This window comes from Alosa alosa, chromosome 6, assembly GCF_017589495.1.
Source record: "Alosa alosa isolate M-15738 ecotype Scorff River chromosome 6, AALO_Geno_1.1, whole genome shotgun sequence".
In the NCBI taxonomy this organism is placed as follows: Eukaryota; Metazoa; Chordata; class Actinopteri; order Clupeiformes; family Clupeidae; genus Alosa; species Alosa alosa.
The window spans coordinates 3,615,111-3,759,289 of record NC_063194.1 but is presented as its reverse complement, the minus strand read 5'-3'; the positions used below and the strand labels follow the sequence as shown (position 1 = coordinate 3,759,289).

Genomic DNA, 144,179 nt, shown 5'->3' with positions numbered 1-144,179 from the left:
GAGATAATGGAAAAGAGACAGAGAGATGGAGAGAGAGAGAGGGAGGTGAAGGGAGAGAGAGAAGAGAGAGGGAGAGAGAGGGGTGGGAGAGAAAGATGGAGAGAGAGGGAGGTGAAGGGAGAGATAGAGAGAGTAGAGAGAGGAAGAGATAGGGAAGGAGGAGGAAAATATGGAGAGACCGGGGGAAAGAGAAAGACTCACAGCATGCGGGAAAGAGAGAAAGGGCCCCTGTAAAAAAAGTGTCCCCTCTCCCCACAAGTTCATGATTAAGCTCTCCTCCACCCCCCTCCTCCCCCCTCCAGCCGGAGCTGCAGTCTGAATACAGACTGACAGTTATTTCCTGCCCCCGCTTCCGTGGCTGGCAAGCGCAGATGCTCATTTCCACGTGCTCTCTCCCATCTCCTCTCCTCCTCCCTCTCTCTCTATATCTCCTCTCTTCCTCTCTCTCTCTACATCTCATCACCTCCTCCCTTTCTCTCTGTCTCCCTCCTCTCTCTTTCCTCTCTCTGCTACATCTCATATTTTTCTCTCCCATCTCCCTCTCTCTCTTCCTCTCTCTCTCTCTACATCTCCTCCTCCCTCTCCCTCTCTCTCTACATCTCCCCTCCTCCCTCTCTCTCTTTCTCTCTCTCTCTCTACATCTCCTCTCCTCTCTCTCTATATATATCTCCTGTCCTCCTCCCTCTCTCTACATCTTCTCTTCTCTCTACATCTCCCCTCCTCCCTCTCTCTCTTTCTCTCTCTCTCTCTATCTCCTCTCTTCCTCTCTCTCTCTACATCTCATCACCTCCTCCCTTTCTCTGTCTCCTCTCTTCCTCTCTCTCTCTCTACATCTCATATTTTTCTCTCTCTCCCATCTCCTCTCTTCCTCTCTCTCTACATCTCCTCTCCTCCCTCTCCCTCTCTCTCTACATCTCCCCTCCTCCCTCTCTCTCTTTCTCTCTCTCTCTCTACATCTCCTCCTCTCTCTATATATATCTCCTGTCCTCCTCCCCTCTCTCTACATCTTCTCTTCTCTCTACATCTCCCCTCCTCCCTCTCTCTCTTTCTCTCTCTCTCTCTATATCTCCTCTCTTCCTCTCTCTCTCTACATCTCATCACCTCCTCCCTTTCTCTGTCTCCTCTCTCTCTCTCTCTCTACATCTCATATTTTTCTCTCTCTCCCATCTCTCTCTTCCTCTCTCACATCTCCTCTCCTCCTCTCCTCTCTCTACATCTCCCCTCCTCCTCTCTCTCTTTCTCTCTCTCTACATCTCCTCTTCTCTCTCTCTATATATATCTCCTCTCCTCCTCCCCTCTCTCTACATCTCCTCTCCTCTCTACATCTCCCCTCCTCCTCTCTCTTTCTCTCTCTCTCTCTATATCTCCTCTCTTCCTCTCTCTCTCTACATCTCATCACCTCCTCCCTTTCTCTGTCTCCTCTCTTCCTCTCTCTCTCTCTACATCTCATATTTTTCTCTCTCTCCCATCTCCTCTCTTCCTCTCTCTCTCTACATCTCCCCTCCTCCCTCTCTCTCTTTCTCTCTCTCTCTCTACATCTCCTCTCCTCTCTCTATATATATCTCCTGTCCTCCTCCCCTCTCTCTACATCTTCTCTTCTCTCTACATCTCCCCTCCTCCCTCTCTCTCTTTCTCTCTCTCTCTATATCTCCTCTCTTCCTCTCTCTCTCTACATCTCATCACCTCCTCCCCTCTCTTCTCTCTCTCTCTCTCTCCTCTCTCTCTCTCTACATCTCATATTTTTCTCTCTCTCCCATCTCCTCTCTTCCTCTCTCTCTACATCTCCTCTCCTCCCTCTCCCTCTCTCTCTACATCTCCCCTCCTCCCTCTCTCTCTTTCTCTCTCTCTCTCTACATCTCCTCTCCTCTCTCTATATATATCTCCTGTCCTCCTCCCCTCTCTCTACATCTTCTCTTCTCTCTACATCTCCCCTCCTCCCTCTCTCTCTTTCTCTCTCTCTCTCTATATCTCCTCTCTTCCTCTCTCTCTCTACATCTCTCCTCCTCCTCCTCTCTCTCTACATCTCCTCTCCTCCTCTCCTCTCTCTCTCTACATCTCATATTTTTCTCTCTCTCCCATCTCCTCTCTTCCTCTCTCTCTACATCTCCTCTCCTCCCTCTCCTCTCTCTCTACATCTCCCTCCTCCTCTCTCTCTTTCTCTCTCTACATCTCCTCCTCCTCTCTCTATATATCTCCTGTCCTCCTCCCCTCTCTCTACATCTTCTCTTCTCTCTCTCTACATCTCCTCCTCTCTCTCTTTCTCTCTCTCTCTATATCTCCTCTCTTCCTCTCTCTCTCTACATCTCATCACCTCCTCCCTTTCTCTGTCTCCTCTCTTCCTCTCTCTACATCTCCTCTCCTCTCTATATATATCTCCTCTCCTCCTCTCCTCCTCCTCCTCTCTCTCTACATCTCCTCTCCTCCTCTCTCTCTCTCTACATCTCCCCTCCTCCCTCTCTCTCTTTCTCTCTCTCTCTCTACATCTCCTCTCCTCTCTCTCTATATATATCTCCTCTCCTCCTCCCCTCTCTCTACATCTCCTCTCCTCTCCTCCTCCCCTCTCTCTACATCTCCTCTCCTCTCCTCCTCCCCTCTCTCTACATCTCCTCTCCTCTCCTCCTCCCCTCTCTCTACATCTTCTCTTCTCTCTACATCTCCTTTTCTCCCCAAATCTATGTACATATCTCTCTTGTTGCATCATTGCTTTTCTATATGTTTCTCTCTTCCTGTCTCTGGTTCTTTCTTATCCTCTCTGCTGCATCCTCTCCCTGTCTCTTCTTTAATCATTGGTTCTTCATTTCTCTATTTCTATACCTCTCTTTCTCTCATCCAGTTTCTAGTTCTCTATCACTTGTTCCATCTCTGTCTACCTGCCTGTCTTTATTCCTCTGGCTCTCTATATCTTCTCCTGTCGTTCCCCAGTGTTTTGCAGCTCTCCTCTCAAACTGTCTCTCTACACCTTTAACTCCTCTGCCTATACATCCTCCGTTCCATTTCTCTCCATCCCTCTCTATCTTTATTTTTGTCCCTCTCTCTCCTTCTCTTTTCCTCTCCCTCATCCAGCTCTCTCCTGTAAGCAGCTCATTTCGTCTGGGCATTTACCACCTGGCTGATTGCTATGCGTGGGGGTGCTGCTGGCTGTGGAGGGGCAATGAAGAGAGAGACAGAGAGAGAGAGAGAGAAACAGACAGACAAACAGACAGAGAGGAGGAAAAGGAGGAGGCAGGAGGAGGAGAGAGAGAGGGAGGGAACAAGGGAGAAGAGCTTGAGAGAGAGAGCGCGAGAGAGCTTGAGAAAGAGAGAGCAGATTTCCACACAAATGCTGTAAAAAAAACAAAAAACAAAAAAATTGTGTCTGAGGTTTTGATGCTGCGGCTTGAATTCCCCTCTCTTAAATGGACCAAGGGGTCCGTCTGGAGCGTCCATCTATAATCCTACTGCCCAACCCCTACTGTGCAGCCCTGCCACAGCCTTGCCACATCCAGCACCCACGATGCCCACAGCACTCAACGCTGCCCTCCAGCCACCAGCTCCAGCCACCAGCCCCCCACACAGGCAGAGCGCCAGGCAGGCAGGTTGGCACAGTCCCCTCCGCGTGCACACTTAATCCCTCACATCCGCTCTCAGATGAGTGACCAGGCCTAGGAGGGTGCCACCTGGGCACTGTGCCCTGTCCTGCGTGGGACCCTGGGTGAGACTAAGACACTGGCCCCGGCACAAGGGAACTCTTGGAAGAGTGCGGCAGAGCTGTCCAGTGGAAGCCCACTGAACAGTCTTGGTGGAAGAAGGCCTTGGCTAGGCGATTTTAAGCTGGTCGGGTGGGTGGTGTGGTTTTCCTCCACTGTCCCCTGCGACGCTGTGGTCAGATAGATGGCACTCTCAGGGATTATGGCAGATTATCCTGCAAACAGTGCCAGAGACTCCATTCACGAGGTCCGGGAACACAAACGCACAACTATTCATACACACATACACACAAGTACATGCACAAATACAGTACATAAAACACACACACACACACAGACAAACACACACAGGCACACACACATATTTATACACACATACACACACACACATATTATTCGCACATCCTACTCCCCCCTCCCCCACACACACACACACACACACACACAGGCCCCGGATCCCTAGTGTCTGCCTTTCAGGATGAGGCTTAGCAGGGACACTCAGCACACCACAGAAATCTGCACACAATCATCTGAGTCAGAAGCCCATGGGGAGCAGCGCGGCTTTATATGAGTGCCATAGCCTATTAGGCTCGCCCACTCCTCCATCATCCCCACTGCTGGGGAAAGTTACGCAGAGGGGGACCTGGAGCAAGACGCCATCCGTATGCCTACAACTGAACCATTAAGCCAGGCAGGAATGCAGTACGTGCCTCGGTGCCAGGAGCAGCTGGTCGTGTGGACGTGCTCGGGGAGGGCGTCCAGTCAGCACACATATGTCGGCTGGCCCTGGGAGAGGGCGGGCGGCGGGTCTCAGTGTAGCTCTTGGGGCCTTTCCTCCTTCTGGCTCTGCACTCTGCAGGCTTTTCCATTTTCCATCTGACTGCGTGACACACCTGCCTGGGCTTGGTAATGGCAGTCGTAGCTCGTAACAGAGGTTAGCATTGAGCTAAGTGCATTTAATTAGCTGTGCTTTTACACGGGGAGGACGCACGCACATGATGTGCACGGAGAGAGGGACAGATGTTGTGCCGCAACCATTTCAAAGCCACTCTCCCCCATCTCTCTCTTTTTTTTTCTCTCTGTCTCTCTCCCGCTCTCTCTCTCTCTCTCTTCTTCAGCCTCGGTGCGTCTTGCTGTGCTGGATCAAGGAAGCAGGATTGGGAGGAGAAAGGGACGTGGTTTGTCAGGCACTCTCAGTGCTTCTCTTGTCTCTAACACGACACTCCCCGCTGTATTGTAAATCATCTATCGATCCCTCTTCCAAACCACCCAATTGATGTCAGTGTAATTACCAAAGGCCTTGATGAACTAATGAACTACATCAGGTGTGTTAAACCGGAACACAAGCTCTGCTGATGAGTTTGGCCAAGGATGCAGTACAGGGAATGATGATAACATGCAGAACGTGGATTGAAGACTGAGTGTCCCTGGGCTACGCCATTCTGATTTGGTGGAGAAATCAGTTTTGTCAACTAAGTATCTGACAGCTTAGAAGAACATTCCGGAAATTCACATAGAACTCTTGGTTCAAGGGCTGGCCCTTAGCTTATCTGGGCCTCCTGGGCTGAGTTTGAGCAGAGAAATAGTATTTTTGGTCCCAGGTGATTAATCCCACGTATTTCACTGTGTTCCTCCGCGCGTTTGCACAGACCCACTAGGGACAGACTTCAGCTTGCATTACTCTTACATTTCCCCAGCCTTGTCTCCACACAAGAATTCTTCCCCGTGCGTTGCTATAAATACCATCTGTCATTTTTTATTTACTCGCACGCCGTTCGCCCTCAAATACCACGTCACGAATCGGCTTCAGACAGACGACATGTTTATGCCAGTCGATGAGTGAGTGGAACCTCGGAGGGGTTTTCTCTCTCCAGACATCTCTAATGGCTGCCCTGGCCCCTGACAGGAGCCATATGCTCAGTCCTCAATGCTGAACCTCATCCATCATCACACAGCCATTCACTCTTTCTCTCTCTCGCTCGCTAGCTCTCGCTCTGTTTCTCTTTCTCTCTCTTTTTGAGCCTTTCACTTAGTGCTACTAGCTGGGCTGGATCAGTGTGTCAGTGAGTATCGATTTACCACTGCAACCTGTATAATTATCTGTCAGCACACACAACACACACGCACACACACACATACACGCGCACACACACACACACACAGGCCATCGTAGAGAAGAGGGTACCTCTAGGGTGCCCTTAGGTACCTGCCAAATACACCCACACCTATCCCTCCCTCCTCCCACACACACACACACACACACACACACACCACCTCAACACTCCACCCATGGAAATTACCCTGCCACAACCAGGGAGACACTTCACACTGGGGCGTTTAAAGGGGCATTTCCTGTGAGTGCGCAGTGTTAACACGCTTTGGTGCATCGGGGTGTCAGGGGGAGCTCCCGCACAAGTGTTTGTTTTTAATGAGCAGCGGTGCCTTCCCTCGCAGACACGCACAACCCCTCTCGGAGCTACCGCTCCCTCAGACACCGAAAGGAGGAGGAGGAGGACGAGGAGGAAGATGTCACTCTTTTCTTCATTTGTTTATATCAGTAGTTTCAATTTGCCCTTGCTCTGTTTGTTTAGTGAAGCTTTAAGACCTTAACACATCTCTGTGTATGTGAAGAATGCACATTTTGGGAGTGTCTGTTTATCAGGGTATTTTACGCCCCTTATTTAACATAAGGGATGGACATGAGGGGATTTGGAGGGGCTTTTGGGGGTCTCTACCATCTTTTCTCCTTTGCCAATGTAGATGGCCAGGACTCCCTGGCAGAAGATATATTGTATCCTGGATAAATAAATAGATAAATAAAAATAAAATGTTTGATATAACAGGAGCTTTTTAGCTCTGGTTTTGCAGGAGAGGAGCTGTGGGAGCCGGAGAGATGGGAGAGAGAGAGAGATACAGACAAACAGAAAGACAAAATACGAGAAAGTGAAAGAGAGGGAGGGGACAGAGAGCGGAGGAGAGGTGCGGTGGCCCAGATGGATCGACTGATACGGGAGTCGCCTCTGTGGGCAGACAGATGGAGCGACACGCGTTGCCTCCATCAGAGATCGTCTTCGTCTCCTCCAGCGGTGCAGCAGCAGAAGTGCAGCAGTCGGAGCGCTTCCAAAAAGTAACGGCTGAATTGCCATGTGCTCTGTATTGACTGAGCAGTGATCTGAAAGTACATATCGGAGCTTGCTGAGAAATTCCATTTAGTAATGCAATAGGGCTGTATTGACCTGTTAATAAAAATCAATTGAACTTCATTTCCCACCCTGATGTCTAGGCACTCTAATAGGCATTTGAGAGCTAAGTATATACAAAGGAAAGCAGAAACACGCATCCTGGAGACATTTATAAGTGGTATGCATGAATGCTCCAAGTATAACCTTGGACTACACACACACACAGGCAAGTTTCGCCGGGATGCATGTGGAGCGTGGTGACGCAAATGTCTTCCCCCTTCATCGTTTTGGTGTGACGTCGGCGTTCCTGCAAACAGGCGAACAGAAGTCAGGGAGGCTGACGTGCTGCTCACGCTCGTCTCTCTCTCTCTCCATTTTGATCTCTCCGCTCCACACCGCTCTTCTCTCTCTCTCTCTCTCTCTCTCTCTCCATTTTGATCTCTCCGCTCCACACCTGCTCGGCATGTGCGCCTCTCTCTCTCCATTTTGATCTCTCCGCTCCACACCTGCTCGGCATGTGCTTGCAGAAGCCGGCGCGCACGTACATCAGCGGAGACTCTTTTAATGTTGTGCACCACGCTGCACATCATGGCCCAATCCACTGTGCGCAGCCCACACAAGAACCAGTATTTTTAGCCGCGCGCCCTGTCTCTTAGATGGAAAGCGTAACTCCCTCTCTGCAGACTGAGGCTGCCAAAGCTCTGTTATTTTAATCCAGACTGGGGAGAGAGAGAGAGAGAGAGAGAGAGGAAGAGAGAAAGAGATAGGGAACGAGAGTGAGTCATCAAGAGCTACCTTTGTGTCACTGTAGCCCTCTGCCATCTATCTATCTATCTGTCTATCTCTACCCTCCTACCTATCTATCTGTCTATCTGGATGAATAGACAGGTTGATACATATATGTGTCTCCTCTCATTTCTGTATTATATAATGCTATGTACATTATGTTTCTAGCATACGCAAAGTTTCAAATCTAATCTATCTCCTCTATTTTCCTTAGTACAGCTTCATTAGCCAGTTAACAAATGATATAAATTCATAAATGAATGCCGTCAGCAATCAATTAGCCACACCAAATGTGTGAGATGCGCAGATACGAATGGCAGAAACATTATGCACACATTACAGACGCTAAACTGTATCCATTCAGATGAAGACAGCAGGTAGGATACCAGGGAAGCACAGGCAGAATGCAATTGTGCTTCTCTTTCTGAGAGATGACAGACCTCAACAATGCAGCCCTAAATCCTTCCATCCAACACACCCTGTTCAGGCTATAAAAAAAAAAAAAACATTTTTTTTCAAGTTATGTTTTTGCAAGAGGTCTGGAAGCTAATAAGCAGGGTTTCTAAGCACAGGGTTGATACAAGATGGGCTCTGAGATTAAGAGTGGGCTCACAAATAACTGAAAAGGTATCACAAGGTGTTCACAGAGGACCAGCAGATTAATAAGGGAACAATAGCTGAAGAGTGGGGTGATTATCCTAGCAGATAATACAAGCAAAAGTAGCAATTAGCTGGGAAAAGGAATATAGATTATGTGTGTTTTATATTATATGTGTACCCGTGAGGGCTTTAAAACAGAGCTGATTGTGTCATTATCTGTTCTGTCCATCATAATCTTCATAAAGGATAAATGACATTAAACTCTACATGCCTCACTGCGTTGATGTCCATGTCGTGTTACAGACTGGCTACAAGCGCTTGAGGCCTCTGCTGTGGAGCTTGGGGACTTGTTAGTTTTTTTTCTCCGTTGCTGGACAGAAACCTGCTGCTCGGCCCGTTTTCTAAGGCAGCGCTTTTACACAGCCAGGAGTTTAGTAGTCTCATGAGCATGTGACATCATGGCGAGAGAGCAATGTTTGTGGACAACTGGACTGAATTTTAGTCAATGTAAGCTAAACGGACTCTCCTCCTTAAAGCCACCACAACTTTAGGCATCTTTATCAGTCTAAATAGACCTCAACAGTCCCGCCCACAGCTGATTCTGAAAGTAAGAATTCAATACAATTTCTCCCTTAAAAACCCTTAAAGGTGTAGGTTTTTGAGCGTTCTAAGTTCCGCAACAATTGAAGGTTCTAAAATTCTATGTTTAATTCAATGAACCCAAATATTCTTTAGAATGTTCATTTCTCAACATTCCCGTCACACTGTGACGGTACTCCTTTAAGGGTTAACAGTTGGAGTATAAGCCGTTAAATCGTAACCGTCCATATTAGACTTAAAACCAGCTATGGCATGACTAAGCGATTGTATGGTCATATAGAAGCCAAAAGTTAATGGGGCATGAACCTTGTTTTGAGGGAAAAAGTTTTTATTCACGATTGAACAGAAAAGTATTACACTACCCAAAATCCTAATGTGCAAAAGCGGCTGTTGGCTCGTTGCTCGCTGGAATCAAGATGGCTACCGAGGCTGTCACAACCAATGTGTGGCCGTTCGAAAAAGTTGAAAGTTGAATTTACTCAATGGAAACAGAAGGAACTTAGTCATCTTCTTGTTTGAGATTAAAATAGAAACATGTTAAGCTATCGTTAGGCTGCCAATGTTTGAATGTTGTAAGAAATACAATGTTTGAAAATATGTAGCAAACAGTTTTGTACCTGACTATTTTTATTTTATTTTCGTTTTTTCGAAACGATATGTTATGGCATGGTCAAAAACTCTTATACAATTTTTTCCAGATGTCGATTGGAGAAATGAATGAGAAGCTTTCTTCCAGAAACTAAGCTCTCTCGGAGGAGGGGTGGGACTACTGAGGGCTTTGCCACTGCCACTTTGAACTTCACCTTCATGAGGTCTTCTATTGGTGTTTTGAATGTTTTTCACCATTGAAACACATAAAGAATGCTAATCCATCCCATGCCACACATACCACAACCTCCATGGTTGTCTCCAGACACAGTACAGTATGTTGTGATATCTGTTTCTGTATGTTTTTTGTATTCAGAAGTGGTTGCTGTTCAGAGACTAGCCTTTCAAATGTACCACATGGATCAAGTGTCTGTCGATTTTGCTCTGATTTTTTCGAGCCCTTCAAGCTTTTTTTTCCCTGGGAGCCAACAGGCAGCTCTGAGCAATGCTAGAAATTGTCCAAGAATCATCTGCATCGGCCATGAGCTCTGCGTATTATTTCAGAGGTTTAGCTCCTGGGTTAGCACTACCATGGGGACTGCTCTGGTAATTCCGCAACAAAACACTGATATTATCTCATGCCGAGACTTGGTATTCATTTTCACTGGTGTGGCATCCGTCTCTGCAGTTTTCGGAAGCTGATATTCACATACACACACATACACACTAACACACACACACATTGTTGTGATTTTCCGCTCGTTACCCAGTGGATGGATCTATGATGAAGCCCGTTCGTGTGCAACATTAATGCTGACAGATGTCATATTTCAAAGAGGCACCATTGGCAGGAAGACAGTCAGGCACAACATTAGCAAGAGATGAACTATATCTGGAGAACCAGGAGTGGTATGATAGGGTAAGAAAGTGGCACGTGAAGGGCCGTGAGGTGTGTGTGTGTGTGTGTGGTGGGGGGGTGTTTAAAAGCAGGGCTTCTAGTAACGGGCTTGAACACCTCACAGGAGCCACTGCGGAGAGAGCCTATGAATCAGCAGTATGGCAAAACAGACTGAATGTCTCCCACTCTGTGTCCCTGGTCTCATGCAGATTTCGCAATAACGCTCACACATTACGAGGACATGCTCACACACACATACGCTCGCAACCGAGCACCGAGCCAATGCCAAACCCTGCCGAGGGTATCAGTTGGCAGCTTGTAATTTAGAGAAAGCAAAAAGCCCGGTCACGTGGTGCCACCCCTCACCCAGTGCCAAAGAACGGGTACCCCCCCCCCCACCCCCCGCGCCTCTTTCCTTCCTCCCCATGATCCCCAATGACAAATTCAAACGCACTGTTATCGTAAACGATAGGTACAGTCGGTAAACAAACTGTTCCGGTGACAAGTTCCAGTTTCTCAGTGAATGTACATGCACTCTCTCTATCCCTCACACACATACGCACACACACACACACACACACACACACACATACATACACACACACATCATCATCATCAGCCTATGACAGTAGTGCCTGAAGGGGTGCAAAACAGCATAACATGGATCCAGCAGTGGGGAGGAAATAAACAATTCTGCATTCATTTAGACTTATATAGACACACAGACATATCTGCACATGCACACGTGTCAAAATACACACATACACACACACAAACACAACCCTGCATACACATAGATACACACAAACACAGCCCCGCATACACATACTGTAGATACACACAAACACATCGAACACACACGTACACATGCACAAAGATGCACACAAAACACACATCAGTACACAAACAAGTCTAAAGATGCACACATGGCTTTGCATGCAACCACAAGGGCCAGGCTCTATCTCTCTCCATCTTTCTCTCTCTGTCTCTCTCCATCTCTCTCTCTTGCACTGCACCCTGGGAAGCGGAAGGAGGAAGGCGAGGAGAGGAAGCGCTCCCTGCACACACACTGGAAGCCGAGTGCCGCTCGGGTTTAATCTCATTACAGTCAGCGCCTCGGGCCTCTTCGCCACCTATTTATAGCACGCGGGCTGAGTGCAGGGCTGGCCCACACGTACGCTCCAGTGCCTGGCACCGCTGACGCAGCCGCGGACACCACCGCCGCAGCTGGCCCACTGTGAGTGACAGGACGCCGCGGCCAATGATGGCGGGCACAGGAGTGGTGGGCGGGCGAGGGGGGTTGGGGGGTTGGTTTGACCACGAACGTGAGGTTGTTGGTCCACTGGCCCGAGGGGTAGCCGCGCTGCGCCATGCCATGAATTCTGAACATGACGTATGCTGGGAGTGCCATGGCAAATACACTCACTCCCCTTGCCCTCTATTCCTCTCTCTATCTCTCTCTCTCTCTCAATCTCTCTTTTCTCTCTCTTTCGCTCTCTCTGTTTTGTGGGTTCCCCTCTTTACCTCCTTCTCTCACCTCGGCTGTCCTCGAGCCACCTGTCTGCCCTTACAAAGGGGCCGTGGCTGGAGCCCCAGCTTCCGAGTGGAGCAGACAGGGTCTAAACACAGACGACGACAAGTGCCCTCATCTGTCACCGGCGATAAGCATCTCAGCAGCAGAAGGAGAGGGGGCGGGGTGAGCAAGAGAGGGCGAGAGAGAGGGCGATAGAGAGAGAGAGAGAGAGAGGGTGATAGAGAGAAAGAGAGATAGAGAAGAGAGAGAGAGAAGAGGGAGTGGAAAAAGAGGGAGAGATGGAGAGAAGATGGGAGATAAGGGAGAGAAAGAATGAAAGCTGCCTGTCAACATCACATTTCATGCCAATAATGCCACTAGTTTACAAAGGGTTGTTTATTTTGTTTGTTGCGTGCAACCACGATGTAAGCAATGTCAAAATGCAAATGGAGACTGGCTGCATGTGCACGCAATACCAAAACGACTGCAATGGCTGTATAACTTGCGATCAGACCCACAAGTAATACAGACCGACGATAAGGATCAGACAAACTCAGTATTGCCGTTGATAAATGAACTACAGACTGCAGCAGACTGTGTGTATCTGTGCACATTATCTGTGGCCGCTCTCCTCCGCAGTACAGATGACTGCTGCCTTTTTGCAGATGACCGGCTTCAGCTGTCACTCAAAGTGCACCGGAGCGTTGCACACTGCTGGTGAAAGCAGCCAGAGATGGGCCGAGGTTAGTCACGATACTCCAGGAGAGAGGCAGAGAGAGAGAGAGAGAGAAGAGGGGGAATAGAGGGAGAGACAGAAATAGAGAGGAAAAAGGAGATAGAGAATCGAGAGAGGGAAAGAGTATGAGAGTAAAAAGGAGAGAATGACAGAGAGGGAGGGAAAGCAAAGCGACAGACTTTGGGGAGGGGGGAGGGTGGGGTGAGATCAGGGACCCCAATCCTATAGGGTTTTCATATCCTTAAAACAGCACGGCTGATGGCCGTGACATGCCCATGTTACTGGCATGAGCCGCTCACAAAGATCAAAGGAGACAGGCTTTGTTCTCACTTCGATCCGGTGGAGGTCAAGAGCTCAATAAATGGCTTAGTTTCCCAATGGGCCAGCCAGCAGTATCCATTACTGGTAACACACTCCATCCCTGCATGCCCTTTATCAGGTGGCCATACGTCAGGGGCTACAAAAGCACCTCATCCATAATGTAAACACTCTTAAGTGCCCTGGCTGACTGCTGGTCCTGGGGCTGTTTATTCTCCTGTTCGTGTGTCAGAAAATATAAATGGGGGTGCTATCAGTACAAGTGTCAGAAAAATGTCCTGTGGTTCATGAAGATGCAAGCGCAGGACCCAAAGGCGTCCCTCAGCAATTCCTGGTACCATCGCTGAGTCTATTTTTTTCGCTCAACAAATTGCTGTTTGTCTGCTGGTTACGTAATTCGAGTGAGTCAGAGGCAGCAGTTTCCAGTCCAGTTCATGTCCAACCAGACCATGGTCAATCCCGGGAGAGCCAAGACACTCTCTGTCTTTCTCTCTCTCTCTCTCTCTCTCTCTCACACACACACACACTCACACTTACATGAGCAACATACACCCATCAAAATTCCTTCCTTTTGCTCTCCCTTGATCTTATAAGCATGGACACACACACACACACCCACACAACACAGACGCACACGCACACGCACACGCACACAAACACACACACACACACGATGAAATGATGAAGATTAAGTCTGTGAGATGCAAGTGGGAAATCTAAATTATATTGACACTGCAATAAAAGTGAGGGCCTCACATGACGCTCTGTTTTTGCCAGCCATGGCTCTGAGAGAGGCAGAGAGGAACAATCAAATGGCGGTTAAAGTAAAATATGGGACATGAGAATGATGAAAGCAAATTAAAGACAGAGGAAATAAAATGAGTGTGTGTGTGTGAGTGTGTGTGTGTATGTGCGTGCGCATGCGTGTGTGTGTGCGCACGTGTGAGTGTGTCTGTGTGCGTGTGTGTGAGTGTGCGTGCGCATGCGTGTGTACCACGGCATGGCAGGGTGCATGTGTGTGTGTGTGTGTGTGTGTGTGTGTGAGCATGTGTGTACCACGGCATGGTAGGGTGCGTGTGTGTGTGTGTGCGTGTGTGTGAGCGTGTGTGTACCGCGGCATGGCAGGGTGCATGGCGCGGTGAGTGCTGAGCAGGCGCCGTATGCCGCCCGGTGCCACATTCTGCTGATATTATAGCCATCTGTCCTTCCCCTGTCAACAGGGCCGCCTCTCTCGCATAATTATCCAGTGGGCTGCAGGTCTGGGCCTCAGCCAGGGGTTTGGAGGAGAGCTGCTGGTGGGGGTGGGGGGGAGGGGTGGTGGGGATAGTGTTGGCGGTGTAATCCCAAGGGGAGGTTATATTTCATGCCGGACGGCTGGAAATGCTGCCTCATATACAACACTAGCATAGGCGGCCAGCATTTTTTGACAAGCAATGAGGTTTTCGTGGCGGCTATCTATCTCGATCAGCAAGAGGGAGCACCCCCGCCCCAGCCCCTCTATCTCTCTACTATCTAGCACTTCCAGCTCTGTTTATTCCTCTGCTTCTTCCCTCCTCTCTCTCTCTCTCTCCCTCTCTCTCCTTCTTCTCCTAAATGCCCTGTGCTGTCTCCCCTCTCAGTCTCTCTCCCAGGGAGTCGTCCCCAAGGTGTCGCCTCAGGTGCTGGCCGCGCCGTCAGCTCGGTGGCTCTGCGAGGAGCCGTGTTGACATCTGTCCCGCGTCCCTCTCGTGTCCGTCTCGCATTCACCACGCTCCGGCTCCTGGCTCTGCGGCGTGCAGGCAGCGGGCGGCGGCGGCTTCATGGAGAGTGGGGGCCCCCCTGGCCCAGTCAGGCTGCTACTCCCCACACAGATCTGATAGCAATAATTTTACGGTTAAAATTAATAATAATTTAATTTCTAGACTAGTTTCAGCCCTTCTTGGTTTAAAACAAAGACACCCTCCCCTCCCCCAAAGAAATGCTAATGTACTGGTTCTAAGGGTTGTCATGACATAATTACCTTGACATAATGTATCCATGTGTCATGAAATGTAAATATATTCATGTTTGGTATCATTGTAATAGTCTCAGTACAAGGATTGTAATGATTTGATTGTGAGAATGTTTGGAACATTCTATAAGTGATATTTCTGATATATAAGATATCTCTCCTCATGCTATTCAGATAGGTGTGAAGTGGGTGTGAGTAGGTGTGTCTGATACCAAGTGGAAAACCAATCACGTGGGATTGTTTTGCCGCCATTTTTTCCCCTTTGTTTAACCCATACAAAAGTAACTAAACTGCAATGTTTGACTAAGGGCCTGTCCACACGGAGACGCTTTTTAGGTTAAACGCAGAGGTTTTGCTTCGTCTTGGCCGAGCATCCAAACGAATCCTGTAAACGCACCGCCGAAACCGCGCTTTTCTGAAACCTGGTCCCAGAGTGGAGAAATCTGAAACCGTAGCCCGTTTGAGTTCGTTTTAGACAGCTAAAACCAAGACATCCTGCTAGCGTGATCGATGATGTCATCGCCACACCTCAGCTGCCCTGGACTTGCACTTATAGTATTGCCTAACAATACTAGTTTTCATACATGACATTACCTCACGATTACACTCCGTTAAGATAAATATCACAACTGATGCTTGCTTAGCGGCGATAGCTTATGACTTGGTGGACTGAACACTGTTTTTCCCTTTGTTTTTATGCATTCTAGCTACTGTCAGTGACGAGAGAACTTAAGTTATTAGGAAAGTCGCGGTGTAAGTTTAGGCTACATTAATTTGTGCGTAGTGCCAGTGTCATTCATTTATTTTACATGTCTTACAACACATATACATGCATTCACAGTCGAAAGTGAAATCAGATATAAGCATACAAAGGCGCTTTAGAACTCACGTTAAGCCGATGGTAGCACACTGAATGCGAATGCGATTTGATGCAGGCAAAAGTATTGACTGTTACTAACGAAGGTTTTTTATAGCAATATTATAAATGTGGCGACAGAATAGCCTAGAACTTGGGTAAGCCTTGCGTTTTAGTATCCTAATTGCGGTGATAGCCAAAACTAATGTGAATCACGGACTATCCTACAACCAAAGAAAGTAAAAGGTGATTAGTAGGCCTACCTCGTTAGCCAAATAAAGGACGGGACTGCACCCTTCACAAACCGTAAAATAAAGTTTATTAGTTTTACAGTTGGCTACAGTTGACAGTTCACCATCAGTCCACACAATTCTGGTTCACCATCAGTCCACACAATTCTGGTTTCCTTGCACTAGCCATTTCGCCGTAGCCTATTCTGTCTGTTTTTAAAGCGCAAGTTTTGCAAGTTTTGGTGAATTTCTGTGAAGACACAGTGCCACCTATAGGCCTGGGGTATGAAGTAATGTGTTGAGTCGTGTTGAGATGGATCCGTTTGGACGCAAATATTCTTGATACGGTTCCAGGGAAGACGGAGGAAAAAAAGATCGGTTTGGTACGTGTGGACTAGGCCTAAGACTAAGATTAGAAGGATGGAGAACTGAAGAGAGGGAGAGGTTGGCTACAGGCCTAGGCTACATAGACCATAGACCATTTTTTGTACCCTCTCTGCTTGTAACAGAATAAACCTGATTCCTGAGTTTTTCCTGAAGTTCTTTCCTGAAGTGTCCTTAGACTGGCTTTCCTGAAGCCAGTCTAAGATTAATATGAAGTAATTATTCACCACAATTACTTTCAGATCTCACCTCGGCGCTCGTCATCTCCAGGTGAGAATGGAATCATCGGGCTAGTGTTCGTATCGGAGGGGGTGCCTGGGCTAGTGCAGGGGTGACACACACACACACACCATGTCTTTTCTCTCTGTTGCCACAGCAGGAGCAGCAGAGCTATTCACGCCTCCGCAAGGCCTCCTTTGCGGGCCTGGGGTTTCAGACACTCACACACATACACACACTCTCACTCTCACACACACACACACACACACACACACCCACACACACACACACACACACACACACACAATACACACACACTTACACAATACACACACACACACACACAATGCACACACACAGCGCATACACACATATACACACATAACTGGCATCCTGCGAGTATCATAGACACATCTTCAATTGGCGATAGTTTGGAGAGACATCGATCGGCATCAGTTGATGGTCCTCCAGAGTCATTACAGTCATTTATGAGTCCCAGAAAAGAATGGCTCCAGCAATGGCTCATCAGCCATGTTTAATAGCCTGCTGATACTGGGAAACAGCCTCACTGATCACTGACAATGGCCCACCACAGTGAGGCCCTGGCACCTGGCACTCCCAGGGCCACATAGTGCCACCTCGCCCTGTCCGCACCGGCAGGATGGCCCAAATTAATTACCATCTGCCAATTTTTCACGCCAGCTTACGTTTTTTTTCCCTTCTTTTGCATTTCGCTAAACCGCATTGTCCGCAGGTTCCGCTCTCTGGAAAAGAAGTTCTTCCGCACGAAGCAGCCAACCTCCTCTCCTATCTCTCGGCTGAGTCAGCCACCTTTCCTGGCTGTGCCCGCGAATGCCACTTCACAATGCGGCAGGTCTGGAATGACCTTGTTTATTAAGCTTAGCCGTAACATGCGCGCGCTTGAGTGAGAATATCTCAACAAAAGGGGGCCAGGCTCTCGGTGGCGGTGACTTATTAGCTAGTGTACCTTCCTAAGCCACTGAGCGGTGGAGGGATGGGGACAGAGGGGGTGGGAAAGAGAGAGGCATTGTGGGAGGCAGCTGTATAATTTATAGAGGTGTGCCTTCAGGGGGTCAGGAGAAGTAATAAGCGACTGCACAATGTTTAACGGTGGGCAGTTCACCAAGATGGGAGGGGAAATTGAGAAGGGAGGGTGAGGGGTAGCGGGGGTATTGAGATTCATGAATGTGAGATAGCGTGAGAGAGGAAGAGAGAGAGAGAGAGAGATGGAGATGGGGGGAAGGATGATCTCAGAGGACAAGAGTGTGAGAGTGGGAAGAAATGATAGATCCAGCCATGTGATTAACACAGCGGTAAGTACGAGCAGAAATATCTGAGAGAATCCGAGAGGCTTCAGGGACCTGGGTGAAAAAACAGGCCCACACAATGGAGAGCGAGAGGTAGCAGGAGAGTCAGAGAGAGAGAGAGAGAGAGAGAGAGAGAGAGAGAGAGAGAGAGAGAGAGAGAGAGACAGAGGACAGTGGAGAGGAAAGAGGTACACAGTCAATAGGCAAGAGAGAGAAGAAAAACTGAAGATAACGCACCAGCAGGAAGATTGAGAATTGTCAAGATCGAAGTTAGTAATTACTGTGGACAAAGCATCAAATGGACTATGTTATTACTAGAGAGAGACCGGATAGGGAGAGAGAGTGAGAGCAAAAGAGAGAGAGAGAGAGAGAGAGAGAGAGAGAGAGAGAGAGGCTTGTCAGAGAGTGACTGTGTATCAAATCGAGACGCGGAGTGACACTGATGTCTGGAAATGGGCGAGAAGACAGAATCACAAGCAATGTGACTGAGTGCTAGATAAAGCCTGGGGTTTATTGCAAAATAGCTATAGATCTTTTTTTTCCACATTGGGGATGAGAGAGACTAAGGAATCAGTCAAACTGACACACGCAGCATGTGATCATAATAATACAGTATGTCCATGGACTGAATACGGAGAAGGCAAAGGATGTTCAAGAGAGACACAAGGAAACAGGTAGATGGGAGCGCATGAGAAAGCCAACGCTGAGCATGTGCAGTTACGTGTTGCTTCAGCCAGCCACCATTTCCCAAGGCCAAATCAGAAGTGAAAAAGCATCACAGTGCTCAACATTGTCAGACAAGGCATTTAACTAGCACTTACTACTGAAACCTCAGTGGAAACACATAATATAATGTAACATAAAAGATCTCACCAGTTTCTCTTGAGCCCCCTTACATTGGACTTAGGTTCTCAGCCGAGAAATAGCCCTGCTCTTGTCTCTGCCCAAGTCCAATTTAAGCGCAATTTATTATCTCAATTACCCTTTTGTCTTTTCAATCTATTCGTATTGCTCCTTATTTCTCTTATGGGGATTTAGGAAAAATAGGTTAGATCTAATTCTGAATTGTGCTTTTCTGTGGGAACAAAATCATACAAATAAACATACATATACAAACCTCTTTAAAACAAAGCAATACATACAAAAAGTGGTTTAAACCAATTAAACATGTTCTGTTATGAGGGCCTCTAAGATAACACATTTAATCTGGCTCCCACCCTGTAAACTGCAAGAGTGTCTATAAATGTGCGTATAGTTTGATTCACTGAACCTCCCTCATTACTCTGCTACTCCCTTTTACCCCACAGCATTTCAATGATATTTTTCAACATTATTCTGTCAGCGTAAAAGCATGAGGGTGCGAGAAGTCATCAAACACCATGGAAATGTAGACAGCCTTTTGTGGCGTTGCAGGACCTGAAAATGTCCAATACAATAACAGGCGTACATACCAGCATGGCACAAAGGTATCGTGAAATGAAGGCATCTGGGAAGAAACAACAGACTTTTTTTCCCTCTTTGTATTTCAGCATGCTCTGAATTCCCAAGTGTGGATTGTGAGTGGATTTGTGAAGTATGTACCCACCCTGCAGTATGCACACTACAGTAAGTGTGAACCACATGGTGCAGCTGTTAAGGTAATTAATGACAGGTTCTAATTACCAGCTTAACGAGCCTGGCAGCCAGCAAATCAGTGGCCAAAAGAGCTCCCCAGTCTTTATCCATGTGGAAAGGCAGAACGTAGAGAAGTAGGCGTGAGAGAGGGAGGGAAAAAAGTAGAAGTAGGATAAGACAGCTCCAGAGAGAGAGTGAGAGAGCGAAGAGGAGAAACCTTGATCTCTGTTTGAAGAGAAAGACACAACCTGATTTCTGCAAACACAAAAAGAAGAAACGGCAACTCACTCATTACTGTGGTGGCGTTAGACAAGCACTGGCAAATCAGCCCTGATGGAAAACAACAAATATGTTTACTGGTACATATTCAATCAACACACCACACATCAGGGAGCCAGACTTCCCTTTGCCTTTTTGGGCAAAATGTATCTACTTTACACATCCACAAAACAAGTAACCATAGCAACAGAACTGCAGGCTGAGCTGTTATTCTGTTCAGCGGTCATTCTTTCCTTAGTGGAAAGCTCCCAGAGTGCAATGGCCCATGGGACGTGATAACATTCAAACAAACTCACCGTATAATTTGCTGGGGGAGTGGGCTACCATCAACATGTCAGACAAGCACCAAAATAAGCATGAGGATAGCTCTTTTTTAAATGATATTTACCAACCAGATGCTGCTACAAAAGTTAGTCGTGCTAGTCTGAGCCTGTGCAGATATGTCAACAACAACACCAGTGCAGTCATAACATAGTCATACATCACAATGGCTTTGAATTTAAGGATCGGAGATAGTTTTTGGAAGATTAATATTCTAACCATACATTTTCAAATCTTTTTCTATACGTTTTTGAATGGCACAGTTGAACATTTCCACAAAGCTTGCTTGATGGCAAGCCACAACCTCAGAGGAAGTTTCTACATCCCCATCTGCAGCAACACTGGGGCGGTTTGAGAAACCAAGGCCAGTGGCCTGGGCGCAGCCAGAAAAAAAGAGAGAGAAAAATAGATTTCTTATCTTCTTCCGTGTGGGAGATGTTCCTATACCACCCAGCCTCTAGTAAACAGGGCATGTGCCATTAATGTTTTATTGAACACGTAGCGGCACATAAGACAGAGACTGTCTCAAGCCGCCTACTTGCACACTTACTTAGTTTAAGTATGTAGTGCAGATAACGCAAAAAATACACAATGACGCCCTAATAATGGTCAAAAAGTTCAGTGTGGAACAATGGACTTGCACTAAACGGGACAGCAGATGACACAGGAAAAGCAGCAACAGGCTCCACAGCAGTTACTGAAACAGCCAGAGCAGAGGAGAGAAAAGGAGAGAAGAGAAGACCAATGGAGAGGAAAGTAAAGGAGAAGAGAGCACAGAAGAGAAAAAGAAGAGAAGAGATGAGAGGAGATGAAAGGAGGGAGGAAGAGAGGAGAGGATAGGGGAAGAGAGGAGAGGAGAAGAGAGGGGAAGAGGAGGGGGGAAGAGAGGAGGGGGGAAGAGAGGAGAGGAGAATAGAGGAGAGAAGATGAGAGGAGAGGGGAAGAGAGGAAAGCAGTGCAGGAGCTGGGCTGTAGCTTCACTCTTCCTCTTTCTTTAGCTGTCAACGTGGAGCTGGCAGAACATCGCCCTAACAAATGAAACGGATAGAAATAACACTTGCGCAACTGTGTAAGACCACAGTCTGCCCCTCCTCTTCCTCTATTACAAATTCACATATATATACACACACACACACTCTTTCTCACACACATACACACTCTCTCTCTCCCCCCACACGAGCTACAGAAGCAAAGAGGAATGTAGAGTCGGATATAGTATTAGATTAATTTAACTTAAAGGTGTAGGTAGGCTATAGCATTCAGACTGGACTCCTACACACCGAATGCATCCTAAATAAATTATTTCAGTGGTATTGCTATTTATTCATTATAGTCTGTCTGTAAGATGTAATATTTCTTACTCTTTATGGAGATTAGGCCATTCTTTCATACTGACTTCTACTCTAAGCGATGTTACGCGGTTTCTAAGCTAAACCTTTTTTTGTCACATACTGCAAATATCACCTCACCATCCGCTAGCTGCCTGTGCCCTGAATACACTGTAACACGGTCTCTGTGGACAGCCCAGGCTCCAATAACGGCAACAAAAACAACCTGGTCCAGCCTGGACCATAAAAACAACAAACTGTTAAAGCCAATCACAGACGAGATGCACATTTAGGAGAGTTTCAGTTGCACAGGAGGGAGGGGGAGGGAGTAGCGAGCTAGCTCTCTGTTTTGTTTGAACGTCAACAGAAGTGACGTTACCCAACATCGCTTAGAGCACCTTTAAAAAAAATCTCTCTTTATTGTGATTAAAAAAATTCAACCATAATTATTCCTTCTGGAGTATTTTTAACAATGAACTTAGATTAATGTAGTAATTGAATAGTGATTGTGCGGCCTATGAGGGAACACCCAGTGATACCCTTGGTACACTTGGTAACCTATATCAACGAGGTCCGGATACACATTAGAACCCGATATGAGATTTTTGACCAATTGTGACTTTGATATTTGAGGATTTCAAAAACCGATAAACGATAAATCGGACAATAATTTGGGGGATTGTTTTTCATTCAGCACCCATGTTAATAGGTTACAGCAGCCATACTGCCTCCATCATATCCATGCCTCAGGCAAGGCTCAAACCACGCTGCAACCGTGAACCAGCTAGATAATTATAGAAGGACGCCAATTTTAACTTAAATAACTTAACTTATTCTCCCATGACTTGTTTTCATTTTGCTGCACTGCCGCAAATCTTTGGCCTATTCACTCAACCTGGCTCTAATACATATACGCCAGTATGCCGTGGTCCACCTTACCAGTGACCGTATTGTGGTCCGCTCACAGAATTTATTGTTTACCTACCTCTTTTTTACCACTACACCTGATTAAACGATGTACCACAGAGCGGTACAAAATATGACCGCCGCCCAGTCCAGCACATTTTTTCCACAAAAAGAAATCACGCTGAAAGGCCTATATGAACTGTCTCACTAAATTGCATTATCCACACTCAATTCTCACTGGTATCTGCTAGACAACAAGTACCAAAACATGATTAGTTCGTAGATTTCACAGGTAAAATTAATTTTATACAACCCCACCCCCATCTTGCCTGTTCATAATTCTGAGAAATTCTTGAATTGTGTGCATGTGTGCGTGTACACGTTTATGTTTATGTGTGTGGGTGTGTGTGTGTGTGTGTGTGTGTGCGTGCTTGTGTGTTTTCCTGGTATGTGTGTTTGTGCATGTGCATGCATGCGTACATATGTCTACTGTGTGAGTATGTGTCATGCGTATGATTACTGTGAATGTATGTGTGTGCGTGTGTATCTGTTTATGCACATGTGTGCACATGGAATGGGTTAACATGACCCCTGGAGGCAAACATACGGAAAAAAATGGTCATCCTAGGCCCTACAGTTCTCAAGATATTCACAGAAAACTGTCTGCCCTACCCTCCTTTCGGGGGGTCCAGTTCAGCGGGGGGGCTACAGATCAAAACGAAAAATGACGGTTCCATGCTATCTATGTGGGGGTACATGCCCACCAAGTTTTGTGTACCCCGGTCTTTCAGTGTCCCGGGAATCCTTGTTGGTGTACATCACTAAATGTACACATAAATTATTTTTCTTTTTCGCATGTCCAAATTTCCGTCAAGGATTCCCGGGACACTGAAAGACCGGGGTAGACGAAACTTGGTGGGCATGTAACCCCATATGGATAGCATGGAACCTTTTTTTTCGTTTTGATCTGTAGCCCCCCCCACTGGACTGCACCCCCCGAAAGGAAGGTAGGGCAGACACAGTTTTCTGTTAATATCTCGAGAACCGTAAGGTTTAGGAGGACCATTTATTTTTGTATGTTGATCTCAAGGGGCCATGTCAACCCATTCCTTAACCACTCATTTCATGTATAGCGCCACCTAGTTAAACACAAAAAAGTAAAAATGAGGTGTTGTAATCGCAGGTATCTGTGACATAACATTGTCAAAACTGCACGAAATTGGAAGTGTAGGATCATTATGACACACTCTGAATGCACGCCAAGTTTCGTGGAATTCCGTTCATGGGGGGCCACACAATAAATTAATTTATGTTACTATACACCAACTGGCCTGTAGGTGGCCGGAGACAGTTTTCTGTGAATATCTCGAGAACCGTAGGGCCTAGGAGGTCCACCTTTTTTTTGTATGTTGGTCTTAAGGGGACATGTCAACCCATCCCATTACCACTTATTTCATGTATAGCGCCACCTAGTGAAAAATTAAAAAGCAAAGAATTTGGTGTTTTCATCACAATATTTCTGGATGACTTGGTCAAAACTGCACGAAATTGAAAGTGTAGGATCATTATGACACCCTCCGAATGCATGCCAAGTTTTGTGAACTTTCGTTCATGGGGGGCCTTACAATAAAAATTATTTATGTGTACATTTAGTGACCGTACACCAACAAGGATTCCTGGGACACTGAAAGACCGGGGGTACCACGAAAACCGTGGGCATGTAACCCCACATGGATAGCATGGAACCATCGATTTTTTTTGTTTTGATCTGTAGCCCGGGCTGAACTGGACCCCGAAAGGAGGGTAGGGGCAGACACAGTTCTCTGTGAATATCTTGAGAACTGTAGGGCCTAGGATGACCTTTTTTTTCCGTATGTTTGCCTCCAGGGGTCATGTTAACCCATTTCATGTGCACACATGTGCACAAACAGATACACACACACACACATACATTCACAGTAATCATACGTATGACACATACTCACACAGTAGACATATGTACGCTTGCATGCACAGGCAAATACGCAAGCACACACACACACACACACACACACACCCACACACATAACATAAACATAACACAAACAATCAAGAATTTCTCAGAATTATGAACAGGCAAGATGGAGGTGGGGTTGTATAAAATGAATTTTAATGTGAAATCTATGAACTAATCATGTTTTGGTACTTGTTGTCTAGCAGATACCAGTGAGAATTGAGTGTGGATAATGCAATTTAGTGAGACAGTTAGAATCATATAGGCCTTTCAGCGTGATTTCTTTTTGTGGAAAAAATGTGCTGGACTGGGCGGCGGTCATATTTTGTACCGCTCTGCGGTACATCTAGTCTATCTTGTCTCAAAGTGCAATTGTTTTGATAATCTTATTTCGTTTTAGGCTAACTTATTTAAGTATTGATTATCCAAGAAATATTATCCTGAAGCATTTTGCTTTAAAAAAAATATTGCAAATGCATATTTTTCTCTTGATATATCTGACAAATGGAAAAACTGTAGGTCTAGTTTCTTTGCACTGCTAAGCTCCCGAGCAGAACAATTTGACAAACGTTCATTACATTTCCTTATAATAATTCTATTTCAAAGTTAATGCATGGATGACGCATGATCAAGTTCCAATGGTAGCCTTTATTATGGTTTTGCACATCACATTATCTCATTGTTGACACATCCCCCCCCCCACACACACACCCAAAACAAAAACGTACACCCCCCCTGTTTGGTCCCCACTATGTCAAACACTAAACATCCTTCGCCTCTGTACACACATATCTCTCCCCAAGCCTCCTCCTCACTCCTCTCCTTCCCTGCTTTCTGAGCAGGGTTGCAACAAACCTTATTATCATCTCGAGCCCACTCGAACTCACTACCCCGGAGCCACAGAAACACACTATGAGCAAGTACACGAGCACACATTTACCAAACACACACACACACACACACACACACACACACACATGAACACTTCACATATAAGACATATAGAAGAAAGATGTGAGAAATCTGAAAGTAAATGGTTGAATCAACACACATAGAGAGACCTACACCGCATGCGGACTGGGAACACTAATGATAGCATCTTTGCGGAGAGAACGAGGGAGGGAGAAAAAAGGGAGAGAGTGAGGGGAATCAGCGGAGAGGATTGACTAATTGCACATTATACCATTACACTGCCACTTCTTTCCACTCATCACAAACACACTTATATTTACAAGCACACACCACATGCACACACAAACATACACTCACACATACACACACATACGATTAGGAGACCCTCTTTCACACACACACACACACACATATATGAAAACACTGAAACACGCGTGCACTTGCTCACGCTCACACACACACACACACACACCACACACACACACACACTACATCTCCCCTTTGAGCCTAAATGTTCTCAGTGGGAGCACAGAAGCCAGAGTCTAATGCACGGACTGGCTGGGAGCGTGTCCGGAGGACTAGAATACAAATCAGACTCCTGAATCCCATCAGCCCCGAGCTGGCTGAGCTCCCAGGAGCCTGCCGCGCGGCCCGTCTGTGGCCCCGGTGCACACCAGGAAAAAGCCCTGACAGGACACAAGCCAAGCCCGGGCATCCAGCCTCCCCAGAGACCAATTGCACTCACAGGACTCGCTTGTTACAGTAATAATTATCCTGTTTGCCACAGCTATGCACACACACACACAGATTTCTATCTCTTTTCCAGGGCAGCAGCAGTGGTGGCAGCAACAGTGGCAGCGACAGCAGCTTTAGTGCCGCAGTATAAATGAGAGGAGACGTGCACTGCGATTTACCACTGTCTTTTCCATAAATCTGTTTTGAACATGACCTGGCTTTAAAAAAAGACAATACAGTCTACTGCTGTGTGTGGATAAAGCATAACTCTGTTTTCTCAGTGGCACATAAAGTGACATGCAGTGTTAGAAGGTCTTTCAAGTTTGACTATATGTGAGATGTCACTTGTTATTTCTTATTCAAAGCACAAAGGTGTGCTTACAGTGACATGGTCGATGGAAAAATTAGTACTTTACTTTTCATTATCAAAGGCTTAGAATGTGGTAAATATTTCCAGCGTCATAAAATAAGCCTTCGGTGAGATACACATGATCTCACTGGTTTCATAAAGCCGTAGGAAATGATCAGTTGTAGGACCTGAACCACGCACATCAAACATTATGCCAGAGACGCTCACGCACCAAAGCACCCACTAGACCTTTGAAACCCTTTTAAGCTTGCAGACTACATTATCTTGCTTTTATCAACGCTATTTGTTCAACGTTGACAGAAAAATGGCGTTGAACACTATATTTGTATTTATTGCTGCTTGAGAGTGGGTGGTAAGATAAGCTACTTGTCAGACTTTAAGCGCTTCGGAGTCATCCACGCTGCAATGTCCAAACACGGCGAGCAGTTACGCATAACGCATCATCACCAAGAAACCCACGCGTCCCGCCTCACTAAACAAAGCACTTCACAGCTGTTAACCCTTACCACCGAAATCATAGATTTTCCAAACAGTTTGGGCCTGCTTTCAGATTACCTTTGTTTAATTACAACACACCACGGTCAACGGGAAGTGTCACATAACTTTCTACTTTACCGTTTATTTCCCACGCAATTTCCGATGGAGGTGCTTGTAGTTCCGTGGAAAGACGAGGGCCAGGACATTCGAGACTTCTTAAGCCCCGGTCGATCGCTCGTGTCCATTGCATTGGAGCGCTCAATTTGCCGGTGGTGATGCCGGTCAGTGTCGGAGTATCCACGGTGTTTAATTTTGATGGGGGTCCGTGGCTGCCTCCAGAGATGTTGCGGGGGCTTGAGGGTTGCCTGTCCCTCGCGAGGTACTGGTAGTGACAGAGACAAGCTCTTCTTCGAGCAATGTGGTGGTTCCATCATAGTGCAAATCAAAAGATCCCTTTAACTAAAACAGTAAATGTATTGACTATAGTCAAAGGGTGCAATATGGCTGTGTGTTCGTTATTCTGAAAAAAAAAATTATCTGTCCATAACTGTCTTTGTCCTCGACTAAGTAACACATCTGAACATGGCAATCTTGTGCAGTCCAACATATGTATTTGTTGTAACGACGAAAAGAAATGACTTTTAAACTGATCACAGTGTACAAATGTCCGTCAACGGTCTGCGCTCTAGCTTGTGTTTCATTGTGCTCTGGTGACCATTAAAAGTTATATTATTGAAAAAATAAGAAAAGAATATCATCTGTGGACCTCGCGAATCACTGAAATATTATCATGCCATTTAATGAGACACTCTCACCAGCGCAGAACCTCCTGAAGTTTTTCGCCTCGTCGTCCATGGCGCATTGATTCACTTCTTTTCAGCACAGTTTATTGCTTTAATCAATCCCTTATTGCAGATTCCCAGATCGCTAGCGCTGGTCCTTGTGCGACGCGGAGTATTATTGCTGCTCCCAACGGCACATGTCTGTCAAACCTCGCTTATAATCACCCCGTTACCAACCGGAGCCATACAACTCTCCAATTTGGAGGTCGATCGTGCATATGGAACTACAGCGACAGAAACTCGCGTTCGGTGACCAGGGATTCACCTTGCGCCTCCATCAGTAGTCCACTTAAGTCTGGTATCAACATATGGAGAAATGTATCCAAGAGAACATCTTGCCCCTGGTTTCGTTGTTGATCCAGCTTCGTAAAACCGCACGACTCTTCCTCTTGCCCCTCTCTTTTGGGTTTCTTGGATTGAAGCTCCAATACATTCCTAACACGAAGCAGTTACTGAAAAATCGCTCCACTTATCATTCGAACAACCCGTCCTTCTTTTTCCAACTGATGTTAAATTGTGGCACTAGAAATAAACCCCCCTCTCTCTCTTTCTCTCTCTCTCTCTCTTTGATTCTCTCTCTTTCCTCTTCTAGCTCTCTTTTTCTCTCCCACGTATTAAGTGCAGGTTCACACACTCTCACTGGACCCCAACGAACTGAACCCTGTGGTATGCTTCTTATCCTTAAAGTAAGCACTGTCTCGGTAGCCTTTCAACGAACACCCGAACTGTTGGTCACGGCTTAAGGTTAATGCAAAAAATAAATAGAAAATCGAGCGTACTGTTATTAGCTAACCAAACACACTAATATATGCTTAAGTTAAACTTATACATCTCCTCTCACTAAGACTGGGTCCGAAATAGTCAGTGGTAAAAAGACAAATCTTAATGCAATTCAAAGAACCGCCTTTTGTTGTCCAAGGTCCCTTCTAGTTGCCGCAGTATTTTCTCCTGATGTGCGCTGTCACTTTGATTTTCCTTAGCGCTTTCATCATTAATTGGATATTACAGACTTTGGGTTGAAAACCTGTAAAGTATCAGAGATCAGAGAGTTATAGAAAAGACAGTTCAATTCTATATTGGTGAATTATATTATACTGGCGGGGAGATATTGGTAGTGGGCTCATTTAGGCTACCAGACAGTGGTGCAACGATGCAACTTATAGGATTGCATCTCTGTCCATAGCTATTAGACAGCTATGAAGTCACAGGTTTAACCAATTAATTTACCTTCAAATATTATTCCTGTATACTGCAGAGATGTTACCATGTATAAATGTTGGTAAGTCTGTCATGCAAGTTTGAGTGTATGACAAATTTGAGATAATGTGTAGCCTATTTCTTACCAAAGGCACATGTAGATTATGACAGACAGTAGGCTACATCTTCAAAAGGTCAGGTGGGGTCAAGGTGAAACAAGGCTGTTAAGTGTAGAGCTATGCTTCGTCAGTTTCAGAATATCTATCTACTGAAACTTTCTGCGACCTGGTCCTGGTGTGATCTATCTTAACGGGAGGGTATTATCAGTACTGGATGGTTACACTGACCTCAGTCGAGGCCAGGCATTAGTTAATAAATGATCTATGAAAAGGTGAGTACGCGGCCAAATATTTCCACATTTTTGCTGCGAGTCAGTTCTCGGACGAGGGGACTTTTCGACACATGTCTTTACGACATTGCACTGGTTTGTTCATTCTGACATTGATTAATCCCCCATTACTTTTCTATTCAAGCGGGCGCCTATCATCTGCTTCCAGCAAATCGTGACAATACAGTCCACGGCGATCCTTCTGTAAAAAAGGAAAAGAGGGGCTTGGCTTGGCTTCACCCAAAGCCTGCTCTAAAACAGCATCAATCCACGTTTGTGTCAAGCGGAGTTACCTTCACAGCACACAGGACCGGGCAGGCGATCTGAAAAGCCCGGTGATTCATGTATGTGAATGCATAAAACGAGATGTGTGGGGGCGCGCGCACGCGTATTTCAACTTGAGTGTGTGTGCGCAGTGTACATGTGTGTGTTTATGCATGTGCGTGTGAGTAAGTGAGTGGCTGTGGTTCTGTGTGTGTGTGTGTGTGAGAGAGAGAGAGAGAGAGAGAGAGAGACTTCAAAGTGGGTCGCAAATATGGAATGCCCTGTTCGTGAGTCTTCTGCTCTTAGTTAATTTAATTGGAGTCAGCGTTAATCCAACTCAAACAAACGTGTCCACATATGTACATCCATTTTCTGAACATTCTCTGAATTCTCACTCAAAAGAGAACTGTTCAGATACATGTAGTATATTAGACAATTCCCTGTTCATAGCATATCCCTTTACAGACACACACGCATACACACTGGCTGAGTGATCGTGAAAATCTTTACAGAAAAATTCTGTTGAATTCCCTGTTCATCAATACCCATAAATACCTGCAGGTCTAAACATGAAATGGTGTTCCATGCAAACCCATCATTTCAACAAATGTCCTTAGGGTTGCACCATTGTCTTTGTCTAAACTGGAGTGTGTTACCCTTAAATGCACCACACTGGATGCTTCCATCCTTTATTGGGCAGCGGTATAAAATATTTATCAGCCCATTTCAAATGAGGTAAAAAATGTAGCCTGACCCCTCTATCTGTCTTGAAAGTAAATGTATGTGTGTGTGTGTGTGTGTGAGAGAGAGAGAGAGAGAGAGAGAGAGAGAGAGAGCGCATTTTCATTTTCTGTACAGACGCCTGGTCTGTATGTCCACTTCACGTAACAGGGGAATGTGGCATGCATTGCGTGTATGAATACAGGCCAGTATTAATAGTTTCTGGGCAGACTATGCAGTGTCTCATTATTTCTTGACTTCAAAAGTGTCCCTAGAATTGCTGAAAGGGATGTTTCTTTCGTGCAGTGCTGCTACGGAAAGTGCGATTCTCCACGAGTCTCATTCGGCGTGTGTGTGTGTGTGTGTGTGTGCGCGCAACGCGCGTGAGAGCGGTGGTGAATGTGGTGTCATCACTAACTTTGACTTTGTGTAACTTGAGAAGAAGGATGTGGTTGACTATGAGAGGGTGCAGTGGAGTTTCACTGTTTTCTGATTGGATTGAGTGAACGCGTTGAGCACTGAATGTCATGCCGAAAGGCCGTTAGCCTAATATTGGGCCGCAGAAGGGGAGTTAAGTGCCATCTTCACCATGCACCGCATGGTCAGGAAACTTCCCCGCCGCAGCCTTTTCTCGGCAGCATCAGTTACAAATGCATTTACCAATGACAGCATCAGCATTTATCTTGTTAAGAGTCAACCATGGCCACTCTGCTGAAATGTCTGTCTTCGAGTGAGAGTTAATGTGATCTCCTTTGCGCCTCTAAACTTTCGTGTAGGTCTGTCAGGAGATACGTTACCGTAAAAGGATTATATCGTCGCAAAACGTTATCGTCTTATTGCTTTAAGGAAGTACTGTGCATCATCGGGGCTATTGTCTCCCTCTGCTCTGTATTTTGTGGGGGAAAATGGCAGGTTTCTGCAGAGTAGTCAACACCAACATTGCAGGAGGACTGTGTGGGTGGATATATGAAAGGCAGAAATCTAAATGTGTCTGACACACGGTCCACCGTGCAGCTACCGCTCCCTCAAAACACACGCAATGAGACAGGCGGCGGAGCTTCTAGGTCCGAGACCCCTCAGAGACATGAATAGAAATGGAAATCAGAGTGGCGAGAGCAAGCATGTCTGGATGTAGGCTAATGATAGGGTTCAGACGGGTAAATGCGCTTCAGAGGCCGAGGCTGTCTTTAACTGTTACCGAGTGCGTGCTTCACTCGGCGGGGGGAGCAGGTGGATGAGAGTATTTAAAATGTTCCCATGTATTTGATCCAGCGTTTAAAGCTCAAGCGCATTATTGATATTTTGTAGGCCTAGCTGCCTCTGTGAGAATTAGCCACTTTCTTATGAGTTCACTGATAAGACATACACGCCATATTGGATTGGCAGTATGTCTACAGATTCTCTCTGGCCCAAACCCCAGAATGATATTAGCCTATATGATGCAGTGTATAAATAGGCTAATATAAAATATCTCCAAATATGATGTTGGCCTACATGTGATTAGAATTTATGTTTCAATAGGGTAGCCTAGAGACAAGAAAGCTGGTTGAGAGTAGGCCTAAAACAGTTCACACATGCAACATCATTGCTTGCAGCAAAAGTGCATTCAGATTCTAAATCTGATCACTTGCAGTCTATGTATCAAGGGGCCAGGACTCAGAGGTTGAAAACCACTATCTGTTAAGCAAACAGTATTACTTTTTAACTGTCTGCGAGCCTAAATTAATAATGCAAACCTAATCCACAATGTAAATGTCCAACATAATATAAATCAGAAAAAGTGTTGGCATGAGTTTGTTAATATAATGGGACCACATTATCTTGCGTGGTGGATAGAATTTGGTCACATGCTATACATTTTTACAAATTTTTACATTAATAAATAAACATTTGGTGGACCCCCAGTTGAATATCACTGCACTAGATAGCTATTCTATTTGGGCTATGAGGACTCAGACTTGGGTTAAAGGTGCGAAATCCGTTATAGGACAGACCATGGCATATTGGCTGTGTGGTTTAGCACCACAAAGAGGACATGGCCCAACAAACTATTTCCCTTTCGAAGGGCTTGACATTTGTTATTGGATGTGAATGTGTAGTCAGCCATAGCTAAGCTGACCAGACGTTGCTTTTAAGATATGTTCATTAGCAGCATCGCCACATAAGATTCAACTTGGGATCAGTGCAATATTAGCTTTTGATTGGCCTGGTCTGCAGTCAGGCCAGAGCTGATATGGTGACCTCAGTCTGACATTGCCTGTAGGCTATGTCAACCACTACATTGTAAATCCAGACTTGTTGGCAAGTGTTGGGAGGATAGTTGTGCTGGAGTTGGTGGACAGGTTTATTCAAGGTTACATTCATGTTATGAAGATTATGTTGCATGTAGTGAGACTATCCAGGTCATCTTATATGGGGAGGACCTATCTTCTTTTACCCATGATCTCAAAGGCCTATTCTCTGGAACATTTTTATATGGATTTGCTGTTTCTTTGCTGAGTCTTTGGTAATAGAATCCCTTTCTTTACAAAAAAAAAAGTCCTTCGTGGTTCAGTTTGTCACTTCTTCCTAGCAAATAGTCCATCACTTGGCCTTGGCCATGCAGCTGCAGACTTAATGACGGTCAACCAATCATCTGCCACCTCTCAGCCTAATTGCGGAGGCGAAACACTCTGGAGTGCCCACTCTGAAGTGCCCTCGACCCTTGTCCTCCCTGCACCTGAGGGGCGGCCAAGGTGAAGGGCGAGGTGGATTTGTGAGGTCTGGAGTCACTTCCCCCACTGGCCCCTTCCAGCCAGGTGGTGCGGGAGGGTTCGTGTCCATGGCCTCAGCCCATGTTTATTCACACGGGCATGGCGAGAGCTCGCAGTCACGATCCCGACACCTCTACGTAACCTTTCACTGGGAGGGCTGCTGAAATTAAGAGGCATGAGGAAGAGTAGAATTGCTTGGCATTTACCCCCCCCCCTTTTTTTTCTGAAAGCGATATATCAGGAGCGTCTCCTTTGTTGTCTTCTTCTCCCCTTTTCTGCCACTCTCTCCCTTCTGTGGCCATTCTTATTTTCTTCCACCTTTCAGCCCGAATGCCATATTGACATTCCTCGGTTCCCTGTGGAGATATAAACCGCAGTGGGGTTGTATTTATTGGCAAATGAACTGGGCCCGTATTCTCATAGAATGTTAAGGTTAAAAGTAGCTGGGCAATTCCATGCAAAGGTCATCCTTATCATGGAAAAAAAAGTTGTGCATACACAAATAGAACTGTTGTTAAAATCTTCATTTAGGTCTATATTTTATGGTTTGTAACTGATCTGATTGAATTTGATGGAGAATTACACTCTTTTTACATCATAAATATGGTGTGCAACCATACAGAAACAACATTTTCACATGGTAATATTATACATATTTAAAAAGTGGATAAATGGACCCAAGGTTCAAACAAATTGTGTCATTTGACAAATTCCAGATTGACAAGGGAATGGTAGAGCAATCAATGTCTATGCTCAGCTTGCCTTTAAGAGCACAACTCCTTACATTTGTAAGGCTTTTGTTTTTAAGTCAGCAAGTTCCATGGCCATGTCACATCCATAACGTTTTATAGGAAAGTTTATGCTACACAGTGTTGATGCGACAATGTCCATAGTGTCTGTGCAAAGCTGATTTATATCAATGTAAAGTGTGATGACCAAATTGTGCCCCCTTCTTACTTTTAAAACCTTTAATAGTGCGTTATGGATGTGACGTTATTGATGTGAGATAATGTGAATTTACAAGACTGGAGACTTTATTATACCTCAAAGCCGATAAAACGTCATACTGGTGGCATGTCAGTTTCAACGCATTTCACCTTAGTGTTTACAATTGACATTTCAAAGATTATTAGGTTGATCAAAACTACAGGGAGGCCTTGCCTAACCATAAGCAAAACAAACATAATATTAAAATACCTCCAGTGATTAGCCTAGCCATAGCATATTTTCAAGTGGCCTAATAACGAAAATCTGAGCGATTATCTTCCTGTAACTGTACTGTTGTTGTACAGTAACTGGATTATCGTATCGTGTTAGCTGTTGAAGATGGCTGACTTTGCAGCTGGAGTTAACATAGCAACCTCCTTCTGTTGCAGATCTGTTCAGCCTGCCGTTCACATCTGCTTAACACAGTTTAATTTTAAATGTGACGCGATATGCCAGCATTTGTAGCCAATACCCACAGAGTAACATAAGTAACGGCAGCAATAAACTAGATGTACCGCATAGCGGTACACAATATGACCGCCTCTCAGAACTGCATATTCTCTTCGCAAAAATAAATCACGCTTGTCAATTTGTCTCCATTTCCTACTCCTGCAACTCATGTGCATGTAAATGAGTGTGTGTATATGTGAGTTTGCTTTTGTTTATAAGTGTGTTTATGTGTGTGTGCGTGTTTGCATGCGCACATGCGTATGCGTGCCTGTGTGTGTGTGTGTGTGTGTGTGCTTGCCTGTCTGTATGTGTTTATGTGTGTGTGTGCTTGCCTATCTGTATGTGTGCGACTGTGCGTGCGTGCGTGTGTGTTTGTGTGCATGTGTGCAGGAAGTTAGTTTTTCATGATTACTATTTCAATTGTTTCATATCAAAATTCACTACTTAATTATGTGTTTTATGTAGTTTGTCGAGGACTGGTTCAGACACGTCAACATCCATAACGTGAAACCGTCACATCCATAACGCCAGTTTTTTCTACATAATGTATTCTGAAAATGCGCGATAGTTTCAAAAACACACTTTTTGTGTTCATTCAAGTCTCCTTCATGCTACATATATCATAGTTTCGGCAGTTTCCTTCAAATTCACAGAGTTGGTAGAAAACCTGTAATCTCTCACAAAATAGTGACCATTTCATGTAACATCCATAAGATAAAATGCCTGGTATTCTTAGGATGAAATTGATTATATGACATTTGAGGATTTCTCAGTATTCAGAGGACAGAGGTTGCATTAAAAGTTATGCGAATTAATTCACTGATACTAATTTTGGCCCCACTCTAAGGCACTTTGTTTACCAATATGAGTCCAATTGTCACATCCATAACGCTGGAATTGCCCAGCTCCTAACTGGCAAATTTAGGAGAAACTCCTAAAAACTATATAGTTTACTAGACAAACTAAAAATATGACCGCCGCTCAGTCTTGTACATCCGTTCCACAAACATAAATTACACTAATCAATTTGTATCAATCTTCTACTCCACCCCCACTCTTTTGTGTTTGCTTGTTTGGCATGCCTGTAACACGCACAGCAAGTAGCCTACTGGCGCTGCAAAGGTAAATAGATTTGTGGCACTAGCCATAAGATTTGTAGCATTGTTGTTATAAAACCTTTAAAATCTCTAAACAATCACAAGTAGGGCATTTCATCACAGTTCATCCATTGCACCTGGACTGATTAAAGGTCATGTACACCTGTAGGCTACATTGTATTTGGGGAAAGCAGAAGGTATCAGTTTTACTTTTATTTATTTATTTATTTATTAACAAACAAAACAATCCCTGTCATTTCCATGCAGTTTTCAACAGCTATCAAGAAGAGAGGTCATGCCATGGATTTTTGTGAATGTTTCTTCTACATAATTTTAGTCATCTTTAGTTCATATGATATTCAACTTTATTGTCAATGCACAAATTAAATATCATTCCTTTTTTGCATATTTTGCTAATATAGAGTCTAAGGAACAAGATTTTTTTTTACTTTAAATGTTCACGATCCATCTTTAGTGTTTTTTTCTGTATGTTTTAAAATAAGTGATTATATCTGTTCCGAAAAGTGATTTTCACATTTTCTTCTAATTTTTTGACAATTAATTCCACTTTTTGCACACAAAACCCCCAGATAATGTAGAAAGGTAGTTGGTTCTACAACAATATCCATAGTTTTCAAACTTTGAGTGTCTGAAAAGTGTAAAAACACCTCCACCCTTGTTGCCTATGTCAAAAACGATTTCTTAATCTTTGCTTTTCTTGATGATTTCCTTGACCTGCAATGTCATTCTATTGTGCATTTGCTCTCTTTAAAAGCAACGGGTTATCCACAGCTAACAGGCCGGGCATGCGAGAGAAGCAATGAAGTCTTAGAATTAAGAATAAAGCCATGTTCTTCCAACAACAACAACCACAAACACCCATGCGGCAAAAATATCAAATGACTGGCTGTGTTCTCCCAGAGAGGAAGCTGCGTATATGATCACCACCCACGGGTGGGCGTGTAAGCCAGCGCTGCAGGTCAGCCTTTCTGCATACACACCTCTCCTGGTAGCATACCTATCTACTGCCAAGGCCTGAAGGGAACGGGGAGAATATTTACTTCTGCTACACTGGCAGAGAACTCATGTGAAACAGACTGTGGGAGGTGGAAGGGGTTTTGCCCACTAGAAAAAGACTAGAGTGCCAGGTGGTAATATGGGTACAGTGGCAGGACCGCACACTGCAATCTCCCAGAAGAACTACATTTATTGAGTTAAAAACATAATGCTACGTTTCGACCCACCAGGGTCTTCATCAGGCCTGATGATGACCCTGGTGGGTCGAAACGTTGCGTTATGTGTTATGATTGTAGTGTGCGGACAACTACTCTACTTTCCTTGATAAGCTTTTTTTGTCCTGCACCTGGCCTCAGTGAGGTGGGATGTGCATACAACCACTTTGAAGAGGACTACAGTGTTAGGACCACCATGCCTACGATATGACACTACGATAAGTGTCTCCTAGCACTAGCATAGACAGAAGTCAGGTACTCTTGATGTTGCACCACCCAATCAGTCGGTGGACTGTCCCTGTGGTCACATCCAGTATTTCCAAGTAGGTGGTCGACTGGTAACTGTGGCTTCTAACCGAACATCAGCTTGTATGGGGAGTGCTGTGTGGACTGGTACACGGTGGTATTATAGGCGAACAGGAACTGAGGGAGCAACTGGGGCCCTTTACGCTTCTTTTCAGGGCGTAAGGTCCTGAGCAAGTCATGAAGTGTCCTGTTGAAACGTTCACATTGACCATTCCCCTCTGGATGATAAGTGGTGGTTCTAGTCTTTGTTATGATGTAGGTGTCACACAGGTGCTTCAACAGCTCCCCCTCAAAGCTGCGCCCCTGATCAGAGTGGATTCTCCTTGGCACGCCATACACATAGAACCATCTCTCAGTTAGAAACTTAGCTACGGTGGAAGCTCTCCGATTAGGGGTGGAAAAGGCCTGGGTAAACTTTGAGAAAACATTTGTGACTACCAGAATATTCTCTTGTCCTGTGCTAGCCCAATCCAAGAGAGTAAAGTCAATGGAGATGATCTACAAAGGCTTATTGGCTAACATATTTCCCAAGAAGGTTCTTGCTTGGGTTGTCTTGCTTTAGCAACCACACAGTGCTCACACTCAGAACACCACTTTTGCACCTCATGCCACTTGTGGGGCCAGTAGCACCTCTGTCATATCAAATCTGTGGTCCTGTCCACCCCCAGATGGCCGTGGTTGTTGTGTAGGCTAGTGAGCACTCAGTAAAAGCTGCAGCACTGGATCCCTGGAAGGAGGAGCCTGGATCGCTCGGTACAAGGTCCCATCCACTTCCTGTATCTGGGACCACTGCTTTATCAACTGCGGACTTCCCTTGGTTCACTCCACTTGTCTTAACGGGTATGTGGTCGTCCCCGTCACCAAAACCAAAGGTATCTGGAAATACAGGGATCAGTCCCTTGCAGGACTTTCAGGTCTCTTTTGGTTCAACCAGGAATGGTGTCCACCATACATACATTCTGTTATCCAAGAGTCTTGGATAGGTGCACTCGAGGCTTGCATGTTAGCTATGGCAAGCGGCAGGGGGACGTCCAGGCCGTGTGACACAGACCGCAAATTGTTAGTGGGGCTTGTGGGAAGCCTAGAAAGGGCATCGGCATTGCAATTAGCTGTCCCAGGACAATATTTGATGTTGTAATAAAGAGGGCAAGCTGAGAAACCCAGCATGTTCCAGTGTGCCCAGTTTCGCTGACTGCAGGTATTGGAGGGGATTGTTGTCATTGTACACGGTGAACGTGTTGCCCTGGAGATACTTGCCATTTTGATTGTGATTGCCCACTTGACTGCAAGGAGTTTGAGTTTCATGGCACTATAATTTGACATGTTCCTCTCACTTGGCTGCAAGCCCCCGCTAGCAAAGGCTATTGGTCGCTGTAACCCATCCTTCTCCTGTGACAGAACTGCCCCCAATCCTGCATGGCATGCATCCGTCTCTAAGATAAAGGGACGACTGAAATCGGCTTAACTTAGGACTGGTGCTTGTTTCATAATAATATGAAGGAGTTACATTTTTTACCCTATTCACCCATTCTATGTTGCCTATGGAGGCCAGTTTTAGGCTGCAAATGCTAATTAAAAAATGAGTGATTATGGGCTAGGTTGATGTGGGCCCTTGAGACCAACATTTCTTAATCCTCAGTGCCACAGATCAGGTAGTTATTTAGGAAAAACTGCATTGGGGGGGGGAGTGCATGGGGATGCAATAACGCTACCAACAACCAAAACTACTCAACATTTACATTAAATGTAACATTTCATTGTGGATCAAATTAAAATGTTCTCTTTGCAAACGTAGGCATAGGCATATGACAGATTAATTTAATAATATTGCAAAGATACTGCATCAATCCGTATGTTTCATTAGGCTACTAGGCTTGGCCTATTTGTTTTGCCTTTTTATTCATTTAGGCTATTATTCAGTTATTCATCATCTTCCGTCCATCGCAGTGTAGCGCATGCATTCTCAGACCTGTCACATCGTAGGGGAGACGTTTGAGACCTCTGAAGCAAAGATTGTTAAGGCGGAGTCGCTCCTGATGAAATATCTTGCTCCGCCTTAACAATCTTTGTCTGAAGTTCGCCTACAAAAAGGAACCGAAGCTGCCATCTTAGCCCATACAAGAAGATCCGGGTATTAATTGAAGCTAACTAGCCTACCTATGGCGAATTGCATTGCAAGTTAGCTCTGGGGTAGCACAAATCAAAGCTTGCGTCTTGACTTAGGGCATACCAAAGATCATAGTATCCACTCGAAGGCAGGGGACAAAAGTGTGCAGGGCAAAACGTCTGCATTTCCGATTCCCTTGTCCCCGCAAGAGTTAACAGGGATTTTGGATTATCGCACCGGTTTATTTTACCATAGGGGGGAGAAAAATAAATAAATAAATAAATAAATAAATAAATAAATAAATAATCGCAAGATACCGGATCTCCTTACATGGACAAACATGGCAGCTTTTTTGTAGGCAAACTTCAATCAGCCAATCAAGGTGGTCACTTCAGTCAAGCTTGTGCATGAGTAATGACATCATCCATAGCAACGAAGACTCGCTCTTAGTTTAGAAGTTGTCATTTTTCCTTACTAAGAGTACCTGTAGGTCTGAAAGGCTTTGTGAATAAAACTCCTAGCTAAAATCTTCTAGTGCGATTTAGGAGTACTCCTAGTGGTAAGATCAAATGCTTTGTGAATAAGGGCCCTGATCTTTAAGCCTCAACCTTTGGTGTTGACTGTGTGAAGGCTGGCACTTTTTAAGGGCTGTTAGGTCAGACTGTCACCATGGCCATGCTGTTCATCACACCATGTCTTCACAATATAAACCCTCCATGGGGTGTTATCCCTTTGGAATTTTGTGAAAAGACTAAAATGGCAAACATCAAACATCATACAGCCTTTTGCCCCATGACAATCATGACCAATGTTTACAAGTAAGCATATTCTGAATGCAGGGTTTTTCACAATACCGAAGAGAGATGTTTCACTGTAGACCAAGAAGCCTAGGCCTAGTCCAAATTCAAGAGAACCTTCCACACAGGTGGGGGAGTCTAGCAGCAGAGCAGCCGTTTAACCAACAGAAATATCTCTGGGGTAACATCTACTTATACCAACAAAACAATGTCACGACAGATGCTGCAGTAGCCGCTTGCTTCCAACTTATTGTTTGCCAAATTAACCCTTAAAAAGGTGTGGGATTTTGAACATTCTAACATGAGATTCCGTTCTGCAACAATTAAGGTTGTAAAATTCTATGTTGAATTCAATGAACCCAGATATTCTTTAGAACAGGGGTCTCAAACTCAAATGAGCTGGGGGGCAATTCTGCCAACGTCATCTGATTGGAGGGCCGGCTATTTCTGAAAATGCAATGTTCTTTTTTTCAAATACCACACAAAACTGCAAACAGAAAGTGCAAGTGTTTTTATCTAGTTTTAGACACCTGTGCTAGAAACCTTAGCTTATAAATAAAATAAAAATTAATACAAATTATAAAATAAATGAAAAACATAAAAACAGGTATGTGTGCGTTTCACACCAAATAAAAATATTTCCTCTCATAACTTTTTTAAACCTGGCAAACTAGGCATCAGGGTTAAGAAAGCCAACACCATTGGATTTTATATCAAAATGTCAAAAGGCTTGAAAGTGGTCAGAGATAAAGTCCTACTGTAAAGGTAAAAATCTTTGAGTAAAACAAAAGTTTATGAAGGGGGTAAATTTACCCATCTAATTTGTCACTGGATGGCAAGCACCTCAAATTATGCACCTTTCAGTAAATACTGGATGAACATATTTAAGCAGGTTTACCTTCCTTTTTTCATATTACCCACATAACAAATTAACAGAAAAACACCTAAGATGTTGTGGTTTAGTAATAGATTACTACAATATAGGCCTACAATAAAGTATTCTGGTCAAACAGTTCCTATCGCGGGTAATCTGCAGTACCCAGAAGTTCGCATCATATTGCGGGTGACTGTAGTTCTTTAGAGCCCTATTTCTACTAGCCCTGCTGTCTGTACCACATCCATTACGGACACGATCACGATTACCACTGCAACCTCCAAGCTATGTTGGGCAGAAGGTCGAAACAAGCATGGTATGCTTAGTGGACACCGTTGTATACACGCACCTCCATTCACAGACGCACCGTGACTATCACCATCATAAACGATCGATCATAATCTCCAAAAGGATATTCTCCTTCAGAATTAGAATAGGTGAATAACATAATTTACCTAAGACTTCATCGCACGTGAACGTTTAACATTTGGTGTAGGCCTATTTCTGCTTCAATTTCTGCAACACTATGGCCTGCATCGCTTCCGCGTCATTACATATGCACATCTTTGTTTCTCGCGTGTAATCCAAGTATTTCCTAAAAACTTTGCGCAGCGATTTTGGGTTTGAATCAAGCTCTGGATGTCTTGCACATAGTGGAGCAGAGTAGGCCTACAAATGAGATTTGTCACCGTACCTGGATCTATCGTCTATTTTAATCAGTATTGTTGTTTGTCGCAATTAATAGCCTCAAGGGCCGGATTACATTATTATTTTGTCATACGTCGCGGGCTGGAATTGGGCAGGACGCGGGCCGGGTGTTTGAGACCCCTGCTTTAGAACATTAATTTTCCAACATTCCCACCACAGCAGTTTGACGGTACACATTTAAATGTGCCATGTGTAATGTCAGCCAAAAAAATCAATTCATACACATTACATAAAAGATGGGGGCAGTATACCTCCAGAAAGTGAGTTGGTCTACCCTAGAGTAACAACCGAGAAACGTGTATTGCAGTTTGGCTGGTGGTTATGTTGACCGCATACCGCCTCCCATGGCCGAAACTGGTATTATGACACCTGTCGGGCTGTGGCTAGTAATTTAGCATGCTAATTCAGGTTGATATCTCTGCATCACTATACCTTGTCATTTTTTGAATGTCATCATCGCCCTTATTTCTTCTCATTTTTTTGATGCGTGTAGCTCATTTTTTTGACATTTTCACCTCAATTCTTACACGGCACCTTTAAGAGTTGAGCTCAACACAAACCGAGATCATGGGACTGACGGGCAAAGCATGGGCCAGATTGAATTTACAACAGGAATAAGGCAACACTACAGAATTTAAATAAGCGCTTCAATAATTCCTGAGCAAACTCCAGTGGCGTAATATTATTCTGCATTTCTGACACTTAATTTAAATTCCACAGCAGCACAATAGGAGCCATCCTATTCACAAGCCGTACATTATTGAGGCAATGTTGCTGCTCCTCCTCCTCCTCCTCCATCTACTAAATGGCAGCTAACAAGCAACACAAATCAAATGTGTTTTTCACACGGCAAAGTTATGTTAAATATGCCCAAGGGCGAGGGCAGATCTCCCCCATCATGATTTAATTCTTAATAATACTGCATCAAGAGAGGCTTGTTTTGAAGTCCATGGTTAGTACTCAGTGGCAATATTAATTGTTGGCCTACCATCTGCTGATTAATACCCAGAGGCATTTGGGTGGTTGATTAATCAGACAGTGTGCCTGCTGCTATATTGAGGCATTTCTCTAAGAATGCAAACAACCTCAACACACCCCATTACACATTTCAGTAAGAGTGGAAAACAAATGCCTGCTAAAAGATGCTCCCAACGAGAGTTCACCCTGCTATTTGTCTAGACAATACTGTTAGAGCCAAAAAGTTGAAACTACTCAAAAGTTTGTCTGAATTTTAACAAGTCTAGCTTTGGCAGCCATAAAAAAAAAAAAAAATAGGAAGGCAGGGAAACTCTGGCATTGAACAGCTGATGGATGAGGGACGTAGGAGAACAATGGAAAAGGAGACGCAGCTGGGATGGTGTGGCGATCTGCAGTGCTCAGACAAGGATGTATGAGGGACAATAAATCAATTAAATCATGACAAGACCACCAAATGTGCCAACTTAAATAACATTTACTTGCTCAAAAATTCACAAAAAGAGCTGTACAGTTGACAAACATACCAGTTTTGAGGGGGGTTTCCAGCCAACTGAAATGCACCAGTTGGTCCATACAGAATACATAGAGGCATGCACGCACACACGCACAACCACACACACACCAGCATATCACAACAGAGACTGAAGAGCAACGCATTTGGTTGAAAAGAAAAGTTCAGCTCTTGATATATTTGTTCATCATGTGATCACAGAAAATATAGATTTAAACTTACATTTTTCTGCTTGGAAGGTTTAAAAATAAAAGACAAGGAAGCTTGAGGGAAAAAAATAAATAAAAATAACCACGCTTAAGTATATACACAGCAAAAGAACGGAAAAAAAAGATGGTTAAATGCAGGTTAAAGCTTTTGGTAGGTAGAGATGAGATCACAGAAGAAAAAAAAAAAAAAGGCTGGCAAGTTCAGGCACACTTGTGGAGTTGTTTTAAGATCTGTGGCCAGGCAGAGCACAAGGCAGAGGTAATGGGGTTATCACAATCAAAATGTCAACCAGATTAATAAGAACAGCTTTAAAACGGAGTCACATGGTCCTGCTACTCGGCACAGGCCAGACCTAGCGCCCCCAGTTCCTTGGACCCAACAGACCAGAAGGGGTTGTGCATGGTGGATCAAAGAGGGAGATGAAGATGAAATGGGACTTTCCCCTAGAGGTTCAGGGAGGGCTTTGTCAACGGAATGCTTCGGACACAACAGAAGGGTGAGCACAGGTCCGGCCTGCACCAGAGGGTCGTCCACTCGGGCAGGAAAAGCGTAAAATGACAGCAGCAGCAGTAAGAACATAGCATTAACAGAGACTGGCTAAAGCTGCTGCGGTTGCTGCTGGTCAAGTCCAGTACCAGTGAATGCCTCAAGAATGGCAGGCTCCCTCTGCTGGTCAGCAGGGGAGAAGCAGCCCTGAGGGAGGAAGGAGACAGGGAGAGGGAGAAAGAAAGAAAAAGAAAGAGAAAATGAGCAGAACTGGATGGTTAGAGGGAGGTGAGTAAGGGGGTGAGGTGAACAGAAGGTGCACTGCTGGGACACTTGGCCCTGCTAGTTCCCTCCCCTGTGAACAGAGGAAAAAAAAAAAGCCAAAAAATAAGTGATAAACGCCACACAGGTCCACCGATTAATTACACAGCTGTGTTTGGGTGGGCGAGACGGTGAGGCGCCAACACTCCAGAACAGCAAACTACAAGACTCAACAAAAAGAACTGGGGGGGGTTCTGCATACAGAACATGTGAGAACAGAAAAGTAAGAGGACTCGACTGGTGTGAAGGGATAGGATCTGTGTGTGTGTGTATGTGTGTGAACACCCACCATTCCGTGCAGAAAACCTGGATCAATAACAGGATGGAGGGATTACAGAGAAGAAAAAAAAAAAAAAAAAAAAAGATGAGAAAGTGAAAAATGAAGACAGACAGGCAAGATCTTATTTTTAGCAGACAGACATATTGAGACGAAGACAGAGACACACAATACGTTGGTAGGAAAGCAAGGAGACACTAAGATAGCTAGCATCAGCACTGCACCGACAGGCCAGTCCAGGTTACATTCTCTACGCCACCCCTGAGGGTCAAAGAAAAGAAGATATGAAAAAAGAAAAGCACCATCCTATTCAGCAATATATATATATATATATATAAATATATAAAACTACTGACAAGAAGTCGAAAAAGGAAAGAAACCCACCAACACACACCAAACTAACCAAATAAAATGAGGATTAAAAAGAATGGTAACAGCCAAGCAAAGGACTCCCCAGACTCGAAGGAACTGAACCGTCAACTCTGTGCTGCATAAAACCAGCTGTACTAAAAAAAAAAAAGCTTTTAAAAATTATAACAATTTAAGAAAACAAATTAAAAACTTAATTTACATACACACTAAAAAAAAAAAAAACAATATTTACAGAAATTTGGTAAACAAAATCTTAAGGATATAATAAAATTAAAATAAAAAATAAAAAAATAAAAAAAAAATAAAAAAGAGAGAGAACACAACAAAAACTAAATCCCAGTGACTGGCACGCAGTGGCCCACAAGAGCAACACGCTGCACCCTACGGGGCTCTCTGGAGGTCTGCTATAGACATGCACACAGCGGGATGAGGGGGATGGGGAGCAGCTGTAGAGGCCAGAGTGGAGGAGCGTCCAGGGGAGAGACTGCCCACCCACCCACAACTCCGGCACTCGAAGGAAGAGCTTAGAAGATGCGCTTACGCTTCAGGTAGGAGTCGGCGTAGTGGCCCCCCAGGCCCTGGGAGTGCTGGCCCACATAGCCACCCTCGGGACTGGGCTCGGGCGAGGGGATGAGGCGGGAGAAGAGGCGCTTCTGCCCTCCGACTGGAGTCTGGGGTGGGAAAGAGAAAAACCGGCTTAGATGATGGGAAGGAAAACACCACTAACTCAACACAGACCCATGGGAGAGAGTGAGCACAGATAACAAGTGGTTTATTGGGGAACATCAAAACAGATTAGTAAATATCAAAGACGGTTCTCTTAAATCAAGGTACAAGGTCATGGGAACTTATCTAGAACACAACCTGGAGCAGGTTAGGAGCTCGGCATAAGAGAACAAAAAGTAAAAAGCACCTTTTATATAGACGGTTCTAGGTCCTATTTATGATTAGTCAACATTGGCTAACAAATTCCAACACTACCCCATTATGCAAAAGCGCTCATAACAAACATGCAAAAACCTGGTTGATAACCACATTCGGATTGACTTGACGAGTTCGTAAGCAGTCACAAATGTGACTGCAATTGTTAAGGTTCAGCTAATGAAAAGAACCTCAGAAAGTTGATTTTACTATAGAGCAGTGGTTCCCAAACTTTTAACAGGCATGTACCCCCTGAGACATTATGATCTTCCGGAGTACCCCCAACACCACCAATTGTTAACACATTTTTTTTTAAATTGTTTTAATATTTTTATAAATTTTGTCAAGAATTGTGAATAGGATCATAAACATATAATACAAATCTCATCAATAGTCAACATATGATAGGCCTACAAATGTGCTGATATAATGATTTTAAATAGATCTGCACCTAATCTCACACACAATCATCTTTGCCTTGTAACTGGAGATTTAACACAGAGCTTTCCAAATATATTGCTAAGATAGGCCAGCTTCGTCAAGAAATGTTCATTAGTGAATGTGCTTGCAGATTCAAACATGCGCTCTTCCTCCAAGAAGAGGCGACTCGGAGCTAAAACACGCGACTGCACTTTACCTCGGGAAAGCCACCCTGCCTCGCTGTGAAACAGTACAGACTTTTGGTCAGCTCCCATCTCCTCTCAAAGTGCAGAGAATAGACACGCTTTTAAGGGCCGGGTCTTGATAATTCACCACTCACAACCTCGTTCAAAATCTCATTCAGGTCGGGTCTAACTAAGCTGCCTTGACACGAGCGCTTCCCTATGAACACAGTGCGTCCATTGCGCATCGGGTGCTACCAGGGTCTAGGCTACAGATAAATAAATAAATGGGAAAAAAAAACCCTCCTGTTTTTCACGTCAGTTCGCACCCCACCTGGCATGTCTCCGCGACCCACAGATTGAGAAACGCTGTTTTACCCTCCGTCTCCACTCGGAAATATTTTGTTAATGCGGAGAAAATACGTTTTTAATGTGCAGTGCAAATCCGGAAGTTAAGTTACCAACGTGGGATAGAGAAAACGTTTGAAAAGGCATGCGACTTAGATCTTTTTTTGCGTACCCCCTGAAATCAGTCCACGTACCCCAGTTTGACAACCGTGGCTATAGAATATAGACCTCTGGAGCCTGGCCCCAATCCAGCCCAAAACAAGACACCAACCGAGGGATGGTGCACAGCTACATTTGGATATATAGCCAAAAGGCAACCATCACATCAAAAAAAAAAAAGTGTTCATTTGCTACAGAGTCTATAAAATGTTAAACACACTTAAAAAAAAGGATCTAATTGCAGTCATTAACAGAAAGCAATCAGCAGGCCTGCCGATTAGCATATAAAAGAGGCAGCATTTAATCCAGCGCTGTGCATTCTGAGCACGTGTACTCATCCAGACTGACAGCACTGAACAGGGACAGCAGACAACACTGCTTACCTTCATTTCGCTCCCCGGAGCGGCAGAGTAGAGACTACTGTGGCTTACAGGGGGCATCCCTACAGCCTGGGGGCACAGATAAGAATCAGTTACAACACAGGCAGCACGCAACCTCCACTACGAAACACAGGCGAGACGCAGACAGAGTGACCGTTCAAACGCACGCATACTCCCCCTCACACGTCGTTGGTCCTCCCCCACCCTCATAGGCAGGGAGGGAGTGTGCATTTGAGACTGCGTGCGCGTATGCGAGAAATATGTCCATGTAATAAAAAGGCTACAGATTCATCTCCAAGCTCTGCTGCAGTGTCTTATTTTTTTTTTTTTTTTTTTAAATTCAGGCCCTTATGCACTGGCGCTCTTTAAAGACATCCTGAGCTAAATCAGGTGCATTTTTAACAAGGCCGTAAATAAGCTGTCACAGTTTTTAAGGGGCTTCAAAAAGGGAGCCGGCAGTCCTTCCCTCGGAGCAGTGAGCGGAGGAAATGCTAAGGGTGCAGATTTTGATGAATTTGGGAACATTTTTATGCAGATGCCACCGTCTCAGATCAAACAAACTGTGACGGCACCTTCTTCCTGCCATTTTAAACAAGCCAAAGCTATACAGCAGCAGAGGCAGCGGAAAATTGTCAGCACGTCTCCCTGTCTATTTGCACCTTCTCACACACAGCTTATTCCAGCCATGCTATAAATAGTGAAAGGCCAAAAGCTGCATTCTTGGATGAGTCGGCCTTTGGGAAGCCTGCGGGCTCCTCTGAGCCCATAGCCTCGCTCTTCAGCTCTGGCAGCACATGCAAATCAATGAGCAGCGTCAAATATCCATCACCCCAGCCAAGCTGCCACTCAATGCTGCGCATGCCCAGTTAGACTCAGTATGCCAAGAGTAATGTAAAAAGGCAAGGGTGAGGGAGTTCTGGGGTTTGATCTCCAGTAGTGTAGCGTTAAAGGGCGATATTAGTATAGTGCAGTGCTCTGTAGTGTAGCATGTGTTTGTATATGGTATGGTGGTGTATAGTCATGCATGGTGTGCAGTATGGTGGGTTGTAGTCAAGTAGGTGTTAGCATCCAGTGTTTCCCCTAGAATTTTTTCCAGCAGCGGTGCTGTTGATTGTAGGAAGCCCCCCCACCCCCCCAAAAAAAACGAACATTTTGAAAAAATGACTCCTTAAATTGATTGAGTTACAAATTATGACAACCATTAACACAAGCATTTACAAAGCAGGATTATTGCAGTACTTGAACAGGATTATTCATGTTTTTTTTTCACCTTTTTCATTTACATTATTTGTATTAGCCACTGTACAACTGTAGGCCACTATACAAACGATCACTATTTAGAATATACAGTGCTGTGCATAAGTTAAGACATTTATATATAATAACATTTATTTATTTACGATACATGATACGTTAAAATAATTGATGTCCTATTTTTTTTTTTTTTTTTTTAATTAAGGCATTAAGACAAAAGGCAAAATATGTTTTTTTATTCCCTCCCTTTAGTCAATTTCAGCATGGGTGTCTTAACTTTTGCACAGCACTGTATAAACTATATAGACTTCCCTTTCATGTCATAACACTGTATTGGTGCTGTGCAAGTCGAATTGAGTGCCTGTCACTTTAATGCCGTGACTGTCCGTGACGCTTGCTTGATTCTCACGGTTTTAAGCTAACTTAGTAGCGTTGTTGTGCATGGTGCATAAGAATATGTGGATGAAATTAATTCTGTTTCCCATGTCATTTGGTAAAATAAATGGTCAAAAACTCGAAGAAAATCTATCTTGGATTATAGCAGATAAGTGTCTTGTATCATATATAATTTTGGTGAGCTCTACAGGAATTACAAACTCTCAGATGTAAATGGTTGCATGTCCTATTACTCAATTATTTTATTCAATTATTACTTAATTATTTGGATATTTAACATAGTTACTTTCATTCAGAGGATTTTTAAATACATTTTCTACTCGTTTTAAAAGTAGGCCTAATGTGCAAGTAACTTGAAATGTAAAGTGGAATGACAGAAGTATAGGCCTTAGGCTTCCCATGTACTGTAGGCTAAACACCACCCCCTATTTTTCCAGTGTCCTTTGGTATGCAAAGTAACATCATAGTTAACAACACAACACTTAATTTTCGTTGACATGTCATTGAAATTGAACATTAGGCATACCAGATATTAGATTTGGTGATGGCCTTGGAGTCTGGCTGGCTCATATTCAGTGAGGTGAAGTTTCATGCAAGAATTGAGGCAGTCACCATTTAAAAGGAGAATTCCGGTGTGATATTGACCTAAAGTGTATTGAAACATGATACCGAGTGTGAACATATGTCTCATAGCCCATCTCGGCTTGTCCCCTGCACTCCAAAATCTGGCGCTAGTTAGCCGATGCTACCAACAGCTTTTTCAATAGTGGTGCTTTGGCATCGGGCTAGCCATTTTGGGAGTGCTGGGGACAAGTCGAGATGGGCTATGAGACATACGTTCACACTCGGTATCATGTTTCAATACACTTTAGGTCAATATCACACCGGAATTCTCCTTTAAGGGCAACTCCACTCAAAATGGTCATATCCATATGATGGAATGGAAACTTTCCCATTTCAGCCCGCTTGTGTTCGCGCTCGCAAGCTGTGGTCGCTGACGTTTCCTTTGACATTTTCCTTATCTAGCCTACAGCAAGCGCACACATCAACAATAACAAAGTGTTCTCGTTGACTGAAATGGAGGGAAATCGGTGATTTTGTTTGATATTGACTTGGCAACAAACCGCAAATGTAACAATATTGTGCAGGCTACGGTTACGGAGTCAAGTGAGGTGGAAAGTTATATAGGCTAAATTACTCAGACATACAATATTACATTTTGAAAATGAACTAAAATAAAATACATTTTAATTAAATACTCATTAATTATTTTCAAAAGCTGAGCCGCATCAGAGGGATCAAAGAGCCGCATGTGGCTCCGGAGCTGCGGGTTGCCGACCCCTGAGCTAGATTATTATTATTTGTTGACATGAAACCTGAACGAACGGCAGCTGTTCCTAAAGTTCACTTGCATTTTTTTTTTTAATTAGGCAACTTTTTTTTGCAGTGGCGCTTGAATTCCAGGAGCGGCACTGCTCCGCTGATGAATACATTGTAGGGGAAACACTGGCATCGTATGCGGTGTTATACTGTTAAACGCGGTGTTATACTGTTGCATCATGCTATATGGGGTGTGCGGGGGATAGTAGGCGTTATAAAGCACCGCAGAATGACATAGTGGAGTAAGTGTAAAGTGTGGTATAAATCCTACCTTATTGAGCTGGGTGGAGGGGGTGCTTCCTGGAGCCCCAAAGCTGAAAAAGGAGTTGCGGGGAGGGCTGGGGGGGTAGTGATAGGAGGGGAGACGCTCACTGAAGCTGGAGGGGCGAGAAGGCTACACACACACACACAGAGAAATGGAGATGGGCTCAGACACAGGAGGTTACGGTCACAGACAGAGCAATTAAATATAAATGCCATTCATATTTAAAGGAGACAGCGGCTACAGAGGGAGAAGGCGGCGGAGTGAATTACCTGAACGCCGAACCCTGGTAGCGAAGCGCCATCCAGAGTCTCTGGCTCATACAAGTGAGACAGAGGGTCCTGCAAAGGGAGGCAGAGAGAGAGAGAAAAGATGAAGTTGGCAGAGATGAATGGATACACTTGCAACTCCTGGAAACCAGCTCTAAAATGTGCTATATGGAGGCCTAGCCACTGGAGTCAAGTAAAAGAAATAAAATGAGGAAAATAAATAATTACACATTTTAAAATGTTGAAAGGGACAGAAAATAAATAATAATAATAAAAAATAAATAAATAAAAAAAAGTTGAAAAGCACAGAAAATAAGAATTATGGAAGTGCCACAAGCATGACCCTTTATCTTCCAACAGCATAACATTAAACATTTGGAAGCGGTGGAGGTCCAAACGTAGGGGCCTACACACTGAAACAAGAGGCCCAAAGAGCCAAACACTAATAATCTGTTCATGCCCGAGTGCAAACTGGGCCAAACAAAGCCGGTCATAATCATTATGAAGACACAATAAGCTTAGTGTACAGCAGGAACAATAAATCGATCAGTCAATTATTTGGGAAACAAAGAATGTCCGAAAATCGTGAAATGTCAAACAAATATTTGGTTCATTTAAAATTACTCAACAATGAAAATATAAGTCAGTTGCAGTCTACCTCAATATTGGGTGCCAGCGGGGCTTAAAATTACTTCTCCTTTCCTCCTGGCAATCATTCTCAAAAATACATAAACAAACACCAAACCTAGGAACTCTAATTTGCAACCTGCCAAGAAAACTCCTCATTCCCCTTTTCATCTGCACAGTGAAAGGTACAATAACGATGAAACAAACGCTGGCAATCTGGACAATCAAAGGCTTGTATCTGGCAGCCATTTTCACAAATTAGGACACAGAAAGAGCTGGAGACGCCCCATGGGGGACTGATTCAATCAACATGGGGTGCATTACAGTTGAGACGCAAATCAAAAATTATTGGAATACAAGCAGCTGCGGCACTCATCTTCACACTGCAACAATTTGCACACATATTTTCATCATTTTAAAAATTATAATAGTTCCACTTGCAGAATGACATTCTCCAGTTCAGATTCTATACAGGGATCTTCGTTAACCTGTATGAACATTTGCCCAATGCCTATCCAGCATTTAAATAAAATGTGCCTCAATTACTTTTCTTGTTGGCATGTCTGACATGATTTTTGTACCAACCAAGCACTAGCGATCCCATTATATAGGTCACAATTTGAATTTCAAGCACCACAAAGGAAATAACACATGCTACCTCCTGTACAGTCTACCATTAAAACAAGGACTAGAATCCTCAGAACACAGCCATACACAAATGTGTAGAAAACCGTACTGAAGCCAGTTCATCACTAGTCTTCCATCATGCATCGAGCATCACATTAGAGATTCAGGGTTCCCACTCCAAGTGATATGTAAAATTCCATGACTTTCCACTGACAAAAAAAACCATGACTTACTATATAATGAATAATACAATATACGGACCAATGATTTCAGAGCAACCGCGTAGTGTTCTAGAATCTTAGGCCATCCTTAAAAATATTTTCGTTTGCCGTAACCCGACCGACCCTGTCAATTTAGAACCGACCAAAATATTTCTTTATTTTCCCCCTTTTAGTCTGACCGACTTGCCGGTTGTAAACTTGCGTTAATACCGACCGATTGTTTTTTTTTCACTCTAAACCACCAATACAAATGCAATAAAATAATATTTTTAGTAGGCCAAAGTACTGTGAATATAAATTGCCTACATGCAAACGTGGCTCACTTCAATAAAACCCTGTGGAGTCATCTCTACACCATTGGTTTTACGCATGTCACACTATGGCCTACGCTTCGTTTCATTCACACAAACTGATAACGCTTTCACTTGGCATGAAGTTCTGGAAGAACTGTGGCCAGATCTTCTCATCCCTTCTCCCCCCAAGTCTAACGGTGACCGTGTTGGAGTTTTGAAATAGGTTGTGGTCTATTCAGCATCTCAAAATATGGGTCCGCAACATGGAGACTGCTGGTCCGGAGTCGTGGAGTGAAATCAGGCCCGGTGCTTCATCTGATAATTTGCTGCGCAGTTGATCAAGAAACCGCGGATCGACGAAAAAAGAAAACAAATGTTTCTGCTATCGATGTCAGTAAACATGGAGCCCTACAATTAAGTGGTGGCATGAGCATTCATTCAATGCGCGTCTGCGCGAGAGAAACTGAAACTAATCAGTAATGTTGGTATCAAAGCTCCGCTTCAACCTGTTGGAAGGCTATTTATTTATTTAACGAAACTTAATAGAATGACATTTTTTGGAACCTCCTTAGAAACAGAGCAGAGACTGTATAATACACTGTATAGCATCGAGTATTGTATAGTCAAATTTCAATATAACGTGGCCAAGAGCTATTGTAGCCTTATTTCTGGGTACATGTAGATGAGCCCTATGACCCCAAAGTCTGCCATGACCAGGCCTCAGGTCAAAGAAGTTTGAGAAAGGCTGGTCTATATAACCTGCATCAGAATGAGGTTTGCAATGGTGTGCCTGAAGGCACGGGTTGAAGACCCAGTCAGTTACGTCACGATATGCACATTTGTGTAAATTCATTCCTATGTAAATCACCATGACCAACATTTTACTTTTTTTTTTTACTTTGAATCTTGGGAAAAAAAAAAAAAAAAAAAAAAAAAAAAAAAAAAAAAAGAGATACTGACTTACCTACCGACCCATTTTTGTATTTTTTTTTGGCTGTTACTGCAAACAAAAATATTTTTAAGGATGGCCTTACTTTTTTACAGCAGGAGATGAATAAATGGGCATTGAATAAACAGGTGGGCTACTCAAGCCAGCAGTAAAGATCATTACCAGATATACACCAATTCACAACAAAACTCCCTGATATTCAATGACCTCCATGACGGGTGGAAACCCTGGAGATTCCTGGAGGCGAGTGTGTTATGTGCCGCCACTAGTGGGCGGTGCCCTCACCTGGTGCAGGGGCGGGTACTCTGGGGTGTAGGAGTCCTGGTAGCGCAGGTTGAAGCTGGAGTGGAGGGTGTGGCCCGTGCGCTGGCTGGACGCGCTGCCTAACGTGGGCCTCTTCCTGTAGGCGTGACTGTAGGGGTGGGGCCTGCTGCTGGAGGCTGGGGAGAGAGAGAGGGAGAGGGAGAGAGCGAGAGAGAAAATGCATTTTAGTCATCGCCTGAATCAGCAGACTACACAGACCATCCGTCCTCATTTTTGAGCAAATTGAGCAGGTGGCGCTGGGTGAAGTGATCAGCATGAGGCTCACGCAGATATAGAAGCCCAAGCCCAGCAGGACAGACTTACCAGCAGAGGGGAAAACGTTGGGGTTGTTCAGGAATGGATTGTGGGATACCCCCACCTCTTTGGGAGGCGCTCCTAACAGTGACTGGGGATTGGGAAAGCAGTCACAGACAGGTTAGCTTACAACCATTATACCTTTTTTTTTTTTTTTTTTAAAAGTACTTCATTGAAATCGATGCATGGTGCCTTTTGATACATCCTTAGCAAACATGCACTTAACTTCTCCGCGGCATCAGATCACACACTATGAGTTAATATGCATCTACTAGCCTCAACGTGGCTTAGGGAGTCATTTCAGGATTCAGCGCTGCAGTGCCGACACCGGTGAACGAGCGGAAATGTCACAAGCTCTTAACCTCGTCCGTGACTAGACTGACTAGACCGTTAAATGGCAACAGAAATGCCAGGAAAAGTATGACTGATGACACTTTCAGCCTCCGTACCTCTCGCAACTATATCTTCCGCGTTTAACAGCTGTAGCGCAAAAAGGACGAGAATAAATAAATGGCTGAAGATAAACGAATGACTGCTCAGGTTTGGGTCTCCAGGCTGCTTATCCCTTCTTAAGGCGAGACACTACAGGTGAATAGGGTAAAATTTTAAAGGGACACCAGGCAACGTTTTTGTGTTAATCAATCATCTTCGTAAGTCGGTATATGGTTAAATGACTCATTACGTGGCGAATGAAGGCTCTCTGGCCCGTTGCTACTGCCTGTAGGAAGAATATTCCACTTGCAAGTTCGGTGTATCCTACCCGCCGACCGAAGCAGGATCAGTTTACAGCACAGAGGCAGGCTAACGAATAATAATAATAATAATAATAACAGAGCCGGCGAAGAAGCAGCGAAAACCCTTGACTGGAAGACGCAAAGAGTTTCGTAGAGAAAAAGCATCATGCTTGCCTGGTGTCCCTTTAAAATAATAGACATCACCATGAAACTTGGTCAGTTGATTACTTACACAAGTATGAACAAAACAAGTTTTTAAAAATGTAATGTTTAATTATGCAAATTAGGCACTCATTAAATATGCACGGTTTTGCATATATTTTCAGTAGGTAGATCTGAACATGATAAAGCCAGGTACAATTTTTTTTTAAATTTTATTTACACAAGATGAAAACAAAATTAGAGGGATTTCAGGATATCTGCTTTCATTACCTAAGAAATCAAAATATACTGTCCATAGCCTTAATTTTTTTTCTTTTTTGGCATATTTCTTTGATTAAAATGTAACAAATCAGGCCAGGAATGAGGTTATTAACAAATCCCTCGGTAAATATCTTCAGAAAACTGCTAAGTGTATAACTGGTGCTACAGGTTCTACATAGGCCGAGATGTTTCTACTGGAAAATGAGAACTCAATTTGAGAAAACAGCCTTGGAGATTCTGTTCTCAGCCTACACTCGCCTTTGAACTTCCGCGATTGGTTGCGGATACAAATGAAGTGTCCATATTGGGATTGCACAACATCATGCAGGAAAAACAGGGCTTTCCAACGGTACTACACATGTTTCGTATCACGGTCGTGGTCGAGCATAAAACGTTAGAAGGCTAACTTCTGGTGAATTTAGGAGAAATGTGCAGGCGTGAGTAGAAAAAATGGAATGAAATAAACACCTAAATGTGTAAGTCAGACTTTGTTGTAGTAGTGTGAAAGAAGAGATGCTAAGGTAGCAAATTAGCCCAAAATCTCGAAATTGACCAGTGCATGAAAAAACAATGTTGTTTTCACCTGCCGTGTCTTGCCTTAAGCAGAAGAACCAACTTATGGCCTCCTTACACCAAACAACTTTGACAAGATTTGGCAAAGATTCTTGAAAGATTGGAGTCTTGAGTAAAGCTTGAATGGGGGGCATTAGTTAAAAGACTACAATCTTTCAAGGCTCTTTCCCAAATCTTGTCAAAGTTGTTTGGTGTAAGGTGGCCATAATAGGTGAAACCAGCAGAGTCCCTTCTGAGCACACAAAGTCAAAGTGCACCACTAGGTGGGTTACGTGGTCGTTTGAGTCATTCCGATTAAGGTGTTCCAAATGAACACGTGCCATCTGTTTAGAACCTTAGGCCTGAATAGCCATGGCTGCTTTGCTTTTGCTTGAGAAGCCACAGTGGGCGATCTGATTGACCATATACAGCGGGGAAAATAAGTATTGAACAAGTCAAGATTTTTTTCAGTAAGTATACTTCCAATGATGCTATTTGCATGAAATTCTCACCAGACATCAGTATTAACTCAGATAATCCACCTATATAAAAAATTCCAAACATTAAAGTCGGTAGGTAGAGTTATGTAATAAAGTGGAATGACACAGGAAAAAAGTATTGAACACGGCTGCTGAAATTTCTTAAATACTTTGGGGAAATCCTTTATTCGTAATGACGGCTTCAAGGCATTTCCTGTATGACGAAACTAATCAGTTACAGTATTCTGGTGTGATTTTGGCCCATTCTTTTAAACTGATAGTCCTTTAATATGGAATATTCCAGGGGTTCCTCTTGTGAATCCTGATCTTTAGTCAACTTCCAAAACTGTTCAATTGGATTAAAGTCAGGGCCTTGATTTCCTTTCTCTGAAACCAATTGAGAGTTTTCTTTGCTGAATGGTGAGCGTGCATAGAGGCCATGGCGGTGGAGTACATTACCTATGATTTTCTCTGTAACAATTGTACAAAGTCTTTCTGGAGCTTTCTCTGAGTGGTCCTTGGCTATTGGGCTACTCTTCTGACTATCCTTCTGACTTCCTAGTCAGAAATCTTGCAAGGAGATCCTGTGCATGGCCAGTTGATGATGCAGTAATGTTCCTTCCACTTGCAGATAATGGCTCCAATACCGCTTGCTGGATGCTTCTGAAGTTTTGATGTGCATCTGTAACCAGTTCCATTGATATGTTTTGCAACAATAAGGTTGCAAAGGTCTTGGGAGAGCTCTTTGCTTTTACCCATCATGAAATGTTTCTTGTGTGACACCTTGCCAACAAAAAACCTTCTCTAACTACTTATAGATTCCAGTTTGTTCTTGGCCATTCCTTGCCTTTATGTACTGCTTTTTCTTAGTGTGTTCAATACTTTTTCCCTGTGCCATTCCACTTTTTTAGTCATAACTCTACTTTTAGACATTAATGTTTAATGTGAATAGCCTCACTGGAAGTATACTTACTGAAAAAAATATTGACGTGTTCAAAACTTATTTTCCCCGCTGTACATGGCTGTTCAATCGGAATAAGAACGGAATACACCACATCCTACATTCCGATTAAATTTCTATTAGGATAAGCAGTTTTATTCCGATGAAGGGGTTTAGAATCGGAATAAAATGACAACCAGAGTGTCCACGTAAACCCACCTAGTGATCATCCTTTCCATATCATAAAGCCTTCTTCATTTCCTAATTTTGCTCATTGCACAGGTGTCTTACCCCGGGTATGGCAGGTGCCTCAGCTCCAAGCACGCCTCCCAGGAGCGGCATGGGCAGGCCCTGCAGAGCTGGGGAGGGGGTGGAGGGGAAGCTACAGGGGGGGGGGAGACTCCTGCTCACGGCCCAGCGGACGAGAGGGGGGCTTGATGGGGCCTGGGGCCTCCGCTGGTAGAGTCAGCCCTGGAACCATTCCGCCTGGATACAGAGAACACAAAGAACGCACACACACACAAAAAGGCCATGAGACAGTGTGAGTCATCAAGTAGCCAAAACGATCTGCTGAAGTCCTGTGGGGCCATTGGCAGGTGCTAAAGCTCATCCATACTCCAGCAAGGCGGAGCAGATGTGCGGTACGCAGGAGTTTGGAAGATAACCTTTCAGCCGCCCGGTAATGAAGGCCATAGAGACCTGGCGACGGTGCCCACAGACAGATCAATGCCTTTAATGAGTCAATGCCACAGGAGCACAGCACTGGCAACAGCACTGAACACTGCAGAGTGCTGACGAGCCGGCCCAGAATGCAACGCACACAGGGACTCACCTTGAGGTAGATCTCCCAGCATGGTGACGCCCTGCTGGAGGGCATGAGGGCCCAGAGGGTTCTCGCCCAGGAGTCCGGCCTGTCGGGGAAGGACGAGAGACGACTGCGTTAGTCATGCCACGCCAAGTCGTGTGGTGGTCACCGACACGGGCACACGCGTACACAGACATACACGTCAGTTGACTTACCTCTCCAGTTCAAGTCAACCCATTACATCACATCTTAACTTACCACATAGTTACCTTGTTACTGAATATTCAGAGCGGTGTGAAGATTAAGAAAAATGAACACGGCATTACAAAGAGCAAACAGGGAGAGGGAAATGAGGACGAAGATCAGTAGAAGAGTGTTTGGGAAAAGTTTGACAGGAGTCACATCAGAGCCAAGGGGGTTCAGCAAAGCAGCTCTAGAACTACAAAAGCCACACACACACACACACACACAAAATTGGTCACTCACACAGGGAAGAAGGCGGCTGTCTTTACTGTGCAGGACCTGTGCCCAGAGAAGAGGGTTTCCCAAAAAAGCTTGCTGACAGGGGAGAGGAGAGAGGGAGAGATGAGGGGGAGGAGCGACACCAGGCATGGAGAGCGGAGGTGTAAGGAGAGGGGAGGATGCTGTGAGGGGGACGGACAGCACGTGGTGGACACGAGGGAACGGTACCTGTTGGACTTGGGCCTGGTTCTGAAGCAGCAACTGCAGGAGGGCAGCGGAGAGGGCAGGGTTGCCCAGCAGGGGCATGGTGGGAGCAGCACCCAACAGACCTGCAGAGACACGAGGGTCAGTAACAACAACAATGTCTCACTGTACTTGTATAGCGCTTTATCAACGTTTTTTCCAATAAGGGGGGGGGTCACTAACTAGCCTTGTCCAACCAGACTCTTGTACATTTCATAATGTAGAGAGTCTGGCCACTTTCTATTGCCTTCCTTGCTTGAAGGCGAGTACTGTATTGAAGTTTAAAACTATTGGATCTGCCCAGAGCCACTCTGGATCTGCCATAACCAATCGCTAATGTTTGGTCGTGACGTATGCCTGGCTCAAACTAGTCATCGTCATCGTTCTCAGCCACTCCTCTGTTCGCTGACTGAACCTGCAGATTTTTGCAGGAGAAAACCTGTAAATATACCGCAGACGACGTACTGAAGATAAATGAAAATTGAGCGGAAGTACGTAGGAGGGCGGAGCCAGGCTACTCACTAACCACCACCACCTCCACCTGGGTGATGCATGACAGCCATTATGTGCCAGAACTCTCCACACACCAGCTTGAGGAGGAGTGTGGGGCAGGGTTTGGAGGAAGATGGATGGATGAATAAAACAAAAGAATGAGAGGCAGATGAAGAACAGAAAATGAGGGAATAAAATGGAGGAAGAGAGAATGGAGGGAGACATGCAGAAAAGGAGGAAAGAGGAGAATGTAAAGGAGGAAGAGAGAGGAGAAAAGAACAGAGGGAGATGGGGAAGAGAGTGAGAGAACAAGAATGACCTCAGCTGCTGATGTGTTCTGTTCTGTGTTATCCCTCTACCCTGCGGTTGGGTATTTTGTGTGTGTGTGTGTGTGAGTGTGTGTGTGTGCCAGAGAGGCGGAACCATCTCCTCTGACGGCTTCAGACAAGCATGCTAATTGAGCGTCCACCCCGGGTGGTGATGAGTAACGACCGTGCTGCAGCATGGTGTGGGGGAGTGTGTGTGTGTGAGGGCTGCCCTACCCTGCACATCAGTGTAGCGTTGTGTGAGAGTGTATGCACGCCTGCACGCCTCTCTGAAGTAGTGTCGTATGGTGTGTGTGCACACGTAGATCTCCCCACACAGTAGTGCTGTCAGTGTGTGTATGTGCGTTGCACTGCAAATTAATAAAGTGTAGAGAGTGTGTGTCGTCCTCACCCTGCTTGCGGCCCTGGGCCAGAGGCGTCAGAAGCATCTTGAGTGTGGCGGGGTTGCTGAGGCCAGTGAGGATCTGCATGGCTGTGGGCTCCGGCAGAAGCCCCTTCCCACGGTTCAGAGCCTGAGATCATAAACACACACAGCACAAGCTTTAGACAGCTTAGAAACACGCAGAGAGAGAGAGAGAGAGAGAAAGAAAGAAAGAAAGAAAGAAAGAAAGAAAGAAAGAAAGAAAGAAAGAAAGAAAGAAAGAAAGAAAGAAAGAAAGAAAGAAAGAAAGAAAGAAAGAAAGAAAGAAAGAAAGAAAGAAAGAAAGAAAGAAAGAGACAGCATGAGCGTTCCCTTCCTCAAGCTGGAAACACAACAAACAAGCTGCTGGACAGGCCTCACACTGCTTTTTTTAGACCACATAAAACTAACACAGAAAATTGGATGCTACACTGGGTTGTTGGTAAGAGCCAATACAAGGCAAGTGGGTGGAGGATATGGTCTTTAAAATGGAGAATGTTTGTCATGAACTGTGTAAACATGTTGTCTGGAGAAGATAAAACCTTGACACACATTTGTTTATGCTGTTAAAAAGGTCAAGGGTATAAACAAGCTTTAATATGGCCCACCAAAGTAAGGGAGGCGTTTTGTAGATGCAAAACTGACCACAGTAAGACTTATTTTTGCGGGGCGGGGGTATGGGGGTTAGTTGCTGGGGCAGTTAATATTAGGGGTGTGCGAGAGGATTGATGGGGTGTACCATGGTCTGGGCTGCAATGAGGGCAGCCAGCATGCTCCTGCCTGGCGGTCCTGGGGCGCAGAAGGAAACGCGAATGTGGGCGCCACCCAGTGCTCGGCCGTCCGCCACCCGCTGCACTTCCTCGGCCATCTCTGGTGTGGAGAACTCGAGCACGGCGAAGCGCCGGAAACTCCCGTCCTGCCCCTGGGCGAGCTGCAGTGAAGATAAAGGCAAAACTAATGAGTTAATTAACATAGGAGCGTGTTAATCAGATTACGCTGCTCATCCCTCCCTACACCTACCCACCAACCAACCAACCAACGCAGCGATGCATCACAAAGTCAGCAGTCATAGCCTACATTTCAAACCGGCAGAGTCAGCTTTTAAAGCCTCACTACAGCAACACAATGTCAGTTTGAGGACAGAGACTCAAAGAGCTGCACTTGAGCATTTCAGGGAACGCGGCGAACGGCAAACAAAGTGGCTTCCTCAGCGAAAACCACGAGTGTGGAGCTCACAGAGACTCACTGCCTACAGTCTCTTCTGTGTGCTGTTGGCTTTCAAAGGAGTCTCCACCACCGCTGGCTAGTTACTCAAGAGGAGCCCTGTGGAGGGGTGGACCAGGTCCCCCTTGACAGAGACAAATCCTACTCATTTAAGAGGCAATCGGCTGTGAGCGGATCGAACAAACCCCCATAAAACCAACTCCACTCTTCCACCCCACTGCCCATTGTGCACTCATGACCTTCCAACTGTGTGCCCGTGCGTGCGTGTCATGACAAAGACAGAGGGGCTACCACATAGAACAATGCCTGATACTGCCTCTACTGAAACGACACTTTCTGCAGCAGGTGTGTGTGTGTATGTGTGTGTTTAACATATGAAAAAACCCGAGTACGCTGCTCTCTCCCATTCCAGAAAGCCCTGCAGGGCCAGAGGCCAGCTGACGGACGGCACCTGGGAGAGTCAGGTGGTCATCGCCATAGAAACCAGCAGCGCACATCGCTATAGAAACACTGAGTGACCCGCCAGGGGGAAACGAGAGATAGAGGGAGAGAGAGAAGAGAGAGAAAATGCAAAAAGCAGGACAAAGGTGAGTGCTCGAGGAGAACCGAATCTCCATCTATGCACAAAATGGCTGGAACGAGTTCAGAGCAGCAATCAAAAATTTACAGCAAGAGAGGGCTCATTATACATTTTGCCACAAGTGACTTTTTTTACTTTAATCACAGAGGCAGAAAGACATCTGAGCCTAATTACAAAAGAGCAATCTGACTGAGGCGGTCAAAAACATTCCCTTCACTAGGCTGAGCATGATTAGCCTTGCATGCTATAATTATTCTTTTTTTTTTTTAAATCACCATTGTTTTAAGCCACAGGCGAATCAGTACTGCGCTGGCTTATATGGGTCTTTCATGTTCAAGCTTCTATGTTTTTAAACTTGATCTTAATAGCATGGCCCATCGTCATAATTTAATGTAAAACATTCCCAAAAAAACCAACATAAATACCAGTCTTCAAACAGTTCATGCTCAAAACTGAGACTATATAAAAAGAAGACAGTCGACAGATTAGTAAATCTATGTAAAAAAACAAAGCGCAAATTTTTCAAAGGGCGTTTCGCTTGGACACATCCAAATTGGCCAATCTCACGTTGATTAGGCATCAGAAGCTTTTAAATGTCAAGTCATCTGTGATTAAATGACATTAAATTGTATAAACTTACGGATGTTCAAGAGAGAATAACATAGTAACCTAGTGGGAATTCTGATTTTTTTTTATAAATAGGAGCAATCCACACAAATAATTTAGGAAAATACGTTTTGTGAAACGATCAAATTACTTTCAACTTTTTTGACTGCTCACGTTCATACATTTCTCAAGATGGGCTTAACAAGTGATCAAGGCTTAAGGCCAATTCACGCCAAAGACTTGCTAATTGCAATGAGACTAAATCATTGCAGAGAGGAGTTGCAGCAGTGTGAATTAAACTGTCAGTTGTTGCAAGCCGTTTCAAAAAATTTGACATGTCAAATCACTGTCGCGAGGTTCTAGAACACTTATATCTCAAAAGTATTTATGATGTGACGCCACTCAGTCAGTCCAGCAGAGGTGTCAGGTCAGAGTTCTGGTCAAAGGAAAGGCAGGAAGTGTTTACCTATTCTAGCTATTTGTATCTTATTAAAACATGTGCAATATAAATAAACGCTTACTTTACAGACTTTCACTTTACCCAATTCTTATCAGGAAATTCTTCAGATTTGAAGAATACCCATGCCTGCACATCTGTCAAAATGGGTATGCTAATAACGTCACAAAAACAAATGTTATTCCACAGACTGTTGGCCAGCTTCGTTGGTTAACTTTGCTGGCTAACAAGCCAGCTAGCAAGTTCAACTGGCTACAAGTTGAGCTATGATAGAAACATGGGTGCTGTTACGAGTTATTGCACCGGTGTGAACTTTTAAAATGTATGATCTTGCACCAAGTTGCTAGAGCATTTTACAACATTCAACAAGTCTTCAGTATAAATTGGCCTTTAAAAATGTTAACCAGAAACATTTGATCCATGTTGTGCAAGTATCGCATGTGCACCCAAAGGACATTAGCACCTAGGGCAGTTGGTTTCTCCTATGCAATTTGATCGAGGTAGTGTGCACACAAGACACTACACACTGTTGTTCCAAGTGACTTACAATATAGACACAACACCTCTCTGCTCTCCCTGTTGCTCCCCAAGTTACTAGCATTAGAATCAAGACAAATCAGACTGTCGCTAGTGATGCAGGACAAACATTCACAAATGCATCTAAAAAAAGGTCAATATCCTAGAAAAGAAAAGTGAAATGGTTCAAGCCTTTTTGAAATTTTTATCTTTATGATTACGGTTTACAGCTCATGGAAATCAAAAATCTCAATATTGTATAGTAATAAAGAATTCATAATACAGAAATGTTCACCTGAGAAGAGCTCTTATCAGCTAACCGAGTCAAAACACTGGCAATGGTTTTAAATCTCTCAGTCTGGGCAGGGCAATGGACTTTACTGTGATATTCTAATTTCCGGAGATGCACCAGTATGTGGGGGGCTGGGCAGCTCTGAGTGCTGTGGCCCAATCACCTCTACAACCTAACCCAAGATTTCACCAACTAGTGATTATTCAAAGGAACTCCCTCTGCTTGGATTAGTAGACCAAAGTAGACCCTCCCCCAATCTCCCACCCAATGGCCCTACGCACCTGGCAGAAGATGGGCGCGTGCGTATCAGCCAGTGCCGCCAGCAGGTCCTGAGCACTGACCAGGCTGGGGGGCAGCCGGTCGACGCAGAGGCAGCGAGAGTGCAGCATGGGGAAGGTGAGCGAGCCCACCTCGGTCCAGTGCACATAGAGCATTCGTGAGCCCAGCTGCTTGCCCAGCAGCTCTGACTTGGCACGCGCAGCTGAGTCCTTCTTCATGTACTCCACGAAGCCGTAGCCCTTGGAGTGGCCCGTGACTGCGCTGTGCACCAGGAAGCAGCGCTCCAGGTTGCCGAAGGGACGCACCAGCTCCTCAAACTGCTGCTGGCTGAAGGCGCGAGGCAGGTTGGCGATGCACAGCAGCGCGTCTGTGGGCTGCAGCTGCACCGAGATCTCGCGCTCACGCAGCACGTGCTGGTGGAACTCTCCAATGGCATGCTGGGCCTGCTCACCGTTCAGCAAGGTGACGAAAGCTGTGGAGGCAGGAACGGAGACAGAGACAAAGACACTTTGACTTTACAGCATCTTACTGGCACCAAAAGATGCTGACCTAAAAGAATCTTAACTGGCAGATTTTGGTTTACTGATATTTGATGCCAAAAGACATTAAAATGTATAACAACTATACAAATATACACGCAAGCGAGCGAGAGAACAAGAGAAAAGATGCTTGAAGATGTCAGTGGGACAAGACGGACAAGGCCACTGGCCACAGCCAACAGTTAATAATTCCTCATTTTCATGGTCTACGAGCTTTTAAATAATGCGCTAATGTCTGGCACTTAATGGATTGTTTCTGAACGACGTCCTTCACAGGGTTGGAACAACAATTTGTTGCGACTAACTCATGCATACTCAACCATGCCAAGCTGGATTTGCCCATCATTAATAAGAATCATAATTAATTGAATGTATGCAGTGAATGTGGAAATTCTCACACCTAACACTAAAATGCACTTTTAGCAGCAGGGTCAAATAAAGCAGTTAAAGTGATAGAAAGAGATTGGGTAGTTTTTTCTGTACAGATTACAGACTAATTCTTAAAGTGTCTACAGCAAGCGAGTCAGGTGCTAATATGGCCAATTTGAAAACAGAGCAAATTAATTGAATCAAACTTAAATCTGCTTTTAGATTTAGTGCGGAAAATCAGGCAACGCAAATAAGAGAGGGACAAAAAACAAACAAAAAACAAAAAAACATACCTGTGCCCTTATACTTATCGACAAAGCAGTACTTCAGGTCATAACTGCTCAGCAGGTCATGCACCTCCTGCAAAAAAACACCACAATATCATTCATCAACATCATGCAATCATTCCTTCTAAAGGGAAGGCACAAAGGAACTACATTCTTAGTGAATATTGGTGCACAACTAAATGGATTGGAATAGATATGCAATTCATGCAAGAAGGGGGATTTAATTCAGAGTAATTTCAGAGAGTTCACAAAAAGACATCTTAGCCAGAAAGGCTCCATCACTGTGCAACATATTTCCAGAACGTTCATTTGCGCCAGGTGAATGGCTATGGTTTTGTTCCTGCGCCTTCAACCCCTTTGTAATCCTCACAGCTCCGTCCCCATCTGGAACTCCCAATGTGCATCCATACAAACAATACCATGTGCACGCACCACAGTTCACCACAGGTCAGGCATATTCCTAAAATAAATAGTCTTTCAGTGCCTATCTTTAGAGGGGTACACAAAACGATATCCACTACAACGAAACTGGAGTGTTCAATATCGTTAGTTATTCATGTTAACTTATCTTTTCCTTCCAAACAACCCCTGCTAAAAATGGTAAATGGCGCCCCTCTTGTGGACACCTCACAGTAACGGGTGCAAACCTTCATCCAGAAAATTACAAGCATACTTTACCATCTTTTTTCGAGATGATAATCGTTTAACGAAGGTAACACTGTTTAACTTGAAAGGTTTTCAACTGGACGGCCATTCATTACTGGCAAGGTCGCCATTTGACAATCACAATTTGTTCAAGAGGTCACACGGGTCATTTAGATCAACCATGCCAGATTCAACCACAATGTTAGTCCATTCATTCAAACAGCCAATGTTGACAGTGTAAGATGTGCCTCAAAAAGTAACGTTTAGGTTTTTAATTTTAAAGTAGAAGATAATGCCCATGCACAAGCACTAGACTAGACAAATCTTGTTAATTATTAATTACACGCTTCTTTGGTTAGTTAAGTCATCCTGTCAAACTAACGGAAAGCGTGTTCAAAATCTGATTGCCAGCAAGGAACCTGCAAATTACAGGCCAAACCCAGCTACTTTCACGTTGGGGTAGTTTAGCAATAACGTTATACTAGTAGCAATTATTTACACGGCCCACCAGCATTTCACGACAGCTCAAATGCGAAGTAGAAAAACGTAGGTTAAACACTAATTGTAACAAAGTTTAGACATATGATTCCCTGGAGTTAACCACCTATCTTCGTTGGTTAACGTTACCTAATTCATTATTTCAGTAATTAATTACTAATCTGTTAAATTAGATGTAAAACTACAAATTCAAATCATGATGCCTCGATCAAGTTAGCCTACTTGATAAAGTTACAATTGCTACCCAGGCAATTAGCACGCTAACCATACAATGAATGGGTTTGCCAGGCTGATGGTTTGAGCATAAGTTATACATGGCGCACTAACGTTAGTGGCAAGTCCTAATTAATGTTACAGCTGGCTAAAAACTAACAAAGTAGGTTTGGGCACTTTCGAGTCACAGACTTAAGTTTTACATCACATCAAGTTGACATACATACTAACAGTTAACGTAACAAGTAACGTAACCTTACCTTTAAATTAACGTTAACAGTACATTCAACAAAAACGTCCTCGCTAGAACTAGACAGCACCACGCCACCCAGTCAAATTTACTAACGTTAAAGAACACCTGCTAACGTTAACCGCAGGTAGTATATTAGCTACAACGGTGGCAGATAAGGGCACCGAAAGCCCACGGGTCGACCAACAAATCTGCATAGCAAGCAAACTTGTAGCAGTGACTTAACGTTTACAGCTAAATAGCTATAGCTAACGTGGTCATACTTGGTGGCTGGGTAGCCAGCCAGAATGTTCGACAACTAACGTTACGTTAGCGAATGGCTAACGTTAGCCTAGCTAGCCGAGTTATCACTGATGTTATTTGATAAACCGAGAGAGAAGATAGACAATTACCTGATTGGTTATATCGGAAGGAAGATTTTTAATGATGATCTTCCGACGATTGTAAAACTCTTTTCGAGTCCTCTCGAGTCTGCTTTCAATCTCTTCAGGATTCAAAACAGGCAACTCATCGTCAACTCTCCTTTGGCATTCACTACCCCTAGGTGCCGTTTCCGCAGTAGTCTCAGCATCTGGATCCCTTCTCTCTCCCAAAACCCATTCCTCCTGTTCTACAACAGTACCGTAGTTTTCATACAACGTTAGTGGACGGGAACCACAATTTTGCCCGGCATAGGGTTTTTCATCTCTGGCAGCTGCGCTAACGGACACCGCGGCCGCCATCGCTTGTGCTGGGAAGTTTTTGCTCGAACAAGCACTAGCAGTTCAGAGCAGTTTAAACAATACACACATGGACGCAACTCGGTCGCTCATTGGACGAGAGGATGATGCCTTTTTTCATCGTTAGGGGCGGGCACTTCCAGTCACATGTTACATTTAAACCAAAGATCCTTGGTTACTAGCAAGATAGAGCAACGTAATTCGTTACTATGGGAGCTAAACGGGACAGTTCCGGTCTGCATAAGTGGGAGTGTCACCCTACGTCACTAAATAAACTTTCTCTCTTAATAAGCAATAACAACAGATAAACATAATTGTGTTCACAGTATTATTGTCCATAATCATGTATGATACCAATGAATCATTCTTAAGGAAATGATATGAATAATTTAATTAGTCATGTGAACCGAGCTAGCTAGCTAGCTAACGCTAGCTTAAAATGCTATACAAGTGGATGGTAGTAGCTATGGCAATACAGCTATGCGCTAACAAGTGACTAGTAGTTGAAGGACTTCGCTTAAACTTAATATACTGTTGCAAATTCGCTTGAGTATAGACTATCCACTTTAACTAATGTCAGTAGTGTTATTCAGCTAGTTGTCATTTCAAAGAAATTACACTTCTCCGTTTAAAATGTTACCTTAGCTAAAGAGGCTAGCTAGCATGCTAACAACCGGACAGTAACTGGCAGCAGCATGGTCTAATATTAAGTTATTTTATTACAAATCCGAACACTAAAAAATTACACTATTAGGCTTGAAATGATCCCAAACACTTACAGATTATGACACAATTTTCCAAAAAACCCTCAACAAATCCAGAAAGACAAAATGACCAATTTATTGGTAAAATTCCACAAGTCTCCATTGACATTAGTGCAGCAAGGGCTTACTCTGGTCTGCATAAAGGGGGATTTCCCCCCCTCTCCCTTGCAATAATCGAACGCGGAAATTGTCGAACGTTTGCGCCTCTCGCTCCGCTTGAACCCTCTCTGTTTAAACATCTCATCTGATTGTTACTAAGAAGCTGAGCTGATTTGTGTTAGCTTTGTATTTGTAGTAATGAATATTATTGTGTATTTAATACGGTCTAATCTATTAATACTATATTTATACAGAAACTGCATATATTTAGATTACTTTAATAACATGGTTTATTACAGAGAAATACAGAGCAAAACATACGAAGTTTGGTCAAATCAACACATGCATACATTTTTAAGAAACCAAAGGTGAGTGATCACAACATATGCCCATAGTTACAAATACACAACAAAAAGGCCAACACATTTAAAGTTATCCCATCATTAACTGCCAGACGTACCCCCCCCCCCAGGAAAAAAAAAAAAAAAAAACACACAAAAAACACATTGGCTTTTGAACAACTGTACAAAAAAAACAGCAGCACATTTTTTGCCCATGCATATGAAAGTAAGTGCCGTCATGTATATGTTGGAATTATTTATTGGTTAAAGAAAATGCATGGCAGGTGACAGAGGGCCATTCATAAGGTAACACAGTGATTGCAGTGATAAGTGGCACAAGGCATTTTACTATACACATTCAGAATCATAGCGATCTACTTCGTGGAACAGCACACAAAGCTGCAGACATAAACTGCAGATATAAAATGAACTGGGACCGACGGTATGCAGTGCAGTGGGGTCTAAAGTGCCAGAGGAAAGTTCATGAAAGTGGGCTCGTGAGACCAAACAATGACAGTTAGGCATAGTGCATTAGCAGCTCCTCAGTGCAGGGCGAGGGCCCTGTGAGGCGAATACCAGGGATGGCTTTGTGCTCCAGAGAGTGGTTGTAACAGGCAGACGCTTTTGGAAAGAGGTCTTCAGCAGGGGTTGATCTGGGCCAGTCGCACAGTGGGCTGGTGTTCGTATCCCTGCCTGATGTTTTCTATGGATCCGATGAGGTCTTTAAATGACGGCCGCTCTGATGCGTCAACTTCCCAACACCGTCTCATCAATGTGTACACCTGCAACATGGATGGAAAAACAGGTTATTGGTCATGTATGGAGCTTTAGTGTGTGTATGTCTGTGCATGTGTGTGTGACAACATGCTTGAAGGTAAGGAGAACTGGTTTACTTCTTGAGTGCAGTCTTTTGGGCAGAGCAGTCGTCTATGTCTCTCCAGCAGAGAGATCAGCTTCATCACGGTCATCTGGCCTTGAACGCTTCCCATCATCTCAAAAAATTTCTGCAAGACATGGTCATGGAAACAGCACGCATAAAAATGCAGGAAGGCTCATAATGGTATTATGCAGGGGTGTAGTGGTAAAAAAAGAGGTGGGTAAACTAGGCTATAAATTCTGTGATCAAGTGGATCACACACGGTCACTGGTAAGGTGGACCACGGCATACCGGTGTATATATATAGGAGGCCAACCGATAAATAGGTGTGCCGATGTTATCGGCCAATATTAGCTATTTGCCAATCTATTGGTATTGTTTATAACGGGCGAAAAATTATTTCCAAATTAAGTAAAGGAAAGCCAAATCCTTCATCTAAATGTCCAGTATTGTCCAGCTTAACATTGCATCCAACAGTGAAAAAAATTTAGCATTGGTTGACATGAACATACAGAAACACATACTGTAAACACAGTTATACCGAGTAACTTAACAACAATTTTCTCTTTCGACTGTCATTCCATATTTTCTGACCATGTAGCCACAATGATAGCGTTAGCTAAGAGCCATTGTTTGTCAAGGGCAGGGGTTCCCAACTATTTTTGGCAGGTGGCCCTATTTTGATGTCACAAAATATTGGCGACTGTAGATTTTATTTTTTGCAGTGTGCGGGATGTCTACGTTTATTTTACATAGCAAGATTGTAATAAAGGATCCGATTAGTTACTTAACTTTGATATCATGGGGGTTTTTTGCCCGTTTGTGCTCCACAGCAAACAATGCTTGTAAGAAGCGATGATACAAGTGCTCCACCGCAAACGAGGCGTAAGTAGCGATTGATGATAGAAAACAATGCATTCTCGGGGGCGCTGTGGCGCAGCAGGCTAGAGCGCCCGTACCATATACGGGTCCGAGTGCCCACGGGGACCCAGGTTCAAATCCGACTTGCGGGTCATTTCCCGATCTCTCTCCCACTTGCTTCCTGTCTCACTCTCCACTGTCCTGTCCAAATAAAGGGAAAAAAGCCCAAAATAAAAAAAAAAAAAACAATTCATTCTCTGCGCTCGTACATGAGGGGCTAACAGATAGGAGGTGTCATACACTGCTAGGTTGCGCTGGGTTGAGTGAATGAGACAAAGATTTGTGTTGTGCTTGCCGCTGGGCTCAGTGCAAAATAGCTATGATTTACAACGCATCATGGTCAAAGTTAACAGGTTAGAGCAGCCACACTGCCTCCAACACATCCGTGCCTCAGGCGTGTCTCAAACCGCACTGCAACTGCGACCCAGCTAGAGAACAGAAGGGACGCCTATTTTTTCTGCTTGACGCAAGTGGTTCTATACAGAAATATAGCTGCAAGCAGCAATGAGGGGGCCAAGCAGTTAAGCAGGAGTTGGGATTGGATTGGATTGGACTGGACTTGACTGTGTTGTGTTAGATTAGATTGGATTGGATTGGACTAGATTGAATTGGACTGGACTGGATTCGAAAGTCACCGAATTTATTGTGTGTCCTCAAGATGTACTCCTAAGTCCACATACCAAGTTTGGTTTAAATCGGTGAAAGTGTTGATAATTATAGCACCCCTAGTGGTCAAAGTACACCAAATGTGTTGTGCGTCCTCAGGATCGGGTGCCCGAGTCCATATACCAAGTTTGGTTTCGATATGTAAAGGCGTTGCTGAGATATGAGCTAATTTCCTGTATCTCTAGCGCCCCCCTAGTGGACAAACATCACCAAATGTATTGTGTGTCCTCAGGATGGGGTCCTAAGTCCATATACCAAGTTTGGTTTCTATATGTCCTCATTGCTGAGATATGACCCTACTTCCTGTGATTATAGCGCCCCCTAGTGGTCAAAAGACTCCAAATTTATTGTGCGTCTTCCGGATGGGGTCTCAAGTCCATGTACCAAGTTTGGTTTCAATATGTGTAAGCATTGCTGAGATATGAGCCTACTTCCTGTGATTATAGTGCCACACTGTGGTCAAAATGTACCAAATTTCTTGAGCCTCCTCCTAATTGGGTCCTGAGCATTTGTAGTAAGTTTAGTCTTGACACGAGAAAACCTTGCTGAGATATCACTTCACTTCCTGTTTGGCAGCTTTGCTGACAGTTTTAATTGGCTGTTATGGGAGAACGGTTTTAGATTTGAAGACAAAAAGGGATAACTTTTTTGAGGCTTGGTCTGAAGATCATCTGCACCAAGTTTCGTGAAAATCGGACAAACTTTGTGACCTGTGAAAACTTTTAGGTGTTTTTGATTAAATCCAATATGGCGGCCGAATTAATTACGATGGCATCACAATTTGGCATGGGTCAGCCTATGGACCTCCAACAGTATTAACAGACCCCACTAGTACATTTTAATTCCAAACACAACAGCAGCTACAGGCCAAAACACATTTTTCCTAATTGCAGCGCCACCTAGAGGTGAAAGGTCACCAACGTTTTTGAACATCCTCCTGATGTGGTTGAGTCCACGTACTAAGTTTGGTTATGATACATGAAATGGTTGCGCCAAATTGTGTGCCAAATTTCACAACTTTTGACCAGATGGTTCTATGGGCTGCCATTGACTTCCATGGCGGAATAATAATAATAGGAAAACGTAGAAACACAATGGGTGCCTTCGCAGCTTCGCTGCTTGGCCCCCAAATACACTGAAACAGGGGGGCCACCAACCAGACTCGGAGGACAAATTGACTAAAATGAGGACACACCCCAATTTCTCCTTATAGGCCTATTCCTTTCTAGGGGTATACTCTCCTTTTTTACGTTTTTATTTTACTGCTCTGCACGTTCCGCTGAATGAAAATCAATTTCCTGATTTATCAGTGATTTATTGTTTACCGTTTTTTGAAATCCTCAAATATCAAAGTCGGTATTGGTCTTTAAAATCCCATATCGGGCTCTAATATGTATCCTGACCACATCGATATAGGCTCCCAAGGGTATCACTGGGATATGCCACACAACCACTATTCAATTCCCAATTAATCTAAGTTCATTGTTAAAAAGACTCCAGATGGAATATGGTCTTTTAAATCACAATAAAGGCAGAACAAAAATGTTTAAGTCAGTATGAAAGAATGGTCTAATCACCATAAAGAGTAAAGACAAATATTAAATCATAAATCAGACAAACTAGCTATAATGAATTAATATCAATACCACTGAAACAATTTATTTAGCATGCATTTAGTGTAGGTGTCCAATCTGAATGCCTACCTACACATTTAAGTTAATTGATGTAATTATAATTTTGTACTGTAATTATATTGTATTGTAATTATATTGTAATTAATTATACTGTACACGTCTATGTGCCAGTAGCATTTCAAGGGCAAGGGGGAGGGGGGACTTCCCTCCTCAATCATAGCAAACTACATCTTGTGCATGTTCAACCATATGAAACTAACAATATGAAACGATAAGCAATTGTAAAATTATAAACTTAATTTAGAATGGCTTAAGAACGGTACGCTGTTTAGAAGTGGATAAACGCAATTTAGAGGTGCATAAGCATAATTTAGAGATGTGTAAACGATATTTCCGAAATTCAGGAGATGCGTAAACTGCGTTTAGGTGCATTTAGCCTACACTACAGCCTTGGTGTTATGTGATGTGTAGCTAATGGAGCCGGACTTGTACAACTATAAATGTCTTGAGAAGTCTATGGAGGAATTTGGTCTAGGAATTTGAGTAAGAACTTGGTGTGTGGGCTTCTCAATAAATTCTCCTGAAGTCAGAGAACAGTATTTTCATAGGAAATCCTCTTGATGCAATACATTTCAAAACATTTTTTCAATTTTTCTACTAATTTATGCACTAGTGACTAAGGCATGTCTGGACAAATAAGACTACTATTTATCTAGTCTATCTGTCTATCTAATCCAGGCAACACTATGATTACTACAGTGTGACAGTGGTGGGAATCACATACCGAAGGAGGGCTTTGTCGAGGGTCACAGTGGGTAAAAATCTCATACAGTGTCACTCCAAAGGACCACACATCAGAAGAGAAAGAGAACTTGCTCTCTTTCAGACACTCAATAGCATACCTGACAAATAAGAAAACAAGACACTTCATACATTATCTGTATTCAAAAGAGAGAAAAAAAATCCCATAAATGTAATGGATAATGAATGTAATTGGAGAAACTGATGCATGTAACCGGAACATACCAAAACACCGGGCTGTCGCCATCCTCACGGACGCGATAGTAGACATCCCCTTCTGGAATGTATTTTGTCAATCCAAAGTCGCCAATCTTCACAACGCCCTCATTCTCCACAAGCACATTCCTGGCAGCCAAATCCCTGTGGATATAGCGCATTGAGTGGAGGTAATCCATTCCCTGCAGGAGACCAGACAACAGAGAGGGGCATGAGCGTGAATCGGGATAGGCTGTCGTGTCAGAGGGCGTCAAGTCAAAAGCATGACATCACTCTTGCAAATCTTATACTCAAATCAATGCAACCATTTCATTGAACGTGTAATCATAGAGGTTGGCACTCACCTGGCATATTTGCTGAGCAAAGAGTAGACTCTGTGCCATCCCCAGGCGGTGCTTGGGAAGATACTCCCTCAGGCTGCCCAGTGGGAGGAACTCCATGATCAGCTGCACGACCTGCCCTCCTGCTCGACCAAACAGCTCAGGTTTAGCTTTTATGACTTATACAAACCTCGTCCTGATGTTCTCTTTGTCTATTTCGATCACATACTGACATACAAACGGTCTATTTCCAAACTGCTGTTATGGTGGTCTCTAAGGAGGGACCGAGGCACAGTTATGTAAGCTCCATATAGTCACCAGCAGGGGGCTAATTTGATTGGAGAAAACAGCTTCTGTTGGATCCTTTCTCTGTTTGCATTTGCATGGGGCACTGATCCCTTTTTGTCCATTTTTCATGAACCACAATTTGTTATGACAACGGGTTTACTAACAAACTTAGAAGTCCAGCCTTGAATGTTTACTAACAAAGACTTAAAAGTTCAGCCTTGAATGTTCCGATCATCACTGCAATATGCACACTTCCCTTTTACCTAAAAAGATTGGCATGCCATTGATGACTCAATTTCTTGAGAAGCATTCAGTGTGAGAATTCTAACCATGGACGTGCATTCCGGGTGGCCTGAGGGCAACACTTCTTACCTAGTTCCGAGCAGCAGCCCTTGTACTTGACGATGTTGTCGTGGTAGAGGTTTTTGAGAATTTTAATTTCTTTCATCCAGCCATCATGGAGATGTCCACCTCCATCGTGTTTCAAGGCCTTCACCGCCACGTACTCCCCAGTACCATCGTTGGACGGGTCGTAAATATACAGCATGACCTTTCCAAAGTGGCCCTTGAGGTAATGCACAAAAACAAATCTCAAAAAACCCATTTAGATCACAAGCACAAGCAGAGATCCTTCATTCTAATGCACCCTGAAATTTGGAGAAGGCTTTTATGAAGGCCTTGAATGAGAGACAGATCAATGCCTTTGATTTGAGGATCATATGACAAAGTGAAAAGATAGTCATGTATACTAACGCCACTAATAAACTAACCAACCCTAGAAAAAAGTAAGAGGACAGGAGCATACTGCATGGATCAGATGGGCTAAATTGATAAAACACGATCTCAAAACAAGCATACAAGTAGCCAAACCTAACTCTAAAGGACTGTCTCAAGTCAATTTTCTCATTTAATTTCTGTCAGGTTACAGAAGTGGCAGATGCAAAATTTATTGCAGAAGGTCCTTCAGAAACCCAAGTCAATAAATGAGCCTGAAAGGAAAACTGAGCTTAAAGGAAAACTCTAACAACGGTCTAACAACAATTCAATAAGAGTCGATATCCAAACTCCTTTTGCATCAAATGACACTAGTTTGTGCCACATTCGGTAACCGATTTATATGGACTCACTCCACATAAGATGGCAGAAACTAAAAGAAGCTTTTAGAAACAATTAGAAAGGCAAAAATTCTTCAGTTTGCCTGCAAACACCCTCTTCATAGTAGCATAAACATTAAATGATTTTTTTGCCTATTTGTTATGACAACGGGTTTACTAACAAACTTACAAGTCCAGACCTGAATGTTTACTAACAAAGACTTACAGTAAAAGTTCAGACTTGAATGTTCCGATCGTCACTGCAATACGCACACTTCCCTTTTACCTAAAAAGATTGGCATACCATTGATGACTCAATTTCTTGAGAAGCATACGCTGTGAGAATTCTAACCATGGACGTGCATTCCGGGTGGCCTGAGGGGAACACTTCTCACCTAGTCGATATCCGAACTCCTTTTGCACCAATTGACAGTAGTTTGTGCCACATTCGGTAATCGATTTATATGGACTCACTCAGAAGATGGCAGAAACTAAAAGAAGCTTTCTTTACAATTAGAAAGGCAATAATACTTCAGTTTGCCTGAAGAGACCCTCTTCATAGCATAGACATTAAATTATTTTTTTTTGCCTAAAAAAAACAATTTATTTTGACGTGGTGAAGTTGCCACCAAAGGCTATGCTATATGCATTTGCAAATCCATATTCTGGTCTTACGAAAAGCTGCACTGATTGATGTCGTCTTAGTCTCAAATGAAAATTTACACTCGTCATCACCCATAAATAGACCCTAGGGTGTTGTAAGACTGGAATTTCCCTTTAAGACAAAAGAATGTAATGTACTTACCTCTCCCAGGTCCCTGATCTTCTTAAGGTAACGCTTGAGGAAGACACTTGGGTCAGTGTCTGGATTTGAGTCACACTTTGAGGAAATGTCAGGATCTGGTGATATACGAAAAAATGAATACCATCACCAACAACTGTCCTAAACATTAGTACTGTGTTTGTGTTCATTATGTAAGAGAAGTTGTAAAACATGTTGAAGTGGAAAGAAGAAAGAGATAGAAAACAAGCGTAGGAAATGAAAGGAGGAAGTGGTGGACGTGAACCTACTCTTGAGCTGCAGTTCTGTCAGCTCCCTTAGAATGGCGCGGAAGGAAGGTCTCTCAGCCGGATTGTAGGTCAGGCACTTGCTGATGAAGCTGGCCAACTCCTGAGACGAGGGCTCAGCCAGGCGGCTCTGCGTTTCATAGAAACGCTCTTTCTGCTCAGGAGAAATAGAAAAGAAAAGAGAGAAAGAGGAAAGCAGACAGAAAGAGGCCTGGTGTGAGCACTGGTTTGAGTGTGTGTGTGTGTGTGTGTGTGTGAGACTGTGAGCCTGGGTGGGGGGGTTGCAATGGCGTGCCTCGTGGGGTGAGCTGGTACTCATAGGCAGGTCTCCGTTGTTGCAGATCTCCAGCAGCGTGGTGCCAAAGCTCCACTGGTCAGCGGCGTGGCCCAGGGGAGCTCCGGGCGGCACACACTCCGGGGCGATCCAGGGGATTCGTTCGACACGCTCTGCGGAAGAACAAAAAACGACACAAAACCTCAAAACTTAAATGTCACTGCGAGTGTGAAACTTTAAAAGGAAGTGGCTGCTATCTGGTTTCCTGTTCCATTATCAAATGTGACGAAAAAAATCTGACAGGCCTGAGACCAGTTTTGAAATGGCCTTGTTATGCAGTAGCTTCATTTTGACATCACAACTTCATGCGACAGCCACTGGTCAGCATGAATGCGTTTAGTTTATCTTCCCAATTACCTTGACGTGTCAGGGCCGTGAGCGAGATGCCCGGGTCACTCAGCTTAATGAAAGGAGAAGTACCCTCCTCTAGTCCTCGTCTCACCACCAGAATATTCTTGGCGCAGACGTTTCCATGGACTAAGCGCTTTGTCTCCTGCAATGTAAGAATCATAACACAAAAAGTGATTTAAAAGTTACAGAAACAACTGCAGAAAATGTGCAAATAGACAAGTGGCACTATGACTCTGCTATGTTCAACAGTGTAAGAAATACCATAAATACTGGTATATTTATATATATATATATATATGACACATATGGTTATGGTTATGGTTATCATGGGATTTGGCAGACACTTTTTTCCAAAGCAACTTACAAACAAAAACAATACAATAGTTAAAATGAACAGTGAACAGTTTTAAAATTTTGGTGAAACTACATTGAGAACAATAGCAATCATAAACAATAATATCAAAGCAATCAATAGCCTAATGAAAATGAACAAAAAAAAATAAACCAATACTATAATACACAAAACATAACTCATAAGAAAGGATTAATGAACTAAGTGCATGCTGAACAGATATGCCTTTAGACCCCTCTCTCATGCTAAAGAGTCTTACCAGGTAACTGAGAGCACTGGCTAACTGTTTAGCCACTGTAAATTTCCACTGCGGAGTGAGTCGCCCTCTCTCTTTCCGGAGGAAATTATCCAAGGGACCAAATTCCACAAACTCCTCAACCATGACGTCTACAGGGAGATTGTAGTCATTAATACTCATTTATATGCCTTATATATACACAGTATACAGTATTTACTCTATATCTTACATTTCTATATCATCACATTTGTATTTGTTCATGCCATGTGGTATCTGTAATCATGAAATGACTTTCTTTACAACATAATAGCATTATTAGCTTATAGTGACTGTTGAAACAACTCCTACAGAAAACTATTTGTTTTTAACAAAGACAAGACTGTGGCAGAGACAGGTGCAAACCTGACCAAAAGCAAGAGATGGACGTGCATGAAAGAGGAATCAGCAATAGCCAAAACTCACTCTCAGATCCCTTTACTGATACTCCATGGACAAACACCAGGTGACCGTGGGACACCTGGCTCATAAGGCTGGCCGTCTCAAAGAATGCCTGTGGAGTGGAACAGACACAGCACAAAGGGTTGCAGAGAGGGTGGCGAGGGTTGGGAGAGAGAGAGAGAGAGAGAGAGAGAGAGAGAGAGAGAGAGAGAGAGAGAGAGAGAGAGAGAGAGAGAGAGAGAGCGAGAGAGCGAGGGAGAGGGAAGAGAGGGAAAGGAGGACAGAGAAAAAGACAGACTTTCAGTTGAATTATACTGGGGCTTTTCTCATTCTTCATATTTTGTGTGTGTTTGGATCTTAATTTAGCTTTTTTGTCTAAACGGTATTATACATTCTATTATTACTATTAGTAGTAGTAGTAGTAGTAGTAGTTTTTCTTAGTTGCTTTGGTGCATTTCTCAGATTACAATTGAAATCCTCTAGTAGATCAACAGGTTCTCTGTTGAATAGTCTTTCCTTCCAAACCATTTAACCATTAGTTCCTTGCTTGAATCATTACGTGCAAAAGTGTTGAACGGTAAACCAGTTACCTAATGTGATATGTGTTCTCTTTACATTTGTTTCCTGTACGGTATAACAATGTATTACATGGTCTGGCAACAAACTGCAGCACAAACAGTACTGTAAAAGTCTCCTACCAAAGGTAATGTGTATCTGTCTACTGCTGAAATTGATCTAGCCTATGGCAAATGTGCAAAGTAAATACAGAGTAAACAGATAAACCGGTTAAGCATTTTGACTATCTTCGTTCCAGTGACTTTTCATTCTGGTGGCACTATATTGGTTGGCATAAATAATCTGCTTTTGGGACATAAACTACCAGTAAGGATTTTGAGCAGGTTACATGCTTTTGCAGGTAATCAACTGTGGGGGGTGGGTGTTTCGTACCGGCAGTACTCGGTGACCTTGAGAAACGGAGATCTATGTGAAAACCCGCCAGATTTGTCTTTTAAGTTGTTCTCACCAGGGCTATGTCCTTATGGCTCTGGTCCAGGATCTTGAGAACTACTCGGATGCCTTTGGCACTGATGTGGTTGTTATTCGATTCGTCCTCTTCGTCCTCAGCCCCACCATGCACTTGCAGGCGGCCAGAGTAGATGTTTGTCCTGGTGCCCCTTCCCAGATGCTGATCCTGTCAAGTTAAACAAAAAGCATTTACCAGACACAGTAGATAGATAGATAAAAAAAATAGATATGTAGATAAATAGATAGATAAATCGACAGACAGATTGACAGATCAATAGATTGATAGAACACAACTGACAAACAGAAATGACAGGTATTACACTAATGAATTTCATTTCTGTAAAGGTATGCAGAAGAAGAAAGTCAATGGGACAGGGGGAAACCCACGCGTGTGATTTCCTTGTCTTTAATCTGGTGAAATCTGAGCTGGCTCAGGTTGAGGGTTTCTGAGAGCGGCTTGCTGCTGCTGCTGGCGCCCGGTCTAATCACCAGCAGGTTTGAAAGCTCTGCCAATGGGACAGAAATGAAAACATGAAATCATTTCAAAACAATATACACAAAAGTGAGCAGACAATACCATTTACATTTAACATTTATTAATTTAGCAGACACTTTTATCCAAAGCGACTTACATATGCCCATTATACAAGGGCCACTGTCCCAGGAGCAACTCGGGGTTAAGTGCATTGCTCAAGGGCACAACAGTGGAAGTCGGGTATTGAACCCACAACTTTTTTGGATAGCTGCTAGCCCAGCTCTTTAAGCACGATGCTACCACCGCCAATACCATGACAATAGGACCTAAATTGTCTTCCTGTGGCTCAACCCGTAGAACAACTGGTTATGCAAGATGCTACCAACACTAAGATTATGGGTTTGGCAGAAAATGCACATACTGATGAAAAACATATATTATGGGAAATGTATGTTATTATATTGTACATTTAATGTACCATATATACTGTATTATATAATTAAATCATTAAATCAACTTATTTCCACTATGAAAAGAGCTCTATGCTGGTGCATGCAGTGATGGCATGGCAAGATTTGAACGCCTGTGAGATACTTTAAGTGACGGAGCACAGATATACCTGCAGAGCGGGGAGGGCAGCATCTCTTCACAGTGAACGAGTCGTCACCAGACCGGAGCACGAAGGTCTTGAGGCCATCGGTGAGCTCTTTCACACTACAAAACTCCTTGTTCCAGCCCTCGAGCACAAACTTGTCCTCCTTCTGAAGGATCCTGAACTGTTTGTATGTTTCACCCTTCTACAGGTCACAAAGGGAGAATGGACCAGAGATACAATTAATATGAATACAGCAATAATTAGTCAACTAATAATCACTCAGGGAGGGTTGCAAATGGTCTTTTGTGGAATTTTTTTTTAAGATCCTAGTAGCCAAAAGAAAATTGTTTCATTTCTTTGGAAGAAAAGCACCAAGTGTTAAACAGCACAGTCGTTTGACTTGCTGAGTCACACCAGTACCTTAGGCTCGAGGACGAGCACAGCCTTCAGGGGGATGAAGACAGAGATGTTTACTATAAGGGTATTAAAGGTGCAGTCCTTGATGCTGGTGTATGCCCCTCTCTACCGTGCCCCTGAAGCGATGTAGTAGATTGGGTGGAATAGTGTATGAAGCGATGTAGTAGATTGGGTGGAATAGTGTATGAAGCGATGTAGTAGATTGGGTGGAATAGTGTATGGTTCATCCGTGCCATGTACAGATCCCAAGGGTGTGCACATAAAGCTTTACTGAATTTGATGAAAACTGCACCAGATTATAATACAAAGTGACTGGAGCTTTACCAAGATGATTCCCTCCAGAGGTTTAGTGTTGCTACTCATACAAGCAAATGGGGTGCAATGTAACAAGACACAGATACTCTAACCAAATATAAGCAAGCCATGGGCTACCAGGCGAATAATTGCTTAGTATCTGAAACATTATGCGTGACTACCTCATTCTTGCTCAGCACAGCTAAAATGATGCAATGGTAATCCAGGACACTCCAACGCAGGATATATACCCCCTCTGAGCCTGCCTCTTTTTTCAGTTTCTGTTGGACAAACTCTTCCCTAAGAAAGACAAAGAGAAAGAGAGAAAAAAAGAGAGAGAGAGATAGAGAGAGAGAGAGAGAGAGAGAGAGAGAGAGAGAGACAGTTCATAAGCAGTTTGCCGTTTGTTTGACTCAGTAAGAGACTTATGGTGTTGGGTGATAAGGTGGTGATGCATGATGGCATCAGGTTCTTTCCTTCCTAGTGTTGCAACGTCAGACATCTATTACATAACATTAGTCTGGGGGAAAACCACTATTGAAAAATGTGGCCTACTGGTAAGCGTTTCTGACTTGTTACCGGAGAGTTGCCGGTTTAAACTTTGACTGAAGTGCCCTTGAGCAAGGCACCTAACTCCTCACTGCACCCCGAGCGCCGCTGTTGTTGCAGGCAGCTCACTGCTGGGATTAGTGTGTGCTTCCCCTCACTGTGTGTTCACTGTGTGCTGAGTGTGTTTCACTAATTCACGGATTGGGATAAATGCAGAGACCAAATTTCCCTCACGGGATCAAAAGAGTATATATACTTATCCTTAAATGTATGCTAGCTGCCATTGAATTCTTGCAATGAAGACGCACCTGGGCTTGTTGGGCCCAGTACTCACCTGAGGGGGCCGTGGATTCCGTTGGTTGCGCTGAGGACCACTCTGGGCGGAGCCACCTCATGGCACAAGTAGTGGTGGGCATCGGCGATGAGGCGGAAGTAGCCGTCCAGCAGGGAGACGAGGGAGCGAGCCTCCTGACTGGACCTCAGCTGCAGATCCTACAGACACACAAAATGGTTTGACAGCTAAGAATCAGCAGAGACATGAACAATTTATGGAAGCAAATCTAGCAGTGAAGTGAGATTCCAGTTATTCTGATGCAGATAATACATATTTTGTCTGTTATAATAACTTGGGATGCTGCAAACCATCAAAGAAGATGGCTTCCCACAAACAGCTAATGCTGATGCACTGGCATTAAGCCTTTTCTGGCAGCTCTAAATGATCTGGGACAGCGTAACACGCTACAGTTAACATTTCAAATTGAAATAATGTGAAAATAACTCAAATTAGATTTCTTTGCATTTCTCTAGTACTATACATCATTTGAACATCATTTGAACCCTTTTGAGTTACACAATGTGTAGCACTCATAGTGGTACTCCAAGCTGCAGCCACATGAACATGAGAGCATGATAGTCTTCTCTCACCATTGCGTGATTGTCCTGATGACAGATGCAGACATTGGCTCCGACTATGGCGATGTGGGAGATTTCAGGGAAGTCACAAAAGTTGTTCCATTTGTCTGGGGTGCTCGGTTCCTGGGAGAAGGACTGTTGCCTGTTTTTCTTTTTACTGTTCATGTTCCCCAGGTAGTCGTTGTCCGGAGCCTGAGGAGCCAGCGGGCAAAAGTAAAGAGTCATCAAAGCAGTCTGAGGTAAGAGACACTGGCCCACACATTTCCCAGGTAGCCTACCCCACACATTCCCCACACATTCCCCAAGTAGCCTACCCCACACATTCCCCAGGTAGCCTACCCCACACATTCCCCAGGTAGCCTACCCCACACATTCCCCAGGTAGCGGCGTCATCAAAGCAGACTGAGGGTAGGCTACCACACCGTGATAAGGTAGCCCCTCCTTTTCCCCAATCCGCCTGACCCTCCCCGCAACATGTAAACTGATATTGAGCAGTATTTTTCTCCTACACATGCACAAACACTGATAGCTTACACTTCCTGGTCACGCACAAAGTCTTTCCCCCATGACACTGGAGCACCCTGACATTGGCTAATTCACTCCCTGATTGGCTAATTCACTCCCTGATTGGCTAATTCACTCCCTGATTGGGCAGGGGTGGTTTTCATCCCCATTTTAAATAATTGTATGTATTGTAGTGTTATTATTTAATTATGAATATTTAATTAGTAGTGATCTGTGTGTTAAGTGATGTTTCCAATGTATGTTTAAGTTCGTCAATGTCTGTATTGTCAATGTGTAACTGTGTTGGAAAGATCCCCTGCTGTGTTGGTATCTACCAATTTAGGCCAATTGGTTGACTTTATTAAAGCCAGGATTTTTCTGCTAGTAGAGGCTTGAAGTATTGGAGAAGCAGGCCATGTGGCAGCTTGCTGTGAGGCTGCCTAAGTATTGAACATTAATTGCTATTGCTGTTGTCCTCGTCGCTACATCCTGTGTGGATTTGGACCGCAAGTACCATATTTTCATACCCACACACTCCTCCGATAGTCATCAAAGCAGTCTGAGGTAAGAGACACTGGCCCACACATTCCCCAGGTAGCCTACCCCACACATTCCCCAGGTAACCTATTCCACACATTCCCCAGGTAGCCTACCCCACACATTCTCCAGGTAACCTACCCCACACATTCCCCTGATAGCCTACCCCACACATTCCCCTGATAGCCTACCCCACACATTCCCCTGATAGCCTACCCCACACATTCCCCTAATAGCGGGGTCATCAAAGCCGACCGAGATAAGAGACGCTACCCCACATATTTGCCAGATAGCTGAAGCACTGAACCTGAAAGACCAGAACAGTGACCTTAACAAATGTCACATCATGCTCAGAGAAACGTGATTCCTCTGAGATCTCATTCCTCGGAAGGACACACACCTTTAGAGCCGAGATCTCCCTCCACTGGATGCCTGTGGTGCCAGAGATCATAACCTCGTGTGTGGCCTCCTGCTCAGCGCCATCCTCCACGTCCCCCTGCACCCGGGAGTCGCTCAGGTAAGAGCCGCTGCTGTCGCCGTCCTTCTTCAGTGCCAGGCGGACCGCGATGAATGTCTCCGTGCCGAAGCGGGGCGCCAGGTTCTCCAGGGTGGCCAGGTACTTGTACATGACTTCCTGGGGGCCCAGCTTGCCCTGGGCCACGGTGTGCTGCTGGAAGCTCCGCACGAACTCTGCGAAGACGCGGCGGATTCGCAGCTTGGTGAGGAAGTTGTCGCGCGAGATGTGCCGGGAGAAGGACCGCGGGATGCAGCGCAGGTAGCTGGGAAGAATGGGTGACGCCAAGCAGACACCAGTCAGTGCTTTTTCCAAACAGAGCTCCGTAAAGTAAAACCAGAATTGCAATTAATTTCAATTCGAATTGGTACTGTTTAGTCTAGTTCCAGTGGATTCATTTGATGATTTGAACTGACTGAAAACATTAAAAATGCTGTGTTGGAAACATTAAAGGAGAATTCCGGCGATTTTTTTCACACCGAACTCTGTTCCTCGAAGTCAGAGTACTGACGGTACAAAAACAAAAACAGATCTGTTTCTCTCGATCACCGAGTACTGTCGGTACGAAGAGGGGAAAAAAGGGGAGGGGAGGGAGGGGGGGGGGTCTACCCAGCTTGAAAGCAGTTCTATCCAATTCAAAAACTTATTTGACTCATTTGATTTGAGCACATAGCCTCAGGGTACTTTATTAAGTCTGATGCCCAAACCCCTAGAGTCATCAGTGGCTCAAAGGAAACTCCCTTTTTACAGGAAAAATCCTCGAGCAGGAAGCAGGGAGAATCAAAGTTGAAAGAGCAAGTTAACAATCCAGTTAACATGAATTCCTTATTACCTCATAAACATGAGTCATTCCAGAGTGTGTTTTTGTGTTTTTGAAAAGCATTTACCTGATGTGTCTGGCCACATCTTGCAGGTTGGAGTCCGACTGCAGGGCCTTGTGAGACATGTGAAGCACAGCCATCCCCAAGCTCTCATCTTTATACCGAACCAGTTCTGCATTGCCTCGTACGTCTTCCATGGGCGCAATGTCATTCACAAAGTCAAACTTTGCCTGCAGGACAACAGATGATGTATCTTTAGTTGAAATAAAATCTGTACTTTACACAATCAGCAATCAGTCATTTATACTACTTCACTATTACTATACAGATGTTTACTTTGATAACACTAAAATGCATTGGCATTTCTTATAGTTTACAATGCATGTTTGCTTAAGCAGAGTTGTTAAAGTCTGGCTTTAGAAAGTAAAAGTCCTACCCCATATTTGTCCCAACCATTCACTAACCCAGGAGATTCTAATTAGCACAACTCCTCAGCCAGGTAGATTAGCTTCTTAGTGGAATCAAAGGTGAAAGTCTGATCATCTGTTTCATGTGCTCAGGTAGATCCTACATGGTAGGACTTTTACTTTCTGATGGTGGATTTTTACAACTCTGTGGTTTAGTCTAGGCTCACCTGGGCAAACAGGTAATCCAGAGAGGGCATCTCCAACAGAGGGGAGCCCAACTTCTCTGACCCTGCTGTCCGTTGGGCATAGCGGAACACGGCAGGTTCCTTGTCACTCAACCCATGCCAGTTACGGAAGTAAAACCTACGTAAACAGACCATAAAATGATGAACACCTGAGAGGAAGTTTGTGCCAGTTGAAACCATGAACATAACAGTGTTGCAATGTGTACATCCTCATTCGGTCTAATTGCCCAGGGTTCGGCTGGATGATCAATGAACAAACGGAGGAACACCCACAATCCTCATTTGTGTTTACAAAGACATTCACTCAGGTATTGTACTTGCCTCATGCGGAAGTGAACTTCTACAGATACATTTTGTGGGTCAAAGCTGTGGTTCGGACTGTACCAGCAGTGAGACTGAGGGTCGTATAGAGCAAAAAGATTGTGGCACATCGGAGTAATCCCTAAAAAGTAAAATACAAACGATTACAAGGGTTGTCCCCCTCGTCTTGTAACAGCAAATGTATTTTGCCATGTGATGTGAAACTGCAGTCATATTCCATACCAGCATCCTGAGCTGCCCTGATTGACAGCTCCTCAGCAGTGACCACCTTGTCCTTGTGGGTCAGATAACGCTCGCCGCCTTTGGTCCAGAAGAGATAGACATGAATGCCAGGCCCCTGAGGAGTCTCACACTCAGAGGTGGATGGCCCCGTCTTGGTGAGCCTGTAGCGTCCGCGTCTAGACATCGCCCATCAAGTCTCACACATACACCACTGAAAGAGAAACATTTTTTTGTTATTCTTGGTTACAACTATAGGGCCCCACTAATGCAGATCATGAGATTATCCACGTGAAGAACCATAAATATTTAATGATTGTTGTGCACTGATGTGTCACAGAATAATCAATATCAAGAAGGCTAAATGAGAGGAATACGTTTTTCAAGCCATCAAGTGACTTGGAATGAGAAACACTGACGGAAAAAACTGACAGCAAAGGCGGACTATCCTATTTCAACACAACACTTCTATCCTATGCACTCGACAATCAACTGGCAAGGCCTTCCGGGGGAGACCAGTCAAGATCTTAAGAGTGAAAGTAAACATGATGTAGCCTACTTATGTGTACACATAATGCATTCGTAACCTTCAACAAAGACAACGCAATTTGACTTTTAGGTAGTCTTAGACAATCAGTTAATAGGCTACAGGACAATAAACTTTTTGGTTAACACTTATCAAAAAAATATAATATGACCGTATAGCCCCTTCCGCTTAGGCTACATAATAGCTTAATAATGTGTAGACGTGTGGTAATATGTTTTACCATTCAATTGAAAGGTCCTGAATCCTCAGTGTTATTGATCCCAGACTTCTTGGTAGGTTATCCTTTGTGACTTAAAACGATCTTTTTCGTAGTTTTTATCGCATGATCACGCATTCACTGATCTCGTCGCACGCAGTCCTTGTTACGTGACGGCTATCAAGCGCGTCCGCGATTGTTTGAGCGGAGCCACTCCCCTAAAGCTGTTTGGAAATACCCGTACACAGAACAGCGCCATGGAACAGAATTTAGGCCTATGTTTATATACGTCTATATAGTTAAATACAGCGAATATATCACATATATGATGTCTAACGCGCTGTCTTCCACGCGTGTTTGATTATGATTATGGAACGCAACAGAATCTATAATTTTCTGAATCAAGTAATCAACAAAATGTTAATATGGAACATGGGGACATCTAGTGGTGTTATTCTGTATTACAAAAAAGACAAAGAATGAATGGTGCCAGTTGCAACTGTTAATTAGATTGCTGTTTTACATTATTAAATCACATTAGGTGGCTATTATGTGGCTATGAATAGCCTACATTATAGTTGAAGGCCTACTAAACCTGCAAAACTATTTGTCATTTATTTACAGTGTAACCGTGTTCAAGTTAGGTCTAATTGCTTGGATGGTTTATTAGCTTCAGCCTCCTACTAGCCTATTGCAACTATATTCTATTATTTATCATTAATTTTCATTGTCCAGATAAAACAAAAACGTCTTGTCCACGGAAACAGGAAAGACCAATGAGTTGTTTTTGACTATCTCTGGTTACTGGTGAATCAGCACACTTAAATAGAATACAGAAGTTAGTATGACTGTAACTAAAAAATGCTTTGTTTTGGAGTGTAAAACAAAACAAGCTGACCGTTTTCCAAACAATATTCTAGTTTTACAGGGAAACTGCATTAGTAAGCACAGGAACAACAAACAAATCACTGTTCCCAGGCCTAGCTGACCCAGATGTGTTGAGAAATCTAGAGCTCTGCAACACATTCTCACTTGTGTCAAAGATGTCTCTCTGCATATTTAACCAGAGTTCGCTTGTCTGTCTTGCATTTCAATTGATCTCTCACATTGTCGTGTTTCATTTAGAGGAAGACAAGAAGAGATAGAATATGACGTAAGCCTTGAATAGAAACAGAGTGCATCAAGACCCTTGTTCAAAAGACAAACAAAAGCAAGTGAAGAAAAAAAAAAAACAATGGCATTGCATGTAGGCCACAAGAGCAGCTTCAGACCAAGCAACAAACACCCATTCATGGAGGCTATTTCATTTCTCTTCAGTTCTGTTAGTTTTTTTCTCTCTCCCTGTCCCAGAAGGCCACTGGTTAGCAAAAACAGAGCAAAAAAGGTCTGGCCACTCATATTATCTATTAGGTTACATTTTCAGGACATTCTTTCCAGGATACCTCAGAGTTCCCTGATATTTTTCTAACCTGTGTAGGCTAATGCATTTCTTCTGAAATACACAAACTCTGGAAATGCAGCCTCACTCTTTACTTACTGCCTATCTTTGAATCCCCAGTTCAGGGCACGCCAAAGATCTGCAGCTCTGTTTTTGTTTGTTCAATTTCTATAACAGTCAGTTCAGATGCCATATATGCAATATTCTTTGACACTTTATTCCAATATATTGTTTACATGAATATATGAGGAATGTGCAGTGCAGAAGACATTCTTGACATAAGAGACTGCAATGCAAGTGAGGGGCATGATAAATATGGTTACATTTTTTTGTCTTCATGGAAACTGTGGAGATTTTTTTTTTACTCACCAGAAAGTAATAAAGTCAAAGATCACCGCTCATCTGTCGAGGTGCAGGATTGGTAGGTAACATATAAAAGATAAGAAAAATCTGCACAGACTGGAGTGTGCGGACTCAACAGAAAGTAAAAACAACTCAGGGCAGTTCAAAAATCAATAGAACAACAAAATGTTTTACACTTGCAATTGTATTAGTATTAGGTCAGACAGAAAAAACAAATACCAAGTTGTACTATGTTGAATCAAATAAGAAAGCTCTAAGAAAGTAACATAGAAATATTAGTTGGAATATACAACCTGTTCAGAACAGAAACAAAACACCACTCAAAAAATCAGAAACATTACTAGCTTAAACATTTTCTGAGAGACATCTGGTGTGTCAACTCATTATCAGACTGACACACAGTTATGAGGTCATCACATCTAAAATAACAAAACATTTAATCTATAAAAATGTAAAGAGCTATTTAAAACAATACGCTACAAAATGATCCAGGCCTAAATTCCACACCACAAGAGTATCACCTGGCCAACTTGTAGCTGTGTGAAACTGAAAAAAAATGTCAGCCAACAAAGAATCCAGTATATTCAGTGGTCAGCTTTCAGTTCTAATGACACTTTATGTGCACTGGCTTCCCTTGGACATTCACAATGACCTCTCACATTGCCCACCTGAGAAGAGGTAACACAACAAATCAGGCTAGTTGAAACCATGGAGCTGGCATGAGCATATAACGGTGTGGCGTACATCCTCATTCAGTGGCATGCCTAGGGTTTGGGCTTGATGATGAACTGCTTGCTTTTCTTGCCCAGTATATTGGAGGCAGTGCATGTGTAAGTCCCAGGCCGCAGGGCAGTGGAGGTCAGGATGGGTTGGTCCTCCATCTTCTCCAGGGAAAGTGCAGCGGTGCTCCAGGTGTATGATGGTGGGGGGCTCCCCACAGCCGTGCAGTTCAACGACGCCTCATCCCCTTTGCTCAGCTCCAGGGTCTCGTCCTCAGGCTGGGAGAAGGAAGGAGAGACTGGAGCATGGTGTCCACAAGGGCGCAGACACACATACACATACACCCAGATACACACGCACACACAGATCACGCACACATACACATACACATACACACAGATATGCACATACACACAGATCACACACAGATACACATACACACAGATACGCACATACACACAGATCACACACAGATACACATACACACACAGATTATGCACACATACACCCAGATACACATACACACACACATCACACACACATACACATACAGCCAGATAAACATACACACACACATACACACAGATAAACCCCAAATATGCCACCACATCATACAAATGTACACACAGACAAACAGATAGAGAGAAAGAAAATGAGAGGAAGAGAAAGAGAGAGAGAGAGAGAAATAATGGAATACATAAAATGAGATTAATCACTCATATCAAAAGCAAATACACAGTAGATTCAGCCCTGCAAAGCAGGCCAAGTTCACAATAATACTCACAATGTACAGTGATATCAAGAGGCTTTGAGGAGACACGGGGAGGAGGTCGGGGACCGTCGATGCCCAGGTCCAGCTCAGCTGCACACGTGTACTGGACCCCATGGTCTGCCATGGTCGGAGTGATGAGCAGGGAGGAGGACACTTGGACCGGTGTGGTCGGTGTCAGGTCGGAGAATGAGTGGTTGTACACCTCGGTCTGACCTCTGTACCACCTCAATGTGAGGTACTGTACGGGCGCTATGTTCTGCACCTCACACAGTAGCTGGTATTCCTTCCCCTCCACCATGGTACCTGTGTGATTAAGGCTGATAGACACACTGTCTGGGGTTTCTGAAAACAAAAACAGACTGAATGCAGCACACTGCTGTCATCATGATCACCTTTTCAGACAGTTGAACTGTTTTACAATAGTATGTAAGACTTACAATCATTGGCTCCTTTCTATGCATTAATTGAGTTGGCTATTTTACTATACACTCACTGTAAAGGACGAGATTTAGTTTCTCCTCACACTGCCTGGGCGCTGTGAAAAATACTCCGTAGCAGATTGGCTCTTCAATCCAGTCGATCAGACTGTCCACTTTCCACTGGACAGTTAGGTCATTCTGCGTGTGCGTGGCGCCCACAGCTGACTCCCAGCCCAACACACGTACCGGCCGAGAGGCCACGCAGTTGACCGTCACGGGCTCCCCGAAGGCCACCACAACCCTAGCAGGCTTCAGCTCAAGCGAGCAACTGTCACCTGCGAGAGCTGAGTGGATACAGTAGACTACATTGATAACATCCTCTCAGCACCTCTCAGAGATAACAGTTTAGACAATCAACATTCACTGCACTGATGCACTGCACCGAAATCATGTTCAACGGGTTGTTCTACAAATCAGGTTTGAAAACTGCATGGCCTTCATACCATATCGCCACATTAATAAAAGGGTTGGACTTAATCGGTTGAAGTTACATAACCGCATTCAAAATTCCTAAAGTAGGCTATGTTGGCTTGGATGACACATTTGGGCTACGTTACAGTTCTGTCATAGCATGCTTTAAAATGACATTCACAAAGGAAATGCAAAAACCCTCTTAGTTAAGCCATTAAAGTCTGTTTTAAAACAAATTGAGTATGACTAGCTACCCGGTGACTTTCTCTATCCGTGTCAGTATTTCGACTCACGGTAAACAAAATGCCTTTTTCTTCTGTTTTTAAAAGCCTTGTTGCGCACATACAAATAGCGACCATCTCACCTGTGCAGAACATGCAGACTATATAAAAGCATCTCAACGTGGTCCTCTCCATTTTGATTAAGACTTCGCCTCACTCTGCTGTGATTTGGGTTGAAAGCGAGCGGAATTCCGACTTTGTCCTGCTTGGCAACGTCATGAACTCTGGCTAACAAAAGCCCCCCTTCCCGGGGACTTTCGCTCGCCTCTCATCTCAGTGTTCGGCTAAGGCCCATGAAGGGGACTCTCAGGCCCGGGCCATATAGAAAGCCACTCTCCCTGCAGCATAGTAATGTTTCTCTTTCCCAACCCCCACTGTGCATTGTTACAAAATAAAATAATCTGCTCCTTTCAATAGCCTATCACAAACATAGAAAACTTGAGGTAGATATGGATTGATGGAAACTTGGGTATGAAAGGATGGAAAGGAATTCAAGGAAGGAAAGACTGACAGCTAGGGCAGTTGCACTTAAAAACACCAGCTAGTCTCAATCACAACATCCATGAATTTACATCAGCAGCTGACAGTTCACAAAGATGCTCTCTGAAAAGGCCAGTTATTCTGTGAGGAACTGCATTAATGTGCTTGCTCAACAGCTGCTCACCAATAGGACCAGACATGGGAATGAAAACACAGCAGAGCATTGTGTTTTTAAGAAGCATTAGAAGCATTAAAAAGAGTCTGCTAAAAGTCTGCTTACCAGGCCTTCTCTGAACAGCAGTGGACAGCTGTTTCTGGGTGTGTCTGTCTTGAACATGAAATATGAACAGAGCCTCTAGCCCCAAATGATTGCAGCATTGTATTCTCATTTGCACAAAATGGTAAAATAGCCTAACTATTGAGAGGTGACCTAAATTTTGTTATACAGCCATTCAATTGTGCCATCATACCACTCAACATTCAACAGGATCTTTTCACATATCAATGCTATGATATCATATCTCATGAAAAGACACACCATGTGACACCATTTCAAAGCCTAATTTTAACCCCTTGCTTGTGCTCGAGTGTTAATTCCAGGGCCATGTAGGCTACTCTGGCATGCTGTCCCAGCCCTGACTGCAGTGCAGAGGTTGTTATGGCAACCCTTATCCGGACTACACAAACAGTTACTTGGCAATGCTCGTCCTCCAGTCCTTCAGTAACAGAGCACATCAAACAAAAGACAAACACTGCACTGAGGCCGTGTTTGTAGCTAAACATAATTCCAGAGATAAACCTCACAGTGCTGGATGTGTTAAGTTTAGTCTGGCCCTGGTTTACTTAGTGGGATATTTGCACACAGCAGAAAGATCTGTTTGACAGTTTTGTTTTTCTTTCACTTTCTTAGGGTACTTTTCCCCCCTGCATTTATTATGACCGCCATAAGCGGTCATATAGGGATTGTCAAAGTTTTTTTTTTTTTTTTTCGTCATGTACTTCCTGAATTTTTGGTCAACGATACCCGGGACACCGAACCACCGGGGCACATGAAATTTGGTGGGTATGTAGCCCCACTTGACCCCCCGGTAAAAAATGTGTATGTGTATGATTAACCTGACATTCTCTGGGGGTATGCCAAGATTCGTAGAATATCATCCATGGGGGATGATATTCTACTATTCTACTCATTGGCCTGTAGATGGTGGTGCACACATATACACACGCACACACACACACAGGCACGCACATCAGTATCGGCAATTACAACGGGCGATACATAATTACAAATTCAGCAGGATTAAAGGAAAACCAAATATTCATCACAATAATTTGGCTGCACTTCCATTATTGGCGTCACGTAGTCGTTTGTCCACCAGATGACGCATCGTTGCAGTGAGACGTAATTTTGTTGGAAGTTAATCTAAAGTGGGTTGGAAAGACAAGACTGTAGTTTACCGCAGAGAACGTCTAATAAGGGTAGGATGATTTCTGCATGACATGTAACTCCCATTTCTTCTTGAAGCCGAAATGAATCTGAGAATGTTTATCGGACATGCTTGGTTTATACTGCAGGTAGGCTACGTTAATCTTAAATTATATCAATAGCCTAGAGTAGGTACAATAATGTTACCGTTAGCATTGGTTGAGTGATGGAGGCCAATTTGATTATTGATGTATTTGTAGAAAACCATGCGGTTATAGGCTACCAAGAAAATTGATAACAGCACTAATTGCATCTTTCGACTGTCATCTAATTTGCTTATGACCATAACCTAGGCTACTAACAGGAGCTAAGTGAGTTAGCCACAACACGCTAAGCATGCATTGATGGTTTTCTAATGGAAAATATATAGGCTACCTGAAAGATAACCTGTCTATGATGCATCCTAAACACCTGGCTGGGACATTTAGCTCAAAGTCTCAAAAAGCATCTGAGTCAACGTTCATTCCCAAACACCCATATAGGCTACTTCAATCCTCTATTTTCAAAGGTGATTCAAGTAAGCTAGAGCATTACATGGCTCAAAGCAAAGTAACTAGGACTGAAACTACAGAAATTCGTCAAAGTGAATAATTTGTGTCAACTCGCCGCAATGTAGATTTATTAACGCACCCGTGATCTACATCTCCATTTAAACCAAATGTTTTATAGCGCACGTTGAGAGATGTATCCAGGGCAGGGCTGTACCTACACATATTTGTTGCACGTGCTACAACAATCATTCTTTGCTATGGATGATTTAGTAGCCTACCAACGTTACACCGTTCCAATACAGTTTTGCCTATGGCGTGAGAGACGTTTTTTGTTTGTTCGAAGTGCGTGTTTAGGGTGTGAGAGGGGAGTCGATGTGCTTTGATTCCAGCTTGGTAGTAGTAGTCTATGCGATTAAAAAACACGTGTGTGTGAAGTATTCAAACAATGATAACGCTTTCATTATGGCTGCTTTAGCCACAGACCTTGAGCCACTGTACAGTGGGTTGGGTTCCATTTAGAAGTGTCGCTTTCCGTGATTCACACAGCTGCGTGAAATGTATTACTACTGATATGCAAAACTATTAACTTTTCGCCAAGAGGTGGCAGCTTAAGTCCGCTTGATACTAATTTATGTTGTGTAATTGCGTGGATATCTCAATCGCAAAATTAAACAATATTTCTATCGGGCGCCTACCATGGACTAGGCTGGGTGAACTCAGCCTGATATGCCGGCGATTCCTTTTCGATTTCTTAGAAGATTGAGCTTGGTCTGGCGAAAGCCAGACTAACCATGGACCTCATAGTTGCAAAATGCAAGGGAACATGAATCAGCATATTATTTGCACAAACAATAATGGACAGTAGCTCTTCAACTTGGCCCGTTAAAATGTGTATGAACAGTCTAGCAACGCATTTCATGAAGGCCCTTTTGGACATGTCAGTTATTTGCACCACTGGGTAAAACGGCATTTTGTTTTAGACTACTGGTATTTAATTTGTGCATTGACAATAAAGCTGAATATCATATGAACTAGATGACTAAACTTATGCATATGTAGAAGAAGAAACATTCACAAAAATCCATGACATGACCTCTCTTCTTGATAGCTGTTGAAAACTGCATGGAACTGACAGGGATTGTTTTGTTTAATAATAAATAAATAAATACATTATACCTTCTGCTTTTCCCAAATACAATGTAGCCTACAGGTGTACCTTTCATCAGTCCAGTTGCAATGGATGGACTGTGATGAACTGCCCTACTTGTAATTGTTTAGATATTTTAAAGGTTTTATAACAATGCTACAAATTTTTTGGCAAGTGCTACAAATATTCACCTTTGCAGCGCCAGTAGGCTACTTTGTGTGCGGCCCGCAAACACACATTCCAAACAAGCATACACAAAAGTTTCAAGAGTGGGGGATGGAGTAGAAGATGGAGACAAATTCATTAATATGATTTATTTTCGCGGAATGGATGTACAGGACTGAGCGGCGGTCATATTTTGTACCGCTATGCGGTACATCTAGTTTCACTTTGTTTAGGCCTACTTCACTTTTCCAGTATTGTAACTCAAAGTAAATGTCTGGCACAATCGTACCAAGTTGTATCAATAAGTAACAGAACACAATTCTACACCTTTTGAGTCATCAGCACAATTAAATAGGCTAACACACATAATCAGACAAGGTTTGGATTATTGTCCCATAAAAAGACACAAAGTGCATATGTGTTCAATTATCACATTGCTTGCTCTCATAATGAATATGGGGTTGGTAATTATTGTTTGTAGTCATGTTTCATGTCTGTAATACTGAGATGACTCAAGGCAAGAACTATTTATTTATGATTTATGAATTAAGGACAGTGGAGACTCCCAAAAGACATACTATAAACATCACACACAAATAATGTCCTCATTCATCACTCATTTGGAAACGATCCAGACACTTACTGGAAAATAACAGAGGAAAAAATAGTCAATTCTGTATTATCTGAATCACATTCACATTTCACATTCAGTTCATAAGGTCCCCAAGAGGAATCTCTACAAATATATACAGCCCAGGCTCTGTCAAATTGAAAATGCAATGCTTCTTAGTTACTTTATACCATATGTTCCTCAGCAATCCTATAAAACAGGTCTGAACAATCACTGAAAAAACACAAATAGTATGACAAAGCTTGCCTGAGCAGGATAGGGCATGCATGCATACCTTACAGCGTCAAACAAGCGGATGTTCTCAGGGAGCCTTCTGTCATGCATACAGATAGCCTTTTACTATTTGACTATCCAGTTTATGTTTACATATGAAAAAGCTAGCTCGTGCTCAAGAAGCTAACTCATTTTCCTTTGGAGGCTCCTATATAGCAGGATAAAAGAACACATGCTCGATTCCCCGAAAGACCACTTTTAACATGTGAGACCCATCAATCTGACTTCACAGCACAGCAGCTACTGCTGGCCAAATGTATTGACCCCCAAAAAAGTACTTTTGTTACTACTACTTTGCGTGATGCGCGTCATTGTATAGCGGCGGCACTGATCTGACTGACTCTAAAGACGCATTATCCCCTTGAATCAGTTCTTCACTCTAGCCTTCTCCCATCCGGCTGCAGAGACAGAGCACTGAACCGGACTAAAGCCTTTTTTTGTCCCCACTGCCATCACAGTGCAGAACAAACTTTAATGCTATACCACCACTTCAGTTTTGCTTTAGTTTTCACATTTGATGTGTGGGTGTCTCAATGTGTTTTTTGGTGTTGAATGAGGATGGGATATGTTACTGTTATACGTCATATATGTGTTGTGTGGATGAGATACAGCGGGGAAAATAAGTATTGAACACGTCAACATTTTTTTCAGTAAGTATACTTCCAGTGAGACTATTCGCATGAAATTTTCACCGGACATTAGTATTAACTTAGGTAATCCACACATATATAAAAATCCAAACATTAATGTCTAAAAGTAGTGTTATGAGTAAAAAAGTGGAATGGTACAAGGAAAAAGTATTGAACACGCTAAGATAAAGCAGTACACAAACGCAGGGAATGGCAAGGAACAAACTGGAATCTATAAGTAGTTAGAGAAATTGTCCCTCCTATCTGTGCAAATTGATATAAGCTGGGTTAGTACATACTGGTGGGCTATACAAAGTTTTTTTGTTAGCAAGGTGTCACACAAGAAACATTTCATGATGGGTAAAAGCAAAGAGCTCTCCCAAGATCTTTGCAACCTTATTGTTGCCAAACATATTAATGGAACTGGTTACAGATGCACTTCAAAACTTCAGAATCATCCAGCAAGCAGTATTGGAGCCATTATTTGCAAGTGGAAGGAACATCACTACATCATCAACTGGCCATGCACAGGATCTCCTTGCATGATTTCTGACCAGGAAGTCAGAAGGATAGTCAAAAGAGTAGCCCAAGAGCCAAGGACCACTCTGAGAAAGCTCCAGAAAGATTTGGAGGCAGCAGGTACAATTGTTACAGAGAAAATCATAGGTAATGCACTCCACCGCCATGGCCTCTATGCACGCTCATCCAGCATGATTCTATTGCTGAAGAAAAACATGTCGAAGCTCGTTGAAAGTTTGCTACACAACATTTGAACAATCCTATGAAATAATGAGAGAATGTATTCTGGTTAAAAATATAACTTTTCGGATGTCATACTACACACCATATTTGGAGGAGAAATGGCACTGTGCATCACCCTAAAAATACCCTACCAACAGTGAGGTTTGGAGGTGGTGGCATCATGGTGTGGGCTGTTTTTCATCTCATGGTACTAGCAGACTTCATACAGTTGAAGGAATGATGAATGGAGTCATTTTGTTTTGGGAGAATCTTTACATCCACCAGGATGATGAGGATGAGACATGGCTAGACCTTCCAGCAGGACAATGATCCTAACCATTCAGCAAAGGAAACTCTCAATTGGTTTCAGAGAAAGGAAATCAAGGCCCTGACTTCAATTCAATTGAACAGTTTTGGAAGTTAACTAAAGATCAGGATTCACAAGAGGGACCCCTGAAATCTTCAATATTAAAGGACTATCTGTTTAAAAGAATGGGCCAAACTCACACCAGAATACTGTGACTGATTAGTTTCATCATACAGGAAATACCTTGAAACTGTCACTACGAATAAAGGCTTTTCCACAAAGTATTTAAGAAATTTCAGCAGGCGTGTTCAATACTTTTTTCCTGTGTCATTCCACTTTATTGCACATAACTCTACCTATGGACTTTAATGTTTGGATTTTTTATATGGGTGGATTATCTGAGTTAATACTAATGTCTGGTGAAATTTCATGCAAATAGCCTCATTGGAAGTATACTTACTGAAAAAAATGTTGACGTGTTCAATACTTATTTTCCCCGCTCTATGTCGGATGGGATACAGTATATGTGTTACATGTTTTATATGCTGTGTGGATGATATGTCACATGGGTGAATCGGATATATGTGTTACATGTTTTATGTGTTTATATGTGGTGCTGTGCTATGGCACATGAAAAGAAGATGTGTGGAAATGATTATCCCTATGGGTCAATAAAGACTCTATCTGTCTATCTATCTATCTACCTATCTATCTATTATAAGGTTCTATCTGCGTTTTGAGTGCTCTGGGATATTGAGCTTAAGTTTTAGAATTCCATACAGAGCATTCCATAGATATAACCTTATAATTCTAAGGGGACGGTCTATCCAGGCACATCCATTAAAGTGCGTATGTCAGGTTAAAAAAAAAAATTGACAAATGAAGGGACATGAAGCAAGATAGTAGTGAGTAGTGATTTTTCTTGAAAAAACAACTTTAAATGCAATAGAACAATATTTACAGTTATTTTTATAACTGAATTTATGAACATTCCAGACACAGCGATGACCTCATAAGAGGGAGTCCAGCAAAGTTGAGCATAGGGGAGAATGGGTTTTAAGTGCGTTTTCTTTTACACTGATAAGGCCAAAAATGTTCTCTATGACATACCAGTGGTTCATAAGCATGAGCCTGACTGGCAGGGACAAAGTGAAGATGAATAGGCTACAAAATTTAGGTAAATCATGGCCATCCAATCATCAGTGAGAAATTGATTGGGGGTGTGAGTAGGATCGGATCACTATTAGTATGTATCATGGCTTCAAAATGACAGTTGTGTCATTTGCCATAACATAGGCTTTCATATACAACAAGTTAAGTAGAAACAGTAAGCAAATTAATAGTCTGTCTATAGCTAACATTAGTTGATAAGCAGATGTATATAAAGAGCAAATGTGTGGTAGCACATATACACTGATGGTTTTATAGTCAGGTCTCTAAAGAAAAGCATACATGCCCATGGTTGGCTGAACACAGACTAATGAGTTGCTTACTGATTCTACTTAGTTTAGGCTATATAATGGCCTATGTAATGGCAAGTGACACAACTGGCATTTTCAAGCATTGCTACTTACCCATATCCTCTTCATCACATTTTAAGATCAATAATGGTTGCCAGTAAAGAAAAAAGGTATCAGGATATTTTTATGTCAGGCAGGTAGTAGACTCTAGCATGACATACTGGAATTAGGTCATGTTTTTGGCCTCATCAGTGTAAAAAAACTACTTTATGATCCCTCATCCCATGTGTTTTAATTGACCAACTTTACTGGACTCCCTCTTATGAGGACATCATTGTGTCTGGAATGTTTCCTGGAATGTTCATAAATTCAGATCTGTTTCGACCTCACTCTGACCGTCACTACGGTCTAAAAAAGGAATGATCACCTTCGTTCTGCCTATCACCGAGACCATATGTCAACAAAGTCATGCCCATGACCTCCGGAAGCAGAACGACTCGAGCTTGCTCCCGGTTCAGTCTCTCACCTTGATCGCCTCATCTGAGACCTGTGATATGCGGAGTAATGCATTCTTTCACCGCTTTCTTGCTTTGACTGTGTTTGTTAGTCTGCATGTGGCAGCAACCTGTGTTTTTTTCAGGAAACTTCGTTTAACTTTGTTTAACTTTGTTTAACTTGTTGACGCCTTTCCTGAGTTCACCCCATACCGCACGGCGGAGGGGCTAGTGTTATTTTCCTTTTGTGTGTGCCAGGTTTTCCGGTTGTTGTTTGTTAACCACTGTGTACCTTATCTGGCTGTTCATGGCTAGTTGGCTTGGTGTGAGCCTGCTGGAAGGCTTTGCACAACCAGCGTGGGCCACCGTTATTATTTCGCTTCGCTTTACTGCTCTGGCAGCCGGAACCTGTGGGGGCCTGATCACAGAGAGATGTGCTCGGCTGCTTAGGCCTAATGTTACCTGTGTGCTTTTGTTAGCTTTGTTGTTGTGTGCTAGGCTACTTGCAAAAGGTAAGTTTAGCTGTTTGTGTCTGCTAGGTGCAGTCTTGCACCGAGGTGCTGGCTGCTGTGTGTCTTTTCTCCAGTTGTGTGAACTGGGTGACGCCGGCGCTGGCATGCGTCACAAGACTGGTGGTCGCTTTCTTTGTGTATCTGTTGTAAAATCTCCGGTCGCTGCTGTCCGGAGCTAGCTGGGCCAGTGTGAGCCTGCTTGCTTGTCCCGCATCGCTGTTTCAGGCCACCCAGGTACTGTATTACACCACTGCTGTATCTCTTCACGGCTGCTGCTTGCAGACCCAGTGCGTTGTACGGCCAAGGTAAGTGCCTTATTGTATTGTATTGTGTTGTATTGCATTGTGTTTTTCTGTGGTAGGCAATGGCGCACACTACTGCAGAGTCTGTAGGGGCCACCATGGCCCCAATGACGGGCATAGAGAGTGTCCCGCTTGCCTTGGGGCCGCCCCACCTCCTGGAGGATGTCAACAGCCCCCTGCAGCGCAGCCTGTGACCTTCCTAGGGGAGGAACGGCTCCGGGCTGACCAGGCATGTGGCCACGGGCGCGGACGGGACAGGCGGCGCTCACCCGACCCACCATCCCACTCTCATAGGCATGGCCGTAAGCATACGACAAGTGTAAACGGCAACATGAGTCCCCTTCCAGGCATGATCAGGTGGAGGTCCCTGACCTGCTAAGTGCTCGGCCCAGCTGCCGCGGACTGAGGGTAATGGCACGGAGTCGCTTCAGATTCTCTCAGCTCTCCAGGCTCTGGCTAGGAGGATGGACAGGCTGGAGGGTCTCCAGGGCACGCCATCCCTTCTCTGTCCCCTGGCCAGGAAGGTCTCTCCCATCCAGGCCTGAGAGCCATGGTGGGATGTTGATCTGGGTGATGTGGATGTGCTGTCGCCCATGCCCCTCGCTCTAACGATCGATGACGTAAGCGGGACGGCCTCCTGGATGAGCTACATTCAGACATGGTGCAGCCAACTGATGAATCCACGGTGCCAGGGAGGTCCCCGCTTGGCTCCCTTGATGTCACGGGTGTTGAGTGCCTCCAAGATCCTGGGTCTTCAGGCCCCTATGCCAGACATGGCTTCCCTTGGGGGGCGCCTGGGAAGGCGCCTCGCGACAGCAGCCCACCACCCTGTATACCAAGGGCAGTGGATTACACGGAAGGTGCTGCAGATGGCATGGGGCAAGTGGCCACAGCCTAATTCAATCCAGGTTGCCGTAGCTGGCAAAGGCTGCCTATCCGCCGACTCAGGGCTAGGGGATATGCCACCGGGTCGAGCAGTCCATCACCGCCTGACTTCCTGGGGCCTGCCAATGCATCTCCCAATCCACGCTTGCCAAGGTAAGGAGGTGCCAAGACGGACCGCCTCATCAGTCACTGCTTTGACGATCAGCACTGGCAGCCCGTGTATGGGCAACGCCCCTGGCCATCACTCTGGCGGCTCTGCTAAAAAACGATGAGCCCGGAGGACCATGATGCAAGGGCCCTGGTGGATGCAAAGACTGTCAGCCCACCCCCCAGCTGACGTGATGTGGGGAGTGCTATGGCCTCTGGGCGGTGCTGTGCCGTGAGACAGGTGTGGCTTGCCCAAACTCTCTCCCTGATGCCATCAGGACAGACCTGTTAGGTCTCTCCGCGGTGCCTGGGCATGTGTTCCATCCAGACTCCCAGGGGTGCTGGACAGAGTGGAACAGGCTGGCGCTTCTAGAGAAACTGGTCAGCGTAGGTGCCACAGGCGGGTCTGCCCCACAGGGCAGCATCAGGTGGGTATGGCTGTGGCAGCCCGCCCAACACCAGGTAAGGTATCAACTATGCTGCCCCACGGGACCGGGCGCGGGCACCAGACCAGAGCTCAGCCCCAACTCCCTGGCCCAGAGGACAGCAAAGACCTCGACGGGGCGCAGGCAGAGGTGCAGGCCGCGGTGGCGGTCCTGCCTAGGGATCCGGGGCTGCCCGTCGATTGCCCTTCCCAGCTGTCCAGGACCTCCTGGGAAGGGATTGTGCCAGACTCTTGGGTTGTGGCTACGGTGACTCACGGTTACCGCCACAGTTTCACGGGCGCCCCCACGCTTTCAGGGGTCAAGATGACGTCTGTGAAAGACCCCTTTAAATTCCGTGCTTGTCAAGGAGGTCCAGGAGTTGCTTCTGAAAGGGGCCATCTCAGAAGTACCCGCTGCACGCGACGCACACTGGGTTTTATTCCAAATATTTTATTGTGCCCAAAAAAGACGGAGGTTACCGGCCGGTCCTCGACCTCAGGCCCTTGAACCAGTACCTCAAGGTGCTGCCATTCAAAATGGTCCACGTTGGAATAGTGATTCGCTCCATCCAGGAAGGGGAGTGGTTTACGCCTCTGGATCTAAAAGACGTGTACTTCCACGGCCCCTATCTGCCCAGCACACAGGTCCTTCCTCCGTCTTCCAAGGCAGGGTGTTCCAGTTTCAGGTCCTCCCATTTGGCCTTTCACTGGCCCCCAGAATTTTACTCGCTGGTGGTGGCAGCCAGCCCCCCCCCTGCAGGTCCAGGGCCTAAAGATCCTACCGTACCTGGACGACTGGCTAATTTGTGCCCCGCCTCAGGGGCAGGTGGTGGTGCACCACACCAACACGGTTCCTGACCCATATCCAGGCCCCTGGGTTTCACGGTCAACTGAAAAAGAGCAACTTGCAGCCCCGCCAGCAGGCGGATTTCTTTTGGTGTCCTCCCTCAACTCGGTCAGCATGATGGCGCCTCTCAATCCACGGAGGGCAGACAGCTTGACCGAGGCTCTGACAGGCTTTCGGCTGGGCAGACTGGTCACCGCCCACAAAGTCCAGAGGCTGTTGGGCTTAATGACGCTGCAGCTGGCGGGTCCACTGCCATTGGGCCTGCTGAAGGCACGCCCCCTGCAGTGTTGGTTCAATGCCTTCAGCTCCACCCGAGAGGCGACAGGCATGTGAAGTTGCGAGTCTCCTGCTTGCATCCGAGCCCCAAGGCCCTTGGACGGACAGGAGGTTCTTACTCCAGGGTGTTCCACTGGGGGCCTTCCTCACAAGAGGCAAGTCATCTCGACAGACGCTTCTCTGACAGGCTGGGGAGCTGTCTGGGAAGGGCTGTCAGCGGGGCGGTGGCCTCCCTCCTAGACGTCAGAGCACATCAACGCCCCTCGAGCTGAAGGCCATCCATCTCGCCCTGCAGAGGTTCCTGCCAGGGTTGCGAAGCCAACATGTTCTGGTGAGGTCAGACAGCACCTCGGCGGTGTATCATGTCAATCACCAAGGCGGCACGAGGTCCTGGCGGTGCCTCCAGGTGGCGGAAGAGTTGCTGTCATGGCCTGGATGCTCTGTCACAAGACTGGCCGACAGGCTTGTTGTACGCTTTTCCTCCATCCCCTCTTGTACCTCAGGTCCTGCGGAGGATCAGGGAGGGCCAACACACAGTTCTGCTGGTTGCTCCACGGTGGCCAGCGAGGCCTTGGTTTCCAGACCTTCTCCGGCTCCTGCGGGGTCAGCCATGGCAGTTACCCTGCCGGGCGGATCTTCTGTCACAAGCAGACGGGCAGATCTGGCATCCGAACCCAGGTGCCCTGCGCCTGTGGGTTTGGCCCCTGCAGAGTCAGTCATTGAACAGCTAGCTGAGCCTGTGCAGGAGACTCTGAACAACACCAGAGCTCCTTCTACTAGAGCTTGCTATGCACTCAGGTGGAGGATCTTTTCAGATTGGTGTGCCAGCTTGGGTCTTGAGCCAGCAGTTTGCCCTGTGCCACAAGTTTTGCGCTTCTTGCAGTCCTATTTGATCAAGGCAAGGCGGTCAGTACTGTGAAGGTTTATGCCTCGCCATTTCAGCCTTTCACCAGGGTGCGGATAACAGGCCCTTGGGTAGGCATCCACTGATTGGTCGGTTTTAAAAGGGGCCCCCGGTTAAGCGCCCAGTTAGCACTTTGGGCACCAAACTGGGATTTGCCCACCGTTTTAATGTCTCTTACTGAAGGCCCGTATGAGCCCATTTTAGATGCAGATCTGCAATCTTTGTCTCTGAAAACTAGCTTTCTCCTGGCTCTTTGTTCGGCCAGGCGCGTTGGGGAGATGTGCGCCCTCTCCGTCAGCGAAGACTGCCTGAGGTGGCAGGCAGGGGGCACTGGCGTGTCACTTTGGCCTAATCCAGCCTTCCTGCCTAAGGTTCTAAGTCAGCAGTCTATCAACCAGGTTCTGGAGCTGACCCAATTCCAGCCGTCTGCTGCCTCACAGTGCCCAGTCAGGGCTTTGAGAGCTTATCTGGCCCGTACGCAGTCGTTGAGGAGGGGAACACACTCAACTTTTGTCTGTTATGGGCAGCGAAGCAGGGACTACCGCTTCCAAACAGCGGCTGTCGCGATTGGCTGGTTGAGGTTATTTCCCATGCCTACCAGGCTCTGGGAATGCCGGTCCCTTCGAGTAACGAGGGCTCACTCCACCAGGAGTATGGCTACGCCTTGGGCTGCCCTTAAGGGGTACCAGTAAAGCGATATCTGTGCAGCGGCTTCATGGGCGACTTTGCACTTTTACCAGGTTTTATAGGGTGGGCGCCACTCGCCCAGCTCCGGTGGCGACGCTGCCCTCATGTCCGTGACCGGCGAGGTTTTAATGGTTAGCTTAGAGCTCCTCGCGACTTTTTGGTATGTGTCATCCCTTTTTAGACCGCAGTGACGGTCAGAGTGAGGTCGAAACAGATCGTAAGTTACGCATGTAACTATGGATCTGTGAGACCGAGGGATGACCGTCACTATCCTTGTCGCCGGACCATCATGAGGCTCAAGGTAGGAGACTGAACGGGAGCAATCTCCGCTATTTACAAGCTCGAGTCGATCTGCTTCCGGAGGTCATGGGCATGACTTTGTTGACATATGGTCTCGGTGATGGGCAGAACGAAGGTGATCATTCCTTTTTTAGACCGTAGTGACGGTCATCCCTCGGTCTCACAGATCCATAGTTACATGCGTAACTTATGTTATTCATAGGTGCCATCTACGTCACTATCAAATAGAACGCCGCCATATTTACGACCGATCTCGCCCAGTATGGCCGCCCACACTGCACATTTGAATGTGTGTGAGAGAGATATGTTGAGAAATTTTAAATTTTAGGCTCCAATCCTTATTTGTTACCCCCAGATTTATTTTGTCCCTTATGATCTGCCCCAGGCTTGCCCAATTGGCTTTCCGCGATCCATACAACCCCTCCCCGTACAGTGGAAGGCATTGAAGAGTATAGGAGAGCTGGGACGATTGAAACATTCCAGTTTTCTCCGAGTGTAGGCTAATGATGATAGACAAACGTCCTTCGGTCAAAACATAGAGCATGTTAACATCCTTCTATCAGCCAAATATCTTCCTGCTATGTCATTGTATCACGGAGTTACAGGCGATAAACGAGTTTTGATGCGCAAAAGTAAACTTCATTAGAGGTTATTTTTTGATTGTTAGCCTAATGAGTATTTTCATTTAAAGGTTCGACTTCATGCTTATTAAGTAGACCATTTAGTTCTCCACAATCTCAGACTTTCATATCGCATAATTGTTTACATGGAAAGCAAAACAAGCTAGGCCTAATGATAGGCTATGTCTGTGTCGGGACGATTGAAACAAGCTTCAATCGTCCCGGCCAGGCTGTAACTCCATGTATTTTAATTAAATGCACAAATATCTGTGTTTAAACAATCATTTATGGAGGTGAGACATGGAAAAACAGTTTTAGGAAGATGAAAATGCATTTGGGCCCACCAGGGGGGTCGAGTTTTCCCATGTTATCCATGCGCTGATGGCCGGTGGGTCGTTAAGCCTAGGCCTATTTGGATGTGCCGTGGCCACCCACGTAAAAACCTAGTGAAACGACATTTCCAACAATATAAACATGATATAAATGGGAAAGCTTACCGTTCTAGCTATAAACATCGCAGAATCATCCACAGGGCATGATATTTCAAACACCGCTTCATAGGCCACACGCTTCACGATGATGGCAATGAGTTATCAGACATGCACGAAGAGGCTATAGCCCTGCAACAATCTATCTAAAATAACCCCTATTGGGAGTAGGCCTAGGCCTACCATTCATGATATGTAGGCTAGTAACATTTTGAAGTTGTGGGACGTTTTATATTATTGTAGTCTTAGGCCTATGTTCATTCGTCCCCTTATTCAACTGTCCCGAGGAGGGAGGAATGAAACGCACGTCCCACTTTTGCTGTAGGCTAATAATTCCTGAACGGTTTTGTTCAAAGATGGAAATGCATTTGTATTTGACAGAGGAAAGATAGGTTATAGTGACCAAATATTAGCTTTCAGTGTGCTACGATCGGTTTGTAGGCTAAATTACGTTAGACCTAATTAAAAAGTGTTTCAACTGCTCCCCTGCCTATCAATATGCTGTGGCTGGATGGGTCAAAAACGTGAAAGTACGGCACCTGGCCACCAAGGATTTATATTTAATCATGGGAAATGTAAGTATTATGTAAAAACAATTCAAATGTATGATTTTGGTGGTAGTTTACTCTTACTACATGTAGTGAGTTCTAAGCTAGCAAGCTAGCCTACCACTCATTTTAGTGTCATTTCGCTCACAGATAGCTGTCATTAATCTGGATAATGTCCTTTAATGTAAGATGTGTTTATACGTATTTTATACACTCCATGGTTTATACTCATTGAAAGAACATGAAGGGAAGGGAAACGAGGTGATTGTGACTTTATGGGAAGTTTGTGGTGGGTTATCAGCTGTTAGCTGTCAGACGGTCAGCTGTTGTGTGACCACTGGGCGGCTGAGCTGCCCGAATCGGTCGTAAAGATGGCGGCGTAAAGCTACAGTGACGTCATGAGACACAAACGAATAAAAATAACTGTAAATATTGTTCTATTGCATTTAAAGTTCTTTTTTCAAGAAAAATCACTACTATCTTGCTTCATGTCCCTTCATTTGTCAAAAATGTTTTTTAACCTGACATACGCACTTTAAGTCTAAAAAAATATATCATTGCTTCATTAGAAGCTATGTGTGTTTGGGCATGGAGGAGCGTGGCTTTCAGAAAGCTAAAGGTCCCTCTTAATTTACATAGCAACAGATAGCAAGGGCAAACATGTGCCTAAAGGGTGTTGTCAACCATTACTGATATTGAAACAGTCATTCTACACTCTCTCCCATCTAAACATGTAGCAATGTGCTATGGGGAGGACTTCTGAGTCAAAGTCAAAAGTTTCAAAGTAGCCTACTGATAGCCTTTTTTTATTTGACTAGCCAGTTTATGTTTGAGACAAATACGAAAAGCTAGCTTATATGGACAGGAGCATTATTCCTTTTCTGATGTCTCCTAGATCCCATGTTTGGAGAAGAGCACATGCTCGATTCTCCTAAAGGCCACTTTGAACATGTGTGAGCCCCACCAATTTTACTGCACATTAAGGTTTAAAAAAATATTATAACCTTAGAAGCAGATAATGTGAGGCTCTCACCCATAGTCACAGTTCTTCAAAGGACAGTTTCTGTCAACTGTCAGTTTCGGATGTGTGTTTGGGTATGGAGGAGAAGCATGCCTATCAGAACTTCCTAAAGGGAAAGTGAATTTACATAGCAAAAAACTACTCCTGGACAGATAGAACATGTGCCTAAAGGGTGTCAACTGTTACTGATATTGAAACATAGTTCATCTACACTTCTCTCTCCCATCTAAACATGTAGGCAATGTGCTAATGAGGAGTGAGTCATGAAAAAAAGGTTTCAAAGTACTGATGCAATACTGGTAAATCTATGACAGACATGATTAAACAAACAAACTATTTCATCCGCCAAACAAAGAGGGATGACCACAGGGAGGAATTCAAAACGATAAAATGTATTAACAAAACGGTCTCAAGGCAGAGAGATGTTGATGAACTCATTTCTCCTTAAGGCCAAGAACTTTGGCACACAAAACAAACAATGAGAGCACTTAACAAAAGCCACTGAGAATCTGAAAAGTGAAAGTGGTTAGACTGCCAAAAAAGTGTCTCTGGCATTACAAAGTGGTCAGAAGTCAGCATGAAGATTAAAGCTTTTGGAAGTCATAAATCACACATTTTACATTATAGTCCTGCTGACAAATGTATTGACCAATTGTCTATACAATTGTCTGGTATGGCTTATAGTGCACTTCCCTGAGTATAACAAATATACACAACTCTGTTAAATCTAACTGAAAGATACTGTTTCACTGTACATATCTTCGGCCAGAAAACAATCAAGTCACATTCCTTGAAACAATCTAATTCAAAGTCAGTGTCGCCATTATGAGCAAAATGATTTCCAATCAGACTAGTGACCATCTATCAATTGCCTGACAAGAGGTTTTGTGGCTACGAGTCAATAAAATCAAAATGGATTAAAACTAAATTAAGCGGCTATGGCACAGTGGTTAACATACTCAACATACTATACCTGAGGGTCACTAAATAAAATACAATGCAAATGTGAAAAGCTAAGATGGCTGCTCAAACACATGTCTAACAAGGCATTTGAGTAAGAGTGAGTTACTTTGGATAGGATACATTTTAGAAACAATAGTAACAGTATATAATTTAAGGCCATTAGCACGTACTTTAGTTAAATGCTGAAAAGGACAAGGCACAGTGTCTACTGTTAATACAACTATTCTGTACAGCATATTTGGAGGTGTTTGAAATGATAAAATAACATTTCACCGATAATTTGAATCACATCGACTGACATGAGGCTCTGAACACACAATCAACCACACAATACTTCCTATAAGCTAAAAAGTTACAAAGACAAAGAGTAGCAAAAGATAACTCAGTGCATTAATAGCATTTTTAAAGAAATAAAAAAAGCATAACAAAACACAAACAGCTGCTGATACAGGCTCGGTTTGCATTGTGCACTGCTGCAGGTAGAGGCCCAGTCTTCCTTGTACAATGCTGTGGTCCAAACCTTTACCGTCCTCATCCCCAAGCGTCAGTGCCCTTCACCCTGGCCATTGTAGTCCCCATACCACAGTCCCTCACATGCAAGACTTCCAAAAACACAGAGGGATCTAAAGCATATAAACTATACATAATATTAAAGGCAAAAAAGTAAATATATAAAATAGTGCATGCATTGCTTGTGGTGGTGGGGGAATTGTTCATGTTCTCTGGGCATCTGATGCACTGCTTGTTGATCAGATAATCGAATTGGGACCAGCTTTCCACTTCCATACTCCATATGACACTATTAGCAGCACAGCCACGACAACACCAACAATGATGATGGTCCAGAATGTACCTGTGGCAGAACGCAGAGAAGGGGAGCAGAATTATGATCACTGTGCAAAAAAGTCAAGTCAACCAATCACCACACATACAGTAAAATGCAGGAGGCAACTTAATCCAGGTTAAGTGGCAGAAATGTCATATCGATGGAAAACATTATCCATACGATCTTATGTAACAGATGCCTAACTTGAGCATATGCTTTTATTGAATTGTATTAGTTTGACACGTAAGCTTTTAGGAACATATTCTCTCATTCCAAGTCCTTTACACACTTTAGGGTTATGTGTATTCTTCCCTACATGCTCCAAGAATGCCCACAGTGCTTTTCTTCAGTATTAAGGCCACCTCGTAAAAGAGGTGTGATGTATTTTAAATTAGAACTAGATTGAGTAAAAATCGTGTTAATTCTGGCTGTTGTGAAAAGATGGAACATGGACTTTGGACTCCAGTATTAGGACTTTACAGGAAGTGAACAGAAGTATGTGACTTTTCCCACACTTGGCACCACACATAGTGGTGTCTTGTAAGGATTCTGTTCAGGTTGCACAGCACTTTTGAGTCTGATAAGAGGCACAACCACAGTCTAAACTCTGCCCCCATAGCATACAGTAGCTTTGTAGCCACCTGGCTACGCTAGGCACTAGCAGGATAACTCGAGATAGGAAGCACAGTTTCTTTTTCTTTCTTTTTTCCCTACCGACACAATAAGCACCAAAGCCATGACGTAGCGTGAAGATGAAAGAGGCGTTTAAATATACAGTACTTCTGAGCTGCTCACCTGCAAGCCAGCCTGAATTTACCCCGCCCACAATATTTGAGGGAGGGAAATTTGATCTGGATGTGTCCCGGCCTATCAAATCGTTTGGTTGGGCTTTATACAATGATGGACAGATAAGAAACAGTGAAGCAGTCCTCCATGTCACCTGATCACGCTTGAGTTGATTTTGTTTCCAACCAAATCGTTGCCGTTGGAGAAGTGAGGTGTTAAGATTCTGCTATAGGCTAGCGTCTGTGATACAAGATAACGATGACAGCGCAATAACTTTAAAAGACGAACAGAAAACAGCAACTAAAACATTTGACATTCTCAAATTCTGTGGCCAAGGTAAATTTGGGCTGGCTTCCAGGCTTGGTTGAAACGCGTCCCATTATCAAATTCAAATAGCGTGGTACCAGACTCAAATTCTGATAAGGATTCTCACCACGCCAAGCTATAAATTCTTACCTGAAGATCTGGACTGTACTTTGAAATGCTTGTTGCTACTACCAAGCTTGTTGGAGGCTGTGCATATATAGTCCCCAGCTTGTTTAACAGCAAGGACAGGCTTGTTCTCTATCTTCTCTTGTGCTCCCGACAATGTCCAGGCATAATCAGGAGGGGGGTTGCCATTGACTGTGCAGTTCAATTTGGTGTCACCCTCCAGGACTAAGACCTCAATCTCTGAATGATCGTGATCTGGGGGATCTGAGGAAAGAAGCAAAAAGGAAGTCTGAGGCATCACTAAACTGAGTCATCAGGCACAATTTCCTCTCACTGTTCTCTCATTCTAAAATAGGCATTTAAATCAGCAGTACACAGCAGAAAATGTTCAGTGATATCTGAACTCTGATAGCACCTAATAGTGCTAAATAGATATAGTCAATACAGTCCCATTCTACAGTTACTTTACATAAATTATCATTATTATACTTTACTTGTGATTCAATGTGGGTTGTACTGAAAATGGTGCAAACATGATTTTACTTTATTAGTGTATATTCCATTGCTCTTTTGATTGTAGAACTCAGTTAACTATTCAATAAGTGCAGAATTTTAGTACAGAAACAGATGCTTAAAGTCAGTCTGTCAGAACAAGTAAACAGTGTGAACACCTCATGTTTTGTCTTATTGTTATAGTATTTTGCAGTCACTTTTGTCCTAAGCGACTTACAGAAGACTTACAGTAGACTTACAGTAGAATAAGTCTTCTGTAAGTGAAGAGTATAAAATGTCTTCTCTACTGTACTGTAAAAATGCTTGACTGATGTACAACTTAGACCCGTAGGCAGTGTCTCTTACAGTGGACAGCCATGAGGACCGACTGTGACTGAATAGGAAGATCAGGTGTAAAATCCAGTCCAGCTTCACAACGATATTCTGATCCATCATCAGGTGGAGAGAAGACACTTTCTATTTTAACAGTCCTGTTCTGTGGACCTTCTTGACCCTCGTGATCTTCATGCAGAGTCGTTTCTTTCAACAGCTTCTCTCCTTTAAACCACTTCACAGTCAAGTTCTTGACAGGAGCAACATTTTTTATGTGGCAAGCAAAGCTGTACGACTTGTTTACATACTTGGGCCCAGAATCATCTTCCACTAGGGCCACACTGTCTGGCATTTCTGTAGAAAGAACAATGACAAATAAACCCTGACATTTAAACATTTATAATTTTTAAAAATAAAAAAAGATAATCAGTTATATCACACGGCTTCATTACAAGATAATTAAAAGGTGACTCACTGAAAGCCAGAACAGAAAGTTCTTTCATGCACTGTTCACCATCCTTTTTGTTAATGAAGCATTGTGGAGTCACTGTCCACTCTCTCAGCTCCTTCACCGTCCAGTTGAGCTCCGTGACTCCCCCCTCCATACCCACAGCCCCCACAGGGGACTCCCAGCCCATGCCGTCGATGGGTACGAGTGAACGACAGGTGGACGAAGCAGAACCTCCATACCTCACCACCAGAGAAGAGGGACTGATTGCAACTTGACAGCCACCTATGGGAACACAGTGGGATAATTACAGCTTCATGCAATGCATAAAAAAGGAGCCTCCATGATATAACTCTACTTCATTCTCTACCTTGAATCTGATGAAAGTAGACTTAATGTAAAAAAAAAAGAGTGTGTCTTAGAACACAAATATGAAGCTTGCTATTATACAATACATAAGAAGTGTATGATGGAACTGCTTAAATATGTTTCACTTTTTGGGATTTGAGTTAATTGGACATGTTCTATGTTGTTATTAATTATTACCAAGCCATGTGTAACCTTGTATTAGCTCATAAATGAAAAACAGTAGCTGTAAGATCAAAAACTTTACAGTACTGCACCTGGTGGCACGCGCCACTTGCCTACTGTCCTGTGCCACTTGCTTAGGGTTGCAATAGCTGGCAAGTGCTACAGGTCAGTGCCATACAGTAGCCTACAGTTTTTGCTCATACTACTGTCTCTCATGAAAAAAGTTTAATATAACATTGACTAAGCATAGCAACTCAATTCAGAAACAAATGATCAAATCTTGGTGCAGACATTAAACTAACCAAAATGTTCATGCATTCATTAATGGAATGGCTGAGCCCTTACAGTTACAATACTTTACATAATATTCATTGGTATCCTACAAAAGTTGGGGATAAACCCCTTAAGATTTTATCCTAGAATTTAGACATCTATCCATCTATCAAACTGCTAAATCTGGGATTACTTGGCTTGTATTCCTTGAAAAGCAAGGCCACACCTATGATGTAATCTGGGAAATTTGATTCCCCCCCCCCTCATCAAACGTGGGGGTGCTATTTTCCAGAAAATCTAATGTCCAAAAACAGGAGGAATTTAGCCTGCACTCAACATAGCCCCAACCTATATCCAAGTAGCAAACGACGAGCCCTGACTACAATATCTAGCCCGCAAGCATGTTGATGTATTTTTAGATATAGGGTAGGCTACAACATGAGTGCCATGGTCGAAAATATGGGCTAGGTCTGCTGCATCGACGAATCCATGACTAATTTAAAAAAGTCGTGTGGAAAAAATTGTTGCCAGTCTATAGCCTATGCGTTGATCATGAGCTAGCCTACTTATATAAATTATATGAATCCAACAATAATTGGAAAGAACAGTGAGAGACACGAATAGTAGCCTATGTTAACTCAAGCACATCACATAGGCTACAAGTGCAGAACAGCGAGAATTGACACAATTTCCTACCTGAAAAACCAAGCAACACCAGGTAAAACAGCAGTCCACAGTATAGTCGAGTCATCGTTGAGATGATTTCTTCCGCAGTTTTCGGTCGTTAGATTTATAAGAGTAGGCTAGCCTACTTAGCAGCCTTTGGTAGCAAAAATCTTTAAAATACAATTTAACAAGTCTAGGTCACCGGTTCCAGTACGTTATATCCACAGCACTGACCACTGTAAATTACAACTCCACCAGCCTACGGTAACTTTACCAATCTGATTGTGGACCGTCTTCATGTAGAGTAGACTAAATTATAGCACCGGTCGTTTGGCAGAACTAATTCCATTTCTCAGTCGATGTTCAGTAGCCGAAATGAATTGAAGATATGTTAGTCACTCATACAGCAGGAACAACCTTTGGACGAATCAGCAAGTTTGGAACTTGTTGAAGCAGGCCGGGTGGGGCGGGCCGCGGGAGTGACTATATTTTACGTCTTAGTATGGAAGCATATGGGTAGCTTTATTCAAATGAGAATGCAATCTGCAATATGCAATTCAAAAAGACATTACATTATGCAATTGACAATTCATTATGCAATTTAATATTGCAATTTGCAATAATATCCAGCAAATTGTATTTTAATCTGCAAAGTGACAATGAAATCCTAAAATCAATTCCAATAATTTTGGTTAAAAAATAGAATAAACATGGATTGAATTGCATTCCATTTTGCCATTGTACTTCAGTCTCAAAATTCAAATGGCAATTCATTTAGCATTTCAATTTTCAATATTCAGTTTCATCATTTAACTGTCAATTCGTTTTGCAATTTAATATTTAAAGTGCAATGTAGGATTGCATTTTAAAAACATATTTGGCAAAACTGTCAATGCCAGCTTGAAAAGATTTTGATTATTTTGGGCAAAACGTTTTGCCATCGTTTTGAGGCATTTTATTCAAATGGAAAAAGAAATAGCCCCTACGTGATTGCATTGCACTTTGGTCACGCTTTGTGTTGCAAAATTCAAATGACCATTCAATCTGCCAAACGCATTGCAATCTGTCAAGGCACTCGCCAAGGCGGAACTAGGCTACGCCACTTCCGTGTTAACGCCTTTACCCAGTTAGCGTTTGCAATGGAGGAGTTTGCAGTCTCTGGCCGACAGACCGGCTGTAGAGTACAGTGACAGAGGGACATTTGGCGATTTTCAAGGGGCACATTTTTTTTTGGGGGGTTGGCGGCGCAAACATATCATGTCACACAGTTGATGAATAATGTTAACCATGACCGCGAGTAGGCCTAGTGTCCGCGAGACCCAGCTGTGTTCTTACATTATTAAGGCTCTTATGTTGCTGCTGATAACTTTGCCAACCAGCGGCATCTTTAGTAGCACCCCCTCCCCCAGCAATCAGTAGCCTACAAATAAGCATCAGATACAACAATTCAGCGTAGATCGATTTGGCTAAACGCGGGGCCCGAGCGACCGCACCCCCCGGTCTGCTTATGAGGCTAGCCAGACCACGGAGGGGAGTCTCCGTTGTGTGTGTGTGTGTGTGAGAGAGAGAGAGAGAGAGCAGGGCAAGGAAAGGCTGTGTGAGTTTTAGCCTAACTAACGACAATGGACGACAGAGTGGACGATCTAGCCCTACTTGTCCTGTGAACTCCAAAGAGCTCCGTGAATAGAGGTAACCCTCTATTCCCTCCAGTGGAATCCACAGGTCTCCCCACCGGCTAGCGCCCATTAGCTGTAAGGCCTCAGAAATCTTTGAACGGACCAGGTTGACATCAAATCAGACAAGTAGGGCTAGATAACCCACTCTGTCGTCCATTTTCAGTAATCTGTCCATTGAGTCAGACTCGTTGACACGGTGGTGTTCTACATAATCAGCCAGAGACCTTAGTGCGGCTGCAAACTCCTCCATAGAGCTGGTAAGTCCCGCCCTTTCCGCTATCCCCGCTGGACCTCTAGATTGAAAAATCGTTAATGCAAGTGAATGTGAGAAAATAATTATTTTCTGGTCCCGTTTGAATTTTGCCATGACTGTGAACATATGTTGTCTGTGAATTTTTAATATAAATTTTCGTGTAAAGAATGCTACAATTGAGTGGGTAGAAGTTTGATGCGGTTAAACTTTGCGTGAGAGCACTTTGTGGACTACAACTTTCCGCTAGACGACAGATCACTAGTTTCCCATAACAACCATCAGTTGGTCGAGATGTAGAGGGTTATTAAGATCGACTTTGAACACAGTGAACCATACAACTTTACAATCACACTGTATCGTAGTGTTAATGTGTTGAGTGAAGCTAGACAGGTTTCAAATATTTTTGTTACCATGTGTGTTTATTCCTGCCATTACAAAAACTAGCATCTCAGTTAATGTTAGCGATTAGAGCTAGCTCACGTCACAGGCGACATGTAGTCTTTTTCGTTATGTCTTTTCCACAACTGATAAACTGATAAAGAATAATTATTTTCTCACATTCACTTGCATTGACGATTTTTCAATCTAGAGGTCCAGCGGAAAGGGCGGGACTTACCAGCTCTATTGCAAGCGCTAACTGGGTAAGACGTAAACACGGAAGTAACGTAGCCTAGTTCCCGCCTTGACGAGTGACTTGACAGATTGCAATGCGTTTGGCAGATTGAATGGCCATTTGAATTTTGCAACACAAAGAGCGTGACTAAAGTGCAATGCAATCACAGGGGGCGCTATTTCTTTTCCATTTGAATAAAATGCCTCAAAAACGATTGCAAAACGTTTTGCCCAAAATAATCCAAAATCTTTTCAGGCTGGCATTGACAGTTTTGCCAAATATGTTTTAAAAATGCAATCCTACATTGCACTTTAAATATTAAATTGCAAAACGAATTGACAGTTAAATGATGAAACTGAATATTGAAAATTAAAATGCAAAATGAATTGCTATTTGAATTGTGAGACTGAAGTACCATGGCAAAATGGAATGCAATTCAATTCATGTTTATTCTATTTTTTAACCAAAATTATTAGAATTGATTTTAGGATTTCATTGTCACTTTGCAGATTAATATACAATTTGTTGGATATTATTGCAAATTGCAATATTAAATTGCATAATGAATTGTCAATTGCTTAATGTAATGTCTTTTTGAATTGCATATTGCAGATTGCATTCTCATTTGAATAAAGCTACTCGTATGCTTCCATATCTTAGGGCCAACACCGTAGCCCATTTTATCTCTTTACACTGGTTCTCAAACTGGGGGCCGCGAACACTTAGCAAGTGGGGGCGTGAAGTCGCAAACATTTCTAGTGGGGCGCGCGATGTTGCACTCTCAAAATACAATTCATGGGTTTCATCAGGTCCCTTTCCACAGGTGTATAAAATCAAGCGCCTAGATTATGAATGCAGACTGCATGGTGCTTGATTAATAGGCCTACACCTGTGGAAAGGGACCTGATGAAACACATGAATAGAGGGGCTGAGGCCTCAAACAGGCCTCATCTCAAACCAATGTGATATGAACATGCAGGTCACACACTGAATGGCCCCTGCAAGACAAATTATTCGCTGTGAAGGGCCCGGCAGACACCAAAAAAGGGCCCCTCATACATGGGCCGTAGTCACCATAGACATTGAGGGTGACGTGTCCCCCCCCCAATATTCAAATATGACCAAAATGTCCCCCACAATACAGAAAAATAAAGACAGAAAAAAGCGCTAGACTAGGCCTACAGGAAACCAACACGCATTTGAAATGTAATCAAACGTAAATCACACACAAATTAGTGACCTAGTGATGGTTCCAGAGTAGCCTACACCCCTGAGTGGTTTGTCCTGGTGGTTTTCCGTTTTTCGTTAGTGGCGTGCGCTGTTAAAAGCTTACATTTACTGCACCCTGCGGTGAGGTAGGGCTGTCAACAATATCGCAAAAGCTACCAGTACAATTTTCACAAAACTTGTTAGAAAGGTGTAGCCCAAGCCTTTGCATGGAATCATTGCCTCAATATCAACAAATCAGGATATAGGCTATGAATCTGATTGAATTTAGTATTGGCCATCCCCAAAATGCACCAGAATACAGGAAATCACATCAAACAAATGAAAAAATGTCTGGGGGAGGACCCCCAAACCCCCCCTCCCACATATACGACAATAAGTGGGGGCCCCTTAATACATCTGGGCCCAGGGGCCCGAAAGTTCATAATCCGCCCATGCATATTGTAGCCTATTCTCGCAATGATAGCGAAAGTGAACAAGCCTGTGTCATTCATTTCTTTCACATGTCTTTCAACATAAATAACGCATTCATATGCTAGTAATGCCAGAAATTACCGTTTATAGGCCTCTTAGAAATGGTTGTTGCATCTTGCATACTATTTAGATGCGCACTCAATCGCGCATCCATGCAGGCAAAACGTAGGATTCAAATGTGGCAACGGCACACAAGTAGGAAAAACGTTTACAATGCACTGGCGGTGATACAGTTAATGTGAATCGCAGACAATAACCTAAGAAAGGAATTTGCACCTCCATTCACCAATTAAAGGCTGTAGTAGGCCTAGTGTTTCTACATGTTGGCACAAAACGTCATTTCTGTCAGAAGCCAGTCTATAGCCTAATGCAGGGGGTAACGTAAGTCAGACAGAACTGCATGGTTCCCTCAGACCCCACCACAGATTTGCCCCCGCCCCCCATGTTGACATCATGACTACGGCCTTGCCCTCAGATATGGCCTAGATCAAATGAAGGAGGTACCACATGAAACCATGAAATGAAAACGCACATCCTACCGAACCCGAAAATCACCATGCCAGACAAATTACTTGCTGCAAAGGGCCTGCCAGACACCCCTCAAATGCGGCCCCAATATACAATATCATACAATTGACCAAGATTAAAAAACATTTCAGGCCCCAGCCGTGGCACAACTGGCTGGGGCACCTGCACCGTACGCCGGCGACCCGGGTTTGATTCCCGCCCCGTGGTCCTTTCCGGGTCCCACCCCTGCTCTCTCTCCCACTCACTTCCTGTCACTCTCCACTGTCCTATCATTAAAGGCATAAACAAAAAAAAACATTTCAGCCCTCTTTGAGGCCCCCAGGGGCCAAATGCAGCAGTGGGGGCTCCGGCAGACATCCATATCTGCATACGAGAGGTCATCCACTGGATGCCCCTGTACTCAAATGTTGGTATCTTTTTCGTTTGATCAAAAGGCTCTGGGCTGCCAGACTACATGTGAGGAGTGGGCGCCCTATACGCATGCGCCCGTGCTTGCTGCTGAGAAGGTCTCACACACAGAAGTTGAGAAGGGAAAGGAGGAGTGGCGGCCAGGGGATTCACCTCTCTTGAGCCCGTCTTCATTGGTTACGTGTTTGAAGTTAACCTACAAAACGAATCTGCACACTTCATTTTGACAATGGTTGACTGTGTTGAGGGATAGGTGATTTGATTCTGGAGTGCCAAATAAACACAGGACAAGAAAGGGTCAAGCCATCAGTTAGGGAAAAAGAGCAAAGGAGAGGAGAAACGAGCAAAAGATGCAGCTATTGCGTCTGTTTATGAGTAGGCTAGGTCTAGTCTATTAGTAGGCCTACATGTAATTAAATATCTATCTATCATATCAATCCTTAATGAAATGTAATCTTGAAATAAAACACATAATTAAGTGACAGTGACACTAAGGCTATATCATATCGTTGTCATGTCTGTTGTTGTAATTATTTGTTGATGCCACAAACCATCAAGTATGACCATCCACACACCTTAATCCTGTGCAGAGTTTAAAGTATTGATTGTGCTGAAGGCAGAGACAGGTGTAACCTACACAAATTTAGTTCCACAGTGTTGACATTGTGAATATAAACTTCCTTTTTACAATTATTAGTCCAGTTGCTAAAGCTTTTATAGAAAATTAAAAAGGTCCAAGAATCTACTCTTATAAGGCAAACATCAACTCCTCCCCAAGAGGAAGTACAGATACATAAAGCAAGTTAGCATTGAGTATTCAACTTTGTGACACCGCCAAGTGGGCAGGTTATATGCTAGTTGAGAAAGTAAGACATTTTGCATTGAACCCAGAGGTATGTCTACTCTCTAAAATGTCTAAAACCATTAGAAATAAGAAAATAGCATTTACCCACAATCCCTAGAAGCAACCAACATGTCTCATGGCCTTATAGCACAAACTTCAACAATTCAAGTATAGTTTACTTGACTTAAATGAGCATGCTGTACTTTTCCACCTCAAAATTAACTTTTTTATAAAAGTAATTAACTGGGAACTACACATTCATTTTCTCGTATTCGAGACGTGGTTTACAAATGCCCAAAGCCGTTTATTGGGCGCTACGAATGTCTATCAAATGCGTCTGTACGTAGCTCCAAACCGCTTCGGTGTGTCGTCATCATCTTGCTGCCCCTCCGTTCTGTGATTGGTTCCTTCTTTTAGGTAAAAAATTTGGTCCATGGAATCCAGACTGCCTAGCAGCGTGAATAAAATCGCATGTCTATTGCATCATGGGGAAACCCAGGCTAACCTTTTTTACTACCTCCACAATATTTTTTACTACCAATACGACATCAAGCAGCAGCAACTATGCAGTTATGCAAAGCACAACTTACTATAAGGTATAAGTGTGACCCACCCATTTACTACCACACCCTTTTACCAGAGACTTTCTGATGAGGAGACACAGCACTCAAAAAATCCTCCATAGAAATGCATGGGGTTAGTTTGTAACACCAATATGGCCGTTGTCTACACATATCACACCCCTTCCTCGGCCAAACGTCGACATGTGAATACATTGAGCCAATCATGTGGTGTGATGTAAATACATTGACCCAATCATATGGTGTGTTGTGAAGACATCGTGCCAATCATGTGTTGTGAACTCGCCGCTGGAGCAAGATTGGTGTCGTGAAGCCTTGCTCACGCGCATTTCTGCCGAAGAGGATGCCCGATGAGTGCCCAAAAAGCGTTGCTATATGGCCGCCGAGTGGAGGGACTTGCCTAAAAGGACTTTGCTTTTACCTTTTACTACCGCGTGGACACCCTGAACCCTTGTGGGTGAAAAACATCACCAACAGAACAGCCATCGTGAGCATTTCACTGAGGTTATCAAGCAAGCACCTTCCATCATCTGTGTTTTTCGTTGAAATAGGTCCACAACACCTCCAAAAGGTTCAATAGTGGAGTCTGCCAGTCCAGAGTCAGACCCACCACCCTCATGATGGGTTGTCTACCAACAAATTCCAAAATCATTTTGTTTCACTACTACTTTCACTGTGGACGTTTATGATCCGATCAGCAACACATCCAAAAAAAACGTAGGCCTACTCAATTAGTATCTCTCGAATTTCACTTAATTTGTGACCATTTCTTTCTCTTTTTTTCATGTGGCTGTAATAGGCTACCATACTTTGTCTACTTTTGAAAGATACCATAATTTTGATAAGCAGATTTGTGATTGAGAAAGCCATGTAGATTGAGTAGGATCGTTATGAAGACAGCTGAACGCATTGAAAAAAAAAATAGTATTCCAGTGGACTCTATTTTGCTTCTCTAAAAACTAGCAATGTCCATAGGCCTATTCTGCACATACCTGGAAGGACATGTGTAATACAATGTATGTAACTGTGCACTAAATTCAAAATAAATGTGACATTCTGATTAAGTGAAGCAGTCATAAAACAGATATTATGAAATACTTTATATAAATAAAATACATCCTTCAATTATGCAGATTAGCTTTCCATCTTCGTAAAAACAGACTCCATTTGCCTACAGTGTGATATCACAGATCTCATCCAGTGTACAACGGGCTACAGAATCAAGGCAGGTATATATGCTAATGCAGGCAGTCAATTTCATTTCTGCAAAGACAAGGACATCCTTCATATAGGCACATATAGGCCCTCATAGCAAATACCATAGGCAGTCCTACAAATATCCCATTATGGGTATTTGCCCATTTGATAAGTTACATTTTAATTTTAACGACTCATAATTTCCACTCAGCAGTGGATATTGTGCTACAGTACGTCTCTCTAAAACAAACCCAGCTGTATCTAAGTCAGGAGCTCTGCATTTTCCCATGCCGTCTGCTTTGCATCTTGTTTAAATTCCCAAACAGTAATGACAGAGATGCAAAACCCTCTAAATTTGTCTGACCATTTTTCTTTTAAATGAGCATTTCTTCATTAGGCTCCAATAGATTTTTCGATACTTTAGACCAGGTAAAGAGTGGTATTTAGCGGGTTTTGAAACAAAATTATTTGATCAACGTAGACTATGTGTGGAGAGCATTCACTCACCACCATGATCTCAGTGTGATGGAGGTGGCATTTAGAGGGTTTTTGCATCTGAACTCTTCATATTTACATTCATATATGTAGATACTGACATACTGACATACAATTATAAGTTAATATGGCCCATAACATGCAGGAGATAGCACAACATGATTTCATCCACAGGGCCAGAAAGAGAAATCTACAAAAGCACCAAACAAACGAACAAACAAAAACAAAACGGTGCCATACATCCAGTCCAGCATGTTGATGACAATGTAGTAGTGATGACCTCAGAACACAGCACCTCCTGCATATGCAGTAGGAACCGAAGCTACATACCTGACTCGGAGGAAAGAACATGCTGGAATGTGCAATATTCTCTTGGTAGGCTACACTTAGTAGGTAAGCTGTATAAGCTTTAGGTTACAGCATGGGCTGTACTGTGTCATACTGAATCATTCACCACAAGGGGTCCTTTGGCTTCCCAGGGCAAAACAGATATCACAAAGGTGGGGGGGGGGGGATTGCTATTCTCTAACAATGTCATTCTCTGTTGTGCTGCCAAGCTAAACAGATCTGCCAAGGTTTGAGCAGATTTGGATGAAGACTTTTGAAGTGTGAACCAGGCTCAGGACCCATAACCCTCTCCGTTCATGTAAGTGTCTCATGGGCTGTTCCAGAGCCTCAAATCTATCTCGAGCCTGCTTTGTTTAAGTCAGGCTTGTCCTCAGATGGTGCATCAAAGTCACGGAGTCATGCCCATGACATAGATGTTCTGTTGGGAGAGCTTTTTCATGGGAAGGCTGCTGTCAAGGCCGTTCTGCGCTACGTCTCCCTTTTGCGTGTTGGGCTTGGCGTCCTTCAGGCTGTAGTGGCCCATCTTGGTGTTTGTGTAGTAGATGGAGTAGATGAACACAAAGATCACGGAGATGATCACCACGACGACAGCCACGAAGCCTGCAATCAGGGGCAAGTAATCCTCTGTTGCAAGAGAAACAAAAACAAAAAGCTGTCAATCACTCTCCATGGAAACGGCGTCCATCATGATGTTATCATCCAAAAGTAAGAAAAATTAATTCCAGTTTAGAACAGCTGTGCATCAATGCATCAACAAGGCAGTTTGCCTCTTCTAAAGAGAGCAAAGCGAGGCACAAAAGGTTTTCAAGCAGTGCTGTTCAGTCCACCATGCCGAGGGAGATTTTAGGGACTCCCTGATGTCCTTTTAGTCTCAAAGATCACTTGACACACACCTCCTCAACTGGATTAAAAGCCATGTTAAGCAGCTTCAACTCATATTAGAGTATGCTGCATGCTAATAAGCTGTATCACTTTTGTCTTTTGTTTTGGAGGAGAACCTTAATGGAAAACTGTTGCTTAAGAATTCATGGTGAAAACAGTTCTGTATGTGCAGGGTGTGCCCAAACAGAGTCCATTGGCTCAGATAATAGTCTTCAACCTCAGATACAATGTTAATCATGAATATCTCTAGGGATTTGAAAAAAGTACCTACTAACTGACATTCTCATGACTATCTACCCTGAAACAATGGCAATGAGTGGGAGTACTGCTACTCTGGTGGTTACAAAAAAGTCCCAGATCAGAGTTTTGTGGACCATTTTTCTTGGACAAAGGACAAGGACACATGCGAATGAAGCATGCAATGGCTACATGCAGAAAGCACACAAAGCAAGAGCACAGGCTACAGACCAACGTACTGAATAATAATGAAAGAGAAAGCATTAGTGACACACTTAAGCAGCCATTGCATCTAAAGCAGCATTTAAGCATCGTTGGAGATTTTGTTTACCTTTGGGCACCAACTTGATGGTTTTCAAAGCGATGCCATACTTGTTGCTTGCATTGCAGATGATCGACCCCACCATTTCGATGCTGATGGTGAGATCGCGTCCTTTGCTGGATTGATTATTGAAGATCCAAGTGATTTCTGGCTTGGGGTTTCCATCTGCTTCACAAACCAATACCTCCTTGTAGTCGTTGAACACAGGCACAACACTGACATTTGGCTGCATGATACTTGGTGCATCTAAAGGGTGTAGGAAGAGACATGGGAAAGGGTAGCAGAAAGTCAATGCTACTTCAATTACAGCAAAGTGCTACCAACACCAATATCATGGGTTCAATGTGCTCACAACACACATGCTGATAAAAAAGTGGCTAATGAGCTAGGCTAGCATTCAGTAGCAAGTCACTTAACCCCAAGCTGCTCTGGGGAGACTAGCCCTTATAATAATTGACATGTAAGTTGCTTTGCACAACAGTGTCTGCTAAATGAATAAATGTACTTTGTTGGAACACAGTGTGGGCTCCCATACACAATCCATCCCCACCTTTCCCCAAGCATCTCGGTGAGCAAACAGACCTTATCTAAGAGCCTCCTCCCACCTGCCCAGCTCCTCTTATCAACAGCTTCCCTCTCCCTCCCCACTCGCTCATGTCTCATGGGAAAGAGCCTTGGGTTTGATGTGGGGAGACTGGCCCTTGTAATAAATTACTTCTGTAAGTAGCATTGGTTATAAGTGTCAGCCAAATGAATAAGTATAAGTGCTTTGTAAAAAACATCTATAATATTCTGATGCAGTACTGAACTGTAATACTATTTTAGTACCGCCGCTTTGATCAGAACGTGACTAATGTGTCCATGAGTATACACATCCATAGGATCAGTGTATGACCATGAGTGTTTATCTTGTATGTGTGTGGTTCCGGATCAGCTGAACCTTCATGATTAAGTTTAATCGTACTAATATCTGAGTGATAATTGATTAGGGGTATTAAACCCACGTCATGCAGAGATTGTACAATTAGATATTCTATAGCTCTGAATAGCAGGGACATCCCTCTCCATCTTCAAAAAACACCTGAAGACCCAGCTCTTCAGAGAACATCTACTCTCATAGCACTACTTACAACTAGTCTTGCTGATCCTAGCACTTACCACCTGACTAGAGCTGACTCTCGGTTGTTTAATAAACAGCACTCACTGATGCACTTATTCTTATTGTACAAGACCTATTTTTTAATCCTGTCCTAGAATTGTTAAGAAAATTGTTTCAAAAAGCTTAAACTGTTAACCATGTTTTTAGTTGCTTTGGTTAAAAATGCGTCAGCCAAAATGCAATGTAATGAATAATCTCTCTTGGGTGTTGCAATGTTTTGTAGAAATCCACCAAAAATCACGATAATTTGATCTTTGACTGCAAACAAAATCTATGTATATTTATGATCAAGTATAAATGGGGTAAATCCTGTTATACTATGTAGCAATGTATTGATGGATATTTCCTTTCAACTCCATTGCAGTGGTTCCCTGAATCAACCCTGTCAGTGTCAAACTCTTGGCATTCCATGGTAATGGTTAAGTGGCAGACCTGGGCAAGTTAACCAGGAAGTGGTAAACCTCCTAATAGAAGAGCCCTTTGGCTTTGTTTAGTTTGGAGTTGGAGATTGAAGCCACCCAGGCTGTTCTTTTAATGATCAGGTTGACAACTTCCTCTGGGTTATCTTATAGGTTTATTATAAGATATTATTAGGCACAGTATAGGTGTAATTTGATTGGCTGTTTGAGCCCAGATCTCAAAAACCTTTAACAAGCCTAGAATCACAAACTGTACCTTTAATTAGTTTCCCTGATCAAAACATCACTTACAGTGCACGTGGACGGTGAGGGCTGGTGATTTCACTTCCTGGGGTCCGTGTGGTCCCAGCCTCAGCGTGGCCTCACACCAGTATTGCACCCCGTTTTCGGATTTGTTGGCATTGATGAGGATTGTAGAGGAAACATTTTGAGGTCGCTTGTTGGTGTTTTCCGAGAACTGTTCTTCATAAACCATTGATGAGCTATTTTTTTCATTCGATTTTATTTCCTTGTACCAGTTCACAACAAGGTTCTTGACTGGAGCAATGTTTAGAATCTCACACACAAGTATATAATTGTTGCCATCAACAATTACTGGTTGAGAGTGGTTCTGATAACGGATGGATAACACCTCTGGAGATTCTGTGAAATAAAAACAGACAAAACACCTTAGCATAGCAATCGTTGACTTTCTTTTTCCCCTTTTTCCTTTATAACAAGCTGCAGGTACATACTGTCGAGAGATATACTCTTCTCTGCACAACTAGACTTTATCCAGTTGGACTTGTCAAAGGGGTAGATTGAAAAACAAGCAAATAATAGACTTATATTGCACAGTATGTAAACAGCGTAACGTGTGCATATTCCTTCCGGATAAGAAACCAAACAAGAAATTAAAAATTGCTAAACCACAAGATCACAAAAGTATGTACAAACTATATAACAAGCAGATTGTTGGCTATTATCTAGACGTCTTGGCAGTTTTAGCCAAAACTTCCTACTGTATTCAATGTTCAATACAAACTGCATTGCTACAGACTATGCTTGGATTTGTACAGCCTACAATGTTTTCTGTTTAAACCCCAATCAATGATGATAAAAAAAACAGTATTTTTAAAATTGCTCTGCCTATGACAGAAGGAAACATATATGACAATTAATTGAATAACGGGTTGAACTAATGATAACTTACTAAAAAGAGTAACATTGAAGAGTTGGTGGCAGGGGTCGCGGCCCTCAAAAGTTGCTGTGCAGTTTGGCTTCACATCCCAGTCTGTTAGGGCTCTCTCTGTCCAAGTGTCTCCTGTGGTGATGTGTTTGTGTGAAACTAACCACTGAAGCGTTGCTTGTGCTTTGGTAGACACTTTACATTTGACTGAAACATTCTTGCTATATTCCACCACTGTTTCATTCAGTTGTTTGCCATCAATGGAAAACTCTATTGGGCATGGAGCCTGTACACCTGCATGAGTAAAAAAAGGGAGACAATAGTTGCTATATTAGTACAATTTAACAATCAATTCAAGTATAATTTGTGATAGTTCCTGAATGAGCAGCCTGACACTAATGGGATACAACAGGATATAATGAATGACTGGCATGGCAGGCCCGCTATGATGTCAACTTCCTCTCATTCTTTCACGGAAAGCTGTGTGCCAGATCGAATTGAACACCCGACAAACTGACTGACCATTAGACATGGAGACAACATACAGTCGTTGACAGAGACGTCTGAGGGCAACACCTCTAGTTGTTTGAGAAGTCAAAGGCTAACGATAAAGTAGCCATTTATACAGAGACAAAAAGTTTGCTGTTCTTGGTGGAAGGGCGTATTCAGATGACCAACACAGTGTGACTATCACTCGTGGCACTAAAATAGAGATCAGCTCGCCCTATGGCCGGAGCGGTTAATGGTGTATGAGCCACATCTGTAGAATAGACTACCAAATCCGTTCCAGAGCAAGTGGCATAATATTTACAGCTTTTCGTATGAGCATGTCTAACATTCAGCTCTGACAAGGGCAACTGATTTCGAGTGAGAAGGGCGCGATAATGTAACACTTTTTGTTCGGTAAAGCATCATCACGCAAGCTCGCAGCTAAAGACTATTCCATTCGGTTCACGATAGGCTATAAGATGCCAAAACGTAGGCTACTTTACACCAGCCTAGTTTTTGTGCCCAGTTTAAATGTAGGCTTCTAGCAGCACACATCAGCAGCAGGAAGTTGACTAAACTAAAATTCCCCCCATTTAAACAAAACGTGGACAAGAGAGAAACTGAAATGCTTCAAACACTTACTCAATGCCGCTCCGTAAAGACTCCAAACAACAAAAGTTACAAATTCTATCCATGATAGTTTCATTTTGATTCACGTTTAACAACTGGTAGGTTTTCATATGGCTGTCGTCGACAGACTTCTCTGGCTTTTCCCTAAGTTCATTGTGGGGGGAAAGAGGCGCGTTTCCCTTGGTTCAGGAAAAGCACTGCCCAATCTCTCTTCCTTTCCTTTGGCTCCCGGTTAAATGTAGCCCTAATGCCTATCAGACCTCCCCCACGTCTAAAATATGCTACATTGCCCATAACACAACATTCATTCTCTGGCCAGTTACCTACACGGTCAACGGTAAATTAATAACAGCCTAAATGAAATGACGCTATATGCCAAAGTAACGGTTTTCAGGACAGTCAGGAGTCAGGACACAAACTGAGAAATGCCAGTGCATAGTATAAGGCCATACATAGGCTCACCTCTGAGAATGACATTCTGTAGCCTACCTTTCACAGTGACTCTGACCGATTTGCTCTCCTCTCCAAGATTGTTGAAGGCAAAACATGTATATGTTCCTATGTTTTCTCCGGTGGCTCCATGTATGTGCAAAAGGGACACCCCATCCTCATTGTTCACCCTCACATTTTTGACCCGGTGGTAGCTCCACCTATACTGTGGCCGAGGGTCTCCATAAGAGGAACATTTCAGCACCACTTCAGACCCCACCAAGTCTACCTCTCTGTCCTCAAGTTCAGTAATACGTGAAGGAGGATCTGAGGATGTAAGATCAAGATGCACACACTTATATTATAGCCCTAAACAAGCTAAACATGCAGTTTATATGAGAAAACATGGTCATTTAAAATATATGGATGTAAAGCATTTAAGATGAAGTGTAGACCTATTGCACAAGCAGCATCCACTACCATATTGACCATGTGCTCATAGGTTTGAGTCCAACCAATAATTATATCCTGATAGCACCACCTTATCTCTTTCCCAAAAGTTTCCTGTATCCCATGTAACTAAAAGTTTACCCCCCCAAAAAAAAAAAAAAAAAAAAAAACACCCATGACCATTAGACATGGTGACAACATTGTTGACAGAGCTGGGCTAACAGGCTAACAATTAAAAAAGGATAATGATAATAAAAATGATATCCTGATAGCATCACATTATCTCTTTCCCACAAGTTTCCTGTTTCTACTATCCCATGTAACTAAAAGTTTACCCTGCCCCCAAAAAAAAAAAAAAAAAAAAAAAAAAACTACTCACAGAGAACTTTGATCTCAAGCAAGTGAGAGGCATTTCCATAGCTGCTGTTTGCCAGGATGAAATACTGCCCCCCATAACCCCTGGAGAGTTTATCTGGCAAAGCCACTTCTTCACCATCTTTAAACCACAGCATGTCAGGTGTAGGGTAACCTTCCACCTCACAAGACAGGTTATGAGACTTATACTCCTCTACGGTGTAACTGTTTGGACAGTCGAATACTGGGCCATCTAAAAACAAAGTGTGAGACAGTTCAAGGAGGAAAACGTACGCTCGACAAGTATATTAAGATGTGTAGTTGAATGCAAAATAAATAAATAATAAATAAATAGATGTGAACATAAAGAAGTGAAATCTTTAGCATGCATTTCACATACATTAGACATAACTGAGACCTTGTGTGATAGTGTGACAGTACACTTACACATCACATGGACAAGTATCGTTTTTTCCAACCGCATCAGCCCTGTAACAGTGACAGTATAGACACCAACGTCCTCTCTGCTGAGTGGACGGCTGGGGTCTATGGGTAGCCCATTTCGTTGCCATGTAACAGTAGGATGTGGATTTCCTTCATAGGAACAAAATTTTGCCAATTCTTCCCCCTCTGATACTTGAATGCTATCTGGACAGTTGTTTGTTACTGGACCATCTGAGGAGACCAAAAACATTTTTGAGTATCATTATGAAGTTTAACCATTAGCCTAAGATACTTGGTTAATCCTATAGGCTAAGGTATAATGCATGTGATTCAAAAACGAATCTATGGCATCATTTATGAATGATGAAGAATAAATTGCATGAGGTTATCATTTGACAAATGAAGAGAGGGAAAAAGGTTGAGAGTGCTTCTGTTTCATTTGAAATCACAAACGTATTGCAATCACACTCCCTCAGATTAGAATTTTCTCTTGCCGTGATTTAAGCAACACATGCTTCAGACTCACAGTGTACAGTGATGTTGACATCCTGAGATGTCATTTTAGGGGGTGGCGGTTGGGGTCCCCCTTCTCCCAGATTGAGCTCTGCCTCGCACCGAAACTGGGCTCCATCGTCATGTCTGGTTGGGGTGATCCACAAGGTATCTGTCACATTTACTGGGCTGGCCTTATCGCTGCTGTTAGCTAGGGCACGACGACCTATAGGTACATTCCCCCTGTACCACGTCACAGTGAGGTATCGGACAGGCGCAACGTTGTATATGGCACACTTGAAATGATATGTCGTTCCCTCAATCATTGGTCCAGTGTGATTAGAGGAGAGTACAGGTGCATGTTCTATATCCTCTGTAAGGAGTGAAAGTTAGGCTATCATTATTAGTTAACACCAGCTGAAAAATATGATTGCAAATGTACTCACTGTGTGTGTGTGTGTGTGTGTGTGTGTGGATAGCTGAAAATAATCAAGGTTTTCAATGTGATAGCCTACTTACTGTACACAATGACAGTAAGGTCTGTCATACACTGTCCTTCATACTCTTCCAAACGATTGATGAAGCATAGGGCTGTCACATCCCAGTCTGTTAACGCTTCCACAGTCCAGGTGACCAGCTGGACGTCCTCCTGAATGCCCGTCTTCCCAACCGCGGACTCCCAGCCCATCCCATCGTGCGGTACTGAGGAGCTACAGTTCACCTCCACAGAATTCCCATATTTCACAGTCAGTCTCTTAGGATTGACTGTTATCGCGCCTTCAGGACACTGATTTGCATCTAAACACAATACAGAAAACTATTTGTTGGTGTCGAAATGGCGTTTCACGTTATCGTGGTCAGGAACAAACACAGGGGAGCATTATTCCGCCCTCCTGTGGTTAAGCTTTTAAGTTTAAACTCTCCAACCCTAAGATTTTAACGCAGACAGTTTATTCTCTCCTTGCTTAATGTGGGGGTAGGGTGATCAACTTGGCTATTACAATTTATGCTGCATTCGTTTACAAGTCCTTTAGGCTACACGATTTAAGTTTTATGACTCGGCGTAAATCTTTCAAAGCAAGTTTAGACATTAGATTCTAAATGTTCAACATGTGAGCACAAACCAAACCAAAATGTAGCCTACAGTAGCCGTAGTAATAGTAGTATTAAAGTAATAGTGTTGTGGTCATTTGAACTATGATGCTAGAATGAGCTGATGTAGGCAAAAGTTCAGTTAGGCTACTTACCAACAACCCATAAGGGCAGCAAACTTAAAAAGACCCGAAAATAAATTCCCACATACATTTACAAGACGTGACAAACCTCCACTTAACGAAAAATAATGACAAACGAGGCGCACGGTGAAAATTTACAATGAATAATCCACGTAGGTAGTCCACTGTCTGTTGCTGTGGTCTCTCAGTCTATTTCAGTTCTGTATTGAGTTACATGCAGGGCTAGATAAAATAGAGAATGGACACGTGCTGATGCACTCCGCCTCCCTGAGTAAGAAAGACCCACAGCTTTCTCTGGAAGAAAGGGCTCTTAGTAATACGCTGACACTCTTTATCTACGCGAATTGACGTTAAATTCTCTTTACCAGAGACGGAGAAGCAACCCCTGACTGAAATCAAGCAATGGCACAGAGGCAGGTTCAATACAGCTGGTGTAAATTTAGTTAACCAAACCTTGTGTAGGTCATTTGAAATAAGGATTAAATTATGCGACCAAAAAACTTTATAACGTTTATTTTTTGCATCATCTATTTTTGTTCACTCACCCACACGCAGGTCAGGCCCACAGTAGGCCTACACCCACACGTTGTCTGCGGCTCACAATGCACTGCTCCAAAAAAAAAAAATCAAAACACCTGAGCATTGCACTGAAACAAAGAATGTATTACTATTATCAAGAGAAGGTTTGAAGAAGTGTTTTCGCAGTTTCTTAAGCAGGTGCCTTTTGGCAAGTGAAAAGGCCAGGACGCTCTCTGAGAACTGAAGATGAACTTGGTTTTGCTATTGTTATTTCAGTTGGACAGTGGGAATACGTTCTGGATTACTGCTTTCACATGCTACATTACATTCTAAGAATGCAGAACATTTTGCTGTCCTCTTAAGGCTAGGGCCTAAGCTACAACCCTTCCAGATAAAAAAAAACTGTGAGGCAATCAGATATTTAACTTAACAAGATATTTAACTTTACTTAACAAGCGAGTCCAGCAATACATAGCGTTGTGTGTGTGTGAGTGTGTGTGTGTGTGTTTGTGAGTGACAGAGAGAAGGAGGAAGGTCCTAAAAGTCCTGTGCAGCTGAAAGTGTGTTAGATGTGTGTTTGTGTGAATAATCCCCCATTCAACATAGTCCATCACAGGCATGATTTAAAACACACACACACACACACACACACACACACACACACACACACAGTCACACTTTTAATCACACAACAAGGTTCTTGACTTCAAGAAATTGTCTGCCAGTATGGGTTATGACGTCAACATCTCCGTAACTATGAATAATCTCTCTTGGGTGTACAGCAATGATTTGTAGAAATCCACCAAAAATCATGACCCTTTGACAAACCTGAGGTCATTAAGTGTAGAACGTTGCTATGACAATCGAACTGAACGAGGAGGATGTGACATGTTGGAAAGGGGGCGTTCCAGAAAGCAGAACAAAGTAACCGCAAACATATCTTTGCAAGTAGGCATTATCAGTTGCTTGCAACATGTTGGTACCAGCGTGATTGTATTTTGTCTATATATTGTGTTATACAATGTTTATATTGTCTATAAAGCTAGAGTGACACCATCGGCTGTAAACAAATTACTTGTGGGTACTAACTCACGTGGTCAAATAAATCTTAATTAGAGTGTAATTTGTGTGATTTGTGTGTTTGTGTGAAATCTAATAGCCTACAAAGCACATATTTGTTGAATTTGCAAAAGATTGAAGAAGGGAGGTCCTAAAAGTCCTGTGCAGCTGAAAGTGTGTTAGATGTGTGTTTGTGTGAATAATCCCTCATTCAACAAAGTCCATCACAGGCATGATTTAAAACACACACACACACACACACACACACACACACACACACACAGTCACACTTTTAATCACACAACAAGGTTCTTGACTTCAAGAAATTGTCTGCCAGTATGGGTTATGACGTCAACATCTCTGTAACTATGAATAATCTCTCTTGGGTGTACAGCAATGATTTGTAGAAATCCACCAAAAATCATGACCCTTTGACAAACCTGAGGTCATTAAGTGTAGAACGTTGCTATGACAATCGAACTGAACGAGGAGGATGTGACATGTTGGAAAGGGGGCGTACCAGAAAGCAGAACAAAGTAACCGCAAACATATCTTTGCAAGTAGGCATTATCAGTTGCTTGCAACATGTTGGTACCAGCGTGATTGAATTTTGTCTATATATTGTGTTATACAATGTTTACATTGTCTATAAAGCTAGAGTGACACCATCGGCTGTAAACAAATTACTTGTGGGTACTAACTCACGTGGTCAAATAAATCTTAATTAGAGTGTAATTTGTGTGATTTGTGTGTTTGTGTGAAATCTAATAGCCTACAAAGCACATATTTGTTGAATTTGCAGTCCCAGGCATAATAATAATAATAAAAAAAATGGTAACCCTCCACCCCCCTCCACACACAAAAACACACACACACACAGACACAGACACACACACACATATATACACACACGCACAGTCACACTTGATCATCACACAAAGCAAGGGTCTCACAGCATGATGAAAAGAATGTGATCTAAACTGTTGGATGTACTCGCTGTCACTTCAAGCTTGCCAGAGAAAGAGAGATCCAACCATTGATTCTTGTGTCTGGGCAACCAGGTCAAAATCTCCCTTTCACAAAACAAACAGTTTCCAAACTGGTTGTCTTGGTCTCCTAATGGACATTATATAACCTCTCCAGTTCTAAGGTTTCATTGTGCAAGCATTATGCTAATGAACCAGAACCCTTCACCACCAGTTCTTTATCAATGTTAATGAACATGTCTGATGCGCAGAGATTCTCAATAATAGATAGTCACATATTGGATGGCCTGCTCACGCTTTGCGTGAAAACCTGACAACTGTGTAGGGAGGAGGAGTGGGCGAGAGGATGAGTAAGCTGCTGCATCACTGGGTATGAGGCTGCTGTCCAGCAGAGACGGTAGAATGTTTATCATCTGGTAGCTGGTTCCCGCTCCCCACGCATCTCAAGCCACATCTGATGCCAATGCTGAATGCTGAAGCCAACAATGTTGAAAATCCTGAAGAAAGGCACAGGAAGACTCCAGGCTCACAAGAGCTGCCATTTCTCTCTGCTCTCTGTATTCTCAACCATTGCTCTCATTTCTGGAAAGCAGAAAAGGAGAGGAATACATTTGAAGAACGTGAATTTCCCCCACAGGTTTGATAAGATAAGATAATCCTTAAGAAAATCTTTTTCTCCCATAGGAGAAATTGGCCCAGTGGTTAAGTTCAGTTCCCAGGAGTGATAGAAAATATACATAACTTTCACTTCTGCACAGAGGGCTTAAAGCCTATTTGGAGTCATAAGTCTAATAAGAAGTGGTAAATGTCAGAGGTTGTTAAGGAAGTGATGTGTATCACATGAGTATACCACTTTAATTCACTTACATTTTTGGAAATCACATGTCTCAGCTGACTCAGTAAACAAATCTGAAATAGTTAAAATGCTGTCAGTGATTCTTTTGGATAGGCCTATGGACTGATCAATAGTATAAGTATATATACTCTTTTGATCCCGTGAGGGAAATTTGGTCTGCATTTATCCCAATCCGTGAATTAGTGAAACACACACAGCACAGTGAGGCGAAGCACACACTAATCCCGGCGCAGTGAGCTGCCTGCATCAACAGCGGCGCTCGGGGAGCAGTGAGGGGTTAGGTGCCTTGCTCAAGGTCGGGGTTCGAACCGGCAACCCTCCGGTTACAAGGCCGAGGTGCTAACCAGTAGGCCACGGCTGCCCTGTATCTATAAAGCCAACTGGATAACCTACAAGGATGGTATGGGGGGGGACACATGGGGGGATGGTATGGGGGGGACACATGGGGGGATGGTATGGGGGGACACATGGGGGGATGGTATGGGGGGGACACATGGGGGATGGAAAACTGGAATTGATGGCCATATGAAAAGGACGACAATATCATGCAACAACGAAATGTACCGCACCAGATAACAAGCTAGTGCTGTTTTGGCTGATGAAAATGTACGGTCTTTGTGAGTGTGTGTGTGTGTGTGTTGTTTATGGATATAAATTAGTAGTGTAGTAGTGAAATAGTAAGATGAAACATGTGATAAAACTAAACAAAACTCCAAACAAAATCATGCAACTGCTCACACGTGTAATAATATAGGCTATGTCAAATACGATATTGTATGACCAGGTTCCCTACAGACTGCTCTACATGCATTTCTTGGCAGGAGGGACAGAGAGCAGATGACTTTCACAAGCACAGAGCGAAGCAAATTCCATCGTGTAAGGGTAGAACAAAACAGCCACAGAGAGAGAAAGAGGGAGAACGAGAAAAAGAAAGAGAGAGAGCATTTTTGGAACTCTAATCACTACCTGAACATAGCCCTCAGTGTGTATTTTTGATATGTGGACCAAATGACAAGGTGAAGGCCAGAGAAAACACCACACCTGAATCTACTGTGCATTCTCTGCCAGGTTAGGTTACACTCAGCTGGGCTTCCAAACAAAAGGGTTTGTTACATTTGGTGTTATAAAATGACAATAATAGGGGCACAATGGTGCTAACAATAGCAATGACACTATAGATTTTTCTGTATTACTAATGCAGAGGGAGCTAAGATGGGAGCATGATGAAAGCATGGACCAGTGCATCTTGGTGGATTGAGTGGCGATGTACAATGTTACCTATGTCTGGAAATAGTTGAGGTCAGTGGTGGTGAGTGAGTCAGTGTATGTGGGGTTTAGGCTGAGTGAGGGGTCTAAAATGACACCAAAATGATGTACTTTTGTGGAGGGTTGAATGAGGATGCTATTGATGTTAAAACAGAAATCGGTGTGTTTGAAAGTCATTTTGTGGCCAATCGATAGACCCCTTCACGGTCCACGTCACAGAAAAGGTGTGCGCATGTCGGGGTCAGAATCCCATTGACTTGTGTGTGTGTATGTGTCTTTTTTGCATATATACACGCTAAGCTTGTCAACCAGATAGCTGTATATGTGGGCTAATGAATCTCTGGCCACTTGCTAACGTCATCTACTCATTCTGTTATTAGCTCAGGATCAGGCAGACAATCGCCATAAGCTGAGACTATTTTATCAAGGTACGGTTTGCGGCCCTTGGATAACAATGACAGTGCATACCTTGACAGCTCAACATGCTGGTCTATTAGCTGTGCCATTTTTCTGACCCCATGCTGCACGTGCACCCAACCTAGGCTCTGGTTGATAACAAACATTGGGGTCTATAGGTTTTCTTACTTCAGTGTAAGGAAATGTTTTGGTCATCCAGAGTTTTATTAGCCTAGAAATCTAGACGCACCAAAAATGTAATTTGCTGCCAGGGTAGTCTAGCAACTCTCCGTTGGCTTGCGAGCTGGAAAAATGAAACTTGGATCAGGCCAATCACATCATGTATAGAGTTGGTAGGCAGGCTTAGAGTCGCAGAGTTGCGATGGTTCGCTGTGAATTCCCTGCTACTTGAAAACAAAGAAGATGGATGTTGCTGTTGGCGAACAGCGTGACACGAGTTAAGGTTTTTTTTAAGTTGGCAAAAGTTTGAACAACTAGCCTCCTCTGGTGGGAAAACGCATGGGATTCACGAGTTGTAGCGCTATCTTATTGCGTGCAGAGGGAATTTGAAAGACAACCGTTTATCCTGCCCCTCAGACTGAGCACTGCGAATAGTGAGTCTCCAGACCCTACATCTTGATGTGGGTCTGGCTCGTCAGGCTAGAGTTTTATGTCATGAATGCAGGGAATTAGTCAGGGAGAGGGAAATCAGTGCTGGATTTTTAACTAATGTAGATCTGTGTATCATCAGTGTAAGGGTACAAATGGAGACCATGATGATGATATGACCAAGGCAAGGTATGTACTGTAAATGATAAAGAGGAGGGGTCCAAGTACAGATCCTTGAGGGACTGACAAACTTTACAAACTGACAATAAGCAGCATCGGTAGTCAGGAAACAATGTATGTGAGCCTACCTTTGCTGTAAATAAATGTATACACTCTTCTGACTGCAATGTTTGATGTTTGCAGGCATTGCTACTACCGTTTACTAGCCTGGAAGCCAGCCCAAATTCAATCCTGCCAAAAAAATTGAGGTCAGGAAATTCGGTCTGGCCTCTCTCCATTGACAAGCTTCTATGCCCATACCAATCAAATCATCCAGGCGGGTTTTCTACAATGATGGACAGATGAGCAAAGTTGCCTGTACATTCACATGACCTGAGCACGCCTCGGTTGATTTTGTTTACAGCAAAAAGCGTGTCACTAGAGAAGCTAGACGTTTAGATGTCGCTATCACGTCTGTTGTACAAGATATTGACAGTGCAAAAACTTTTTTTTAATAAATAACAGAAAACAGTAATCAGAAGAAAGATGTTTTGGCTGTTGTCCCTACAGGATTCACAGTAGGCTATTTTGTTGCTCTATCAATTGTGTGCAGAGGCATTTCCCCCCTGTATTGGTTGAAACACGTCCCATTGCTCCAGTTCCAGTCTTCAGTATCTATCTGAAAGGAGATCTAGGTGAGCGTGGCCAGGCTAGAAAGCAGCACCTGTGTCTGGAAAAGAGGAGATCACTAGTGACTTATAACAGGGCTGTTTCAGTCATATTTTGAACAAAAATCTGGAAGGGGGTCATAAAGGTAATATGGTATGCGTACTGTATATAATTGACACAGTCTCCTCTAGGATTTTAGTGAGATACAGGTGGTTAGAAATGTGTCTTAAAGGAGAATTCTGGACATGAAGATGGGGGCTCATGGACATACCCCCACAGTGTAGCACTGTAACTATTGGCTGCAGCAACTCGAGCTAGGTAGAACCAATTGTTTTCGGGTTTTTTCCATACTGACAGTACTCGAAAAAAAGAGATCTATGTGAAAAATCTGCGGAATGCAGAAAATCTGCGGAATTTCCCTGTAATAGCCAAGGTGGTAAAATGATAGTATGTCAAATGTTTGATCTAGCAGAATTTTTGGACACCTATTCGATGTTCCCAGGTGTAACATGTAGCAAGAGGTCCTCATCAGTCTCTACATGTTGGGTTACACATGCTCCTGTGTTCAGATGTTGACTCATTTGATCAGACGGCTCCAGGCTACTGCTCTATTAACTGGAAGCTGGGAGTAATTCATTCATCATTTCCTTGTTGCATCATCTCTTGAGCCTCATGTGTTTTGATCATTCAGGAAAAGTGGACAACAAATAAGCAACCCTGACACTTTCAATATTGGCATAAAAGAGTAGAGGGAATTATTAGAAGTAAAGGAGTTATTACATTTCCCTTTGACTAAATTTAAGTTTCTCTTTATTGGAGTAATTTATGACATGGTTATTTGTCAGATAATGGAATAGTCTCATAACAAGAAGGGCAAGACAGGTTAATGAAAAGTAGGAAAATATGTCTGGCAGGAAGAAGCCTAGAAATAGTATTTTATCCTGTATAAAACTCAGTTTTGTGACATTGAAGGACACTGTGTAATGGATTGATCATGGAAAACCCCTTTGCTGATTATAGAAATATTTGGTGAATATCTGGTTACTCATTTCCTGTTCAGGGTTAAACAAAAAAAAATCTGTACAGTTAATCTGTGACAATACTGACTGTTAGTGAAAGAGTAAACACAGAGTTCCAGAGTGGAAATATTTGGTTTTTTTTGCCAGAAGAAGAAGAAGGACAGAAGTCAACAACTGACACTCTTAGAGGCAGTGTTCCAAACCCCCCCCAAATCCCGGCATGCCAACACCTAGTTCCCCTGAACTTGGGCTCACTGACAAAACACATAACTCATCAAATGCACCTGTCTATGTTGAATAAAAGTTCCAGTTCCATTTCTGGAAACGTTGTCAAGTGCCTGTGTATCAGTTTTGGTACACAACTTAATAAATCAAGACCATATCCTACCATCTCCAATATGGCTTACCCCCAGATTTTAGTCTATCTTTACCAGACTCAGAAAGCCTCTGTTATCCATCAACCAACCCTCATACATTCCTCTCTATTCCGGCATCAAATTCCTCCACTTTGCCCAGCATCATTCATCTCCCTGTGACCTCTCTGCTCATGGCCTAGATGGGTGAACAGGTCACATTGCGTCTATAAGTCTGTCATTTGGTAAGTGAGACCCACACCAGAGGAGCCAGGTACTGCAGATCATCTACACTCTTAAAACGAATGCGTTGAAAACAACACAACTTGTGTTGTTTTTTAACACAGCTCTGTGTCCAGATAGAGGACAACACATTCACTTTAAGAGTGTAGCTCCTCCCCAGTGAGGAATGTTTTTGCCTGTTTAAATGAATCATTTCAGTTAACAATAAGTTGAGCTCAGAGACAGGATGTATACCGTTAGCTCTACTTATCTCATACTGCTACTGTTACAGGAAGCTCATAACAATAGCCTAAGTGTTGAAATAGACATGGAGCCTAGTTCTTGACCCTATTAAGTAACACTGACTAATTGACTTGAACTGCAACACTGGAACACTGAACTGTTGGTTCAAAGTTGATCACAGACAGACTGTTTCCTTTCAAAAAGAAAGTACATCTGTGATATTCAGGGAAGGAAGGACAAGTATTTCGGGAGGTGGAGGTTGGGTGTATGTGTGCTGTTATGGGTCACTGCACACACATAGAGGAGCCCATGATAGGATGTCCCCCAAGGAGAACCTTTAAGACTCCAAATGCAGTGAAATTTGAGTTATATTGATATTGTTCTTAAAGGCCTTCTCTTCCTTTTCCTTTTGAAGTAGTTGTCATTCTAACAGAATAGGGGTGGTTGACGTTTTAGGCCGAAGAAAAGTTTTTGAAAAAAATTAGGCATGGAAATCACTTAGTCCTGTTGTACTGACCCTTCCATTCCCAAAAATATGTATGGTCTTTTAGATTTTGTGTTGAAATTTATATTTATTCACTAATTAGTTGTGGTAGTGACTAAAATTGTCATATGGTGTGACATGAAAGTTATTGTTTGTAAAATTATAATGGGGTATTTTGTTTTTAATGTGAGCAATGTATTATAATCTTCTATCATTACTTCATCAAGATCTAGCATTTCCTTGTGCAAATTTATTACATTTTACAGTATATTTCTTCATCAATACACAGAGTAAGGCATATGTCCTCAATCTTTCAATAAACGTCATATTCATTTTGACATACCTTGATATAAAAGAAAGAAAATGCTTGTGACTTTTGCTGACCCTATTTTCTATCTATTCCATTGAGATTTGTATGATTTAGACCCCAAAAGCCTTTTTATTTTCATAATTTCTTGATGTCACACCAAATGATATGGTGTCACGCCATGATAAATAACACCACAAAACAATCTGTTAATACAAAAATGTGTATTGTATGTATTTCACAAGCAACAAAAGACAGTTTAAGACAGGTATATCATGTAAAGGTTCACTTTCAGAAATCACAACTATGCAAAACAGAATGCCACCAAATATTGTATAGCTCTTGGGTTCCCTGAGTTTTTCTCTTCTCAATGGTGGGCTTCAATCTGAATGTTTGTAGTTCCCCTTTGAGTTTATTCTCTTTATATCTGTTAAAAGACAAATTAAACAATTTATTCAGATAATTTAAAAAGTTTTCCTGCATTATAATCAGATTCAATTGTTGAATTACTTATAGTGCTAAAGACAACATTAATATTACTGTTTTCTTTAACACCAGAATTTATTTTCTCAGACTACTAATATTTAGAATGTCAAATATTTATCTTTTGTATCCAAGGCTGTAGAGTGAGTGAGTAAGTGTGTGTGGGGATAATTTCTGTGTTATATGTGTGTGTGATTCGCAATACATGCAATAGTTGCACATCTTAAATAATAAATTATAAATCATGTTAAATATGTCAAAATATATATTACATTTAATCATGAGTTAAACATATGTATGAAAAAACATTATTTATGCAGGAAAATGCAGTTTCTATCATACAGTGTGACTAATAAATCATATGGTGTGACGAGAAAACCCGGTCACACTATAGGATATGGGGTCACACCATATGAGGTTTTATGTACTTAGCATGACATTAAGCAATGTGCTTTTATGCTAACATCCTAAAAACATGCTAACTGCAATATGACAATATAGTTTTAAAGGTAATATTGACTGAAAAGTAATTTTATTTGGGCATTTTTGCGTAAAATACGTCACACCAAAAGACAATGCAAAAGGGAACTGAAGCAGGAGTGCCAGATACTTGATTTTTTGGAAAACATGAAGAGAGAAAACTCACCTTGTAACTTTTAGTGTCCTTCTGAGGTGGTGTTCTTCCACCTGAAAGAAGGAGGACCCTTACTCCCCAAAGGTCTCCAAACAATTGCCCGTTTAAAAAAAGTAATATGGCGTCACACCATATGATATCCATTTCTGGGACAAAGTGTTTTAGTTAAGGGTGGCTTCACAATATTATGCCTGAACTTTTAGTCAAGCAGACTCACAAGTAGGCATCTGGGTTATCAATATATGATTGAATAAACAGAAAATTAATTCATTTTCTTGTTTTTATTCAAAATCAAAATTTGTGAAATGTGACTGGGACTGGCACAGAAAATTGTGAAAAAATGAAAGATTGATCCCATGAATGCTCTGTATGTTCATATAAAACAGCATTTTCTGAACAATATCACCATAGTTTTTGATATATATTTTTATTTTTATTTACCTATGCCATGTCATGTCAACCACCCATAGACAGATCGGGCATAGTCAGAGTGTAACAGCTCGTTCTTTATGGTTCGAGAGTTACAGCTCTACCGTGTTTCTCTGAAACTGAGTGTTAACTATTTGGGTGTTAATACTCCATGAGGGGGACTATTGATCCCTGTGGTCGGCCATTTTGGTCCTGAAAGGAAATGTGTGCGCACACAGTTTGGAACTACTTCAAGAATCTCCATAGAGTGCTGCTGCACACTGGGTGCTTGACTAGTATAACTGAAAAATAAAAAGATACAAGACCTCGAAAAGACCTCTGGTTGAAACGTTGTTAATAAACCACTCTGGGAGCTTATAGAACAGTGTGCGGGTATCTTTTTACTTATTTTTAATTGTAGCCTTATACCCAGCACCTGTTTAAATTTTGTAGATGTGTGTGCACTCCACTCATTGTCTGCTTGACTATAATCATTACAGTGCATGAAAATGCACTGTTCTGTTATCTGAAGTCTTCTTCTTCTTCTTCTTCTCCTTCTTCTTATTCTCCTGACTAAAATTTCTGAGTCTAATTCAGCTTCAACCGTTTAATGTAGAAACTTCATTCAAACGTTGTAACGTAGGTCTTGAAAAGGACACTTGAGCAATGTATTTTTCATCTTTGTAAACTTTATACTTTTTGAAAACAAGCTTATTTTTCCCCATAGACTTTGGCATTGGCACTATGACATCAGAATGGGCCAATTAAATTGCTTTGCACCTGTATCAACGGCCAGCTGCTCAACCATATATACTGACTAGATGTCGCCTTCTGCTTCTCAGCATGTGTCAACACCGCCGCCATCTTGGATCGGGGATCTGAAGCTCTAAACTAGTTCTCCCGTATAGTCAGTGTTACCGATTTAGAGACGTTTGGCCATCCCTAGCGATAGAAAACCTTATTTAATGACTAGCGACAAATTTGGCAACTTCTCACAATGATGGCAACCTCGGTTTTGTTGTTGAAACGTCAGAAAATTACCCTTCGCATGGCTTTTTCATTTGTGAATTAAGCTACATCTCGTTCGCCCAAAGCGTTGCCCCATGATTATAAAAGTAATGACTTTTGTATGGCTTATGTACAGTAGTAGCAGACCATGTTAAAGCAAAGCCAAGTAAATGTTCTACAGCAACTTCTGGTGAGATTACAATTTACCTGAGTCAACGAGACGAGAGGTATGTAGCCTCAACCAGAGCCTGTACGGAGAGCCTGTTCACTTCCATTGTATCGAACCTGGTTGCAGTTCACTATTTGCTCTAGGGGCGGCCGCTAGTGCAGAATGAATAAGAGTCTATAGGGGCTAGACGGGTACATTTATCTTTATTATCGTCAAAAGCTTAGTTTTCCCTAGACTCGACCATAAATACATGTCTGTCAGTTCGAACAACCCAAAAAACTAGAAAATTGCTAGAGATTTTGACGATTTATGGTCATTTTATTTTCGTTAGATCTTTGCCTAGATTGACACTAATGCATTAATGAGGAGTGGATCACTCCGGCAAGATGGCATCTCTATTGACGCATTTGTTCCAATGAACAGCAGTAGTCAAGGAGACATCTAGTCAGTATATATATCTATGCTGCTTAACTAGGCCCCATCAAAGAGCCAGTTAAACTGATTGCACCTAGCTGTATCAACTGCTTTCTGCTCAATTAGGCCAACTCTCTCAAACAATTTGCCTATCAACATCCATTAAACGTTCTGTCTATTAACATTTATTACACTATCTACATTTCACTTTTAAACTATATACTCTGTCTCAGGCTTTAAGCATACAATCTGGCTCTCTTAAGACTACAGATCCTGTTCAACTATTTCCTCTGCACACAACTGTTTCAAAATAAATGTACTCACTACAATAATTCACTATTAAATCATTGAACTATTTAAGCTACTCAACTATTTAACTGTTCAGCCATTTCAACTGTCAGTTGTCATCAACTATGATTCCCGCCAACTGTTTCCTCTGCCAACAACTGTTTCAAATAAAAGTTTGTTTTGCATTTTATGTTAATATAATCTTATGCTTTAAAGGAACCGTATGTAAGATTGTGGCCAAAACTGGTACTACAATCACTTTCAAATTACTGTAGAGTGTTGTATCCCCTCCCCCTCCCCTCTGACTGGCAGATCTGGCAACCCGGATGCCAAAACACTACTGACTTCGTGATTAGTAGATAGGTGGAGGGTGGTACATCAGGCCAAAACACAACATGACAACATCAACATCAATTGAGGGCTGCAACTTCACTGTCATTCACAATGACAATATCCTGGCCGGATTACTGTTGTCAGTGATATAAGTATTTGAAATGAACATGATTTCTTAATGTCTAGTGACATATCAGGGCCATTTTATGATTAATTGAAATACATTTCTTACATACGGTTCCTTTAATTATTACTTTTTAAACACTTTTAAACTATTGCCCTTTTATGCTTTTATGTACTATTACCTTGTATGTTTTATGTTTTTTTCTTTATTTATTCTTTACTTTTTGAACTATTCTTTGACTATTGTCCGTCTATGCTTTTATTAGCTATTCCTGTTTGCTTTTGTTTATGTAAAGCACATTGAATGACCTCTGTGTATAAAATGCACTATATAAAAATAAAGTTGACTTGACTTGACTTGACTTTTGGGGAAGCTTCTGGAAAACCCCCAATGTAAATCATTTCTTTACATCCTTTCACTGTCCTGTCCTGTCACCTTGTAAACAAGACTACACATTAAACTTTCCATTCACTCAACTTAATCAACCAAGGATGACAATCTGTTGCTTTGCTCTCCTGAGTTTTGGATATCAATTGTATTAAGAGACTGTTTCCCCAAGATGCTGATTCAGCACCATATCTCAAATGTCCTTCAC

At 43.3% G+C, this 144,179-nt stretch overlaps 5 protein-coding genes across 7 annotated transcripts; all 5 read right to left on the bottom strand.

The window, feature by feature from the left end:
• Window positions 1–43,006: 43,006 nt before the first annotated feature.
• Window positions 43,007–67,509, bottom strand: raver1 (ribonucleoprotein, PTB-binding 1). The gene is given in 17 exon segments (XM_048246927.1): window positions 43,007–43,963; window positions 45,268–45,397; window positions 47,140–47,205; window positions 50,438–50,560; window positions 50,701–50,769; window positions 53,700–53,854; window positions 54,042–54,123; window positions 57,452–57,554; window positions 57,556–57,646; window positions 57,993–58,071; window positions 58,452–58,523; window positions 58,656–58,756; window positions 59,880–60,000; window positions 60,628–60,819; window positions 63,845–64,314; window positions 65,044–65,110; window positions 67,036–67,509. Coding segments are annotated over 17 exon segments (2,271 nt in total). The 5' UTR covers window positions 67,366–67,509; the 3' UTR covers window positions 43,007–43,943.
• A 978-nt stretch (window positions 67,510–68,487) lies between these two features.
• On the bottom strand, window positions 68,488–86,942 carry tyk2 (tyrosine kinase 2). 2 transcript variants are annotated; one of them, XM_048245397.1, is made up of 24 exons: window positions 86,768–86,941; window positions 86,004–86,214; window positions 85,782–85,902; window positions 85,443–85,578; window positions 84,875–85,038; window positions 83,874–84,252; window positions 82,445–82,624; window positions 81,855–82,012; window positions 81,154–81,271; window positions 80,285–80,462; window positions 79,578–79,696; window positions 79,189–79,356; window positions 78,189–78,276; window positions 77,748–77,875; window positions 77,143–77,278; window positions 76,747–76,898; window positions 76,455–76,605; window positions 76,189–76,283; window positions 74,662–74,854; window positions 74,026–74,144; window positions 73,691–73,863; window positions 73,449–73,566; window positions 69,460–69,570; window positions 68,488–69,348 (listed from the first exon to the last, which is right to left on the bottom strand). In XM_048245397.1, the coding sequence occupies exons 2-24, from the start codon at window positions 86,185–86,187 to the stop codon at window positions 69,205–69,207; spliced, it is 3,513 nt and encodes a 1,170-aa protein (XP_048101354.1). In that variant the 5' UTR covers window positions 86,188–86,214; window positions 86,768–86,941; the 3' UTR covers window positions 68,488–69,204. The 2 variants fall into 2 exon arrangements, with proteins under 2 accessions (XP_048101354.1, XP_048101353.1); XM_048245396.1 differs by having other exon boundaries at window positions 76,455–76,898; window positions 86,768–86,942.
• A 1,433-nt stretch (window positions 86,943–88,375) lies between these two features.
• Window positions 88,376–91,701, bottom strand: LOC125296379 (hemicentin-2-like). 2 transcript variants are annotated; one of them, XM_048246265.1, is made up of 4 exons: window positions 91,291–91,701; window positions 90,530–90,790; window positions 90,049–90,378; window positions 88,376–89,562 (listed from the first exon to the last, which is right to left on the bottom strand). In XM_048246265.1, exons 1-4 carry the CDS (start codon window positions 91,340–91,342, stop codon window positions 89,309–89,311), a joined length of 897 nt encoding a protein of 298 aa, XP_048102222.1. In that variant the 5' UTR covers window positions 91,343–91,701; the 3' UTR covers window positions 88,376–89,308. The 2 variants fall into 2 exon arrangements, with proteins under 2 accessions (XP_048102222.1, XP_048102221.1); XM_048246264.1 differs by having other exon boundaries at window positions 90,530–90,799; window positions 91,291–91,699.
• A 16,143-nt stretch (window positions 91,702–107,844) lies between these two features.
• Window positions 107,845–113,665, bottom strand: LOC125296905 (peroxidasin homolog). The gene is made up of 5 exons (XM_048247059.1): window positions 113,253–113,665; window positions 111,780–112,037; window positions 111,338–111,658; window positions 110,504–110,743; window positions 107,845–109,288 (listed from the first exon to the last, which is right to left on the bottom strand). Exons 1-5 carry the CDS (start codon window positions 113,305–113,307, stop codon window positions 109,185–109,187), a joined length of 978 nt encoding a protein of 325 aa, XP_048103016.1. The 5' UTR covers window positions 113,308–113,665; the 3' UTR covers window positions 107,845–109,184.
• A 7,246-nt stretch (window positions 113,666–120,911) lies between these two features.
• LOC125296876 (hemicentin-1-like) lies at window positions 120,912–130,760 on the bottom strand. Its single transcript, XM_048246993.1, has 10 exons — window positions 130,589–130,760; window positions 129,861–130,139; window positions 129,376–129,714; window positions 128,853–129,080; window positions 128,431–128,658; window positions 127,662–127,928; window positions 126,078–126,347; window positions 125,177–125,527; window positions 123,317–123,553; window positions 120,912–122,490 (listed from the first exon to the last, which is right to left on the bottom strand). Exons 1-10 carry the CDS (start codon window positions 130,644–130,646, stop codon window positions 122,255–122,257), a joined length of 2,493 nt encoding a protein of 830 aa, XP_048102950.1. The 5' UTR covers window positions 130,647–130,760; the 3' UTR covers window positions 120,912–122,254.
• Window positions 130,761–144,179: the final 13,419 nt, after the last annotated feature.

Excerpts from the sequence above, each read along its gene's own strand:
- LOC125296379 (XM_048246264.1), bottom strand. The coding sequence starts at position 91,342 with ATGGAGAGGACCACGTTGAGATGCTTTTATATAGTCTGCATGTTCTGC. Across the intron at positions 90,800-91,290 it reads AGTCTGCATGTTCTGCACAG|CTCTCGCAGGTGACAGTTGC; the intron begins GTGAGATGGTCG and ends GTATCCACTCAG. Across the intron at positions 90,379-90,529 it reads ACTAAATCTCGTCCTTTACA|AAACCCCAGACAGTGTGTCT; the intron begins GTGAGTGTATAG and ends TTTTGTTTTCAG.
- LOC125296876 (XM_048246993.1), bottom strand. The coding sequence starts at position 130,646 with ATGTATGTGGGAATTTATTTTCGGGTCTTTTTAAGTTTGCTGCCCTTA. Across the intron at positions 129,081-129,375 it reads TGTCAACATCACTGTACACT|ATGGTCCAGTAACAAACAAC; the intron begins GTGAGTCTGAAG and ends TGGTCTCCTCAG. Across the intron at positions 125,528-126,077 it reads CTTCAATGTTACTCTTTTTA|AATCTCCAGAGGTGTTATCC; the intron begins GTAAGTTATCAT and ends TTTATTTCACAG.
- LOC125296905 (XM_048247059.1), bottom strand. The coding sequence starts at position 113,307 with ATGACTCGACTATACTGTGGACTGCTGTTTTACCTGGTGTTGCTTGGT. Across the intron at positions 112,038-113,252 it reads GGTGTTGCTTGGTTTTTCAG|GTGGCTGTCAAGTTGCAATC; the intron begins GTAGGAAATTGT and ends GTGTTCCCATAG. Across the intron at positions 111,659-111,779 it reads ACTTTCTGTTCTGGCTTTCA|AAATGCCAGACAGTGTGGCC; the intron begins GTGAGTCACCTT and ends TTCTTTCTACAG.
- tyk2 (XM_048245396.1), bottom strand. The coding sequence starts at position 86,187 with ATGTCTAGACGCGGACGCTACAGGCTCACCAAGACGGGGCCATCCACC. Across the intron at positions 85,579-85,781 it reads GAAGTTCACTTCCGCATGAG|GTTTTACTTCCGTAACTGGC; the intron begins GCAAGTACAATA and ends CTGTTTACGTAG. Across the intron at positions 78,277-79,188 it reads GCCATAAGGACATAGCCCTG|GCATTCTTTGAGACGGCCAG; the intron begins GTGAGAACAACT and ends TCCACTCCACAG.